The sequence below is a fragment of the Phocoena phocoena genome, chromosome 6 (genome assembly GCF_963924675.1).
Source record: "Phocoena phocoena chromosome 6, mPhoPho1.1, whole genome shotgun sequence".
NCBI classification, from domain to species: domain Eukaryota; kingdom Metazoa; phylum Chordata; class Mammalia; order Artiodactyla; family Phocoenidae; genus Phocoena; species Phocoena phocoena.
Window position 1 is genome coordinate 114,160,726 of NC_089224.1, and position 116,317 is coordinate 114,277,042.

At 63.0% G+C, this 116,317-nt stretch overlaps 6 protein-coding genes across 12 annotated transcripts; 2 read left to right on the forward strand and 4 right to left on the reverse strand.

Moving 5' to 3' along the window:
• Nucleotides 1-24,768: 24,768 nt before the first annotated feature.
• Nucleotides 24,769-53,569, forward strand: GPSM1 (G protein signaling modulator 1). 2 transcript variants are annotated; one of them, XM_065878868.1, is made up of 14 exons: nucleotides 24,769-24,833; nucleotides 33,088-33,309; nucleotides 33,979-34,114; nucleotides 34,822-34,964; nucleotides 35,258-35,381; nucleotides 35,619-35,734; nucleotides 36,073-36,228; nucleotides 37,138-37,246; nucleotides 38,393-38,516; nucleotides 44,649-44,719; nucleotides 45,567-45,746; nucleotides 51,645-51,801; nucleotides 52,178-52,386; nucleotides 53,363-53,569. In XM_065878868.1, exons 1-14 carry the CDS (start codon nucleotides 24,769-24,771, stop codon nucleotides 53,567-53,569), a joined length of 2,019 nt encoding a protein of 672 aa, XP_065734940.1. The 2 variants fall into 2 exon arrangements, with proteins under 2 accessions (XP_065734940.1, XP_065734939.1); XM_065878867.1 differs by lacking the exon at nucleotides 24,769-24,833 and adding an exon at nucleotides 30,660-30,820.
• A 3,863-nt stretch (nucleotides 53,570-57,432) lies between these two features.
• DNLZ (DNL-type zinc finger) lies at nucleotides 57,433-58,983 on the reverse strand. The gene is made up of 3 exons (XM_065879978.1): nucleotides 58,783-58,983; nucleotides 58,370-58,509; nucleotides 57,433-57,601 (listed from the first exon to the last, which is right to left on the reverse strand). The coding sequence occupies exons 1-3, from the start codon at nucleotides 58,981-58,983 to the stop codon at nucleotides 57,433-57,435; spliced, it is 510 nt and encodes a 169-aa protein (XP_065736050.1).
• Nucleotides 58,984-59,215: 232 nt separating this feature from the next.
• On the reverse strand, nucleotides 59,216-66,357 carry CARD9 (caspase recruitment domain family member 9). 2 transcript variants are annotated; one of them, XM_065879040.1, is made up of 13 exons: nucleotides 66,171-66,354; nucleotides 65,862-65,999; nucleotides 64,899-65,203; nucleotides 64,641-64,820; nucleotides 64,398-64,541; nucleotides 64,070-64,195; nucleotides 62,383-62,574; nucleotides 61,882-61,923; nucleotides 61,549-61,597; nucleotides 60,701-60,729; nucleotides 60,161-60,217; nucleotides 59,581-59,663; nucleotides 59,390-59,489 (listed from the first exon to the last, which is right to left on the reverse strand). In XM_065879040.1, the coding sequence occupies exons 1-13, from the start codon at nucleotides 66,352-66,354 to the stop codon at nucleotides 59,390-59,392; spliced, it is 1,629 nt and encodes a 542-aa protein (XP_065735112.1). The 2 variants fall into 2 exon arrangements, with proteins under 2 accessions (XP_065735113.1, XP_065735112.1); XM_065879041.1 differs by lacking the exon at nucleotides 60,701-60,729 and having other exon boundaries at nucleotides 59,216-59,489; nucleotides 60,161-60,237; nucleotides 66,171-66,357.
• A 4,535-nt stretch (nucleotides 66,358-70,892) lies between these two features.
• On the reverse strand, nucleotides 70,893-94,407 carry SNAPC4 (small nuclear RNA activating complex polypeptide 4). Its single transcript, XM_065879979.1, has 22 exons — nucleotides 94,278-94,407; nucleotides 93,339-93,385; nucleotides 91,852-92,019; nucleotides 91,599-91,724; nucleotides 91,018-91,096; nucleotides 90,491-90,572; nucleotides 89,424-89,528; nucleotides 89,264-89,336; nucleotides 88,900-89,064; nucleotides 85,750-85,897; nucleotides 85,506-85,612; nucleotides 85,298-85,392; nucleotides 83,175-83,269; nucleotides 78,829-78,908; nucleotides 78,060-78,515; nucleotides 76,902-77,072; nucleotides 76,586-76,829; nucleotides 76,098-76,168; nucleotides 75,454-75,558; nucleotides 74,700-74,727; nucleotides 72,160-73,775; nucleotides 70,893-70,988 (listed from the first exon to the last, which is right to left on the reverse strand). The coding sequence occupies exons 1-22, from the start codon at nucleotides 94,405-94,407 to the stop codon at nucleotides 70,893-70,895; spliced, it is 4,287 nt and encodes a 1,428-aa protein (XP_065736051.1).
• Nucleotides 94,408-97,842: 3,435 nt separating this feature from the next.
• Nucleotides 97,843-103,809, reverse strand: ENTR1 (endosome associated trafficking regulator 1). 3 transcript variants are annotated; one of them, XM_065879291.1, is made up of 10 exons: nucleotides 103,598-103,667; nucleotides 103,348-103,497; nucleotides 102,540-102,608; nucleotides 101,664-101,776; nucleotides 100,965-101,366; nucleotides 100,367-100,440; nucleotides 99,613-99,724; nucleotides 99,234-99,296; nucleotides 98,669-98,808; nucleotides 97,843-97,942 (listed from the first exon to the last, which is right to left on the reverse strand). In XM_065879291.1, the coding sequence occupies exons 1-10, from the start codon at nucleotides 103,665-103,667 to the stop codon at nucleotides 97,843-97,845; spliced, it is 1,293 nt and encodes a 430-aa protein (XP_065735363.1). The 3 variants fall into 3 exon arrangements, with proteins under 3 accessions (XP_065735363.1, XP_065735364.1, XP_065735365.1); XM_065879292.1 differs by lacking the exon at nucleotides 102,540-102,608; XM_065879293.1 differs by lacking the exons at nucleotides 102,540-102,608; nucleotides 103,348-103,497 and having other exon boundaries at nucleotides 103,598-103,809.
• Nucleotides 103,810-103,896: 87 nt separating this feature from the next.
• PMPCA (peptidase, mitochondrial processing subunit alpha) lies at nucleotides 103,897-113,657 on the forward strand. 3 transcript variants are annotated; one of them, XM_065878620.1, is made up of 13 exons: nucleotides 103,897-103,991; nucleotides 105,158-105,360; nucleotides 105,795-105,874; nucleotides 106,100-106,182; nucleotides 107,790-107,884; nucleotides 108,662-108,762; nucleotides 109,546-109,809; nucleotides 110,095-110,187; nucleotides 110,282-110,400; nucleotides 110,506-110,596; nucleotides 110,686-110,748; nucleotides 112,258-112,402; nucleotides 113,430-113,657. In XM_065878620.1, the coding sequence occupies exons 1-13, from the start codon at nucleotides 103,921-103,923 to the stop codon at nucleotides 113,597-113,599; spliced, it is 1,578 nt and encodes a 525-aa protein (XP_065734692.1). In that variant the 5' UTR covers nucleotides 103,897-103,920; the 3' UTR covers nucleotides 113,600-113,657. The 3 variants fall into 3 exon arrangements, with proteins under 3 accessions (XP_065734692.1, XP_065734693.1, XP_065734694.1); XM_065878621.1 differs by lacking the exons at nucleotides 103,897-103,991; nucleotides 105,158-105,360 and having other exon boundaries at nucleotides 105,819-105,874; nucleotides 107,792-107,884; nucleotides 113,430-113,599; XM_065878622.1 differs by lacking the exons at nucleotides 103,897-103,991; nucleotides 105,158-105,360; nucleotides 107,790-107,884 and having other exon boundaries at nucleotides 105,819-105,874; nucleotides 113,430-113,599.
• The last annotated feature ends 2,660 nt before the right edge of the window (nucleotides 113,658-116,317 follow it).

The following is a 116,317-nucleotide window of genomic DNA, read 5'->3' on the forward strand; positions in this document are numbered from 1 at the left end:
CAGCAGTGGATCCCTGCCCTGGCACTGGGGGCCGGGCCCCTGCGTGAAGGCAGGGCTCCAGGGCCTTCGGGCGGGGCCCTCCCAGTCTTCACAAGAGGTCCAGGCCCTGTGCAGACCCCAGGCCTGCCTGGACGAGGTGCTCTGGGGCCGCTGCAGGAAGGGGCCCCATCTTTCAGGGGGGCTCCCGGGCCTCCGGAGGGAGCGGTCCTGTCCTTGGGCCGCCCAGGTCTTCTGTGGACAGGAGGTCCGCCTGGCCGAGGTGCTCCAGGGCCGCTGAGGGAAGGAGTTCAGCCTCTCCATGGGGCTCCCGGGCCCCCGGAAGGAGGGATCTCGTCCTTGGGCCGCCCAGGTCCTCTGCAGACAGGACTCCCACCTGGCCGAGGTGCTCCAGCTCGGAGCCATGGGCAGGCTCCCAGCCCTCTCGGACGCAGGCACCCCCTCCGTCACGGCCCGAGGGCTCTTCCAGGAGTCCCGCAAGTCTGGGGGCTTCCAGGGGCTCTGCCACCTCCTCCCCGCCAGGCCCCGCGGCTCCAGCCCTCGCCTTGGGTGGTGGCCCTGGGCCAGCTCCAGGCTGGCCTGGATTTGCTGGTGGAGGTCTCGAAGGACGGCCATAGCAGCCTGGATGTTCACGGGCTGATGGTAGGAAGCCAGGTGGGGAGCACTGGTTGACACCTGCGAGTCGCTGTGGGCATAGGCTGATCTAGGCAGCCGGGGGCGGACAGGGGAACTCTCACCAGCTCCCAACTTCCTGCCGTGTCCTGCAAAGACAGGTAGTCGCAGGGGTGGCCAGAGCTGCAGGGCTTCAGGAGGAGCAGAGCCGGCCCCTCCCCTCTCCCTGAGGCCCTGTTGGTTCTGCACCCATCATCCACTCACAGAGCCCTCTGGGGGCAGGTGCCACGTCGGGTGACTCGAGGCTGAGCCTGGGCACCTGGCGCAGAGCCACCCCCTCTGAATGTGGTGAAAACTAAGGGGGGGGCGCGGGGGGAGGTGACACGTCTCCCGGGAGCTGCTGTGGTTCCCGTCCTGCAGTCCCTGAGTCAGGAAAGCCTGGTGGCCGCCCCCTGCCTTCTGGGAGCCGAAAGGGTGCCTCTCGGGAACAGAAATCCTCTTCCTGGGCTTTTAAACGGAGCGACTCCCCAAAGTCCCCATCTGGTGGGGGGTTTGGAGGGCGTCTGACGGGTCGCTGGGAGAGAGGTGCCGGGCCCGCACCCCGATGCCACTGCTTCCTGGGCGTCTCTCCCTCAGGCCCACACTCCAGATGCCACCCCGAGCGGAGCAGAGCCGAGGCGGAAGCACAGGTACCTAATTCCGCGGTGGGGCCCGGCCTCTCGAGGGTGCCTTGCTCTGAAGCCTAGGGAGGGAAGGAGGGGGCCCAGGCAGCACCCTCACCAGAGCTTGTCCTTTTCTCCAGGCGTGAACACCAACCAACTCAGAATCTTAAAGACAAAACGCACACACAGCCAGGTGCCCAGGGCCCTCCGATGCTGACCCAGACAGGGAGGCTGGCGACTCCACGCAGACCCAGGAGACCAATTCACACGCTCCCAGAGGGGATGGGGTGAAAACCCTCGTGTCCAGGCCACTCTGGGGATTGGGCCACACTCCCAGCCATTAGCCAGCATCCTGGCAGGGCTGAGTCCCAGGATGACCTTGAAACGTGACCTGATTTCTCTGACCCTTGGGGGTAATAAAACGCGCTCCCTTCAGATTTGTATGTAAAACATTCAACACAGGCCCAGGAACACCGCACACGCTCAGTAAAGGCTGGCCAGTAGTAACGCTAGTCACCAGCACAAGCAGGGCTCACACAGGGCGAGGGGGAAGGCAATTTTACGGCTGATCATTTGCTCTGAGCCAGAGGAAATTAATTTGTTTTTAAACTGGTGAGACTCAGCGGGGATAGGGGAGGGGACTCAAGGAAGACAATCAGGTTGGCAGGACAAGGGGTCCCGGAGAGCGTGGAAACAAACAGCCACCCCATCCCAAACACATCCCAAACACAAACCGGCTTTCTTTAATAAATGCTGTCACATAATAAACATCATTCCTCATGTTTCACTTCATAATCCCACGTTACGCTCACCGAATGCCAATAGCAGCCCCACCATCACAACAAACCCATCCACAAGGGCCCCGGCAGAGGCAGCGCCGGCCTTGAGCTCACAAACACACACGTAAGCTCAGACGCTTACACAGCCTGCATCTCCAGGGTAGGGGGAGCTAGCCCAGGGAAGGGTGTGTCCCGCGGGCTGTTCCAGGGGCGTGGCTTACGGGGGCGTGGTCGTGGCCTGGGCGGGGTACTTCCTGAGGCGTGGCCTCGGGGCGTGGCTCTGTACCACCCTTCCCCTTGCAGGAGCTCCACCTTCAGGCCTATGGCGGAAGTCCCTCCTGGTCTGGGCTGGGGAACGCGCTGTGTCTAGGGGGCGGGGTGTGATAGGTGGGTGGTCTCTGCTGTAAGGCACTCTCGTTTGCCCCTCCCTGAGACCGCGCCCTCCGCCCCAGGCCCCTGGTGACACCGGATGGTAAGAGTGAGGTCTCAGGAGTCCCAGACCTGGGTTTAAATCCCAGCTCCTCCTGTGTAGCCACGGGCCTTGGGCAAGTGACAACTCCCCCGTGCCTCAGTTTCGCCATCTGTAAGCGTCTCCCCACAAGGCCACCACGATGCAAAAGCAAAGCAGTCACGCTCACTACAGGAGTTGCTCAGAAAGGTCAGAATTCCGCTGATCAGGACTGAGTCTGGACTGCCCACCTGCCACATGTGACCTATGAGTGGGACCTGGGGCGTTGGGCTCCCCAGAGAGGGTCCTGCGTCCTGGTCCCTAAAGCTGCCGCACTGCACAAAAATGGCCTCACTCCTCGGTGCTTTGCGGCCGCCTGGAGGGTGGGAGGGAGGGAGGGAGGGAGGCAGGGAGACGCAGGAGGGAGGGGATATGGGAACATGTGTATATGTATAACTGATTCACTTTGTTATAAAGCAGAAACCAACACACCGTTGTAAAGCAATTATACCCCAATAAAGATGTTAAAAAAAAAAATGGCCTCACTCCCTTGGTCGGGGCCCTAGGCAGGGACCACACCAGGTAGGGAGGGGGCCACCTGCTGGCCAGGCCCCTCTCAGCACCCCCATCCCCAGGCCCCTCCATCACTGGCTTTCCCATTAGCCCGCCAGAGGGGTCCAGGTCAATAAATGGGTCCTGATGGGCACATTTTTTTCTTCCACGGAGCAGTTTAATGGCAATTAATTTTTTTACGAGAGGATTTTTAATCTGTGGAAATGGATGAAGTGCCCAAGTGCCCTGTCAAAGTTCCAGGGCCGACCTAATCTATGATAAAAAATGCAAAGTGAGGTGCTATGATCTGAAATTAAATATCGGGCTTCATTTTCCTGCGCCCCGGATGGATGAATATTTTATAACTATTGTGGTTTAATTTTTTGTTAACTACAGCAAATTTCTAATTCATCCAATTCCCAAGTCCTGTGGCTCTGACCTCTGAACCCAAACTCATCTCTCCTTAGCCCAGCTGTGACTTCGTAACTGACAGAAACTAATGGCCACCTCCATCAGGGTGACACGGCGGTTACGGTGACGAATGCGGCCCACGCCCTTTTGACCCAGTGTCAGGCAGAAGGCAGGTCATCTTTCAAGGGAGCCGTTAAAATAAAACAAACCAAAATGCCGAGGAATGGTGGAGGGTGGGGTGGGGTGGGGGGAACGCGATGCAGAAAACTGTTATATTTTGTGCTTTTTCAGTGGCCTTCCGGAACCTTCTCCATGTCTCCCAGCATCCCTCACTCTGGTTCCAGTGGAGGTTTTCCCGACACATCCCCACCTCACTCAGGGCCCACCTCCAGCCAGAGAAGGACAGGTGCTCCTCCTGCTGGAACCGTCGGCCTGCCCAAGGGCAGAGGAGGCGGTGTCTGGTGGCGTAGGCACACCACACATGGCCCACTCCCGTCCAGGACTGTGACCTCATACCCTGGGGAAACTGAGGCATAGAGATGCACAGAAACAGCTCAACCCCCCGGTGCTGTTGACTCCGAGACCAGGGGCCCCACAGAGCCGACCTCAGCCTCCCAGGGCTTTCTCCAACCAGGGGGCTCTGGCTGGCGTCTCCGAAGCCCATGGTACAGTGGTCCCAGAGCCCAGGCCCCGAGGGTGGGCCTGGAGAAGGTGCCCTGGCGTGGGCCCAGGTACGCACAGCTGGACTCTCTCAGGTAGGGAGCACAGGCTTGGAGCTGTCAGGGCCCAACCCCGGCTCGCCTGTGTGGTCCTGGGCAGGGCTGTTGAACCTGTCTGAGCCTCAGTTTCCTCATCTACAAAGTGGGAGTGAGCCCACCTGCCTTCGAGGAGAGCTGTGAGGGTCACGTGAGCTACTGTCGCTTGAGCACATGGCACACTCGGACAGAGTCCGACACTGAGCGAGGCCACTCCTCCCTGGCCCAGAACATGCTGAAGGAAGGCCCCGGAGGAAGGCCGCCCCCTCTGTTCCCCACACACCCACGTCCAGCGCATTCACCCCACGAGCTCCACGAACCTACCAGGCTGGGCAGCTGGGTCTTTGCTGGATGCCAACACCCCACCCAGCCCTCAGGAAAAGACACCTGAATTAGGAATTCCTCTGTGAGTGTGACCCAGCACCACCAAGACCCCTGAACAGACCTCTCTTGGGTCACAGACGGCCGACACGTCTCCAACGGAAGCAGACGTCACCCAGCCTTTCCCACCACTGGGCACCCCAGGGGAAACAGGTACCCCGGCCTCACTGCCTGGAGTCTAAATCTCAAACCAGGCGACAGACCACAGCCATGCTTCCCGCCACCGATGGCAGCAAAACGGCCAGAGCTCAGCCAGTGACACCGAGTCACGAGAAAGCACGCACATCTGTCTGCCACCAGCTCACATGCCCCCCACTGCACGCCCGCCTTTCCGAGGCGGAGCCAGCGCTGCACCAGCCGTCCTGGCTCCAGAAACAAGCCATGTGCCCACCTCCTGAGCCTGGATGGTAACCTCCCATCCCCACGCCCTGCCTGGCCCCAAATGGGCCAACCCTACCTGTGTCTTTGGCAGCTCTCCTAGGGGCAGGCAGCTTGGGGGTCTTCTCTCTTTTGCAAGAGCTACTTTTCATCCTTTTGGTTTTTTCCCGTGGAACTTCAGAGAGAGGAGACAGACGGAAAGAAAGGAGAGAAGGTTGAGTCGCAATGCAACACACGGGATCAGCCAGCTCGCTGACTGTCCCCTCACGGCCCTCTGCATGGGAACCCCACCCCCCTCGGGCAGTCCCCTGCGGGCTGGGCTCACCTCACCCACCCTCGCAGCCTCGACTGGACACACGTCCCGAGAACCCCCGAGCACAGCCGTAGCCTCCCATCTCCATCCCCTGCACCCAGCTCGGGCCGGCCCATGGCACTCATGTTTGTTGAATGAATAAATGACTGAACAGGCCCACAGACGAAGCCACGGCAGGGCAGCCGGCCAGACGGGACATCAGCTCCTCAGGGAGAGGAGGAGTGAGCGCTGGACCCAGAGGGGCCTTCGCACAGTGGGATCCGCCCAGCTGGACAGGCGGGGACAGGAGATCCAAGTCCCACAGAAGGCACAGAGGCCGACTGGAGTGGAGCAGCTGCCCGAGGGCCAGGGTGGGCACCCGGCCCTGCTCTGTTTGGCCTCATTCGTCTTTGTCCCCCGCTGGGTGGACACTGCATCTCGGAAGCCAACCAGCCAGTGACCATGTGAGAGCTGGGCCCGGCCCATCGCGTCCCCAGGGGCCTGGGGAGCACGGGGAAAGTCTCTCCCGAGGGACTCTCCAGGCCTCCGCGGTGCAGCTGGGTCCCCGCCTCAGCCTGTCCCTCCGTCCTCCGCACCCAACCCCACTGGCAGGAGGGGCCTCAAGACAAGGCCCACACGAAAGGACAAACCCTATAGGATTTCACTCATATGAAGTCCCTAGAGGAGTCAAACCCGCAAAAACAAAGAAACTTTGTACTTAAACACGGTTAAAATGGTAAACTTTATGTTATGTGTATTTTACCACAATAATAAAAAAAAAGAGCCAGGCCCTGCCCCATACCCTGCTTCCAGAGGGTTCCAAGGGGAAGCTGGTGACTGATGACACTGGGCACTGAGGCCCCTGAGTGACCAATGGCCAGGTCCTGAGTTTGGCTGATGGGCCCCTGCATGTGGGACAGGGAGAATGACCTGCTGGACGAGCTGAGGTCATCGGGGCCCTCTGTCCCCGAGGAGAGAGACGGGGGCGTTCCGCGTGAGTCACAGCTGAAATGGGGATGGGCGGGCGCCCCGCTCCTGGGGGAGCTGCCGGTGCCCAGTTAGGCCAGAGCTGGGCTCAGGGAGAAGGTTCTGCCCCTTGGCTGCACTCGGGCCGGCCCCTCGCACCCCACCTAGGGCTGTGCTTGGCTTGCACATCTGGCTGGGACAGACCGGAAACGAGTCTGTAGCTGCCACCCAGAGGGTCCCGACTCGAGTGTCGACCAGCCTTTGTTCCACCCTGGTCACCACGGCGCCACTGGAATAGGCAACGGTCTCCCTCATTCTCCCCCAACAGCCCCGTGGAAAACCCTGGCTGGAGACCCTGAAAGTCTCAGGCCTCCAGGACAGCCTGACCCCTGCTCCGGAGCCCTCTCCCCCGCTTCCTGGGGTCTCCAGAATCCTGCTGGACTGTAGAGACAGCTCCTCCACCCAGGGCCCACCCTGCACACACAGCGAGCCTGCCAACGCCCAAACCCTCCACGGCCCCCCTGCCTAAAAACCCTCCAAGCGCCCCGCTGCCGGGGATGCCGAGGTTCCTTAATGCTCCCCCGGGAGCAGCTCCGGCCCGCCTCTCCATCCTCATCCCTCCTGTCTGTCGAGTGAATGAGTCAGCCAAAGACTAGTGGTTCCCTGGGCCTCGGGACCCTTCCTACCCCATCTGGAAGTTTGCCAACCCACTGCCAACCCTTCAGCATCTCCCAGGCAGGGCAAGGCCATCTGTGGGACAGGCAGGCAGCGCCTCTTGCCTGCAAGATGGAACAACGAGCCCAGGAGCTGATGGGGCCTGAAGGACCTCAGGCCTGGCATGTGACCGTGCAGGGAAGACCTCACCTATTCTGTGCAGGAGAGCTCAGCAAGGAGATGCCCCTGCCCAGCCCCCCTGCCCTTTGACCCCAGCCTGCCCTTCAGGGCCTGCTTGGATTCCTTCCCTGATGGTTAGAAATCAGGCTCCAGAGAATGGCGGGCTCGCTTCAAATCCCTGCTTGGCCCCTTCATGGCTGGGGTCCCCTCTGACCCTCAGTGTCCTCCTCTATGAGTGGGAAGCTAATAGAGACAATCGCACAGAGTGAGAGAGAAGCTGTCTGGAGAGTGCTGGCTCCAGAACCGTGCCACCCACACCTGGGCCTGAGTGTCCAGTGGGGGTAGTGGTGGGGGGATGCCAGGATGGCTGGCCGCAGAGCCACTCACCTGAGGCCTGCCGCTGGGAGACCCTGGAGGCCTCGCGCCCCTGGCCAGGTGTTGCCTTGTCTTCGACTCCACTTTCAGCCCCACTCAGGATGCCTGAGCCTGAAGGAGACAAGAAGGAGAATTGTGAGGACAGAGAGGCCGTGAAGAAATGTCCAGGGAAAGGTCCCCGTTTGGCAGCCGCTCAAAAACCTTTAAACATGGCCTTGATGCCCAAGCCGGAGGGCACAGTCCCCCCGGGGACCAGTCCCTTCCACGCCTCCCGCATGCCCTCCAGCCCCCCGTACCCACCCTCCCATCCACCATCCCTCTGGCTTCCACCCACCCATCTCCATCTCCTGGATGAGTCGATGCTTCCTTCTGCTTAAACCCAGCTCAGATGCACCCCCATCCCCGGGAGGACTCTACCTCCTCTTGGCTTCCCAGGCTCCGAGACCCTCTCAGGGCCACGGGGCATGCTGTACCGGCCTCCCCGGTTGGCCACCAGCCCAGGCGGGGCCGCCCACGTACCCAGCACGGCCCGGCCTGCAGCAGCCCAACCTCAGCCCTCTCCCCCCGCCCCCTGCCTGTCCCTCGCCAGGGGAAGCTGCCGCTGACCTGGGTAGGCCAGGGCCGGAGCGGGGTGTGTCGGCTTTCGGGCCTTCCTCCGGGGGGCTGGCGCGGGGGCTTTGTAGAGATCTGAGGCGCTGGCGGGTGCCGAGGTGCCCAGGGAGGTGCAGCTCGCCTGCCACTGTGCCTGGGCCCGGATCTTCTCCCTCAGCTGCTCCAGCCGGGAAATGCTCTCCCTGGGCTGCTGCGGGGGCCCCAGCACCCGGAGGGTCCTCTCCTTCCAGGTCCCGTGGGGAGGCGTGCATGACTCGTGGCCCCCCGAGGAGCCGGAGAGGCGGCCCGACGACACCGAGCTGTCCCCATCCTTGGTCTCCTCGTCTGTCGACCACACCAGGAGGCTGCGGGCCTTCTGCCGGGGGCCGGGCTCCTCAGGGTAGTCAGACCAGGCCACGTGGGGAGATCCGCGCTGGGCGCCTGTCTGCTGGGAGGGCTCAGGCCAGCTCACAGCAGCCATGACTTCACCCTCAGCTGCAGGCAGAGGGAGCCTGTCTTCCCTTGGGAGAGAGAGGCAGACACAGCCCGTCAGGTGCGGAGACGTGGTGGTGCTGAGCAAAACATCTCACGTGCACGCCCACTGTCTCCAGCGCCCTCCTACTCCCCATTTTCCTGTCTCAGACTGAGAAAGGTGGGAGGTGCCAATAAAAAGTACCCCCCCGGTGGTGGCAGTGCTGCAACGTTCTCTCTCGGATCCCGACCACACCCCTCTGAGGTGGGCACTACATCAGCCTCGTGTACAGGCTCTGGGGAAGGCACGCGGCAGAGGCCATCCGGCCCAAGTCCTCACTCCTCACACCAACTTGGCTGTGCTCCAGGAAGAAGGCACCTCCCCAGCAGTGCCTCGGCCCCTGTGTGCTAGCACATGCACCAAGTCGGCACAAACACTACCTGGACTTGGCACTGGCCTTCCCAACGGCTGGTCTCCCTGGGGCCCCAAGGGAGAGAGGGCACTGCCTCTATCTATCTTTGGGGCAGGGCTGGATCATTTCCCCCGGGCAGGTGGGCGGCATCCCCATGACCAAGGATGACACGGCAGCACGGCGGAATCAAGGGTGGAGCCAGTGAACCTCCATCACCACCTGCCCTGGGGTCAGAGGGTGCTTTCCCAGGGCAGCCCCGTGGTCTGCAGCCCGGCACCCAACCTCACTCAAGGCAAGCTGGCTCCTGCCCAGCTCCGGATGCCGGTCTGTGCCGGTCCCCTGGCCCATGATGGAAACCCTAAGGACGGTTATGGAAACTGGGGGGGCACAGTGGGCTGCAAGGCCCTGGGCTGGCAAAAGCCTGGGGCCTTCCCAACGCGCTGCCTCTCAGCACGGGGTGAGAATTCCGCACGGCCCTGTGACAGCATAATAACCCCGTGTCACTCAGTGACAGCCAGGGCCTTCAGCGCCTGCTGGGGCTCCAGGCAGCACCCGACTCCAGTCCTCCTAGGGCGCCGGGGGTCAGGCTCGGCCTGGGCTGGAGTAGGGACGACGTGAAGGGCTGGGGGCTGGGCTGGGCAGGGGCAGGGGTGGGCTCAGCCCCAGGCTGGTGGCCGGCTCAAGGTTCAGTTCCGGGTGGGGTCAGCCTGGGAGTCGGGGTGCAGGAGAGAGGAGCCAGCCCGGGCCACGTCCCCAGCAGATGGACGAGGGGCTGAGCGCTCTGGCCCTGACGCTTCGGCTTGTGGGGACTGGTTGGGGGAAGCGGGCGCCGGCTTCCCGCTCTCCCTGGCACGAGCTCAGTGCACCCCTTCGACCACAGAAATAGAGGCTGGAGAGGCCTGAGCGCCAGGAGAGCACCCCAACCTGTCCAACTCCAGTGGGCTTCCTACCACCTGCTCGACCGCCCTGGCAGGGCAGTGCGGTGAGGGGGACGCGGCCTCTGCCATCTGCCGGCCGTGGGCTCAGCGTGGTGCCCCGCGGAGGAGAGCTGGAGGAGACCAGACGCCTCACCCCACCCTGCCTCTGGGTATTGTAAGACTCTGGTGAGTTCACTACCACAGGAGGGCCCTGCGGAGTGGCCCTCAGGGAGGGGCTGACATCGTTAGAGACACTCCTTCAGTTTAGGAATTGCCCGAAAGGCACTCCTTCCAGAGCGGGCCCCAGAGAAAGGCGGGTCTGCAGCAAAGGACCCCCTAATTCCAGGCGGGCATGGAGAATGGAGAGCCGTCCTTGAGGCTCCTTCTAAAGGACCTGTCCTGGGGAACCGGGGACACCTGGAGACGCTGCCGTCTGGGCAGCGCGCAGGGCGGGGCTCTGGTCACTGCGACACAGCCCCACGTTTAGCGGCCAGCAAGAGGGGGAGTCGCCCCGGACAGACCCTGCCGGGAACGCGAGGTGCCCCCTCCACCCCCGCGTAGCCTCCTCCGTAGTTGGGGCCGGGGTGAGGCAGGCACAGAGCCAGCAGGACCCCAGATCCAGCCTCCGGCTCCAGGGCCCTCAACCACACCCGGTGGCCCAGACAGACAACGTACCTCTGCGGCCAGGTCCCCCTGCCGGCAGCACCGCGACCACCATCCGGCTCTGCTCCGTCCTCCTGGCCTGGAGCCCCGGCCTGCCTGGGCTCGCGCGGTCCACTGGGCACCTTGCCCGGCGAGGCTGAAAGGGAGCAGGTCCCACCCGTGTGTTTCTTTAGGACGTTTGCAACCGGCTGGTGTCCCAGGGCGCTGACCTGGGGCCACACAGTTAGGCGGCCCCTGCCGGGAGAGCTGCAGGAAGCGGCGTGGGCTCCTTCGTTGTGCCGCCCGCCCGCCCGCACGCACGCACGCACGCACGCCACGCACGCCACGCACGCACCACGCACGCACGCACGCGGGCCTGCGGAAGGCTTCCGCTCCCCTCGGGGGTGGGGCGATCTCATCAGCGATGACCACGGCGTCCCCCACGCGGCCCCCAGAGCCTGGATAGGGGAGGGGACGCTCAAAGACAGCTCCGCCTCCTGCGTTCACAAAGAGCCCCCGACCCCGGGGCAGGATCCCTGTGCGGCCCCGGCAAGAGTGAAAGCCCACGCCCACCGCGCTGCGAAGAGACCGCGCCTGCGCCGCGGCCGCAGGGTCGTGCTCCCAGGCAGAGGCCTGGCCCCTCTACTGAAGGCCTTCCTCCCCGCCACACCCTCAGGCTCCCCCCGCAGTTGGGGTCCTGGGGGGTGTCCTCCCAGGGTCCGCTGGACTCTCCAGCCCTCGTTCCGAGCGAGCAGAAGCAGCAGCTTAGACGCAGGAAGTTTCTCCGGACGGGAGGAGCTGGTGGCCCTCTGTCCCCTTTAGCAGGGACTAAGCTGCCCCCGGGGGGTCAAGGAGACCTCCTCCTCCAGGAAGAAGCCGCGTCATAGACATGACTCGCTGTCAGTTTAAACCCTCTACTCGCGATAAAAGCAAAATCATGAAAACAAGTGCGTGGTGAACTTGAAAACAAACCCAAAGGCCTCCCTGCCCAGGGCCCCAGCTCCTGTCGCCCCTGCCCGGCTGCGGCGGCCACTGGGCTTGGCTCTGGGCTGCAGCTGGGTGGCCGCGAGCGGCAGTGTGCAGGCCCCATGCAGGCTCGCCCACCTGGCAGCGCCACAGCTGAGCCCAGAGCTGCAGGCCCCTGAGGCTGAGGCCCCTCCGGCGGGTGTGGCACGCGCAGCTACCTGGCCTGACCCCTTCCCTGGCTTGTGCCGGCCTGATGCCACTCTGAGAAAGTCCCCTCACCCCCCGTGAGTGGGGCCCCGTCCCTCTGCCCCCCACGGGGTGGGGACCGCTGGGGGGTGGGGGTGCCCTGTGTGCAGATGCCTTTGGCTTCGGGAGCCCCCAGCACGGTCGGGGCGGGGGGAGGCGTGGGGAGGCGTGGGGATCCCATCTCAGCTGTCCCGCCCACGGTCCTGTGGGAGGAGTCCAGCTCCCCTCCTCGGGTTCAGCCCCAGTCTAGTATCCTGGGCCCGGCAGGGTCAGAAGCAGGGGGTCGGGGGTCTTCAGGGCCTGGAGAGACAGCACCCGTGGGTCCCCGGGGCCACGCCAAGCTTGGCCAGGTCTGAGAGGGGTCACAAGGGACGGGCTTCTCAGCTGGGAGGGGCTGTATGAAGAGCAAACCGAGCGGCCTGTGCCCCCCTGCCTGGCACGTGGTGGACGCGGAGGTAGAGCCCCGACTCCAGACATGTCAGGTGCCTGCCGGCGACCTCGGGCAGGTCATTCAGTTTGCTCATCAGGAAAGTGGGCGCAACAGTAGCCCCCACTTGTCAGGGTTCTCGAGAGGGTCAGGAGACACCTGGTACTCAGTGCCCCCTGGGTTGGGCACAGACTGAGAAATGAGAGCCGGGCACCTCTGTTCCCACCCTGCCCAGCCCCCCATGACACACCTGCACCGTGAGGCCAGAGAGTGGTGACCCACCAGGGCAGCCGTTTCTGTCCCTCGCTGCCACCAGGGGCTCCCCCTGGCCTGGAGCCTGGCGTGCCATCCACCGCACCCACAGCCGGCTGCACCGTGAGAAGTGGCCGGGCTGGCTGGTGGGTCGGGTGGGGCAGCGGGTGGGGAGGGACTCCTGCCTCTGGACGCAGCCCTCGCTCTACTCTAAACAGCCACACTGTTTACTCTCCCCACTGTGTCCCTAGGACAGCCAGCCCTGAGCAGGCTTGAGCAGGCTGGGGACAGCTGGACCACCCTGCCCACAGCCTCTGGGGCCCCAGGGTCAGAAAGCACACAGGAGGCGGCAGCGACAACAGCTGGCACAGGCCTGGACGTTGGCATGGCACCTGACAGCCACCTGCCAGACGCAGCCCTGGGGAAGCAGCAGCCCGGCAGGGGACGCACCCACGCCAGCCCCGGCCACGCCAGAAGCCACAGGTCAGCCGGGGCCCAAGGGGCACAGGGGCTGAGAGGCCAGAGGAAGCCGTCCCAAGGCTGACCCAGGCTCCGGGCACATCGAGGAAGTGATGTGCAGATGGCAAGGGCACCTGGGCACTTGCGCCCTGCTGCTCAGAGGCACACGCTTCCCTTTTGATACCTGTCTTACACACACACACACACTACACACACGAATTACACACACATAGATACACCACACACACAGAAACACACAAACAACATAACACACACACACACAGGCCCAGTATGTCCCCCAGGTAACCTGGCCCTGTCACCTTGCCCACTGTCACACAACGCAGAGCAGAGACCTGCCCTTGGCCCTGGCCCCCAAATTAGGAGCACCTGGCAGCCCTGGGAAAGGAGCCTGGGGACAGCATGGCTTTGCCCCCAGGAGGTCCCAAGTCCTCAGAGGGAGCCCTCAGACAGGAAGACCCCTCCCGAGGGGGGCAGGGCGGAGGAGGGGTGACTGGTCTGTGCTCATCCAAGCCCACGGCAGGAAGTGCCTGGGGAGGCCAGGCAGGGCTCAGGCAGAGGCCCCAGAGGACTCACCTGCTGGAAGGCTCCAGGCCTCCCCGTCCGTGGGAGGGTGCGGGGCAGCAGCCATGGCTCAAAGGCCAGCGGCAAGCAGAGCGCAGGGACCCGGGCGCCCTGGCCTCCAGGTCCGGGGAGGTCAGGCGGGGAGAGGCCCGCCCCGACATTGCCAAAGAAACCCCGGGCGTCCCTCTGACAGTGCGGGCTCCTCCTCCAGGCTGCTGGGAGCCTGCAGGACCCGTGCCAGGCGCCAGGGGCCTCACCTGCACCATCGCCCCACCCGGGGGGAGGTACACACATGGGGCACCCACCCTACCGCACGAGGAGCTGCCCAGAGCCGCGCTCTCGCCCTCCTCCCCAGAACCCGCACCCCGCACCGGGGCTCTGGGGGGCTGGAAGCAGGGGGCCTGGAGGTGGACGAGTGCCATCCCTTCTGACACAGGATGTGAGGCGTGGGTCACTGGGACAGCTCACACCTCCAGAGCAGCCCTCCAGGCGTGGATACCGGGTGGGCGGTGTGCGTGTGTGTGTGGGGGGGGGGTGACGTGTGTGCAGGCACAGAGCGCCGGGCAGTCTAGTTACACGGAACTCACAAACCAGAAAGCCCCTCGCATCCTCTGGGTCGGCGTGGCAACCTCAGCCGAGCGATGGAAGGTGGCGCTTTCCCATGGCCCTTACACTGGTTTTCCAACTAAGGGTGCTGGTGAGTGTGGGGAAGGGCGTGCTGTCCCCCCCCGCCCCCTGTCCCCCCCCATCCAGCTCCAACCACAGGCCTGCGGGGGAGGGGGGCAGGGTGGGTGCTCATGGGTCCTGGGGGCTGCCCGATAAACATCCAGTCTTCCCAGCTGCCGACTTAGCTGGCTATGGGGCCACACCGGCAGGTGGCGCCCCGTCCCCGTCATGGAGGGGGAGCCAGTCCCCTACGGGGGTGCCAGGGGACTGTTGCACAGGCCTTTGTTGTTCCTGCCACCACCCCACCCCCATAGTTATGTCCCTCTCCCAAAAAACTCTAGAAAAACAGTCTTTTGCGAAGAAACTCCTCTTGGTGTTCAGGAAGTTTGGATTTAGGGACGGAGACTCAGAGCAGGCTGGCCTCTTAAATACTTAGAGGTATGTCTGCCCCCCGGAGGTGGTATGGGGGGCAGCAGGCCCTCAGTCCCTGGGGAATTGCTGGATGCTGTCCTGGGAGAGCCAGGCACCTGGAAAGGTCACCTTGGACTGGAGCTGGACCCTCCAAGAAACACCACACTGGAGGTGGCTGGGACCCTGGGCCAGAGGGTCCGTAGGGCGCCGACCCCTGCCGTCGGCTGGTGTGGTGCTGGAGCTCTGCACCTCTGCCTGGGCCTGCCTCGGCCGCCATGAGCCAGGAGGTATCTGGCACCCGAAGATGGAGGGGCTCAGGTGTGTGCACGGGCTGGCTTTGTCCATCGATGTCGGAGAGATGGGGAGAATCCCCCTGGCCTGAGGGCTGGACACGGTGGCTGGAGCCTAAGAAGAGCCGAGTTCTTCCTCCCTTAGTTTCTGGAACATCCTCCCCACCCCAAGTCGACCAACAAAGACCCCAACACTTCCAGGGGGCGGCAGCAGCGCATCCGCTGTCCAGACTCAGCCCCCAGGAGCTTGGCACCCCCCTGGGGGGTCCGGCTGTCTGGTCGCTGCCCTGAGCGGCCACACCAGCCTGTGCAGAACACCTCCCGCTGGAATTCTGAGATGCAGACTTCAGATCCAAAAAGCACCACGACTGAAAACATGTTAATTTTTTTCTTTGTTAAAAGGAAATGCGTCAATGCAAACACTGAGACAACTTTCCTGGCCACCGGGCCACCTCTTCAGTCCACAGGTTCCAGGTCTGAAAACTGGCTCGGCCAAAACCCACGCCAGGGACTGTGGCATTTCTATCGGGGCAGCCACCCTCCGCCTCTCAGTCATCTGTCCTTAATTTACTCTGACAAATATAAGAGGCCTTCCCCAGAGGCACCTGGGGTAGCTGCACCGGGAAAGGGAATGGCAGACATGGTACAGACATCAGGACACAGGGCCAGGGTTTATTGACACTGATGCCCAGAGAACCCCGTCAGAGAGGCCGTTAACAGAGTTCTGTCCACGGTCCAGCTTAGAGTGGGTCCGCTGGGTCACAGACCCCTTGGTGGTACCCTCTGCAGTCTGCGGATGTAGAATTCACAAACCCCACGTCGGATCCGTGGTCTGTGGGGTAAGAGCCATTGTTGTGATCATGGTGGGAAGGTTAAAGTTATGAAACGTCTCCCCTCCATGGCCCAGAGAGTAAAGCAAAAACAGCATCACCTCCAGGGTAGGGGGAGGGGGAGACGGGTGCCCTCCTGGAGGATCCGAAGGATGCAGGGGGGCTGGTCCCCAGCATACCTCCATTTCATTCTCCAGCCCAGTCCCTGCTGAAAGGGAGTAGGTCGTGGAGCCCGACCACAGCCTCCAGGGCAGGGTGACGTGGCCCCAGCGATACGAGGCCCTGCAGTGTGGTGCAGCCTCCATCCCGTCGGAGACAGACCGCCTGCTCTACGTGGGATGCACACGGCGCCTACTGCAGATCTGTCTGGGGCTGTGTCTGACTCCCTGCCCTGAGCCACAGGCATCACAGGGACCCAGCTCATCAGGGGCGCGATGCTGCTGTTCCGGCCGGACAAGACGCGGGGTGACACGTGCTCTCCAGAGGGCGGCCTCCAGCGGCAGCACATAGAACAGCCAGGACTCGGAAGGACTGCAAGGCCTGCCGCACCGTGAACATTCTAGAGGTCCAGGGGAGGGGGGCGTCCCCGGGCGTGCCCTCCAAGCAAAGGCCAGGTGGTTGCATCTTGCACCTCCCGCCGGTAGCAGGGAAGCACCATGCCTCTCAAGCCTCTCGGGTTCTGGAGGCGGCACAGCCCACGCCTAGGGATGTGCTCTGGCCATTTCCCCGGTGACGCAGAAGGCCGCCAGCGAGGAGGGCGACCCGGAGCGGGGGAGGGCCCCCAGCAGGCAGGCTGGCATTGCCCGCATCTGTGATGGGCAAGGCTTGTGGGGTTGGGGGCAGGCCCAGAGGGAGGGAGAGTCATGGCCCAGGCCCCGGGCTCTGCGTGGAGGCCACACTATCGGAGGGAAAGTTTCACCCTGTTGTGGCCTGAATGTGTCCTTCCCAGATCCATATGTTGAGCCCTAAGGCCCCGTGTGGCTGTATTTGGAATAAGGAAGTAATTACCGTTAAATGAGGTCATGGGGAAGGGGGGCTGATCCGATAGGACTGGTGTCCAGATAAGAGGAAACACAAGAGAGCTTACGCTCTGTCTCCTGGCCCCCATGTGCACACACAGAGGAAAGGCTACGTGAGGACACAGCAAGAAGGTGGCCATCTGCAAGCCCCAAATTCCTCACCAGGAACCAGATCTGCTGGTGCCTTGATCTTGGATGTCTAGCCTCCAGGCCTGTGAGAAATAAACATCTGTTGTGTAAGCTGTCCAGTCAGTGGTGTTTTGTTACCCGCCTTGAGCTGACTAAGACACATGCCTACTGGGCCCTGAGACAGACGCCCGGCCAGGCTCCAGACATGACATGGCAGGGACTGCCCACCACAAGCTGGGCCCAATCAGGCCACCGGGTCACAAAGGGGCTTTGTGATGCTTCACAGTGGCTCCTTGCCCTAATTCTGAGCTTTGACCAGCCTTGCAGGGACCCTGGGGCCTGGGGCCCTGTATCTGGGGAGGGAGGCCCCGGCGCCGCCCTCCCCTTCCTTCCTGCTGCTTCCCCGCTCAGCTGCCCGGGGCCAGACACAGCTCTGTTGGGAAACGTCCATGCTCCCGCCCTGGGATATTCATGGTCTGAAGGAGGGAAGGCAGTGCCAGCTACAGGGAGGGGCAGGTGGTCAGGTACTCTCCCAACTGGGGGCTCCCTAGGGCCTCACGCGCTTTGCTCCATTAAGGCTGCCGTCCCTGTACACCTCAGCCGTCGCCCCTGGATTAATTAGGACCACAGACACAGAGGCCCCACACCCAGGGCAACCTGAAAAGCATGCACGGCCTCAGGGTTCAGCGTCCCCAGGGTCCTTCCCTCTCCCCAAGGGACTGACCAGATGACTCGGAAATTAGGGAAAGGACCCACTGTCCTTGTCCCAGGGCAACTGTGAAGGATCAACCCATGAAAATGGCCCCTACCACCCTGCCCCTTTGTAAGCCTGGGCTGAGGCCACACAGGCCCGGGAGAGGAGGCTGCTGGCAGAGCAGAAGGGCCAGGAGAGGGCGCTGAGGAGGACGCGGGGTTTCCATGGCAACCGTCAGCTGCCTAGGCCGGGAACCGCGGGGCGGAGAGGCTCAGGGAAGAGACCCCCGTGGGTGTGTGGGCCAGGCTGGCAGGAGTGGGGTCCCACTCTCCTGCTCTCCTTTCACTTCATCGCTGCTGGACGGACAGACGGACATTGCTCAGGGACCCCACTGAGGCAGGCAGCTGCTCTGCGCACCCGCTTTGTGCTTCACGCCTCCCGGGAGGCGAGTCCAGACGTGGGCCGGCGGCGAAGGGCAAGGGGTGCGTAGCACCTCTGGAGGACCCCTGTGGTAGGGCTTCCAGGGCCCAGGGCGTGCTGAACAGCTGGCCGCCTCCCCACTGTGCCCAGAGTCCATGCCCCCGGGCCTTCCCAACACTGCTTCCCGGTGCAGGGCACCCCTGAGCTCGGCACCCTGCCTTCTGCCTTCCCTGCCCTCCCCTCCCCCCCGGGAAGTGGCCGCACGCCCCCTGAGTGCCCTCCGTCCCCTTGACACGGCTCTGCACTCCTGCAGCTCCAGCCCAGACTTGGGGGCGGCACGTTCCCCCTCCAGGCCTGCCTGGGGGTGACGGTGTCTGAGGGCAGGGCAGGGTTGGGGGCTGGGGCCTCGTCTCCTCCACACCTGGCGGGGGGCAGGGTCTTCAGGCAGGTGCGGGGGGCTCCTGCAGGGGTGAGTGGGTGTCCCGGGGACCAGGTGTCCTCCAGGCTCTGTGACCACACCCCCGGTGTGGCAGGTGGCACACAGGTGATGAGCATCCAGTGCCCAGGGGCCGAGGCTAGGGGCAATGAGAATGAGGGGAGGGGTGCTGGAGGGAGGAGGCCCCTGCTGCAGGGCCCAGGGCTCAGGGACCTTCCTCAAGTTCCAGCTGTTTTTCCAGGTTCCCAGCCAGCAGGCCTGCTCCTGTCCCTCAGCCTGGTGGCCCCAGAGGCACCTGTGCTCCCTCTGGCCTTGCTGTCAAATGGAGCACCTGCCCCAGAGGGGCAGGCAAACTCCCGGCCCATCGGTCCCACACATGAGTCTCGTGTCTGCTGTGCTCCAGGGCTATGCCAAGGGCTTCGCAGGCAAGACCTCATTCACCGGGCTCCCATTTGAGAGAGAACAGAGAGGCCCAGAGAAGGGCTGGGGCCCCAGTTCTTGAGTAGCCCTGCCGTGTCCCAAGCCCCACACTTGCCCTACACTCTAGATGAATGGGGGCGTCTAAATGCAGAGAGGATTTGTCATCAGTCCGTGAGTATCTGTGTGTCATGCCAGGAGCTTCAGCGATCCCAGCTGGGCCTTGCCCTCCTGGAACACACAGGTGCTCTGCCTAGCCTTCTGCCCACCAGTAAGGACCTGGTACATAACAGTGACACGTCTATAAGGTGACTGTCACACAGCCTCCACCCCTAGTTGTGTCTGTGACATCCAGGTAATGCTCACAACACAATGTTAATGGGCAGGACTTCCCTGGCGGTCCAGCGGTTAAGACTCCGTGCTTCCACTGCAGGGGCACGGCTTGATCCCCGGTCAGGGGAACTAAGGTCCTACATGCTGTGCAGCTGTGGCCAAAAAAAAATTTTTTTTATGTTAATTGGGAGCAGAAGGCTACAAAACCACCTGTGCTACATGATCCAAGTTATGTAGCAACCCTTGTCAGTGCATACTGAGAACTGGGTGTAGTGGGGTGAATGGCGGTCCCCAAAGAGACATCCACCTACAACGGTAAGTGCGACCTCATTTGGGAAAAAGGGTGATTGCAAATGAAATTAAATTAAGGCTCTTGAGACGAGATCATCCCCAGTTAGGGTGGGTCCTAAATCCGAAGCAAGTCCTTTCAGGAGGAGAGAAAACATAGACTGAGAGGAGAGACACAGGGAGAAGAGGGGAGAGCTCATGAAGATAGAGGCGGAGATGGGAGTGATTTGGCCACAAGCCACGGGACACCTGGAGCCCCAGAAGTTGGAAGAGGCAGGAAGGACTCCTGCTGGACCCTCCAGACAGAGCTGGACCCCACCAGCACCTAGATTCTTCCGGCTTCCAGAGCTGAGAGAGAACAAATTTCTGTCATTTTAAGCCACCCAGTTGTGGTCATTTGTTACAGCAGCCCTAGGAGACTAAGACAGAGGCCCACGCCCCATCAGGTAGTTTAACCAGCACTTACTGTGCCTCCTGTCACAGTCCCAATGGGTCCAGCCTTCCAGCGAGCCTGGGAGGTAAGTATCAGAGAGACAGAACTTGCCTGGGTTGAAATGTGAACCCAGACATCTGGCTCTTAACCACAGCATGGCCTGGCTTCTCTCCCCAGAGGGTCTGGGTCCACGATCCATCAACACACTCCCGGAATGGGGAGCTGCCAGTGGGCAGAGAACCCCCAAAAGGCAGAAACCCACCGCATTTTCTCTTTGCCTGGGGGGCTTCCTAGTATTTACTTGGACCAGCAGATTTGCCTTCCTAATTGTTTGGTTTAGGCTGTTGTTAAAAGGTTCCCTCCCGGGCTTCCCTGGTGGCGCAGTGGTTGGGAGTCCGCCTGCCGATGCGGGGGATGCGGGTTCATGCCCCGGTCCAGGAAGATCCCACATGCCGCAGAGCGGCTGGGCCCATGAGCCATGGCCGCTGAGCCTGTGCGTCTGGAGCCTGTACTCCGCAACGGGAGGGGCCCACAGCAGTGAGGGGCTTGGAGACATCCCAGGAACCTGGAGCCCAAATACACTCTCCTCTCTCTGTCTCTCTCCCTCTCTCTGTGTCTGTTTCTTCCCCTCTCTGTGTCTGTCTCTTCCCCTCTCTGTGTCTGTCTCTTCCCCTCTCTGTGTCTGTCTCTCCCTCTCTCTGTCTCTGTCTCTCCCTCTCTCTGTCTCTGTCTCTCTCCCTCTCTCCAGCACTCACAGGCCTGGGGGCACAGACAGGCAGGGCAGGGGTTTCCATCACACAGGCCAAGGACGAGCCCCGCCATGGACAAGTGGGCGCGGGTCAGCTTCATGGACACCTGCTTCCTCCCCACAGGCCCTGGGGGCATAAACTGGGTGACAAGCAGCTGCAGCCAGAGGCCCAGGAATGCCGCATGGCCAGGTGCCATCGATGACACGGTTGGCGTACAGCCTCACGCACACCTCCAGCCATTTCCTGGGTGTGTTTCATCTCCCAGCAAGGTGCTCAGGACCCCGTGGGTGGACAGACCGTTTCCTTCCGGGCTTCCTGCAACACCTGCTGTCCATCCTGCAGCCCCCACTCTCCAGGGAATTTGAGGCCCCAAGGGGCTGTGGGTGATGTCTTAGGGGCCTTGGGGCAATGGGGGTCACATACCCTAAAACTGTGCAGAAGAAGGAGCTCTTTCTCAGGGTAATGAGATTTTTTTTTTTTTTTCCCCCGGTACGCAGGCCTCTCACTGTTGTGGCCCCTCCCGTTGCGGAGCACAGGCTCCGGACGCGCAGGCTCAGCGGCCATGGCTCACGGGCCCAGCCGCTCCGCGGCATGTGGGATCTTCCCGGACCGGGGCACGAACGCGTGTCCCCCGCATCGGCATGGGGACTCTCAACCACTGCGTCACCAGGGAAGCCCGGGGGTAATGAGATTTTTAGAAATGGTGGTAAAAATGAGTGTTCTTTTTACTTAAGCACGTATGTGCACACATGTGTGTGCATGCACCTGTGTGTTTGGGTCTCTCCTCTCTCTGTCTACCTCTTTCCTCAGGTCCAGGTCAGGCGCCTCGGCCGGTGGTACCTGGTTGTGATCCCAGCCCCACTGGGCCCTGCAGGAGCAGGGGAGGGGGCCCCGGGAGGTGTGGGTAGGAGGAGGCGGGGTCTGGGAGGCCGTTGTCTGGGAGCTGTCACGGCCACCAGGACATCCCCATCTCCCCCCGGCCCTAGGCAGATGCCTGGGTGGGTCTCAGAGGTCGAACATCCTGTCGAAGCCCGGGTGCTGGTTCTTTGTCCCCGGATGGCTCCGGGTAGCCCGGTCACCTTCCCCCAGTCTGGTCCTCATCTGGGGTCCGTGTCAGCCTTGAGTGACCACCTCTCTGCAGGCGCCCAGGCCTCTCCACTTCCAAGGGCTCAGCCACAACCCTGCAACTGTCCACTGTCATCTCTCACTGGCCTCTCCAGGGGACAGAACCAGGAAGGCGCAAGTTAGGAAATCAGGGCTTGACCTCAGCTCCCCCGAGGCCCAGCCCTGCCACCAGGGGCATCACGGCCCTGGCTGCTCGTCAATGGGAAGGGCATGGGCAGGACGCCAGGGAGGGTGAGTGATGGCGGGCGGGCACGCGGCAGGTGCCCCCAGCTGGAGGTGGCACTGTTGACGGCCGCCAGGAGCAGGGCCCTGGGTGTGCTGACACTAAACCCTTGGCACTCTGAGTGCGGTGGGCCAGCTCATGAGAGGTGGTGCCTCTTGGGACCAGGTCCAGCATCACTGCCTGCACCCGCCCGTCGCAGCCCCTCCCTGCTCCCTGTCGACTGGGCCTAGAAGGAGGATCCAGGTGCGAAATTGCTTTTCTTCCCTCCGATGCTCCTTCAGCAATGAGGACTGTTAGGCTGTGTTCACAGCCTCCTGAGGAAGCACTCTGCCTGGGCTGGTGCACTGAGTGTCACAGGGGAATTTACACAACAGAATGCACAGAGCCCAGGTGTTTGAGGGCAGCAGGTCTCTGCACCTGTAGGCTGCGGGGGGGTGGGATGAGCAACCGGGAGGGTGAGCAGAGTGGATGGCGGGGCGAGATGGGTGCAGCGCCCGCAGAGGCAGGTGGTGATGGAGGGTCGGTGCCCCCAGGAGCTCCTGTCCCCCAAGACCTGTCACCTGGCAGCCCCCTGCCCTCCGTGGAGCCGAGCCACGCCTGGTCTCAAGACTGGGTGGCCACGTGGGCAATGCCTGCTGGGCCTGGTGCCTGCCCACATTCCACTCTCCTTTGTGGGTCCTCTCGATGGCAGACAACCGGGTCTCTGGATGGAAGAAGACACAGCTCTGTGCCGTGTGGCGAGGACTGCCTGCAGGGGTCCAGTGGGGCCAGGTGCCCTGGCACGGGCAGCATGGTCCCAGCAGCTGACATTCCCTGAGCTCTTACTGTGTGCCAGGCACAGTGACCATCACTGTCCAGACCCCACGATCCTTCCCAACCCCTGCAGGACGGAGCTGCTGAACCCTATTTACAGATGGCAGAACCCAGGCTCAGACAGGGAGAGCCACTTTGTACCAGGCACACAGCGGGGTGGGGGTGGGGATGGCCTAACTCAGAGCCGGAGCCCTTGGCCAGCTCACTGCCCAGCACCCGCAGGAGGATTCTAGCTCCCCCGGGAAGCTCTGATAGAAAGTTGAGACCTGAGCTCCCCAGTATCCCCGCTCGCAGGAAGGAAGAAAGAAGATGCCTTCCCTGCAGGACCACTCTGGGGCCAGGAATCGCTCCCTCACTCCACCATTCACGTCACATCACTATGAGGGTGGCCTTCCTGGCATGAGGCACCCGGCCGCAGACTCAGGGGACCCGCAGGGGGCTCACAGCAGCGGCCTCCTGGAAACACTGAGCTTAGGCCTGGAACAGGCGGGGCCCACAGCAGCCCCTGCCCTGACACTGTTGCCAGCTCAGGGGTTCCCCAAGGACGCAGGCCTGGGGCTGCCGTAAATGAGGGTGGTGCCCCTACCCACTGCACCACCCACCCTGCAGGGGCCAGCCGACGGCCGCGGCCGCGGCCAAGAGCAAGGCCTTGCCCAGCCCCTGTGGTCATGGGGGGAGGGTGAGTGGGCCAAGCCGCCGCCGCTGTGCTCTGGGCACAGATGGTTCCATCCCCGCTGCCTCTTCCGCAGGAAAAACAAACCAGCTCGGGGCCAACTGTCCTTTTCTACCTCGTGTTTATTTTCACGGCCTTTGCCTTTGCCTGAAGCCAGCGTCCTGGGGTCTGCGCTCTGCCGAGGGTCTGGCTGGCGTGGCCATGGCATTTTCCTGACCTTGGGGCAGCTCTCCGGATAGGCGCCAGGGTGCTCCCGGGGAAAGTAGCCCATTTCCTGCCCCCAGACTTGTCCCTGTCCCATTCGGTCACAGCAGCTTCTCCAGGATTTGGAGTCTTCTGTCTGCATGGTGGTGGGGGGGGAGGGGGGCTGAGGCTGAGAAGGGGAGCAGGACAGATCCAGTGAGACCCTAGGGCAGTCAGGGGTGGAGATGAGGCCACATCACCGGTCAGGGCCACCAGGGCTCCCGGGAATTCGCAGGGGAGGAGGTGGCCTGGCACTGGGATACTCGACTCGGGTGGGTGGGCACGGCCCCGCTGCTCTACCTGCATCCTTCCAAGTTTTCAGCCATCTCCATTTCACAGACAGCCGAGAAGGCCAAGGTTGGTAGGGGGGACCCTGCAACCCAAGGTCTCAGAAGTGAGAAACGGGGAGGGGGAGGGGGGCGTGCTCTCAGGATCCGTGGCTTCTGGGGCCAGGCCACACACATGCCTAGGTAAATGCTTCTCCATCCTCCCACACGGACGAATTCACGTGGGGGACAGACTCGCTATAGCAGCTAGAGGGGCATCCCCGGGGCCTGCACCCCACTGCCAGTTTGGAGAGGGGCTGAGGCACGTTGGGGCTGGACTGGAGGAGAGGCAGAGAACCACCAAGGGGGGAGAGGTCACTTGCCAAACAAAGGCGGGAGGCCAGGCCTCCAACGGGGGGAAGAAACGGGGGTGACGAGGCCAGCAGCGCTGCGCCTCCACGCAAACGGCCTCGCAAGCCCCAGAAGCCCCCAGAAGCGATGCCGCGCCAGGCCCCTCTCCTGCACTCACCCTGGGGGGCTGGGGTCGCACCCTCCTGCGCCCTTTGCCGCCGAACGCTCAAAGGCTCCGCCCCTTCCCCCGCCGCGGGCCGCTCCCCCGACCCCGGCTTTCTCCCCTCCCCCCACCGAGCGGACGGGGGGAGGGACCGGCGGCTCGGCCCGCGCCCCCTCCCCCTCGGGCGGCGGTGACATCACGGCCACGGCGGGAGGGGCGGCGCCGCGCACATCACTTCCTCGGCGCCTCCCGCCCGCGCGGACGGACGGACGACTGGCGGGCGGTGGACAGCGGAGAGCGGACCGCGGACCGGCGCGGGGCGGCGCGAGCGGCGCGAGCGGCGCGAGCGTGAGGTGCGCGGCCCCCGGCTCTCGGCGCCCTCGGCCCCATGGCGGGTCCGGCCCCGCCCGCCGCTGACGAGCTGCTCGGCCCTGCCCGGCGCCTCTACTCCAGGTGGGTAGGGCAGGGCAGGCGGTGGGGCCGCGCGGGGCCGCGCGGGGACCGGGCCGCTGGGGCCGCTGGAGGCGGGATTGGCCGGCCTGGAACAAAGGCGGCGGCGAGCGCGCAACGTGGCGGGGACGCCCCTCCCAGCGGGGCCGGCGGCGGTTGGGGGCGCGGGGTGGGAAGGAGGGGGCCGGGGGAGGGGGTCGGAGGCTGGGGGCGCTGGGCCTCCCACGGCCCACGCCCTCGAGAACCAGGGCACTAGCGGGTGGGCAGCGTGGGCCGCTGGGACGGACTGCCGCCTGCCGGATCGCCCCCTCGCAAACGGTGTCCAGGGTTTGGGAGACTGGCAGCTTCTACAGCCCTGCTCTCCTGGCAGCTGGGCCCTGTGGCACAGCAGGCGTGTGGTGGGAGCTCCAGGAGCTTCCCTCGCAAGCCTGGCACCACCTCCCCACTGCCATGGCCCGAGTACTGGGTGGGCAGGGAGACATGGTATGCTGAAGAGACCGGAACGTGTCACGGGTGGGGCCGTGCCCCTGCCCCCACCAGCCCACCAGGTGCCTGTGGTCCAGTAGATTGTGGCTGGCGTGGGGCTGCAGAGCCAGCCAGCTAGGTGGGTGGGTGGGCACCTGCCTGAAGAGGCACCTGCCGCGGGGAGGTTCGTGAGTGATGCCGGCGGTCTGAGCTCTGCGCCCCACGCCCATCAGGGATGACAGGGTGGCCCCGGCCAGGGCCGCGTGCCTGGCTGGTGACTCCAGGCTTGTCGAGGGTGTGCCATAAGGTGATGCCCTGGGCCTGGCCCCGACGGGCACGGGCACTGGCGTGCAGGTGTCCGGCAGAGCGGGGCAGGCGTGAGTGCTGGGCCGGGGATGCTTACTGACTGCAGCTCCCGGAGGCGGGCCGGCTCCCCACAGCGGGGACAGGCCGCCGACTTGGAGGGACGTCATCCTGGCTGCCCCCAGCCACCCTTAGGACCAGGGGGCTGCTGAGCCTTCGCGGGGCCTAGCCTGGCCTGCGAGGGTTCTCCAGCCTGGCCAGCAGCCCAGCAGCCGCAAACCTCTGCTGGGTGCCCCCCCTTCCCTGATGTGCAGAATGAGGCTCTGGGGCCCCTCCCACCTTGGTCTGGTCTGTGCTGCTGGCCAGAGACACAGCCCCCATTGTGTGGTCTCGGGATGGAGCGCTGAGCCCCCGGCCTGGCTCCTGGGCCCCACGCAGGGGGAGGGGCGTGTGAGTGGGTCTGTTGGCAGCTGACGCTGGAGGCCTGTCCTAGAGGACCCTTTCCATGGCCCCCCTTGGGATGGAGAGCTGTGCGGGGCTGCATTTGCCCCAGCATCGTTTCTCCGATGGAGAGGGGGTATTTCGGAAGAATGACACGTGTTGATCTGGCGGCCACCGGCTGTGTGTGTGTGTGTGTGTGTGTGTGTAGGGGAGCTATGGTGGAGGAGGTCCAGGGCCGCTTTAGCCCTGGGAGACCCTGCGCAGCCAAGCCTGGGGTCCACATCGTGCTAGTCTCCCCACAGGCTTGACCTGGCGGCCTGGGGCGTGGGCTGGCACCAGGGCCCAGCGGGGACACACCAGACAGGACCCTGGCCTGAGGGAGCCATCCCTGGGCAGGGGCAGAGCTCAGAGCGAAGGCTGGGAGGGGCCCGGAGCCCGGCCTGGATTCCTTGCAAGCTGAGCCCTGAGTGGAGGCCGAAGGGGCAAAGCCCTGCAGAGGTTTGGGGGGTGCGGCCACAGCCTGCCTTCAGGGCTGTGAAGACGCCCGTGAGGGTTTGGAGCCGCGCGTGTAGCCGCGGCTGGGTGTGCGCGGGCCCGTGCCCGGTCGGAGCTGGCGTTCAGAGGCTGCCGAGACGCCCTCAAAAGGTCATCTGTCCCCTCAGAGCCTGTGTATCCGGGAAGACCACCCGTGGCGTGGGAGTGGAGGGGTGCAGGCAGCCCGGTACGTGGATGCCCCGCGGACATCCCCTTGGTCTGAGCACCCCAGGGGTGGCTGTTCTGGGAGAACCCCTGTTGTGTGGGGGGCCAGGCCAGGTCCCCTCTGCTGTGTTCCCGCCTGGTGACTCCCCTTCCGCACACCCACACCGCTGCCTGGCGAGGTGAGTTCAGTTCTTACAAAGCGGGTTCTGGGTGGAACTGGGCTTAGAAAGCCCACGGAGAAGGACCTGAGCGTGAGGGTGCTCGTGACCCGCCACGTCCCCAGATGGGGCCCTGGGGGGGGCACCGGGTCAGGGAGGCAGGAGTGGGCGGGGTCTCGTGGGGTGGGAGACGGTTAACACTCAGAGCCCCGGTCCGCTGCGCCTGGGCGTGCTTCCCCAGGGCAGGGGTTTGGGAGGGGGTGCCGAGGGGCCCGGGGGGGGATGGGCAGGTGGCCGAGAAGCCCCCGAAAGTGGGGAAGCCACAGGCCGCCCTCTCCTGGCCCTCTGGCTCCCTTAAGGCCGGCAGCTGAGCGCTCCTGCTGGGGCTGCGAGGGCAGAGCTGGGCGGCGAGCACACCACTGCGGGGCGGCTCTTTAGAGGCGTGACCCATCGGCAGGCGCCCAGACGGGGGTCCCACGCCCCGTGGCAGTCGGCCCTACCCCCCTCGGCACTTGTAAAGCTAGGTGGTGGTCGTGCTTCTCCTCTGCAGTGATTCCTGCTTCTCCCAGGCTGCCTGTCCCATCATGCTCCTAGATCCCCCGCCCAGACTGAAGGGGAGTCAGTGTGGCTGCACTCTGGGGACGGCAGGACAGGGGGTGAGCAGGGGCCCTGGAGCGTCTGCCCAGAGGCCCAGTGTGGGCGGCAGCCCTGGACAGGGACGCTGACATTTAGCAGAGTGGGGCTGATGGGGACGCAGCCCCTGGTCAGTGAGCCTTGGTGGTGGGAGCCGGGGGCCAGGCTTGGAGACCAGCCTCGGTGGTCTGGTGGGCACCAGAGGACGGCGTGCCATCCGGGGAGACAGGCAGGTGGGGCATGAGTGCTGATGGACTGCCTGTGGCGGCAGAGAGCAGGGCAGTAGGGGCCAGGCGGGGCCGGGCTGATGGCTACTCCCGGGATGCTGTCTCAGGTGCCGCAGACAGGTGGGAGGGGTATGGGGCTGACGTGGTGACCAGAGCAGTAAGGCCAGCCACTGGGCGGTCAGTAATCACTTCATTAACTGGTAAGCCAGGGGGCAGGTGGCGGGAGCTTGGCAGACACTACCCTACCTCCTGGTCGCTGCGGTCTGGCTTCTGGGAAGGCTGACCCTGGTCAGCCACTTTCAAGGAGAGATGTGCTGGGCCGTCGTGGTGTTGGATAGCAGATCTCACGGGTGGACGAGGCCTGGCTGGGGCAGGCAGGCTGACCCCTGAGGCCCCTGAGGTGGTGGGCCGGGTCTTTCCCCAGGACGTGGAGGACTGTAGATTAACAATTAAGCATCGGACTTCCCTGGTGGCGCAGTGGTTGAGAATCCGCCTGCCAATGCAGGGGACACGGGTTCGAGCTCTGGTCTGGGAAGATCCCAGTGCCGCGGAGCAACTAAGCCCGTGCGCCACAACTACTGAGCCTGCGCTCTAGAGCCCGCGAGCCACAACTACTGAATCCCGTGCGCCTAGAGCCCGTGCTCCGCAACAGGAGAAGCCACCGCAATGAGAAGCACGCGCACCGCAAGTAGAGTAGTTTCTGCTCTCTGCAACTAGAGAAAGCCCGTGCGCGGCAACAAAGACCCAACGCAGCCAAAAAGGAAAAATTAATCAAATTTAAAAAAATTAAGCATCTATTTAGCCCAGGTGGCAAATCCCAGGTGGAAGGCTACCCCCTCTCCCAGAGTTTGAGTGGTGAGGCTGGTGAAGGGGGAGCTAAGACCACAGCCTCTGGCCCCTGAGAGCCCTGGCCAGTCCGGCCCAGAGCCCCAGGGAGCCCCATCTCGTGCCCTGACAGTAGGGCTCTTGTCAGGCCCTTGGGCGGACAGGCCTGTTGGAGGCCCCTGCAGTCCTGCAGCATGGGGGCGTGGGCAGTGGGCAGGAAGGCCAGCTCCAAAGACCGATGCTGAAGCGGGTGACCTAGGGTTGCTGCAACCCCAGTGCATCCCCAGTGGCCACGAGCACCCACAGATACCCACAGGCCTGCAGAGGCAGTGTGGAGAGACAGGCTCCAGAACCTTCTTCACCGAACAAGGAAGTGAGCCTGGCCAGTGTAGGCAGGTCTCACGGAGGAGGGGAGAGGATGGCCTGCGGTGCAGGTGTTGGGGGCGCCGCCCCGGGGGGTGGAGGAGGGGCATGGGGTTGATGTGACAGTGCAGAGTTTTGAGGGTTCAGCTTGTTGACGGGAGCTGCGCAAGGGGGAGATGGTCCAGGTCCTGCCCCGCCTGCCTCCGCTGAGCTCCCCCGGAGGTGGACAGAGGCCTCCGGGCAGGGAGGAGAACGCCCTGGCCTGGACACCCTGGGGACCAGGGCCTGGTGTGGGTGGGTGGGCAGCCTGGGACCTCATTCTCCCACCTCTGCATCCACCCGCCCAGCCCCTTCCAGGTCTCGGCCCTCCCAGACCCCGCAGAGTGGCAATGCCTGCTGGGCCTCCTGGGCCGATGCTGACCCCCGGGTCCTGTATCCTGGGCGGCCTTTGCCCTGGACCACCACAGCCTCCTACGCATCCTTGGGTTCCCGCCTCAGCTCGGACCCCAGCATGGTCTTGGGGAGCTGGGCCCACCCTGGGTCTGTAGTGCCCTCTGACCTCAGAGCTGCGTTTCCCTTCCTGTCCCAGGTTCCCAGCTGCTTGGTCTAGCTGAGCCCCCTCCCACCCAAGGCCCGTTGCTGAGACGGGCAAGTGGCCTGGCAGGAGGAGCCACCTACGAGTGGGGCAGAGAGAGCCTCTGTGAGCCCCGTGGGAACCTAGGGGCTCCTGGGAGGCAGCAGCAGCGTGGGGTGGGCTGCTGGGAGGGGAGGGGCCTAGGGCTTCTCCCCACTGCTCCGCCCTGACTGAGCCCCGTGGCCCCCTCCCCCTAGCTGGACGTTGGCACCAGCCCCCGCTACTCCAGAGATGGCCACTCGCGCCTCAGCAGCCGTGGTGGCTGGAGGAGCTGGAGCCGGGCTGGGAAGGTGGCCAGGGGGCTGGTGGTTTCAGGAAAGGAACTGGGTGGGGGCGTGTCTATTCCTCCCAAGACGGCTGGCCCCAGGCCCTCTAGGCCCGCACCTGGGTTAGACCTGGGGCCTGGGGCTCCTCGTCGGTCAGGTGCTGGTAAGCCCAGCAGTGCCCCAGAGGGCCGGGGGACTAACAGGGTGACTGGACTCTGTGCCCACCTGTCGACCCTGCTGCGTGCCGGGCGCTGGGTACTGGGGGACAGGCCGCCAGGAGGACGGGGCGGAGCCAAGTGCAGACCCTGCCGAGCCCCAGCTCCCCAGGTGGGGGCCACACCGCCGTGTCCCTCCTCCTTTCCTTCTCTCACAGACGTTGACCCGGCGCCAGCTAGGTGCGTGGTGCTCCTTTGTGCTGCGTGACGGGGTTCTGGCCCCGAACCGGCCACAGGGCCGGAGTGGGGCGAGAGTCTGGGTGAGCGGGACGGGGGTGCGGCCGCTGCACCCCTGCTGTGCGCCTGCCCCCAAGGGGAGCGCGTGGACAGGCTCCCCTGGGCGCCCGCCGGCCCGCCCTGCTGACGGCGCTGATCCCCGGCTCTGAGCCGCCCTTGATCCCCTGATCCACCGCAGGCCCTGGGAGGCCCCGGACCAGCTGCCAGGGGGCCGGGGGTCTCCTGGAGCCGAGGCCACCGGAGCCTCAGCCCACCGCTCTGGGGTGGGGGATGCGGGGGACCGTGAGGCCGGCGCACCCCCAGGACCAGCAGCCGAGGTGGGGCGAGGGCTGGCTGGCCAGGAGGGAGGCCCGGAGCCCCGCCATGCCGGCTGCCGCCAAGGAGGGCCCGCCCGCGGCCCTGAGCTTGGCTGAGAAGGCCGTGTGCAAAGTGGTGTACGGCGCCCCCCGCCCCCGCCCGCTGCTGCCCGTGGGCCTGGAGCTGTGGCTGTACGTGCAGGAGAAGCGCAACCTGCAGAGGAAGAGGTGCGGCGGCGGATGGGCGCTAAGCTGGAGGTCACCATGCCGTTGGAGGTTCTTGGGACAAGGAAGGGGGTGGGGCTTTTGACCTGGGACACCCTGCCTGGTGCCTCCCCAGGTGGCCTCCCCATGTGCAGGCCTGGTTAGCTTTCCCAGTCTGCAGTTCCGGGAGGCTGCGTCAGACACCCCAGTGTTGCGCCCCTGCCCCCTTGACCTCTAGGCCCAGGGCCCTTCCCAAGCCAGAAACCTCCTCTGCTCTGAGCCACTGATGCCACATCTCTGGGCATGGAGGTGGGCGGGGGGAGGCCACGCCTGTGATCAGATCTGCCCGAGCCAGTGGGGCTCCGAAAACACCTGCGTTTCAGACCGAGTCCCCGGGAGGAGAGGGCAGCTAGCCGTGTAGTGAGCAGCTGGGCAGGGACAAGCAGGCCTTAATTAAGGAGCCCCGTGCGTGGCCCTGGTGGAGTGGGGCTGCCCGTGGGCTCCTGTGACGTGGCATCCGGAGGACCCTTCCCAGAGCTCTTGGCGAGGTGGCTGCTGAGGAGTGGGCGGGAGGTGAAAGGGTCTGGCATCCTGGTCTCAAGGCCATGCCCCTGACCCCGGCTCTCTGAGAGGCCACAGGGCTCTGCTTGAATCCGGGGGTGGGGGAGACGGCGGGGTCCTCTGGTGCGGGCCCTGCATCCTCTGGGGGGGAGGAGCCCTCTTCCCCAGGAGGAGTGGCCCCGATGCTGGGGAGTCGTGACTGGACAAGGGGCATGGTGAAGGTGCCGACAGAAGGTGCTGAGCCTGTGGGGTGTGGGGCGCTGGGCTCAGCTTCTCCAGGGGCTCACCAGCCTCACCCCAGCTGGTTCTTGAGGTGTAGCTCTTATTGTAAATAGAAGTGCCTTGTTGTCTTGAGAACGCAGGAGCAGAGTGAATGGGGCGTTGTGGTTTCTATCAAAGGGGCAGTTTGAATAAAACGGTTGAGGGACTTCCCTGGTGGTGCAGTGGTTAGGAATCCACCTGCCGATGCAGGGGACACAGGTTCGAGCCCTGGTCTGGGAAGATCCCACATGCCGTGGAGCAACTAAGCCCGTGCACCACAACTACTGAACCTGCTCTCTAGAGCCCGCGAGCCACAACTACTGAAGCCCGCGAGCCACAACTACTGAAACCCGCGAGCCACAACTACTGAAACCCGCAAGCCACAACTACTGAGCCTGCACGCCTAGAGCCCATGCTCCACAGCAAGAGAAGCCACCGCAGTGAGAAGCCTGCGTGCCGCAACTTGAGAAAGCCCGCACGCAGCAACGAAGACCCAATGCAGCCGAAAATAAACAAATACATAAATTTATTTTTAAAAAAAGAAAAGAAACGGTTGAGAAGCACTAGTCGAAACAACTCTGTTTTTTAAGGAAACGCGCTGGTTCCCCCTCCAGTAACTCCTGATCACTGCGCACTCCTAACAACGAAGCAGGTCGAGTGCGTTGGGGTGCAGCTGGCTGTCTGGTGTGCACGTTTTATTATAAATTACTCTCTGTAGGTTTTCCATGAACTCTGATGACATCCGAAAGCAATGGGAGTAAGAGGAGGATAACGGGGCGGCCTGTGGCAGCCTAGAGCCGGCTCCTGCCTTTCCAGGGCGTGCTCTGCTCCTGCTGTGTGGTCTCAGTGGGGTGCGGGGTGGCAGGGGCCGCTTGCCTCGGTGGGGGCCCTCTCCCTGGCTTTTTCTGCACCTGCGCCCCCAGCCCCCCTCGGGCCCCAGCGCAGGACATCGACTCAGACGCAGCCACGCCCCACCAGAAAATGGGAGGTGAGGACAGGTGACGGCCGAGTCCCCAGCCCTTCCCTCTCCCCGCCGAGAGCTTGGAGGGTGGGGGCCCTGCTCCAGGATGCAGGACCCAGGAGGGGCTGGGATCGGCCCTGACCATCTGGCTGACCCTGTGAGCCTCCGTCATCCTCAGAGGGGGTCAGGGCCTGCCCCAGGCCACCGTAGCCACTGTGGCAGGCAGCAGCTGGGACTGGGGCGGGGGGAGGTGGTGTCTGCAGGCCGCCTCTGGGCGAGGGTCCGGCTGCCTTGCAGGTTCATGCTTTCGCGGCCGCTGGGTGCCCTGGTGGTGGGGAAGGGGGGCCGCACCGTGTGCCAACCGGGGCATTCATCCAAAGAGAGGTCGACGCCCACGCCCCCGGGCACCGCACTGGCCACAGCCGTCCGAGGTGCCCCGCTGTCCGAATGGTGACGTGCAGGGGTGTGAGGGGCAGGCTGAGACCCCTGACCCCTCCTCTCCGCCCAGGATGGAAGCCTCGTGCCTGGAGCTGGCCCTGGAGGGTGAGCGGCTGTGCAAGGCTGGTGACTTCAAGGCAGGCGTGGCCTTCTTTGAGGCCGCTGTGCAGGTGGGCACCGAGGACCTGAAGACGCTGAGTGCCATCTACAGCCAGCTGGGCAACGCCTACTTCTACCTGAAGGAGTACGCCCGGGCGCTGGAGTACCACAAACATGACCTGTTGCTAGCTCGGTGAGCCGGGCTGCCCCACCTGCCCTGTGCAGGGCCGTCCTGCCCCTGGGCCCCCACCCCCCCTGCTCTCACCACGAACCGACCAGCCTCCTCCTGCTGGCCCCACCTACTCAGCCCCCCCTGACCGGCCCCCGCCCCCCATTTCCCAGTGTCTCCGTTCTCCTCGGGCCTCCAGAACTTCCCCGCTGCTGCCCCTCCCTGGAACACCCTCCCCTTGCGTGTTCCCTGCCCCCTCTTTTGCTCCTTAAGGCCTGCAGGAGCCCCCACCCCACCCCATGAGCCCCCAGATATCCCAGGTGGGGGCGGAGCTTCCAACCACTCTGCCCACAGGCCCTTCCCCTCCAGCTGGTGAGCCCTGGTTTCAGCGTCCAGCCAGTGTGTGGTGGCGGCAGACACGCAGCAAATACACACTGCATGGTTAATTCCCTCTGCCAGGCCCCCAACTCTCCTGCCTCCAAGCCGGCCTTCGCAAGTCCTTCCCCCAGACTGGCCTAGCAGAGAAGTGGTCCTGAGCTGGGCCCACCCGCCGTGGGACCCCTGCCCAGCATCATCCCAGTGTCTGGGGGCTCCCGGTCCCCCCAGACTCTTGCTGCCGTCACCGGGGCTCCCTGCTGGGTTCAGGGTCCCGCCAGTCCTTGATCCAGCCCCTCGCTCTTTCCTGCCCTCCAGGACCATCGGTGACCGCATGGGGGAGGCCAAGGCCAGTGGGAACCTGGGCAACACACTCAAGGTGCTGGGCCGCTTTGACGAGGCCGTTGTCTGCTGCCAGCGGCACCTGGACATCGCCCAGGAGCAGGGGGACAAGGTGGGTGGCGGCCCCTGGCCTGTCGCCCTGTCTGGGTCTGGGATCAGAGCCGCAGGTGACATCACTCACAGCCCCATGTGCTCTTCCCGCGGGACGACGGTCCCCTGCAGAAATGAGGGCACTTTGGCTCACACCGACGCTGTGGGGCTGAGGCCCGGGCTCCCATCTTCCATGTCAGCTCCCCTCTCCCCGACCTCCCCCCTGAAGCCACCAACACCCCCAGTCACTCCTGGGGCCAGAGGGAGACGGGGGTGGGGGCCGGCTCCGGAAGGAACCTGGCTGGAGAGGCAGCACTGTTCGAGCAACGGTGGGTCCAGCCCTGCTCTGTGTCCTCCCCCCGTGGCCCTGTGGGATAAGCATCCCTGCCCCTGTATGGACGAGGAAACTGCGGCTGAGAGGTGACGGACTCGCCCCAGGCCACCTTCGGAGGTGTTTGAGCAGAGGCAGAGCCCTGACCCTTGGGTGTCAGAGAGGGGTGACCGGGAGGGGTGGGGACAGGTCCCTCCCTCCCCGTGACCCCTACCTTAGTGTCTAGACTTGGTGCTGCCACCCCCCAGGCCCTTGCCTTTGGGGCCCGAGGAACAGCGGGGAATGTGGACCAGGCGACGGGAACACCAGCTCTGTGCGCACAGGGCCTGAGCGGCCGGCTCCTCAGGGGCTGTGGCTTTGGAGACGCCCCCCCCCACCAACCTCAGTGTCACCCACAGGTTGGGGAGGCGAGGGCACTTTACAACATTGGCAACGTGTACCACGCCAAGGGCAAGCAGCTGTCCTGGAATGCAGCACAGGACCCTGGGCACCTGCCGCCTGCCGTCCGCGAGACGCTGCGCCGGGCCTCTGAGTTCTACGAGTGAGCAGGCGGGATTGTCCCCGCGCTCTGCACACGCGGGGACCTGGGTGGGCTGCCTCCTCACCCCCACCCGCCCTGTCCTCGGCCTGGCCGGCATAGGCTGCACCTGAAAACCAGAGTCGGGGGCGGGGGCGGAGGCTGACCCGAGCCTTGGAGCTCAGACCGAGCAGAGCCACCCTCATCTGGGGGCACGACCCTGGGAGGGGCTGTGCGGAGGCCACCCGCTCAGCATCTTCTAGCCTGGGTGGCTGGGTCGCTGGGAGGGACACAGCTCAGAGAGACTCGGCCCCCAGGAGGAACCTGTCCCTGGTGAAGGAGCTGGGCGACCGGGCAGCCCAGGGCAGGGCCTATGGCAACCTGGGCAACACCCACTACCTGCTGGGGAGCTTCACAGAGGCCACAACCTTCCACAAGGAGGTAAGTGGGTGGCAGCGACGGGGTGGCCCTGACATAGGGTCGGAGCGAGACGGCCGGGGCACCCCACCAGCCCCCTCGCTTCGTCTGGGCTTGGTGCCGGGGCTCCCAGGGCTGCCCCTCTGGGCACACGGACATCAGGCTGGCCGTGCTGGGCAGCGCGGGGGGGGCAGCACCTGCCGTCTGCGTCGGATCCCGGGCTGCTCCGTGACCACCCGGGCCTTGTGTCCGTGTCCTCAGCGCCTGGCCATTGCTAAGGAATTTGGAGACAAGGCGGCAGAGAGGAGGGCCTATAGCAACCTGGGGAACGCCCACATCTTCCTGGGGCGCTTCGACGTGGCCGCCGAGTACTACAAGTAGGCAGCACCCCTCCCACCCCCACCGCCCAGCCAGGGAGGGTGAGGGAGCCTGGACGCCAGGCCAAGGAGGCGCCCACCTCAAGCTCTGCCCTCCCAGCCTCCCCGGGGCCCGTGCGGGGGGTTCTGTGCCACCCTGGAAGGGCGACCGATGGAGCCCAGAGAGACCCCCCAGTGGGGTCCGGGGGCTGGAGGCCTCGGGGCCAAAGGGCTGCTTCCCCACCGCCCCCAACGTAGCCCTTGGAAAGGGGCGTTGGGGGAGCATGTGCTGTGCCCTAGCCCCTGTGGAGGGGAGTTCTGGAATCGTCCTTCCTGGGGTGACCACCCGCCCCCCACAGGAAGACGCTGCAGCTGTCCCGGCAGCTCAAGGACCAGGCAGTGGAGGCGCAGGCCTGCTACAGCCTGGGCAACACGTACACGCTGCTACAAGACTACGAACGCGCCGCCGAGTACCACCTACGGCACCTGCTCATCGCCCAGGAGCTGGCCGACAGGTGCGTGCGGCCCACGCCGGGGGGCCCCCCGCGCGCCCCTTCAGGCCCTTGGGCTGAGCAACGAGCCGACTGCGGTGGCCTGGACTCGCCGGCCCGGGTCTGAGGCCCCGCTCTGCCACCGACCACCAAGGGACCCTGCTCAAGGCGGCCCCGCCCGGGCTCAGCCCCCCCATCAGTCGGCCACACCGCCCACTGAGTGGGACCCGGTGAGACCAGTGGACGCTGGGCCAGCTGCTCGCAGTGACCCTTGGCGCAAGCTGGCTGGGGGGCTGTGCCCCAGTGCCCGCCCCGTTGCCTCCTTGAACGCTCCCGTGCCCCCCTCTCTCCACGTCCGTGTAAACGGCAGCCTCTACAGAGAGACAGACTGCCTGGCCGAAGACGGCTGAACACACAGCCGTGCACGCAGGTCTGGGGGTGGCAGTGGCAGCAAGAGGGTTCGGAGCCACAGGCCAGGGCCCCTCATGGGTGGTGGGGAGGAGGGGTCTTCTAGAAAGCTGCTCTGCTGGGCGGCTTAAAGTGGCCTGCAGCTTTTCTTCGGGGTGATGACGTTTTGGAACGAGGCAGAGGCGACGGTCGTAGATGGTAAATGAACGCAGAGCCACCGAATTGTGCGCTTTACAGGGGTTAAGTTTATGTTACATTATTTATAGCTCCATTTAAAAATTTATGATCAAGGGAATGAGGTCACTGCCGCTCAGGGAGCCACAGGGGTGAGAGCCTCACCGGCCACTAGGGGGCAAGCAAGGCCACGCCAGGGACCCTGGACCACCCACGGAGCACCCCCCCACACCCATCCCCAGTTCGTGATGGGCCTGACCACCCGGAGGCTGGGGGCTTGGGACGGCTGGACTAGTGGGCAGGCTGGCAGGCCTGGGGTGCAGACGTGGACTCAGTTTCCCTCCCCGGCAGAGTGGGTGAGGGCCGGGCGTGCTGGAGCCTGGGGAACGCCTACGTATCCATGGGGAGCCCAGCACAGGCCCTGACCTTCGCCAAGAAGCACCTGGAGATCTCCCAGGAGGTGAGCCGGGCCTGCCCTCCCCTCAGCCCCCAACCCTGGCCTTCGCCAGCGTTGGAGCCCCGCATCCCTGGAGCTGCCCAGCCCCCTCCAGGTGGGCCGGTGCCTCCGTGTGCTCTAGGCCCTTCCCTGGCTGTCGCCACCTGCTGCGAAGGGGCCCAGCCACCCCGTGACTCCTGAGACCCGGTGGCTTCTTGTCTGCTGTAGCCAGGGGGTCGGGACGGGGGAGTGGGGACCTGTTTTCCGCCCATAGAGGGTTAATGTCACCTTTGGGCAGCCACCACCGGCTGCTTTTGTCTCCAATGGAAGTGTGCCAGGCTGGGCCGTGGAATGCCCTCTGCCCGACACCCAGGGTGGAAATACCTACCAGGGGCAGCCCAGGGGCACAAAGGCACGGCCGCCCCGGGGGATCTTCCCCTGGGACCCCTCAACCAGACACTTTCCTGGGGAAGTGGGCCTGTCCACCCAGGACCCTCCTGCTGGGGTCAGGGCAGCCCGCGACTGGGCACTCCAGGGTCGGCACGGGTGAGCCCCGGCTCCCCGGCTCCCGGCCGGTCCCCTCCTCAGCCCCCACCCACCTCTGGGAAGCAGCCCCAGCGGCAGAGCCAGGTCACCTCCCACCCCAGCGCTCCCCAGACCTGCCACAGACAGCCCCAAGTCCACAGGCGGGCAAGGCCCTTAGGTGTCCCAGTGGAGGGGAGGAGAGCTCGCGTCAGGGGAGGTCCTGGCTTGGAAAAAGTCCCTCTGCCTGGGCCGCCGGCGGGACCGGCCCCTGCGTCCCTCTGAGCACAGGCAGGGGCCCTGGAACTCCACGTGGGGGTCCCCCCACCCGCCTTACCTGTGGCTTTGCTCCTGGGTAAACGTGTGGCCTCCCTGCAGGGAGGGTCCCTGCCGGGAGCCTGGTGGGCACGGGGCTGAGAAAGGTGCAGGCTGACTGCCCACGGGAGGGCCCCACGTGGCACGGTCGGGCTGGGGTGTGAGGGGGGCTGTCAGGGGCACGTGAGGCTACCCCCGCCCCCGGGACCCCCGCCAGACTCCACCTCTGGGGCGCAGTGGGCCTAGTGCCCTTGGAGACCCGGGGCCGTGACTGCCCCGTGGGAGTGCACAGGGGGCCTCGCAGCCCACTGACCTGGCCCTGCCCGGCTGCAGATCGGGGACCGCAGTGGGGAGCTCACGGCCCGCATGAACGTGGCGCAGCTGCAGCTGGCGCTGGGCCGGCTGTCCAGCCCGGCAGCCGCGGAGAAGCCAGACCTGGCCGGCTACGAGGCCCAAGGTGAGCTCCTGGGCTGGGCGTGGGGTGCCGCTCTCCCGTGGGCTCAGACCTCAGCCTGAGATGCAGGGGCCTGAGAGGGCGGGGTGGGGGGTGGCAGGAGGGCTGCCAGGGTAGAGGGGGTGCTGGCTCACGCTGGGGCCCAGTGGGCTCCGCCCTCAAACAGGAGAATATTTAAGAGCTGCCAGCCAAGGGAAGGGGTCCCTCATAACGTGTTGAGCCCCTGTCCCTGGGGGGTGTCAGCATCTGAGCCCCGTCGCCAGCTCACTCCAGAGCTCACAGTGGCGTGGGCAAGTGACAGGGTGCTGGGGGCAAGTCGGGATACTGAGATTGGAAGGTGCGGGACACAGCTCGGGCAAAGGGGCATTCAGGCCTGTCCTTCATGTCTCAGGGGCAGTGGGGCCCTGGGGTCGCCCTGAACCCCCCAGGTTTCTCAGGCACGAGGAGGAGGGGGCCCCTCCCTGCCCCTCCCTAGCCACCCGACTCCTCTGGGGTTGACGACCCCCCTCCAGGCTGGGGGCTGGGCCTGGGGGAGGGCTTCTTGTAGGGATGGAGTGGGAGGGGGCTGCTGGCAGGAGGGAGAAGCCAAGTCAGCCAGAGGCCGAGGGAGCCGTGAGCCGGGTGCTCATCAACTGAGGCCCGCAGATCAGCCACGGCCGCTGTAACGACCTCATTCACGGGCTGCTGGTCGCCCTGTGCAGGTCGGTGATGCTACCCACACAAGGACAGAAAGTTCGCGGCCAAGCAAGTAGATCAATAAATGTGGGCGCTGGGGCAGGGGCCGCCCTGAGCTGGCCTCCCGCGCTGCCGGTGGGTACGGGGCAGGCTCTGGGCAGGGGGTTAGCTGCCTCTCCCTCCCAGCCCACACAGTCCGCAACTCGTGGTTCTCGAGTTCTCGGAGAGTCCAGCCCCAGGTCCCTCATGGCTGTGTTCCCGGGTCGCCCACCTTCCCCAGCCTCCAAAGCCCCGAGGCCCGCCCAGGACGAGGCTGGGAAGCCACCCGACTGTGGTGTCAGGTCTCCGGGGTTCTGTGCTGTAACGCTCGTGGATTTGTGATAATGGCCTGTCCTGGAAGATGGGTGCACCTGTCACCCTCGCTCAGAGGCTGAGACGGAAGGGAGGAAGTGGGCTGCCGGGACCCTCAGCCACCCTTGTTTTGGGGGTGCTGTAGCCAGTGGGGATGGGATGGAGTGTGGCCCCCTTCGCCCCCCACCCCGTCCCGGCACGTGCAGGCCAGCGTCTGCCCTTCCGGCCAGGGTTTTCCGAGGGTGGGCAGCTCCGCCCAGAGCCCCTGGCACGCCTGGCCCTGCCAGGCCACCCTCTGGGAACCCCAGCGGCAGGTGGGGGCAGGGCTGAGCCCGGTGTCTGGAAAGGCTCCCGCGGAGGTACGGCCCAGGCCCGGGTTCTCCTGATGTTTTCCTCCTCCTTTGAGCTGAGGAAAGGGGGGCACAGGGTGGGTGCCGGAACAAGGCGGCTTCTGTCCTCCCCACGCCGCCTCTTCTGCTCTGCCCCGGGCCCAGACCCTTCCCAGCCAGGGCCCCAGGAAGCCTCCTCCCACCAGGCTGCCGGCGCCGGGCCGCCAGCAGCCTCTGGGAAGAGGCCATCCTCCTGGGAGGACAGTGGCCGGGACGGCCTCCCGAGGCCCGTGGAGGCAGGTCTGGGGGCCCCGGCCCTGGGATGCAGCTGCTGGAGGTGGGCCAGCGCCCTGAGTCTAGGCGGCCCTGGAGAAGAGCTCTGCTCGGAGGAGACCCCCGGTCGGGTGAGCGCGGACGGGCAGGGCCTGTGGTGCAGGCCACGGCAGGGCTTTCTGCATCATTCCTTCATCCGTTCGTTCACTCGTTCTTTCAGGGGCGTACTGAGCGCGGGTGTTGGGCCGGCCCAGTTTCCAGAAAGCCGGAAACTGTCCCTGGGGTGCGGGGGTGGGGGAGTTGCATATCCAGAGCCTGGCAGTGGGGGGCGGGGGGTGGGGGCGAAGGGGGCCAAGTGAGCCCCCGGAGGGCCCTTGACCAGTCCTGGTGGAGGAGCATCTCCAGGGGAGGAGGGAGGCCCTGGGCTGGGGCGGGGGCGGGAGGGAGCCGGTGGGCGTGGCCGTTGTGATGGGCGTGGCCTTGCATCACAGGTGTGGCCTGTGGTGGGCCGTGGGCCTGGGGGTGGCTGGCACTTCCTGCAGCTGGAGGACCCAGAGCCTGGCTGGGTTCAGTCCATGTGTTACCCTCGCGGCCCTCGCTGCCCCCACCCCAGCTAAGAGGTCCCAGGGTGAGTCTGGGTGGGCGGGGCACCTCCCTGCCACTGCTGCCTGGGTCAGGGTCAGTCCTCCCAGGGTACTTGCTGTGCCCACCCCAGGAGGGCACCGGGCGGGGGCCCATGCTGGATGGAGGTCCCGCTGCGCCCCCTCGACATGGCAGCACGGTCAGCGCATAAGATGGGGGAGTCGGCGCTGAGCCCCACGGGGCTGCCTGCTCGTCCCCTCTGGTAGACGCCTCTGCCTGCCTACAGGGTGTGGACTGCCCTGCCCGCCCCCCCACTTGTGTTGCTCCTCAGTCCCTTCACCCCCTGTGCCCTGCTCAGGGCGTCCTGGGTCCAGAGCAGCAGGAGTCCCGGGACACCGCGTCCAGCCGCCTTGAGAGGTTGGGATGTTCGTGGTGTGAAGTCTGAGTGGCTGCTTAGGCTGCGTGCTCTGGCCCTGGCTCCGCACATCCTGGTTGGCAGAGCAAGTGGCGACCTAGCTGTGCCTCCGTTTCCCCATCTGGGAAGCAGGCCCGCTGGTCATCTTGGGAAGAGCACCTGGCGGGGACAGGGGCACAGCTCATGTCCCCAGGAGGGCTGAAGATGCAGACATAGCACGGTCCATCTGTGCATTCAGCAAGTGGCCTGCAGCCCACCCACGTGCCAGGCACCTGTGATGGACAGGTCAGGGCCACGGGGCCACAGGGGCCCTCATCTGTCCTTAGGTCTGACTCTTCTCCAGCCACTCTCAGCTGGACCCTCTTGGGCTCTCCAGGTGAGCCTGACTTGCTGTAACTAACCTGCCCTGTGCAGGCACGCCTACAGCCCCGACTCCCCCTGTCCCGACCTGGCTCTGCCCCTCTGGGCTCACTGGCCTTGGCCAGGTGGTCACCCTCTCTTGAGCCCCTGTGTCCAAAGTCCTGGGAGGGTGGCTAGGACCTCTTATGCTGGCGACGGCCCGGAGGGGACAGTGAATGAAACTGCCCATGGGGCCTTACACGGTAGGCACTCGGTAAACGCTAGCTACTCATTCCACCATCCTTAAAGCACCTACCGCATGCTAAGCCCTGTACGAGCTCTAGGGCCACAGCACTGATAAATGATACATGCGCGGAAAGAGAATCCCATGTTACAGGTGCTTTGGGGGCTGGTCAGGAAAGTTGGGTGGGGCAGGATGTAGCCATAAATACAGCAGCGGGTGGCAGCTCGAGCCCCGTAACAAAACTCCACAGACTGGGTGGCTTAAACCATGGACATTTATTTCTCACAGTTCTGGGGGCTGGATGTTCAAGAGCAGGGTGCCAGCATGGCGGGGTTCTGTGAGGGCCTCTTGATTTACAGATGGGGTGGGTGGGGTGTGGGGGGAAGAGAGCGAAGGAGCTCTCTGGTCTCATGTGGGCACTGATCCCATTGTGAGGGCCCCACCCTCATGATCTCAGCCAACCTTAATCATGTCCCCAGGCCCCACCTGCTGTGCCATCACATTGGGGTTTGGGGCTTCGACACATGAAATCTGGGAGGATGCAGAATAATCTATAAGTGACATGTGAGTGAAGACTTGAAGGAGTGGAGGGAGGGAGCCCTGAGCCTGAGAAGGAACCGCAGTCCTAGCGGAGGGAACAGCCGTGCAAGGGCTCTGAGGCAGGAGGGATCCCGCCAGGGAGGAGCCGTGGGCCCCTGTGTAAGCCCCACCCTCACAGCAGAGGGGCCCTTGCAGGTCCAGCAGCAGAGGAAGATCTAACCCAGATCCTTGGGGCATCTCTCTGGCCCCTGCGGGGCAAAGGAGGCAGTGGGGCTCGGGGGCTCGGATTCTGGGTTGGCTCTGAAGGTGGAGCCGCCAGGAGTAGGGAGTGGACATGAGGTAGGAGGCCGGGGGCACCAGGCCGGGCAGCTGGAAACCAGTGGGTTGGGACAGAGTGTGTCGAGACACCTGGTGGGGACAGAGGATGACGAGGGTGCCGCACAGGCCAGGCGTGGTGCGCAGTCCTGGGGAAGTTTCCAGGCCTGACTCTCGGGCGGGCGGGGCAGGAAGCCAGCCAGTGGTGCCTGAATGCCCCCAGTCAGGGCGGGCTCAGCTCAGGGGCTGCTGGAAGCGCTGGGTTCGGAACACACTCTCCAGACAGAGGATGCATTTAGCCAGGCCCGGAGGGCCTTCCGCCCGCTGTCCACAGGGGCCGGGAGGGACCCGCCCCCGCCCCCGCCCCCGCCCCCACCCCCACCCTACAGCCGGGCGCGGGCTGCATCTCAGAGGGACCTTTCATGGTGGAGGGCCAGGCGGGGCGGGGCCCAGTGGACAGGGTCGGGCAGCGAGTGGGGCCCCTCGCTGGGGCGGCAGGAGACGGAGCAGGGCTGTTGCAGGCCGGGGGTGGGGTGGGGTAAGGGCCGCCAGGCATGGGGTCCCCAGTCCTTTGGTTCGGGGCCAGTTCCTTCGTTTCCTCCTCAGAGCTGCCTTCCTCGTGCCGCTGGGGGTGGGCGGGGGGAACCCGACCCGACCTCCTCTGCTCCTCTCCTTCACCTGTGGGTGGGCCGTGTGCCCCGAGGCTGCGCCCCTCTGGCTCGGGGCCTGGCAGAAGCCTGCCAGCCAGGGGCTGTTTTCTTCGGGGTGGAGGGGGCAGCGGCAGGCCCGCACGACCACCACAGCCAAGCAGTGGGGACAGGGGGCCGTCAGCTGGCCTAGTCCTGGGGGAACGCTTCCAGGAGCTGCCCGGCTGGCACCTGGTCGGGCCGCTGTGGCCACTCCTTCCCCAGCTCCCGGGACAGCGATCGCCGACGCCCCTCCGAGGATCACTGCGTCCCCACCTCGGACTGGCACGTTTCTCGGCCTTAGGAGGGCAGGGGGACGGCGTGTGGCTTGCTCAGGGCCTGGGGCCAGGACAGGGAGGAGAGCATGGCCGCCCTCGCCAGCCGCTGCAGGCCACCTGCCCAGTTAGTTCTTGTGAAGCTCTGCATGTTTGGTTTGGGCCGGTCGGAATGCCCGAGCGCCAGAGCCGGCTCCCTTCTGGGGACCGTGTCCCAGGCAGCGGGTGTGGGCCCAGAACCCAGGCCAGGCTTGGGGTCGGGGGCCGGGTGGAGGGCTCCCCGCCCACCCCTCGAGGCCGCTTGCTGTGGCGTGTGTGCCTGGCCGCAGCAAGGGGCTAGACAGGGCGGGCTCTGGGTCCGGCTCCCCACGCTGCCCCGCAGGCGTGCACAGAGCAGCTTAGCTTCACGAGCGGAGCCGTGGGCGGCGGGCACTGGCGGTGGGGATGGAGAGCGAACCATTGCATCCACGGCTGCAGCTTGCTGGGCGCCCGAGACGCGCCAGGGGCCATGAGATGCTTTCCAGTCCCCCTGCGCTGCGGGCAGTGTGTCCGCCAGCACCATCTGACGGGGGCGTCGGGGGGCGTGGAGGGGGCTGAACTCCGCAGGGTGAGTGACCGGTCCAAGGCCAGTGGTGCCGAGACGCGACCCCCAGGGTGTCCACTGGTGCCGGAGGCCTCGGTCACTTTGCCCACTGTGCTTCCTGGCCTCGCCAGGCCCAGCCCTCAGAGGAGAGTTCACTCAGCCCGCCCCCCACCCCGAGGACCTGGGCTGCCCTGGTGTGGGCGGGGTGAGGGTGTGCGGGCACAGGGTGTGGGGAGCAGCTGAGCCAAGGCTGAGGCCCGGGGCTGCGTAGACGCAGGAAGTGTATCTGAGGAGAGGGAACGGTGGAGGCAAAGGCGAGCGGGGAAGAGCCGGGCCCAGAGCTCGGGAGCTGAGCTAACGGGAGCCCCTGTTTGGTCGGCCCCACCTGGACGCCTGCCTGCTTGTCCTGTCGGGGGTGCGGCGCTCGTGCAGACGCCACATTGGCCCCCACGTGGGCTGGGAGGTGGGAAGTTCGCGATCCTCGAGGCCCGGGGCCGGTGCCGGCTGACTGGGCCTGCTGCCTTGCAGGGGCCAGGCCCAAGAGGACACAGAGGCTGAGCGCGGAAACCTGGGACCTGCTGAGGCTCCCCCTGGAGCGGGTGAGTGGGGCTCAGGGCGGGCGGCCGGGGGCACGTGGGGCAGGTGGCAGCCAAGCGACAGCCGCCTACAGTTAGAAGCAGAGCGTGGGCAGCGGGATAACGAGGCTGGTGCGGTGTTTGCTGAGCTGCCAGCACCTGCCAGGGTTCCTGTCTGCGTCATGTCCCTGCCAGGGGCGACAGATGTGCCCCGTGCGGCCCAGGACCCTGGATGGGCCATGTGCCCAGAGAGGGCCCCAGGAGACCCTGCAGCACCGGGGGCTGCTCCCTTGCCTCTCACCGTGGTCCTGCCACCCAGGCCCCCGGCTCCTTACATGTTGTAGACCCCCAGCGTCCTGGCTGGTCCCCATTCCCGTCTGCTCTCTCCTCACTTGGACTCTTCTCCAGGGGAAAGCAGAGCTGTTATGGGTGGAGCAGCGGGGGCTTGACAAACCCCAAACAGATTTGGGGGCCCTGGGACCACTCTGTACCTGCCAGGGTGGGTGCTGTGTGGCCCAGGAGCAGTGGCCTGACATCTCGGAGCCTCCAGTCCCTCCAGTGTACACTGGGTTCAGTTGTGGACAGCCACGGGGACCCACTGTGGGGACAAGGCTCAGGGCCGCCCACGGTCACCCATCGCTTAGTGTGGGCAGGTGGACGTTTGGGGTGGTCAGAGCCCCTCCGGTCCCCGCCCCGCCTCTCCCTGCCCCCAGGCTGCCGGCAGCGCCCTCTTCCTCGAGGCCCCGGAGCACCTCCGTGTGGGTCAGTGAAACGGGGCTGACTGCATCTGCTCAGCCCCTCTTGGGGTCCTGGGCTGGGGGGCGTTGGCGGCCTGGCCCCCTCCCACGCCTGGTCTTCCCCCCCTCCCCAGGAGCAGAATGGAGATAGCCACCACGCGGGGGACTGGCGGGGGCCGGGCAGGGACTTGCTCCCCGCTCCCGTGAGGAGCAGGAAGTACCAGGAAGGGCCGGACGCTGCTGAGAGGAGGCCGCGGGAGGGTGGCCACTCCCCACTGGACAGCGCGGACGTCCGGGTGCAGGTGCCTCGCACGGTAGGCGACTTCTCCCCAGGGGCCCACAGGGAGCCGCGAGGGGCTCCACTGCCCATCCTGCACAGCATTCTACACGGCCCACCTGGAAGCTGGGCCAGGCCTCTCCAGGGAGCTGAGGTCATGGCCCTGGGCTGTCCCCTGGGACCTGGTGGGCACAGGGACAGGGTTTACTCATCAGCTGGACGGGAGGCCTCGTGCTGGTGGTGGTGGGGCAACAGGCAGCCCAGGAAGGGTCTGCAGGACAGCTTGGGGGCTGCAGCTCAGGTCCTCAGGCCCAGCCAGCAGCCTTGTCCTGGAGACACAGTGTACAGACGTGGACAGACAGACGGGGTCTGGTGGACAGATGAGTGGGGATGGACGGCTGAGGGGTGGGTGGACTAGTGATCGAGTAGACGGACAGGTGGGGGATGGAGGGACGCACCTGGTCTCTTGCTGCCTGGCAGGTGTCGCATGGTGCCCAGGAGCCTGGCTGGCTTCTCCAGGCTCTCAGGAGCAGGTGAGGTACGGGGGGGCACAGAGGGGCATGTGCCCGGCCACGCCCAGGTTCAGAGGTCAGCCTGGAGCCAGCCCCCCATGCACAGAACACCTGCGTCCAAGCCTCCGAGAAGTAGTCGAAAAAGAGTTCCCTCCAGGGGTTTAATCAGCACCTTCCCCGCCTTTGAGGGGCGTGGGTGCCGTGCGGGGTATTCTTAGCCCCAAACGGCTGCTTTGCACCCGTCTTCCCGTGAGCCTGGGGCAGCCTCCGCTGACCCCATTTGACCCCAGCCCCACCGGATGGGCCAGAGGATGGCCAGAGTCTGTGTCCGGGGAGTGGGGTGAGCGGGGGAGGGCACAGGGGCCTGGGGAGGGGGACGGGATCCCTGCTCGGGGCAGGAGGCCCCGTCAGGCCCCTCCCTGACCCTGAGCCCAGGCAGTGCAAGGGCCCAGGCAGTGCAAGGGTGTTGCCACCAGCACAGCGGGGGCTGCGGGATCGGAGGAGGGTGGCTGGGTGTGGTCTGAGGGGCCGGGCATGGGGAGCAGGGCTGGGCCGGCCCCAAAGGTCAGGGGGAGTCTTGGAGTCGGCCCAGCCAGAGAGGGTCTGGGCAGGGAAGGAGCCCTGCCAGGGCACTGGGGAGCCACAGTGGGCTCTGGAGTAGGAAAGGCCTGCCCAAGGCCGAGCAGAGGCCTGGCCTGTGCTCATGGCCCCCACCGCCCGGCTTCACCCAAGACCATACTTACTAGGTGACGGCGGCGTCCATACCCACACCCCGTCGTCGTTCATGCTGTGAAACGGGGGCTGAGCCAGGGGGGCAGCGCCTGCACCCCAGCTGCCTAGCCCCGCCCCCCGCCCCGCCCCACAGCAGGGAGTGCAGAGAGACTTGTCCTTCTGATTCTCTCGCATCCCTAAGCCACACCAGCCTCCCCGCACGAGGGCTGTCTTGGAAGGCTTCCCAAAGAGGTGACCGAGGCAAAGCCGTACACCCCACCTCCCATCTGGGGGCCTCAGAGCTTTGGGCCCCAGAGGCGGGGCCCGGGGAGGTGAGCCAGGCCCCCCCGACACACTGCGGCTGCCACGGGCGGAGACCAGCGCTGCGAGAGCCCCTGCCTGTCCCGTCTGGGAGCTCTGGCCCAGCCGCGTCCCTGTAGCTGCAGTTCCGGGACCTCTTCTGCCAAATAGACGGCAGTCAAGGCTCAGGCTTGCCACGTGTGCCTCGTTTACAGCAGCCCTAAGTGGGAAACCAAGGCTCAGGGTAGAAGGAAATGGCTTGAGGGCGTCCAGCTAGGAACGGTAGGGCTGGGCTTCCTAGGCCAGGGTCAGCTCCTGGCACCCACAGGTCGGCCCCCAAAGAGAACACGTCAAGGTGTCGGGCCATGGTGGTGTCTTTGGAGAAAGTTCCTACGACAGGGTTCTGAGCCTGGCCCCAGCTGGAGGCCTGGACCCCGCTGGTGGGCTGAGCCCCCGTGCCCACCCAGGCACCCGACAGGAGGCATCCTCAGAGGGCCAGTCCCAGGCTGCTGGTGGTGGCCGTCTGTCCCCAGGGCTGTAATGGAAGGGGCCGGCAGCTCTGAACCCACTACAGAAGGGGCAGGACAGAGCGGGCCCTAAGAGGGGCCTCTGGTGTCCTCGTCCTGTCCTCACCTCTCTTGCCGGGACTACCCAGGTGCCTCGGGTGGTCGGCCCCTGCTGGCTCCAGGGCCGGGCTGACGCTGACTCCACGACCTCCCGGAGCAGGAAAGGGACACCCAGGCGGCAGCAGGAGGCCAGGGAGGGCACTGCAGCCGAGGGGCTTTGGTCTGGGGCCAGGCAGAAGCCGAGGGGGCTACTGTGTGCTGCTGCGGTTCTGCAGGGGTAAGGGTGTCAGGCCACGCGACCATCGAGGCCCAGAGTGGGAAAGGACACCGACCCGTCCGGCTCCTCTCCGGGCTGGGCAGGAGGCCGGGGCTGCTCTCGGAGAGAAAGTGCTCCCCAGACGGCTTTCACCCCCTCGCCCTGCTGCTGGGACTGCCCACAGGCTCTGTGCTCAGGGAAATCCATCTCCGAGTGTTTGTGGGGTGTGTGTGCCGTGCCGTGGGTGCGTGCGCGGCGCAGGTGGGCGGGGACGGGGAGGGGCCCTCGCCCTGGGTCCTATTTCAGCGTCAAGCCAACAGAGCCAGTGGGTCTCTGCGGTGAGGTAGCACCAGGCACTGCAGGCAGGGCAGTGGCACAGGGGCCTTGGCGTCCTGCCTGGGCTCCACGTGGCCCAGCACCCAAATGCACTCGGCTGCTGGCGGACAGGGCTGCGGGTCCGCGTGAGGGGGGGTCCCTAACACGGCTGGAGGCTCATGGCCTGTCGGAGCTGGACTTAGGCTGCAGAGCGCCCCCCCGGGGGGCCGGGGCGGGTGGATGGTCAGCCGGCGGGCAAGCAGTCAGATTCCCGGCAGCCTCCCCCGGGCCAGTTCAGTGGGGGTGAGTCCCACGTGTTGACCCGTACTCACCTGCCTTCGAACGTCCCCGTCCTGGGCAGCTCGGGAGCCAGGGCAGCTGCAGCCCTGGGGACCCGGCCAGGCCGGCTGGAGGGGACAGCCGGGCCTGGCGGATGGGAGAGTTTGCACGACCAGGGCTGGCTCCTTCTTCCCTGGGAGAAGATGGGCTGAAACCTCTGCGGTGGGGCCGGAGTGAGCCTCAAGGAGTTCTGACCTCCGGGCGGAGGGAGCCCGAGTCAGGCAGAGGAGGGAGGAGGGAGCAGGGGGTGGCCTCCAGGTCCCCTGAACGTGTCCTCCTGGGATTCAGGCCGGTGTCCTGAGCGAGGGGCGTGGGCCTCCCCCTGTGCCTGTGGTCCCAGGCCAGCAGTGCCCTGCATGAGGGGGTGCCCACCCTTCACAGGTGGCCCCGGGCTCGGGGAGGGTGAGAGCTGCCAGGCCCCGGGCCAGTCCCAGGTCTCAGGCTGGGATGGCTGTGGCGCAGTGCCTCGGGAGCCTGTCTGGATGACCGTGGCGGGGCCCTCAGCCCGTACCTGGCCACGGTGGTGATGGCACCGTGAGAGGCCTACAGCAAACCCCCCTCTCCTTCAGGTGCCTCTCTTGAGCCCGAGTTGCAGCCCAGGGGAGGCTGGAGGAGTGTTGGGGACACGTGCGTCCAGTGAAGTGGGACCCCCGGGTCACACCTTTCCTGGGAGGGGCCTGGCTCCGTTCACCTGGCCCATGGTTCACCTGGGAGATCCCAGCTGGGGCCAGATGCTGGGCTGGGGGCGGGAGCAACAGCTCCCCCTGCAGTGGGGTGGTGCTGTGCTCACCCCACACCTGGCGGGGCCGGGGGCCCCCAGCCTGTGAGCAGAGCCCACGAGCGCCTGGGGGAGGCACCTCTCCGTAGACCCCACCTTGACGCTGGTCCCCAGCCACTGCCGGGCCTGCAGGTCCCCAGGAGGCCCGGACTAGGTGCAGCCCCCTGGCCAAGGCCCCTATGGGCCCCTGAGCACCGGCTCGCCCTTCCCTCCAGGTTTCCTGGGCACCACAGGAGAGCAGAGCCCTCAGGGGTGGATTTTGAAGCCCCCGGCTCTGGCCTTGGCTCTGGGCCCGCCCTGGCCAGGCAGGGGGTGGGGAGGTGCGACCCAAGAGCCTGAGCCCGGTGGGGTCTCCTCTGAGCTGCCACCTGCCGGCATGGGTCGGTGGGGCCACCCGCTCGGCTGCCCCTCCCTGCCCATGTCGGCCAGCGGGTCCTCCCGGCCTTCGGACGCCTCACTGCCCCACGGCCTGAGCCCAGCTCGAAGCAGCCCTCCCTCTGTGCTCTGGGAGCCCAGGCTGGGCCAGCTTCCAGGGCCCCAGTCTCCTCTGTGAAACGGGCTGGTGTTGGGTTGTCGGGGGCTCTGGGGGTCACGCATTTCAGGCAGGGCTCTGAGCGACGAGGCGGCCGCCAGCCAGCCAGCCAGGAGATGCACGGGCCAGGGCTGGGCGGGGGGGGCAGCTTCTCGGGGGGGGGAGTGGGGTGCAGATTAGCACCCAGAGTGTCCTCTGGAAGCCCCTCCATCCAGCCGGCAGCCCGCAGGGCCCTGGACCAGGCTTGGTGAGGCTGGCGCTGGGCGTGGGCCTGCTCTGGTCCTGCCCTCTGGGCAGCCCCTGAGAGACCACGCCCTCCATGGAGGTGTGAACTGAGGCCACCCTGCCCGTTGGGACTCAGCCTGACCCAGGGACCTGGTCTCACCCTATCCCACCCACTGCCTCAGAACTGCGGCCCCTCCCCCCATTCTGACCCAGCAGTGGGACTTGCCCGGGTCAGCTGGCTTAGCCCAAGGTCAGCCCTACCCGTTGCCCAGGCTGCCCACTTAGTGTAACTTTTTCTTTTTTAATTTATTTTATTTTTCTGGCCGCGTTGGGTCTTCGTTGCTGCGCGCGGGCTTTCTCCGGTCGCGGCGAGCGGGGGCCACTCTTCACTGTGGTGCGCGGGCTTCTCATCGCGGTGGCTACTCTTGTTGCGGAGCACGGGCTCTAGGCGCGCGGGCTTCAGTACTTGTGGCTCGTGGGCTCAGTAGTTGTGGCACACGGGCTCAGCAGCTGTGGCTCGTGGGCTCTAGAGCACAGGCTCAATAGTTGTGGTGCACGGGCTTAGGTGCTCCGGGCATGTGGGATCTTCCCGGACCAGGGCTCAAACCCACGTCCCCTGCACTGGCAGGCGGATTCTCAACCACTGCGCCACCAGGGAAGCCCCCAGGCTGCACACTGATGCTCACTGAGGGCATCTTTCAGAGCCCCTGTGGTCCAACCACCAACCCAGGGCCCCCAGCCTGGCGTCCTGGCTCTCCCCAGCCACCCAGAGCAGACCCTGGCCCACCACACTCCCGCCTCAGCCAGCACGCGGAGGGAGGGGCTGGGGGGTGAGAGCACTGTCTCTAGCCTGGCCCGCGCACATCTGCCGTCCTCTGGGGACCTTATAAAACTGTCTAAACCCCACAAGGGGTGGGACTGGGAACACAGAAGCCCTCACCTTCCCCAGTTCGGGCTCCTTGCCTTTGGTGCTATGACCTGACATTGCTGGCACCTCTGGGTCCAGCATCACCGCAGCCAGGGCCCTGGCACCGGCCACTTGCAGTGTGCATGACGAGCTGCCAAGGGGCCTAGTCACTCACTCGTTTATTTGTTTAGCAGACACTGGTGAGCGCTGTGCTGGGTGCTGGGGCTCCAGAGGTGCACAGGCATGGGTGGCACTCACTGCAGGCAGCTGACACAAGTGCTCAGTAGGGGCCCCCGGGGGGCACCAGGGAGCGGGGGCGGGGGCAGTGGTGGTCCTGGGAGCAGGAGGGGCGGGTGGGGGAGGAGGGTCCTGACCTCGGCCCAAGCCGAGCAGCCACTCAGCTGTGTCCGGGGGTCTGTGAGGGGCTGGTGACCACAGCAGGGCCACCTGTGGCTGGCCTAGAGCCAGCACCGACTGCCCGTCCCGCCCCCCAGAGCATCCCCCGGGCCCCATCCTCCGACGAGGAGTGCTTCTTTGACCTGCTGAGCAAGTTCCAGAGCAGCCGCATGGATGACCAGCGCTGTCCCCTGGAGGAGGGTCAGCCCGCAGCCGCTGAAGCCACGGCTGCCCCCACCCTGGAGGAGAGGATTGGTGAGCCCGCAGGGCCCGGGGCCGGTCCCCTCCCTCCGCTGCAGTGTTCCGAGGGCGGGGCGGACCAGCTGCGAAGTGGCCCCGTCACCGTGAGCCCCGTGTCCCCACCTTGCCCAAAGCTGCATCCCAGAAAACGTGTAATCGTCCCACCCTCCGGAACACACCGTGTCAGGGCGCAGCGGTCTCGGAGCGGGTGTGGGAAGCCAGGCTCTCTGCTCTGTCACCCCCTGGAGGCCCTCAAGGCGGGCGTCGGGCCCACATCAGGAGCGGCTGAGAGCGGCTGGGGTTTGGGGTCGGCAGAGAGGCTGCTGGGGGCTCTGGGGGCACAGTGGGCTAGGTCCCTGCCTACCCGGGCCTGACCCCCTGTGCCCCGCAGGCCAGCCCTCGCTGACAGCCTCCCCCCAGACCGAGGAGTTCTTCGACCTCATCGCCAGCTCCCAGAGCCGCCGCCTGGACGACCAGCGGGCCAGCGTGGGCAGCCTGCCCGGGCTGCGCATCACCCATAACAACCTGGGCCACCTGCGTGGTGACGGGGACCCCCAGGAGCCGGGGGACGAGTTCTTCAACATGCTCATCAAGTGCCAGGTGGGCTCCGCCACCCTCCTCCCGCCTGCCCCCCCAGGCCCCTCGGCCCCGGTTAGCTCAGGGCCCCTCCCCGGGAGGCTCCACACAGGGCCTGGGCCCTCCGTCTCAGGGTGCATCGTGTGGGACTGGACCCCAGGCTGGCTCAGCCAGTGTCTCTGAGTGCCCGTGGGTGCTCAGACCCATGGGGCTCCTCCTGGGCCCCCTGAGTAGGTCACCCCAGGACATCCTCAGGCTGGCCCCTCCCTACAGTGCAGGAGCCTGGAGCCGGGCGCGTCACCGGGTATTCCTCCAGCCTTCCACATTCGGATGGAGAAAACCGAGAGCCAGGCAGCACCCCCAGATTGCAGAGGGCAGGAGGGGCCTGGCCGACACCATGGGGTGCAGCCACCCACCAGTCTGGGTGGGGCAGAACTGCAGGTGGAGTTTCAGGGTCAGGAAACCCTCAGTGAAATGGCTGGGGAGGGGGCAGCCTCATAGCCCCCGCCCCGTGCAGGAAGCTGGAAGGTTTCCAGATGTGACATTCCTTCCCACGGAGGAGAGGAAAGTGCAACTCTGGGAGAGTCCAAGGAGCCTGAAAAGCAGCCCCTACCGAGAACCCCCGCCCACACGCACGCACGCCCCACAGGCTATGCCGGCTCCCGGCCCCCTGACCCGAGGGGGCCCTGGGGGTCTCGGCACCACGAGCTCCGGGAGCTGCAGCCCCGTCCTGTCCCTGGGGCTCATGAACACACCACGGTCTGGCGGCCTTAGGAGCAGGCCTGGGAGGCTACCACAGCAGCTCGCCCGCCGGGTAGGCCGTTCTCGGGGTCAGGGCTCCCAGCTGTGCCCTGGAGCTGATTCCCAGGGAGGCCCTCCTGAGTTGGCACTGCTGCCGAGTTGTCCCTGGGGCCTCTGAGCGCCGGGCCCAGGCGCCGGGCTGGGCCCTCCAAGGCCTGGGGAAGCGAGGCCGCCGACCCACGTGTCCATGTCTGCCCAGTCCTCCAGGATCGACGACCAGCGCTGCCCGCCACCGGACGTGCTGCCCCGTGGCCCCACCATGCCCGACGAGGACTTCTTCAGCCTCATCCAGAGGGTCCAGGCCAAGCGGATGGACGAGCAGCGGGTGGACCTCACTGGGAGCCCGGAGCAGGAGGTGGGCGGACCCCCCGAGCCCCGGCAGCAGTGCCAGCCCGGCGCCAGCTAAGGCCTCGCACCCACAGCCGGGCCCGCCCCACCCCGCTCCTGGACCGGGGCGGCGGCCCGGGGGAGCTCACAAATGTCCAGGATGCCCACAGCACCCCCCGTGAAGCCAAATCCTCCCGAGGCCACAGCTGAGGGCAGGCTCTGAGCCACCCAGCCCATCTCACTGAGCCGGACACTGGGCACGCGGCCCCCGTGGCGTCCCCTCCCCGGGGCAACTGGCTCGGGCCAGGGCCCACTCCTGTCCTGCGACGGCCCCTTGCGGTAGGTACGAAGCTTCCTGCAGGCCTGCCCCACCCAGCCCCGCCCTCGCCCCGCCCCTGCCCCAGGCCGGGCCTTCAGCATGTCGGCCCCAAAGCCCGGTGCTGTCCAGACCTCCACGCTCCCGCCCTGCCCCCCGCCCGGCCAAATGTGAAAACCCCGCTGACCCCCAACCCCCAAAGGTGTCTCTGAAGCCTCTTCTCTGGGGCCACCAGCGGCACGGGCGTTTCTGTCCTCCTGAAGCCGGCCTCACCCCTGGGGAGGGTCCCCTCCCAGCCCCTCTCCCCTCCCTCCTACCCGGCCTGGAGGAGGAGGGCAGTCCCAGGAAGCCTGTAGCCTGCCAGGCAGTGGAGGCAGTGGCTCCTACGTGGGGTCCCCAGCCCCACCAGGCATGTGCTCCTGAGCCGGCGGGGCGGGGAGGGAAGGGGGCGAGCTCCACATTCCTCAGCTCCAAGCCCAGGAGCCCAGGAACTGAGCCGGCCCGGTTCTGGGAATACCAGCTGGTAGGGGTCTGCACCCTGACCATGCCAGGGTGGGCGGCAGGTGCGAGGGCTCCAGCTCTGTGGCCGTGGTGAGCACCCAGCCCTCAACCCCACCGTGGGGCGAGATGACATCACGCCTTCTCCCGTGGGGTGAGTCGGCCCTCGGGATTGGGCAGGAGACAGGCCTCTGGGGAGACCGTGGCCGGCGCCCTTGCCCAGAACCCCCCATCTCAGCCCACCTCCTGTAGGGCCCACCTCCAGCTCTCCTGGAGCGTCCCTGGGTCGAGCCGCAGCCCCACGGCCCCCAGGCGGCCCTCTTGCGTGGCGCCTCACCCAGCCCCAGGTCGCGCCCTCTGAGCTTGGGGAGGCCGCCGGGCCCCCGCCCCTCGGTACAGTACAGCCCGGGGCGCTCTGGGCGGAGGGGCCCCCGAGGGCGAGGGTAGGGCGGCAGGTGTGGGGTCAGAGGTCAGAGCACAGGCTCCTGCTTGGCCGCCCCACACACCCGAATGTACGTGCGTATTTATTGCTCACACGTGTGTTTGCCATGTTGTCAAGGGGTCCTTTCCAACCCAAGAGGTACATTTGTTCTTCTGTTTTTCCTGAAAAAAATAAAGTCTGCCAAGCGAAAGCTGTCGTGTCAGGATGAGGGCTGGCACAGGTGCTGGTGCTTTCAGAGGCCCAGTGACTCGTTCACCTGGGCGAGCAAGCCTGCACCGTGCCAAGGGCCTGGCGCCTCCTGCCCCCCAGGCTGGCCCTGCTCCCGCCCACCCCCGCACCCGGGCTCGGTCCCTGCTGCGTTTATCGGGGGGCGGGGCTAGGGCTCAGAGGGGTGAAGCGGCAATCCCAGGGACACGCAGCCGGTGAGGGTGCTGGTGTAGGAGCCCAAGTGTCCTCCAAAACCCACACCTCAGCCCTGAGCCCCACGTTCCCCTCCCAGAGGAGCTCTGGTGCCGAGACGAGGCTGCCGGAAGGCATGGAGTGCGGTGTGGGGCAGCCCCCAGCGGGGCACAGGGAACCCCAGGCCTCCCTACCGAGCCTGCCATCCTGCAGCCTCTCCTGGGTGAGGTAAAGAAAAGGGAGGGTGGTTGAGAACAAGGCCCATACGGGGAAGGGTAGAGCCCCCAACCCCCCACCCTGGAAAGTTCTCAGTGCTCCGGGAAATATTGCGGGGCACCGTGCCTCTCAGTGGCTCACAGCCAGGCCAGGACACTAAAGGCTCTGAGAAGTCCTGCAGGAAGAAGTTTGTTTGATGTCCTCGAACCTGGCGTTGCCCATCAAGCTGTCTTCAGAAGACTACACTTGGGGACGTGCTGTCACAGGATCACAGGAGGTTGGCCCAGATTCCCTAATCTGACCATTTGGAGAGGGTCCTGGCCAGGAACGAGGGAGGGAAGATAGTTGGGGGGTGGTGGAAAGAGCCAGGGGTACCTTGAGAAGGGACTGGAGATGGACGGCGGCTGGGCGGGGGCCACACGGGGAGGCACCAGGGTTGGTCAGGAGGCAGGGGAGGAAAAGTGGGCCGGAGCCTTTCCTGTGGTTTCTGTGGGAAGAAACAGTGAGGCAGGGCCAGCAGGCCTGCTCGGCCGGTGAGGTCTTCAGTGGCTCTGGGCAGAGGGGCTGCCCGAGTGGTCCGGAACCTGCCCTGGGTGCACTCGCCCAGCCGTGTCCAGGAACTGACCAGCTCTCCAGGGTCAGAGGGCCCAGATGTCAAAACGTCAGAAAGCAGACCATAAAAAGATGTGGCGAGCAGCCATGTCCAGACCGCCCACGGAAGGAGGGCTTGGCCTGCGTGGCCCTCCTGGGTCCCCGCTCTGCGTTCTCAGAGTCCGGCCAGCTCCCTGGGCCTCCCCACATCCAGTTCCAACCCTGTGGCGGCAGCGAGGCCCCGCTGCTCTGGCGTTTCAAGGCCAGCGGGTCCCTCGGGGCCTCCGTGGAGGAGCACGCCCGGGGCTGGTTCGTCCGCCATGACTGACTCCGCAAATGTCACAGGAGGCTCTGGGCAGGATAATAGGGGGTTGTTCACCACGGGAAGAACGGGGGGTATTCGAGCCGGAGCACGAGCTGCCGGCGCCTGGAGAACAGTGCCGAGGCCCGTGCTGACGGGGGCGGCCGTCAGGAGCTCGGATCCTGCGAGATTGTGGCTGGTGATTAATGTTGAAGGTCACACAGCCCAGAACACTTCTGGAAATAAACATGCTTTCATAAACACAGGAACATCCTGAGAAGGCGGTCAAACGAGGTTGGGAGAGAAACTGCACAGCCCCGGGGAGGGAGCGGCCCACCACCAGGCCCACAGCAGCCCAGCTCCCACTCCGCTGGCCACCATGGCCGCCTGGCCCGCCTGCAGCCACCGTGAGCAGCTCAGCCTGCTGACTTGGCTTGGCCAGTGGCCAAGGGTCAGGGCTGAGGTTGGCACCGGCTCACCAGTGCCATCCAGGGGGCGTCGAGGAGACGGCAGGCGCCACAGAAGGATCTACGGGGCCTCCTTGTGTCTGGCCAGAGGGACAGGACCCCCGGTGGGGCTTGGGGGTGCTGACCCCACTCCCAGGAAGAACAGTGGCTAACGGGCCATCGAGATCAGGGCCCTGGGACTTCCCCTGACCGTCAGTGGTCAAGACTCCCCGCTTCCAGCGCAGGGGTCACGGGTTTGATCCCTGGTTGGGGAACTAAGATCCCACATGCCACGTAGCGTGGCAAAAAACAAAACAAAACATCGGGGCCCTGACACTTGGGGGCGGGGCGGGGCTGAGCCACCCCGTGCCCGTCCTGAGTCCCATCTTTCCACCTATACTCCTGACGAGGTGGCGCCGTGAGCATCTCCACCCGCAGACAGGAAGACGAAGGCTCAGAGGGGCAAAGTGACTGCCCGAGGCCACACAGCCACAGCCAGGAGGGGCTCAGACTCCACATCCAGCCCCTTCCCACTCAGACATGGCCAGCAGCCACAGGAGGCCCTGGCCTGCAGCCTGGAGGGGCTTCTTGTGAGTCATTCTGACTCCAGAACCAGGGATGACACGAGAGCCCCAGGTCCCCGCATCTGCAAGTGATGTTGGTTTATTGATAGAAACAGGCAAGTCCAGAGTGGCTCAGGGCCGGAGCATCCTTCTTGGAGGCACAAGGCAGGTCAGCTGGCCTCTTTGTTGCCAGGGTGGGTGGGATCCTGGTCCTCAGCCCCTTCCATAGCAGTGGTGGATTTGGGGGGCCCCGCAGCCTCTAAAACGAGCTCCAGGGCCCCCTCGCCAGCCACTCGGCGTACCTTCTCCCCTCTGGCCGCCAGGATTTCTTCAATATTCCTGAGAAAGACGGAGGTGCCTTGACACTCCAGGCCCCGAAGCTGTCCTGCGTCTTGGTCCCTCGAGGGCACCCTAGGCCAGGCTCGAGTACACGAGTCCCTGTGCTGGTGTGGTATCAGGGCCATGCAGCCAGGAGGCTCCTGACCACTGCCCCCCCACTGCTCTCCACAAGGTGGTGAGGCTGACCCTGCAGCCCCAGGGCCCTGACCACTCCACCTCACACCCGCCCCCCCCAAGTCTGGTGCAGTCAACCAACCAGTGTCAGCAGAGAACAAGAAAGCTGCATGCTAGGATCCCTGCCCCACAGCAGGCACTCAGGAAGGAGTGCCTAGTAGGGTGAAGGAACCACAGAGTGAAAGGCAAGCTGTTGCCTTTGAGTCAACCTAGTCTGACACCCTCATTTTAGGGTAGGCCCGTGGCTCTGACATGTAACCAGGTCCTACCTGCCCCCAGAGGCTGTCAGTGAGGGCAGAAGTCAGGCAGTGAACCAGGCTGAAGGAGCTGATCTAGGCTGGAAGATTTAGCAAGTCAAAACATGTTCCAAACTTGAGCATACTTTTACTAAAACGTTACTTGTGTTTTATCTGAATTTCAAATTTAACTACATCTCTTGCATTGATAAGGAAGCTGGGCTGGAGATGTGGGCTCTGTAATCCTCATTAGAAGGACGGTGCCCCAGGGAGGTTGGGTGGGGCTCCAGACTCAGGATGGACCAGGCCAGCACTGGAATATAGACCTCTGTCCCCAACCCTTCCCAGGTAGCCTCACCTCTTCCCGTACAGGTCCGAGAACCAGCCCAGGTTGTCGGCGATGATGTGGTGGTTCTGGCAGCCAGGGCAGGTCACAATGACCACACCCCGGTGATAGGCGAGCTTGGAGATGTGCTTGGAGGACCTGGTCCCACAGACCTGGTGAAGAGGAGGAGGTGAAGCCCTGCTCCCGCCCCGCCCTTCCCAGAAGGACCCGCCCCCTCCCCCCCTCGATACCCCCACCACTCCTGGAAGGCCCCGCCCCCGGATTAGCCACACCCCCGCATGCCCCCCGAGCGATAGCCCCACCCCTCTCCTGGAAGGCCCCGCCCCCTGAGGACAACCTCACACTTCCTCGCCGTCCCGCAGCGCCGTCCTGCGCCAGGCGCAGGTGTGGGCCCGGCCCCGGCCCCGCCCCCGCCACGTGCCCACCTTGCAGGTGTAGACGAGCTGGTAGTGCGCCGGCCCGGGTCCCGGCTCGGAGCTCAAGCGCCGCCAGCCCCAACCCCAGGCCCGCCTTCTCCCCGCGGCCTCCAGGCGGGCCCCGCGCCCCCACAGCCACCTCAGGCCGGGCCCCCGGGGCCGCGCGCAGCTCAACAGTATCGGCAAGAGGCCCAGCGCCGCCCGCACCATGCCGCCCGCCGGCCGCCCCGCGCAGCCGAGACCGCCCCGCCCCGCCCCGCCCCGCCCCGCGGAGGCCACACCGCCGCCGTCTCGGAAGCGGGCGCGCGACGGAAGCGGCCCTGTTCGGCTTCCGTCCCGGCGGCGGGCAGCGCTCGGCTACCCCCTGGCGGCAGGCGTTGCGCGCTGGCCGGCGCGGGGTCGGAGGGTGCGCGCGGCAGCAAGACCGTCGGAGGCGGTGGTGTCCGGACCGCGGTCTTTTATTGACGGGGATGCGTTTTTAACACTGCAGCACGCGTGTGCATCACACAGAGATAGAACAAGCCCGTGCTCGCCAAGGAAGAGGCGGCCTAGCGAGGCAGCTCCCAGGTGGCGCCGTGTCCTCCTCCCACGACGCGCGGCTGGACGGAGGGGCCGGCTAGGAGCCCTCGGTGTCGGTGTTGTCGCTGCCCGTGGTATTCTCCCAGTCCACCTCCCCCTGCCTCGCGCCGTGCTGCATCTTCCTGAGGGCCCGCTTCCTGCGGGAGACCCAGGCGGCGCAGGTGGGCGCAGGTGTGCGCGGGGCCACCGCTCCCTAGCCCCCCTCGCCCTCCGCCCACGCGGGCCCACCTCCGGTAGTTCTCGAAGCTCTCTTTGAGACGCCGCCGCCCCTTCTCCTTCTCGGGGGGCTCCCCGCCGCTCAGGCCTGCGTCCTGCGGGAGGAGCGAGGCTCAAGCTCCGGCCAGCGCCCGCGTGGGCCCCACCCCCGCCCCTGGGGCTGCGCACTGGGGGCTGGGCGGGCGGGACGCGCTTTCTCTCAGATGACAGGACTGGCCTGGGACGCACGCACAGCCAGCAGGGATGGGCTCCAGGCCAGTGTTCCTTCTACTACAGTGTCCGGTGCGGCCCCCTTGCCGTCGGGCTCCGTGCAGTGGACAGTGAGGCCGAGTTCCCACTCAGGTTAACGCTGCGCCCCATCCAGAAGATGGGCCCGCTCCCTGCCCCCTCTCCCGCTGCTTCGTCCAAGAAGGGAGGGGGCTCAGCTTCACATTCCAAAACACCACAACCCAGGAGCCCATGGGCAGAGACCTTGTGATCACCCCCCAGGCGTCCAGGTAGAGGAACCACTCTCCCCGTTCGTTCGTTATCATTCACACTGAGACCCACACCAGGGGCCTCTCAGGGCTCCAGGGACCCCAGGCAGCCTTACCTTGGGGGTCAGTGAAAGCCGCTCCTTCTGCAGAGCCACAAAGGGCTGCTCAGGGCTCTCCCGGATGGCCGGGCCGCCTGCAAGGGAGAGTTGTACCTTTTGGTCCTGCCTACCTGCCAGGATCACGCTCACCAGCACTTCTACCCCCTAGCCCGGGCCAGTCCTGTGCCACCTTCTGGGTCCTTACTTGGACCCCGCAAGCATTCCCATTGTACAGACATGGGGACTGGGGCTCAGAGACCTCACTTCCCACTCCTGGCTTCCAGAGCAGATGCTGCGCCCCGTCCCTGGGCAGGGGCCAGGGCTGGGGCACTGCAGCGTTGGGAGCAGAACACTGCAGGCTGCTGGGCTCCCTCCACGTCTGCCAGGGCCTGGATGGGCCCAGGGCTCAGGACCCACAGGAAAAGTGCTCGGATGGGCTGGCTCCCCTAAACTGTCCACGATGGGCGACTGTGGCTTCCAGGTCTTGGGGACATTGCGGTGGGAAAGGCCCAGGCCCAGGTCTTCCCCTCCTCCTTGGCCTCTGACCCTGAAGCCTGCGCCACCTCCCGCAAGGGGCCACACCAGCCCTGGGCTGGGGCTCCCAGGACGGCTGGGCCAACAGCCTTCCCCTCCCGTTGGCTGCCTGCGGGTCCTGCCCGCCTGTCCCCACGTGGGGGCTCACTGGCCTCAAGTTCATGTCTTTGGGCAGCAGCGGAGGGACCAACCACTTCTCCATTTGCTGCCTCTTCCTCTTTCAGCCCCCCTCAAGAAGCTGGGGTCAGGCCTGACGCCGAGGAAGTCCATCTGGCTTCACACGCTACCTCTGAGGTGGCACCCCCACCACCACCCATCCTCCCAAACTCCCGTCTGACACCCACCTTCAGAGCCAGCCCCTTGTCATCCCCGCTGGGCCATCTCCCTGCCACTCCCTGTCCTGTGCCCAGGCAGGCAGAAGGATCCCGCCCCTGCCACCTTAAGGCCCCAGTCACCCTGAGCTGTCCCTCCTTCCCTGCTCTGTTCCACTTCCTGGTAGTGGCTACCTCCCCAGCTCCCTGCTCTGGAGGGCGGGGTGCCTCCACTCTGCAATCCCTGGGCCTGAGTGGGCTGCAATGGCCAGGCGTGTTCTCAAGGTGGGAGATGGGACGTGGACCTGCAAGCCTGGGCCCCGGGTGCCAGTGGGGCTCTTGTTTGCTGGCTGGGGAACCTTGGGGGTTGCTTATCCCTCTGGGCCTCAGTGTCCCCATCTGTGAAGTGGGGTTGTGGAGGTCTATGGGCCAGGGCTGGGGCACGTGTCCCCAGGTGCCGGCGTCATGCCGTGTGCGTGCTGAAGGTCGGGACGGGTGCCCGCTTGCGGCCAGAAGGAGGCCTTAGCCAGATCCTCCGGGACAGGCCGCTCGCCTCCTCACCTTTGTCTGAGAGCTGGGCGTCCTCCTCTAGGTCCTGGGGGAGCGAGAGCTTCCCAAGAGAGAAGGGCAACTGGTTAGACCACCAGTCTGCCAGGACTGGACCTGACCCTCAGCGCTGCCCACCCACTGCTGCGCTCCCCACCGCCGTCACCCCCTGTACCGGCTTCTCAGGGAGGGACCTACGCTGCCCAGCCGGGCGTTGGGAGGATGGCCGGTGGTGGGCTGAGCTCCCAGAGCTTCTGAGGGACCCAGTGGGACTGTGGTCCGGCAGAAGCTGTGGCCGGGAGTCCGGGGTGAGGCTGGCCCTGGGCCCGCCCCCAGAGTCACACTCACCTCCTGGGAGTTCCTCGGTGAGCCGTCCTCTAGGTCGGAGCTCTGTGGTCACAGAAGAGGGGTCGGTCAGCAGGCTGTGGGGAGACCGAGCCACTCGAGGGCACGGGGTGGGGTCCCAGGCCAGCCCACCCTCCAGGGAGGCCCCTCTCCAGGCCATGGCTGGGCCTGGCCCCTGGCCAGAACGCCCCTCTCCCCCCTCCCCACACCCTGCCAGGCCCTGAGCTATGCCAGCTCTGCAGCCCACCTCCACGAGGGCTCGGTGGGCAGGCAACCTTACAGAGGAGGGAGGGCCTCAGGAACGTCTGGGGACCTGCCAGAGCCAGCGGCAGAGCTGTGGCCGAGCCAGGCCAGGCCCAGGCCCCTTGGTGGCTCCTCCTCCGGGGTCTGCAGTCTCTAGGGACACACCTGCCCCCATGTGGCTGCACCCCCAGAGCCCCACCGTGGCAGAGCCGTGGCTCTCTCTTACTGAGGGACACCGTAAAGGCCCCGGGGGAGGCCCACCAGGACGGACGTGTCCAGCTGCTGCCACCGGAGGCGGCCCTCCGCCGCCAGCAGCTGGCCCTCGCGCTGGAACAGCTGCAGCTGCAGCTCATCCGCCGTCTCGCTCAGCTCGCGGACCTGCTTCCGCAGCGCGTCCTTGTCCTGCAGGCTGCGGGCGTGCTGTGCATGCAGCGCCTCCCGCGTCATGATGGCCTGTGGGGCAGCGCAGGGCAGGGCAGGGCAGGCGCGGCCCGTCTCCCTGCCCCCCCGCAACCCCCGGTCTTTCATTTCCCCTCCCGGCTCTCTCACTTCTCAGCACAGCCCGCCTTATTTCTAGCAGTGCTCCTGGGATAGTTTCCAGCAACACGGCCAGGGACGGGGCGGGGGCCAGCGCTGGCCTCTTCCCCTTTCTTATCCGAGGATGTCACTCGTGTTTTGGGGGTTGGAAATGCAATACAGGCTCAGAATGGAAAGTGTGGACAGCTCAGAAAGTATAAAGAAGATAATACCGCTGAGAATAGCCCCTGCTGACCCTGCAGGGTCTTCAAGTCCTGCTCGCTGGGCACATTCAGCCGTGTTCACGTGCCCACACGTGCGTTTCGTACTTCCTGGGTACAGCTTGATATCAAGAACACGATTGTTGACAGCCACGTAACATTCTTTAAGACGAACACCCCACGCTTTATCGAGCCAGTCCCCCATGGCGGGGGCACTGAGGTCAGCCCAGGAGGCCAGCCCACGACCTACAGTGACACAGGCCCAGGAGGCTGCGGCTGCGAGACACACTTGTAGGAAGCCAGCCTCGCGTCCAGCAATGATCCAGGAGCTGACACACACCCCTGCCTCAACTGACCCCGACAGCCAGGGCTGGATTAGTAACAGGACATCCTGAATTTCTGTGCCAGCTTCCAACTCGGGACCCACCAGAGAAAACCCTGCCACTCACCTCGGCGGCCAGGTGCCAGCGTCCCTGGGCGGGTGGCCTGCCCTGGGTGCCACCGGAGGCTGCGCGCCCCTGCTGGCCATGCACAAGGCAGAGGGGGGCTCTGCTCGGGCAGCTCCGGGAAGGAGCTGTCCTGTCGGGTGAGCTGCGCCCATTTCACACCTGCGGCCCCAGACCGCACTGCTGCCCACGGCCTTGAGGGAAGCACGCATCTGCCGGGCTTTCTCTGCGTTTCTGTTATTCCCACGAGAGGGCTTTCTAGAAGTGAGTTTGCCGGGGAAAAGGAATCTACCTCTTCAGGCTCCTGATACAGACTGCCGATCACCCTCCAGAAAGTGACTGAAGCGACAGCTGTGGCTGTCAGAAACGACTCCGAGCCGTGACAGGAAAGTGATGGGAAACGAAGAAGCAGGTGCAGCCCTGCGTGGGGCGCTGCCTCCCCACCCAGAAGGGTGCAGCCGGCCAAGGCGCCCGTGGCTTTTTAAGCGAAAGAAGTCTTTGCAGAACGAGTCAGAAAGCTTCCACTTTTATAAAACAAAAACGAAACTACAAGTACGCTGGAAAAAGTCTGGCAGGTACAGCAGAAGGTGGAGCGTGGACTTCCTGGCAGCAGGTGGGGCAGAGGTGGAGGAAGGGGATTAACTCATTAGCGTTCACGTTTCTAAACGAGCAGGAACTGCTTTTGTCCGTGCTCCCTGAAAACCCACCGTGACAACTGCATCCCTGAAAGGCCACTGCGTCCGGGGAGGGCTGCGCGGCCCCTACCTGGTCCCGCTCGATGGCGACCTCCTCCATCTGCTGCAGGATGGCCTCGATGCGGTCCTTGTACATCTTGGAGTCCTTCCGCAGGGCCAGGCACTGCAGCTCAAACATCTCCTTCTCCTCCATGCACTGCGGGAGGCGGCAGTCAGCCGAACCGCCTGTGGCCCCGCCGGCCCAGAGCTCCAGACCGAAGCTGTGCCCCGACGTGCCCGGGGAGCGCGGGCGCCAGGTGGGGCGGAAGGCCGGCCCTCGCCTCCAGGCGGGGGGAAGGAGGGACGTGGAGCCCCGCTCAGTCGGCCCAGGGCGCACCCCCCGCCTGCCCGCCGCGTACCCGGGCGCGCGTGGCCTCGGCCTGGCGCAGGTCCTTGCGCAGGGAGAAGATGGTGGCGGTCTGTTCCTGGAGATCCCTCTGCGCCTGCTGCCAGTCCTCCTCCAGCACCTGGACGTAGGGGCTGCTCTGGTCTGGCTTCCCCTCCTGTGGGTGCGAAGGGAGAGGGCGGCAGCACAGCGGGGCTGGGAGGCCCAGGCCGGCCCCCCGGCGCCTGCCCCGCCGGCTCGGCCCCCGGGGCCCCACCTGGACGGAGGCCTGCAGCTCCTGCACCCGCGCCTGCAGCAGTGCCTTCTCCTGCTGCAGCTCCCACAGCAGCTCGTGGCTGGGCCGCTGCTCCATGGCGTGCTTGAGCTTCAGCGTGTGCCTGCGCTCCACCGAGCACTCGTCCTCTGCCTTCATGAGGCTGTGCTTGAGCCCGTCGATCTGCGGGACCGGCTGTCAGCGCCAGCCCAGGACCCCGGCGCCCGCCACCCACCCCAGGAGCCCCACCGCGCAGGAAACCTCCAGCTGCAGGTCACGGTTACGCGTGAGTGCAGCGCCCCGCTCCTCGCTCTGGCGGGCCAGGCGCAGGGCCAGGTCGTAGTTCTCGTCCTTGCAGCGCTGGAGCTCACGGCCGCCCGCCTCGCAGGCCTCCTTGAGCCTCTGCACGCGCTCCCGGTGCTGGCGCAGCAGGCTGTCCTTCACCCGCAGCTCCTTCACGAGGTCATCCTTGGAGCCCAGCCGTGCCGTCAGGTCCTGCACCTTCTTCTGGAGCTTCATCACCTCGCTCATCAGGAGCTGCGTCAGGCCCGACTCCCCGGATGCGTCTGCGAACCGGGAGGGCGCCACGTGACGCGTGGCACCCCTGGCCCCTCCCGGGCCTCCACTTGAGGACCAGCGGCTCCAGGGGAGCCCGGCCAAGGGGTCAGTTCCCAGTTGCGGCTGCCCCCCGTCCCGGAGGTCAACTCACCTCCCAGCCCTGTCACCACCCCCCACTCCAGGGCAGGGCAGGGCAGCCCAGGATCTGGGTATCCATCCCTCTTTGTCTAATTTTGTTACCATCCTGATTGAGAGGCAGGGGACGCGACTCGGGGCCGCTTCACGGGCTGCTGGGGCGAGCAGGCCTGGCCTCTCGGGCATGGCTTTAGCGGGGTCACATGATCTTCTGGGCAGGAGGGGCTCTGAGCCAGGAATCAGCCTGTGCACCCCACCTCCCACCTGCTCCCCACTCCGGAGTTCGGGTCCCCCTTTCCTCCAGCCTCTGCTCCTTCCACGAGCGTTAGGAGGAGAGTGGGATGGGAGTGACACCCAGACCGGGCCCAAAGCTGGCACCCTTCCCACACACGGCTCGCTCCCTTCCTTTCATACGCGATTTATCCATGAGGGGACCAGGTGGGGAGGGGGCCGCCGGCTGTAACCCACACCATCCCCCGCCCCTCCATCCATCCGGGCCCTGTGCCTCCAGGCCCGTGTCCCGTTCCTCACCGATGATCATGGAGAAGACGCGGGTGGGCTCTTTGCCCGTGACCTTCCTGTACAGCTGCGGGTAGTAGAGCTCCAGGCTCTCTAGGAACGCCACGTAGCCCTTGTGGCCAGTCCGCTGCAGGATGTCCAGGAGCACACCTGCGACCCAGAGGACACGTGTGGGCACGCAAGGCTGCAGAACCCCAAGAGGCTGCAGTGGCGGGGGTCTGGACGGCTCTCCCAGGGCCTCAGCTGTGCGTGAAGCACCACAGCTGCGGGCAGACGGGGCAGGGGGCCTCCGGGGGACGGGGGTGGGGGATGGGCACTGACCCACTTTCCGCTTGCGGATGACCAGGCTGGGGTCGCTGAGCACCTGCTCTTCGTCATCGGGGTTCAGGACCTTGCACTGGCGCAGGTAGGGCGTGATGCGGGCGGGGTCGATGATGGAGATGAGCTTCACACGGAAGCCCTCCAGGGCGCTCCAGCACTCGTCCTCATTCTCGTAGTCTGACATGGCGTAGTCGGGGGAGGCGGCTGGGAGGGATGCCGTGGCTGAGCAGCAGGCATTGCCAGGAGCCAGGCCTGCGCCTCACCCGCCAGGGCTCTGGGCAGAGCCAGACCAGGAACCCAGCCCAGGGGCGTCCAGGAGAGGGGCCGCCAAGAGAGGGAGAAGCCCCCGCTCCCTTCCATCGGCTCGCCGGGCATCGCCCTTCACGGCCCTGCTCCCGCCCCTCTGGCCGCCCTGGGCTTTATCTCTCCCTGGGTCACCCCAATAAGCATGGGGAACGGCGTGGAGATGCTCCAGGGTCAGGTGGCATCTAGGAGAACACGCTCCCCTGCACTACGGCCCTCCTTTGGCCCTGTCCCCCCAGAGCACCCCAAAGTGCTGCGGGGCAGGCGGGAGGCTGCCCCCTTACCCAGGGAGCTGTTTGCGTCACCTACCAGCACAACCTCCCTGGCACACGGGGGAGAGATCCCAGCCCCAGCCCCCGAGGCGCCAGGCTGCGCTGGCGGGACTGCCTCCTTCCTCGCCGGGCAGTGCCTGCTCACATCCCCTCCCGTCCCCTCCTCTCCTTCCGCAGCTGGTGATGCAACAGTCACCTAGCAGCTGCCGGGCCGGCCTGCTCCGGGTCAGGCTCGGTGACAGGGTGCCCTCCAGGAAGGGTGACTGTGGACGGCCCATGGTGGAGGGAGAGCCAGGGCCCCGGGCGCACTGGGAGGGGTGGTTGTGTCACCCCGGGCTGGCCTGGAACGCAGCTCCGTGCCTCCTCCAGCCTCTGGGACACCAGCCGTCCAGGCTCCTCCTGTCTGCCTCCCAGGCGAGGCCTGCTCTTGGCCGCAGTCTTGGGGACTGTCAGGCCAGCTCTCCGACAGGGGACCATCTACGCTGGAACCGCCCGCCGCTATTCCCTTCTACACTACCAGTGGGGGAACCACTCTCTCCAGGGCCAGGCTGAGCCGGGAGCAGCCATGTGGTGGCCTCCTCCCAGCGGTGGGGACAGAGACCCTGACCCCGCTGTCGCAGGCTGAGCCTTTGACCCGTGTGGGAAACACCGGCTTCCAGCCCAAAGGGACTGGGCCACCCTCCTAGAGACGCGGCTGGCAGCAGGTTCGCGCTGCCCTGTCAGCCCGCCCACCCAGCAACAGACAAAGCACTGAATGAAAACACCAGCAACTTGGGGTCTTTGGAGTGTCTGGCCCGGTCCCCGCCTTCCTAGCCTGATGTCCACGCGTCCCACACCTGACAATGCCCTGCTGCTAATTCCAGTGAAATGACCAGCAGGTACCGGGTGGCTGTGAAGGGGACAGGGCAGCAGAACGAGGCCACCTGATGCCCTCCTGGGGTATTTGCTCCAGACCCCGCTCCCCGCCCCAAGCCTGAGCTGGGCCACAGCGGCTTCCCAGCCATCTGAAGCAAGGGCACCAGGCCGGCCTACCTCGGGGTCCTCCTGGGGCACCTAGCCGGACACTGGTCAGCCTGGGCCGCCCGATTCAGTGTGTGGCAGGACTGCCGGGCTGCCGGGACAGAGGGCGGGCGGGGCCGGGGGAAAGCCGTGCACTTCCTGATGGGGCCGCTTAACCACACGGAGGCCTGGCTGTCCTCCCGCAGGGGACCATCTCCGCGCTGCCTTCTGACTCGCCCAAGCAGGGCGGCCCCAGGAGGCGGGGACAGGGAAGTGGAAGCTGCCGGCTCCCGAGGAAAGCGGCTCCTGCTTGGAGCCCCCCGTGCCCGCCCCTCCGGGCGCCTCCCCGCCGGCCAGCCCAGTGCCAGGGCCCCGGGGCCTGCCCTGGAGGCCCAGCCCCGACCCTGCAGAGTGGGAGCACGAGCCGTGGCTCTGCCAGTGTGGACGAGGCCAAGCCACCGTCCCGTCCATTCTGGTTCCATAAGGACTGCAGCGTGGTGTCCAAAGAGAGCATGGGGCTGGTGGGGGCGGCGGGGCTGCAGGCCCTAAAGCCTAACCCCCAGCCCACGGTGCAGCTGGCTCAGCCTCTCCCTTCCTGGGAGCAGCCCCTCCCCACCAGGACACACGGGACAGCGACAGCAGGGCCACAGGGGAAGCCCCAGGCCAGCGCCCCACCAGAGTGGCCTCACTGGTTGAACTGAGAGAGCTGCCACCTGCCAGGTTGAGCAACAGCTCCGGGAAGGGGCTGCGGCTGGGTGGGCAGGGGCCTGACCAGCGCTGCTGGCTCCCTTCCTGTAGGGTCCTGAGCCCCTCAGCCCCAGGGTTTTTCTCTGCCTCCTGGGCCCATGGTGGTCAGTAGGCTAAACCCCGGGAATCCTGGCACCACCAGGCGCTGCCGAGTGGCCGGGCCTCCCCGCAGGCCTCCAGGAGGCCCGAGGTCACCCTCCAGGCACGACCCTCCAGGCGTGGGCAGGCCCCCAGCCCCCTGGGGGAGCCGTGTTCTGGGGATCCTGCCCCCGCCTGGAGGGTCTGGGGGGGGAAGTCCTGGTACAGGAGTGGCAGGAGCTGCGGTTCTGCGCACCCAGCAGGCAGAGGGCCGGTGCCGGGCCCTCCGTGACCCAGCGTTTCCCGTTTCATGACATGAGGCTAAGGAAGGAGTCTTCCTCATGGTGTCTTTATGAATTAAATAATAACAACGCTATGTTCTCTGACCATGTCAGAATCAAGCTAGAAATCGGTAACAGGAGGACATCTGGAAAATCACTAGGTGTCTGGGAATTAAATAACCATCATCTTAAATAACCCACAGGCCAGAGGAGATCACAAGGAAACCTGGAACTGGTGAGTCCAGTACCAGAGGCACAAAGTGAAACACACACACACCCACGTGGCGAGTCAGCCTGTGGCTGTGTGACATGACGTGTGGTGTCTGGGTGCGGGCAAAGGGGAGACAGGTGATCCCAAGTGACTGCTGTCTGGGGGAGCAGGACACACTTGTCCCATTTCTCTGTGTTGGAAAATTTCCCTAATAAGGTGAAAGCAAAGGGGAGCAGCGTGAAAGAACAAAGCTCCAGGAAAGCCAGTGTCTCGGAGGTGTAACCGAACCCCCACACCCCAGCTCCTTTAGGCCGGAGGGACGGAGAGGCCGCGGGGATTCGGTCTCCTGCCAAAGAAATGCCCGCACAGGATCAAAAGGGCACTGGCCCAGGGCTGCTGTGGGGGCTGTGGATACTCAGGCTGCCACTGGTTCTGGGGACCCGCCTGTGTCGGCCTGTGTGGTCTGGATGGCAGAAGTGGGCCTGCCCCATGCCTGTGGCGGCACCCGGGTGGGCGCTGGGCTGCCCTTCCGCTTGGAGCAGCTCCCCAGCCTGAAGGCCAGAGCCACAAGTGTTTCTCGTGAGATGGGTAACCCTCTGTTTCTCCCCCTCCACAGGCCCCTAGAGGCCAAGCGTGCAGGGGCTCCGTGGACCCCAGGGCCCAGCTGGCGCACTCCCCACACATCCAGGGGTGGCCCAGTCCCTCTGCACACCGCCCAGTACCTCAGGACGAGACCACCAAAAGCACGTGGCTTGCTTTTAATTAAGAAACAGGACATTTCTTCATTCCTCCCGATATCATGGTTTGCACTCGGGGACCAGCCGAGCCCATCACGACGCGGCCACTGTTGGCAGAGCCCTTCTGCCGCGGGCTGGGTGCCAGCCTCCCGGGGTGGGCAGGCTCGCTGGGTCCAGCACGAGCCCCACCTCCTGTCGGCAGCAGCAGTGGCTGTCCGGCCCTGGGAAGTCCTGGAACACAAGATCACCCTGATGGCAGGGGTCCTGACCCCAGCCGGACCCCGCGGATGGGAACGCAGAGGGACAGCACTCTGCCTCGTGGGGCAGGGGGTGCTGGAGTGAGGCCTCGCTGCCCCGCTGCGGTCCACGGAGCGGGCCGTGCGGAGGACTGGCCCTGGAGCCTGAGTGGGTTCTAAGTAGGCCCACCCCAGGCATCCCCTCTGCGGTCCCCCACCCCCCCAGAGCTCCTGCTCCGGCTCTAGCCATCCAGCCCAGGACCCAGAACCTCCCACAGTGCAGCCCGCGCTGTGCTGCAGAACCCAGCTCCTGCCTCTGCGACATCCCCCGCCCCCCGACCCGGGTCTCGGCGTGTGAAAACCGACCATGCTGGGCCTATTTGGTGCCTGCTGTCTGGGCACTGGGGACCCTATGCTTGCCCTACGGGCCCATGTTCCGGGGAAGACAACAGACACATACACGGATGGACCACGTCAGGTGTCAGGGAGGGGCAAGTGCCACGAGGACAGATGAGCACTGGGACAGCGATGCCACCTTAGGACGGTTGGGGAGGGCATCTCTGAGGAGCTGACCACCGAGCAGAGACCCAGATAGAGAGGTGACAAGCCTTGCAGACAGACGGGGAGAAGAGTCCCAAGCAGAGAGGACAGAAGTGCCAAGGCCCCAAGGCACACGTGGGCCGGCAGGAGGGAAGCAGCAGAGGCTGGGGTGTGGAACCCAGTGGGAGAGGGGAGAGTGAGGGAGGGGAGGGCCTCCGAGACCCGGCCCGCAGTGGCCTGGATATACCACACCCCACCCCGCGTGATACCAACAGGCTGAGCTGAGCTCCTGAGGCCCCGGGTCCCTCACCCTGCCGCTCACTCCAGCCTCCTCCGCTTCCGGGCATGCCGGGCGTGCCGTGTCTGGAGCACGTCAAGCTCATCGAGACCGTCCGGGCAGGAGGGGGCAGAGGCCTGTCCGGGGTGTGGCGATCCCTGAAACTAAGTCCAGGCGGAGAACAAGAGTGACTCTCCAGCCAGGATGGGCAGGGGATGGGCTGGCGGCAAGGGACAGGTAGCTCCTTGGACTTGTCCCCGCTGAGATGGGACAGGAGCTGCTGCCTTCCTGGGGTCACACGCGGGCTCTGGCTTTCCGCTGACCCCTCTCTCACTCGGGGGCTCCAATCCCCTCTGAGCAGCCCCCCTAGAGCCAGCCACCTATGCCACGGTTCCCCCAAACTGGGCTGGCCGGGCAGGGATGGAGGACCACGGAAGGCTGTGCACACTGCGGGGGACAGCGAGCCTTTTGCCCTCAACACCTATTTAGGGCCCAGCAGTGTTTTGCCTTTGCTTCAGTCCAGAAGCCCCCCCGGACTCCTAAGGCCGTGCTCCTGGGAAGGAGGGGGGCCGGACCGGGCCGCGGGCAGGTGGGACTGGCACAGCTCAGCGACAACCCCGCCTCCCCGGCCCTGGCAGCGCATAAGGGCGGCCCCAGGCTCCACCAGGCCAGCAGCAAGGCCACCCTGCGTGAAGGCAAGGGACTGCTTCTGGGGATTCTCTGGGGGGTCACCACCTGCTCGCCGGACACCACCTGCCAGGGACCTCGGGGCCCTCCCTGTCCTGAGGCGACCCGGCTCTCCCGCTCAGCCCAGGCAACAGGGACTAGGGCCTCAATGAGTGCACGGGTCAGGGGACACCTTCACACGTGTGTGTGGCGGGTTTCTTGTCAGGTAACAGTTACGGTGGTTTTGCTTCCACAACTCAGAGACCTCTGGACGTGGACGTGCTGGAGTCGGCAACTGGACAGACCCCCACAAAGTGCAGGCGCACAGAGAGCCCCCCAGGGGTGTGCGTGTGTCAGCGTATGCACGCGCGGGGGGCATGGAGACTCCTGTGGACGAGGCCTGGGTGGCGGGACCCCCATGCCGGCAGTGAGGTTCCTGCCGCCGGAGTCCGCGTGCGTGGGGTGCACGGAGCGGCCTCTTCCTCCGCAGAAACCAGCCACTGGCCCCGCTGCCGTGACCTCCCCTTGCTCCCACCCCCAGTGCTCAGGGCGAGGGCCGACACCCACAGGGGGTGAGGCGCCCCGGGGGATGCGGACGGGCATGGGGAAGGGGGCGAGGGCTCCACACCTGCAACCACCTACCTGAGCAGGCATGGCGGCCGCCTGCGGACCGCTGGCTGGGTCCCCCGGCTGCCCGGCCACAAGCTCTGGCTGACCCGGGTTGCTGTCATCACTGTCGCTCTCGGGGCTGGACCTCATGGCTACTGACAGGGTGGTGGGCACGCCGCGGGGGGACAGGGTGGCCAGGAGCGCGGGGAGGGCGAAGGTCGCCAGGAAGCGCACCCGCAGCAGCAGGTAGGCCGGGCTGTCCCGGAGCTGCTCGCGCACGCGCCCCAGCGAGGCCTGCAGGGCTCCGGCTGCCCCACTGGGCACCAGGGAGGCGGCTCTGTGCTCCAAGGCCTTCTTGCGGAGCAGGAGGCCAGACAGTGTCCGCAGGCTGCACAGCGTGGGAGGCTGGTAGGACAGCCTGTTGCCCAGGGGGGGCACACGCACCCCCCGCTGCCCCCTCAGCCACTCCCGCACAGCTGCCTCGCCCTCCTGGGAGAGGAGGCACAAGTCCAGGGCCCTCTTCTCAGGCCTGCGCCAGGGCGGGGGTGGCCCCTCCAGGCCCGAAGGCCTCCTGGGCTCCCCTGGCCCTGAGGTGGTCCCTGGGGGCTCCGCTTCAGAGTCGCCAGCCAGGGGCGTAGCCTGGGAGGACGTCCTGGGTACAGACGTCTCTCCAGGGGAGCGTCCTCCAGGGCCATGGGCCATGTCCACCTCCGCAGGGCTCTGGGATGTGGGATGCGCCGGAAGGGTCAAGAGCTCTGTCCTGGAGGCAGGGTCTGATTCTGTGTCCGTGTTGGTCGGGGGCTGCCAAGGGCGGCCCTGCCCAGGGAGCCTGGGGCCCTGGCCTGCCTGAGTCGCAGTTGGGGAGGGCAGCAGAGTCACCGATAGCCCTTGAGGCTCAGGAGTCCCTGCTGGCCTCGGAAGGCCCACCATCGCCTGCACAGGCACAGAGAGCAGCCCCTGGGCTGTGAGCACCCAGGTGACAGGCAGAGGGGTGCTGGCTGCCGTGTGTGTGCCCAAAGCTGGTGTCAGGCTGAGGGGCTGGACAGGCAGCTGAACAGGGCTGGGCGCTGCAGTGAGAAAGGGTGGTGCCTCGGGCACGCCCTGCTTCCGGGACGTGGCAGGGGCCTGAGACTGTCCGAGACTGCTTGGCCGGCAGCTCACAGGGACCTGGCCGGGGCCCAGACCTGGGACCCTGGAGGCAGCAGGGGCAGCCGGGGCCTTCGAGGCTCCTGTGGAGGCCGGAGCGAGGGCAAAGGCTTGCAATGTCAGGGGTCTCTCCTTCGCGGCTGAGCCCCAAGAGCCTAACGCACTTGAAGCGGCCGCCACAGGGCCCCCAGGCCCAGAGAGCACGGCACCGGAGACTGGGGGGCCTTGGGGGGCCAGCGGCTGGAAGACCATAGGAGAGGAGACCAGCACCTGGGGCAGGAGGACCGCACGGCCCTGGGCAGCCTTCCTGGCTCGGGCCTCCCGCAGCCGCTTCTCCCGAAGCAGCTCAGACACGGTTTTGGGCTTGGGTCGGGGTCCGGACGGAGCCGGCGGGGGTGCCTGCGGCGTGGACTCCACGTGGCAGGCCTGCGGCCCTCCGCTCCCCGTGTGGCAGGTGCTCTTCTTCGCAGCTCCTTGGGCCGGCACACTCTGGAGGAGGCAGCCTGCAGGGAGGACAGGACACTGACTGATGAGCTCCCGAGATAGGACGCATCCCAGGGGAAGGGCCCTCACAGTGGGCAGCTGCTGGGCCTGGCATCTGGGCCGAGAGGGGCACGTCAGCCTGGCCGCTCATCCCCAGACCTCCCCTTGCACGGCACCCCGAGCCGCCATGCTCCTGCCCCAACCAGGGCGGGCCCGGGAAGAAGGCCAGCCCACGACGGCCCTGCGCATCAACCCTACATCTCAAACACCTTCCAAACAAAGACTACTGGCTACACTGCCCTCCTCCCTGCACGTCACCTCTCAGGACCCCAGACCCTCGCCCGATTCTGCCGGTGTGGGCAGACTGATGGCCACAAGCAGGAGAGGCCCGTACCAGATGCTGCCCCACCAGCCCCACCAGCCAGGCCTCCTCCCTGAGGTGGTATTCAAACGGACCCACCACAGGACGTCCATGGTGGCGCAGAGGTTAAGGATCCGCCTGCCAGTGCAGGGGACACGGGTTCCAGCCCTGGTCCAGGAAGATCCCACGTGCCGCGGAGCAGCTAAGCCCGTGCGCCACAACTACTGAGCCTGTGCTCTAGAGCCCACGAGCCACAACTACTGAGCCCACGTGCCACAACTCCTGAAGCCCACGCGCCTAGAGCCCATGCTCCGCAACAAGAGAAGCCACCGCGATGAGAAGCCCGTGCACTGCAAGGAAGAGCAGCCCCTGCTCACTGCAAATAGAGAAAGACCGTGCACAGCAACAAAGACCCAACACAGCCAAAAATAAATAATAAATTAATTGAAAAAAAAAAAAAACCATCAAAGAAACAAAACCGGACCCACCACGAGGCACTGAAATCCAAAACCTGTAACAGGTCTGGCCCTTTCCCCAGTAAACACAAACCACCCAGATAAAGGGAGAGGCAGATGGGCAGTACCTGGCGTGTTCTGGGCACTCGAGGGTACCTGGAGAAGAAACCAGAGTCAGCGCTTCAGGAAAGTTCCCAAGGGCCCAGACCCACTTCTCCACCCCCACCAAGACCACCACCAGCCTGTCGCCCCGCCCCCAACGTGACTCCACCCAAAGGTACCCTTGGGAGAGCTCATCTCGGCAAGGTCAGGGCTGTGTGGGCTTTGCAGGGAGAGGCAGGGGACCTGGCTGTCTAGGCAGGAGGGCACGGGGCTCCGTGGCCTGGATGGGCCACCACAGGACCGCATCCGGTCCTCCGACCAGCAGCGCTATGCCGTCATTTCCTCCCGAGGCGGCTGGGCCCAGGGGCACGGCCCCCAGCTGCAAGACTCAAGGATCTGGCCACTGGCAGCAGGCTGCCGCCCCATCGGGGCCGGTGCCCAGGGCAGCGGGCGCCCAGTGGCCCCCGCGCTCCACCCGGGGGAGGTACGGCCTGGCCGGAGGAGCACACGCTGTGCAACCAGGCGGCCTGAGCGCCAGCGCAGGCCCTGCAGCCCCTGAACTCGCCTCAAAGCCCCTCCGGGCCCGGGGCACCCCCGGAAGACGGGCAGACGCCTCCCAGGAGCGTCTCGGGCTGTCCCCGGCCTGCGGGGACCCGGAAATGCCTCTCTCGCCAGCTGGACAGGCGCCAGCTGTCCCGGGCAAGCTGTGCCGCTGGGACGGGAGGGAAGGGTGGCGGGAACCAGGGAAGCCCGTGCCTGGCCCTCACCCTCACTCCTCACCTGCAGGAGTGGCGAGTCCCGGGCACCAGCCTGGAGCAGGGTGGGTGGCCGGGCCTTCCTCTCCCGAACGACCTCCATGCAGCCAGCTGTGTCGATCTGGAACAACTGAGGGACGTGGACACGCACCACCACGTGACAGGAGGCCTTCCTGCCCATCCTGAGGCCCCCCGCCCCCTGCAGGGCCAAGGCCACGAGGGTGTCTGTGGAGGGACTCAGGCCAGCGCTGACCGCAGCTGCTCTCGTGGAGCAGACCCAACGCCCCAGAGGCCTGGGCTGGGCCCGCACAGCCCCTTGAGGCTGTGGCCACGTGGCTCAGGCCCTAGCCAGGACTCGGGTTCTCCAGGCCGCCTCAGTGCCGCCACCTTCCTGCCCTGACCCAGCCCCTCGGGACGGCCAGGCCCCTCTTCCCCTCAGCGCCCAGCCCCTCCCACACAGGGTTTAGCTGACGGCGGCAGGGACACCGCCCCATGGCTGCCCCTTCCACGCTGAGTCGAACGCTGAGAAGTGTAGGCCGCGGAAGAGCCATTTTTAAGGATCCACAACTTTAAAAAGCTGGACTTTAAGTGAATCCACCACAAACTTCAAAACTCCACCAAAAACGCAACGCACAAGAGAAAAATAGGTGTGCGTCGGTGGCTTCTTACCTGAATGAAGAGGGTGAACACCGGGGTGCTGGCCAGGTGGGCGCCCTGCAGCTGCCTCCTGATGCCGTCAGCTGAAGGGGACAAGGGCACATGTGCAGAGGGGCCCAGAGAACCCACACCCAGCTGCCGCCGCGTTCAACCAGAAAGAAGAGCGAGGACCTTGCTGGCAGGCTGGCACACACTCCTGAGCCCCAAGAGTCCCGCCCCCCGCCCCAGACAAGTGACCCACACGCGGGCACCGACGCACTCAGAATCCCGAGAAGATGCTCCCGCTTAGGCCTGAGTGTCTGGTCACTTCCTGAACGGGAGAGGCAAAACCAAACCCCCCAGGTCGACACTGGGCGGACGGTACCCTCCCCCGTCCCCTCCCCGGCAGGGCAGCTGCGACGTCCATGTGCCTGCAGGTCCCCTCCAGCCCCCCTCCCCGACCGACTCTACCCCTGGGCCCCACGGGAGGCTCCCGAAGGGAAGGGGCCCCCGGGCAGTACCTCGACTGTGCGCCACGGCGGGCCTCCGGGGAGTGCGTGGCAGGATGACCTTGCCCACCCATGGGCTCACGGCCGTCAGAAGCTGGTGCTCAAGGAGCCTCCTCTGCAGGGCGTGTCCCTGGCGCCGCTGCCCGGTCCTGTGCCACAGCGGCTGCACGCAGGGCCTGGCACTGCCACTGCCACCACCGCCACCAGGGGTGGGCCCCGGGGCGGCACTGCACAGGCGCGGCTGCCTCAGCTCCTTCTGTGGGGAGAGAAAGGCCCCTGGGGCTCCTGGCCAGGCTCCGCTGCAGGGCAGCCACGCGCCTACCCTCACCATCCTCCACTCCTGCTGGGTGCCGGAGCAGGGTGCGGATGGGAGACGAGACGGGTGGTGGGCATCGGGGTGGTCTTGGCGGCCTGGGGCGCCGCATCTGGCACCAAGTGGCCACGTCGGTCTGAGTGCCTGCAGCGCCATCTCCAGGGGCCCCGAGTGGACGTCCCCACCCTGACAGACCACAGGAGGCTGCTGCTTCTGGGCGCACGCACGGCTCCCTGCCCAGACCCCAAAGTGTCCCGCACCCGTGCCCTGGGCCGCTGGGAAACACTCTTTGGAGTGTGGTGACCTCAGAGGAGGGCAGGGGGGTCCCTTAGGCCTGGCTCCAAGAAGCTGCCCAGCTCGGCCACACCTAGGACTAAGAGAGTCCCCGTTCCTCCGGGCAGCTCCCTGAGCTGATGACACAACGTGCCTGAGACAAACCCTGGGGCTTAAGGCCCTGCAGTCACAGACTCAAGGAGAGACGATCCCACGTGGCACGGGGGCCGTGGCGTCCACTGTCCCTGGTGTCAGAGAGTGGGCTTCCAACCGCGCCCAGCACAAAACAGCCGCCCCAACGTGGACGCCACCCAAACGTGGCCAGAGCTGTGTCTGGGCCCAGGGCCTCAACACATCCACGGACACGCCCACATGTGACCGGCTGAGTCAGACCGGAGCAGACGGACAGTGGGACCCTCCACAGGGGCCTCCTTGGAAGCAGGGTGACCGAAGGCACAACTCCTCCTCGCTGAGCCCACCTCCCGCCCCACGGCTCGGGGCAGCACCCACCCTGTCCCTGCAGCTCTCCCACGGAGCTTTGAAAGCAAGCAAGCTGGGGGATTTCCGGGCGGTCCAGTGGTTAGGACTCAGCGCTTTCACTGCCGGGGCCCGGGTTCAATCCTTGGTTGGGGAACTAAGATCCCACAGCTGTGCGGTGTGGCCAAAAAAAAAAGCAAGCAACAAGGTGGGGGAAATGGAGGGCCGACCTCAGGAAGCAAGCTTCTGCCTGGGCAGCTCTCCGGAACGAGTGGACGGGTCAGGAGTGCACACTGCAACGTGCAGGGAGGAGGCGTCTGCTCCCACACCCAGGGCACAGCTGCGTGAGCCCAGGCCATCCCCATCCCTGAGCGCAGCCTTGCTGGCCCCAAGCAGGAGAGCTCCCACCCGCCCATGGCCTACCTGGCGCGCAGGCCCCGTGGAGCTCGAGGGGCGAGCATCCGTCGAGCACGGGCATCTGATGCCTCTCAGGCTGGTGCTCTGGGTCCCGGAGGCGGCCCGCGCCTGGCCTGCCGGCTCTGCTGGGGCTGAGGCCGTGGTGCAAGCTTCCCAGCAGCCACCCTGAGCCGGGTCGGAGCCCTCAGGAGGGCGGGGGCAGGCACCACAGGGTCCTGGCCAGCTCCCGGGCCCCCCTCCCCACAGCTCCCTGGCGCTCTGCCGGGCAGGAACCCACAGGTCCACGTCAGGCACCACATGCTGTGTTGGCAGCAGCGCCTGGCCACCCGTCAGGGCCCCCAGCGCTGCCTCTGGCTCCGAGTCCCCGCTGTCCCCACTGCTGGCGGTGCTGCTGTCCCCGCTGCTGGAGCTCCACCGCACCTTGCGAGGGGGCCGCCGCCCCCGCCTGCGCCGCTGCCGCTTCTGTAGGGGGGGAGGGCTACTTAGAGGTCCCAGCCCCCCGGGGCTCAGCGATGGGGGACAGTGGGCAGGCGGGCCAGGCCTCTGGGGAGAGGCCTCGAGTAGGTGCGCCTCCAGGGGGCCAAGGGGGCCGGGCGTGCTGGGTGCAGGCGCCCTCCCGCTGCTCTGAGGACGGAGGCCGAGCTCCCTCTGCCCTTGGCCGCCTGGAAGGAGAGACGCCAACGGCCGGAAAGCAGAGGCCCCCATCCTCGCCCGCCAGCCGCCCTCCCCTCATCCTGCCTGCGGTGGCGCCAGCCCGCGGGGGCCGGGGCCTCACCCTGACCAGCATTTTCCACTTGCTCAGGCACTGGGAGCCCGTCCGATGGGGTAGCTCAGAGGCGATTCTCGCCCAGCGACCTACAAGAGCGAAACAACACAGAAGTTACTCTTACGAACAGGTTTGGACAACACGAGCTTAGCAGCTTGGAGAAGAGGGCTCCTCTCCGCCGTACGCTGGCGGCCCCTCTAGCGGACCCGCACTGTGTTCCGTCAGAACCCTCGTGCTGCTCCCACACCCGAGTGGCTCCGTGAGAAGATGGGTATCTGACTCTCAACGGATAGCCAGCCCGAGGGGAGTTCTGGCAAACGCACAACCGTGAGAAAAAAGTCACCCATGTTTACGTGAAACGGCCCTTGAATATCTGCTATTCCAGGCTTCTAAACCAGACGTTTCAAATTTTTTGGTGTTTTCTGCCAGACAGTGCTGGTGGGGCATTGCTTCTACGGGGCAGTCTGACTGCGTGGGACAGAACCCTCGAACCTGGCAACGCTACATCTAAGGATTTCCTCTAAGGAGATATTAACAAATATAAGCAAACATTGAGCCACTGAACCCTCAGCTCGTTCCACCCCCGTAACAGAAAATGAGAAGTAACTTAAATGTCCAATAACAGAAAAGTGTTAGAATAACCTGTCTACTGTTATCCAAGGAAATATATCACGATTACTGAAAATAACGCTAGGACGCAGAACGTGTACAGACGTAGAGAAACATTAGTAACAGATAACACAACGACACATCATAAAGCAAAAAACAGCTGCTCAATTAAAAGTGGAATGACTCAACTTAAATAAGCTGGCTCTTCCTAGGAAAGCCACCTGCACAGGGAAGTACCCGGCAAGTGCATGCCAGCAGATGGCGGCCACCTCTGGAGACAGGAAATGAGTTACGTTCCTTTCCTTCTTTTCATACATCTCTGCTTCTAAATTTCCTATAATGAACATGAATTAGTTTGTAAAATGAAAAAACCACCACCACCTGCTGAGATGATGAAAAATGGGGCAGAACGGGAATTCCCTGCTGGTCCAGTGGTTAGGGCTCTGCGCTCTCACACCGAGGTGCGGTCTTTGGTCGGGAAACTAATATCCCACAAGCTGCATGGCGTGGCCAAAATATTTTAAAAAAAGGGGCAGAAGAGCTGATGACCAGGCAGGCAGCCAGGGATGAGAGCAAACCACAGGCCTCCAGTGGTATCTGCAAAACTCCACCATTAACTCAAAGCTGTGAGAAGCCCTCGGACAGCAAATGCATCAAGAACGCACCAGAGATGCCAAGACAACAGAGCAGGGAGACCCTGAGCTGACCTCCCGCGGACACACCAGAAGGACAACTACTCACAGGGTTAGCGCACGTGAGAACGGCCTGGAGGCTAACAAGATATTTTCCACAATCGAAGGCACAAAGAAGAAACCAAATCGAGACGGGGAGGAGGGGTAGAGATGCAGGGCAGTCAGGATGCACACCTCCGGGTCAGCAGCCCACAAACGGGAGGAACATCACCATCACAGAAGTCTTTCTCCAGGAGCGTAGGGTCTGAGCCCCACACTGGGCTCCCAATCCTGGGGGGTCCTGCACCAGGAAGATGAGCCCCTAGAATATTTGGGTTTGAAAGCCAGCAGGGTATACGCTTGGGAGAGCCAGAGGGCTATGGGACACAGAGACTCAGCTCTTTTTTTTTTTTTTTGTGGTACACGGGCCTCTCACTGTTGTGGCCTCTCCCGTTGCGGAGCACAGGCTCCGGACGCGCAGGCTCGGCGGCCATGGCTCACGGGTCCAGCCGCTCTGCGATATGTGGGATCTTCCCGGACCGGGGCACGAACCTGTGTCCCCTGCATCGGCCAGCGGACTCTCAACCACTGCGCCACCAGGGAAGCCCAAGAGACTCCGCTTTTAAAGGGTGCACTCAGAATCTTACGTGAGACAGCGGTTTGCAAGGAGCCTGGGTCAGATGTGCTTGCCGATGGTGGAGAGCCTCCCAGAGAGGCAGGAGGTAAATGGAGCTCCCCCTGGGGATGGAGACGCTGGTGGCAGCCATTTTGGGGAGCCAGGTCCACTGCAGTAACACCAGTGCTGGTGGGCGCCATTCTGGAATCCTCCCTCTAGCCTATTAGCTCTGGGGACATGGCCCCACCCGCCAGAAGCCCTGCCCTGCTCCAAGCACCGCTCCCCCAACCCGGATGTGCAGCCAACCACGCAGGAAGCCTACCCTGCCCTGCGGCAGGCCCACAGCCATTGTACCAGGGCCGGCCCTGCTGACCAGCACCACAGTAGTTGACCCTGACACAACAGAAGGGCCCACAAAGCCCATGTAGGGGCATCCCTAGAACACAGAGCTCTGGTGACCAGAGAAGACTGCACTGCTGGGCCCATAGAATGTCTCCTACATACGGCCACTTCTCCAAGATCGGCAAACCTAACTGACCTAACACACAGAAACAGATAGAGAGAATTAAGCAAAATGAAATTGACAGTAACCTAATAGTAGTAGAGGACTTTTAACATCCCACTCACATCAATGGACAGAAAAAAAATCAGTAAGGAAGCACTGGCCTTAAATGACACGTGAGACCAGGTGGAATTAATAGATATATACAGAACATGTCACCCCCAAACAGGATACACATTCTTCTCAAGTGCACATGGAACATTCTCCAGCATAGACCACATACTAGGCCACAGACAAGTCTCGATAAATTTAAGAGTAAAGTCATATCGAGCATCTTTGCTGACCACAATAGCATGAGACTAGAAATCAACTACAAGAGGGACTTCCCTGGTGGTCCAGTGGCTAAGACTCCATGCTCCCAATGCAGGGGGCTGGAGTTCCATCCCTGGTCAGGGAACTAGATCCCACATACACGTCGCGACTAAGAGCTCGCGTGCTGCAACTAAACATTCCGCGTGCCGCAACTAAAAAAGATCCTGCATGTCACAACTAAAAAGATCCTGCATGCTGCAACTTAGACCCAGCACAGCCAAAGTAAATAAATAAATACTACAAAAAAAAAAAAAAGAAATCAACTACAAGAAAAAAACTTCAAAAACACAAACATGTGGAAGCTAAACAATCTGCCACTAAACAACCAATGGGTCACTGAAGAAATCAAAGAGGAAATAAATACCTGGAAACAAATGAAGATGGAAACACAAAGATCCATAAACTATGGGATGCAGCAAAAGCAGTCCTACGAGGGAAGTTTATACCAATACAAGCCTATGTCAGGAAACAAGAAAAACCTCAAGTAAAAAATCTAACTTTACACCTAGAGGAACCAGAAAATGAAGAACAAAGCTCAAAGTTAGTAGAAGGAAGAAAATAATAAAGATTAGAGTGGAAATCAATGAAACAGAGATTAAAAAAATAACAGAAAACAGTCAATGAAAGTTAAGTGCTGGTTCTTTGAAAAGATAAACGAAATTGGGAAACCTTTAGCCAGACTCATCAAGAAAAAGAGGGGGCCCAAATCCATAAAGTCAGAAATGGAAAGGAGAAGTTACCACCGACACCACAGAAATATAAAGGATCATGTAAGATTATTACAAAAAATTATACACCAAAAAACTAGACAATCCAGAAGAAATGGATAAACGCCTAGAAAAGCACACTCACCTAAGAATGAGTCAGGAAAAAATAGACAGTATGAATAGACTGATTACCAGTAATAAAATTGAATCAGTAAAGAAACAAAAAACAAAAAATAAAACAAAACTCTCAACAAACAAAAGTCCAGGACCAGATGGCTTCACAGGTGAATTCTCCCAAACATTTAAAGAAGAGCTAACACCCACATGTTCACAGCAGCACTATTTACAACAACCAACATACGGAAGCAACCTAAGTGTCTATCGATAGATGAATGGACAGACAAGTATAATGAAAACGTAGTGTCTATACATACAATGCAACACTGCTCGGCCACGAAAGGAAAAAACAGAAATCTTGCTATTGGCAACAACACGGATGGACCTAGAGGGTGTTAGGTCAAGTGGAATGAGTCAGAGGAAGTGTGACTGCACTTGTGCACGGGGTCTAACACACAAAACAGACAGACGCCAGGCCCACAGATGCAGAGAACAAATGGGTGGTTGCCAGAGGGGAGGGGTGAGGGGTGAGGACAAACAGGTGAAGGGGATTAGGAAGTAGAAATCTCCAGCTACCAAATAAATAAGCCAGGGGGCGCTCTACACAGCAGAAGAAACACGGTCAATAACGTTATAACAACTTTGTACGGGGACAGGCGATTACTAGACTCACTACGATCACTCCCTGACACACGCAAATGTTAAAATCACTATGGAGTACGTGTGAAACTAAAAAACCAAAACAAAAAATGAGAACTTACCGACGCCATATTTTTCTATTAATTCAATTAACTTTTCCTCTTCTTTGGAATTCCATCGTCCCTTTTTCAAGCCAAAATGTAACCTTCTGAGATACCTGAAAGCAACATAAAAACAAAGGGACGTTTTAGAAGCCAAGATGGCCTCCTGCTGCCGCCCTGGCATCTGCAGTGGTTTCTAAGCTATGACACCCAGGGCACAGGCAAACTGGACTTCAGCGAGATAAGAAACTTGTGTGCTTCAAAGGTCACCATCAAGAAAGTGAAAAGACAACCCACAGACTGGGACAGGGTATTTGCAAATCACGGATCTGCTAAGAGACTTGTATCTGGAATACATAAAGAACCCTTATAACTCAATTTTAAAAATGGGCAAAGGACAGAAATAGGTGTCTCTTCAGAGAAGACACACAAATGGCCAAACACAGGAGAGCCAGTCAACACCACCAGTCTTCAGGAAACGCAAACCAAAATCACAGGGAGATGCCACTTCACTCCCACTAGGATGGCTCGAACCACAGGTGGTGTTAGTGAGGATGTAGAAGACTGGGAGCCTCCTACACTGCCGGTGGGAATGGAAAAGGGTACAGCCGCTCTGGAGAATAGTCATTCCTCGAAAGTTAAGCAGAATCACCATGGGACCTAACAATTCCACTCTTGGCTGTAGCTGAGAGAAACGAGTATGTACATCCACACAAACGCTTGTACACAAACGTTCACGTTTCCACGGTGCACCCATGCTGTAACACCTATCAGAATGCCCCTCATTTCTAAGGCTGAATAGCATTCTAGTGTCCACGCATTAGAAGCGCATTTCATTCATCCGCTCATCTGCTGACGGACACTCGGGTTGTTTCCACCTTTTGGTTGCTGTGAAGAGTGCTGCCACGAACACGGGCGTACAGATTTCTGTTTGAGCCCCTGATTTCAATTCTTTTGGGCACTGGGTGGAATTGCTAGATAATGCGGTACTTCTCGGTCTATCTTTCTGAGGAATCTCCATACTGTTTTCCCAAGTGGCTGCACCATTTTACACGTTTTATGATCCCACCACCAGTGCACAAGGGTTCTAATTTTTCCACATCCTCTCCAACACTTGTTATTTCCTATTATCTATAAACATTAACCGTCCTTAGGTGTGTGAGGTGGTATCCGGCTGTGGTTTTGGCTTGTATTTCTATAATGACTAGTCGTGTTGGCATTTTTTCATGTGCTTAATGGCCATTTGCAAGTCTTCTTTCGAGAAACGTCTATTCAAGTCCTTTGCCCACTTTTTAAAAAATAAATTTATTTATTTATTTATTGGCTGCATTGGGTCATCGTTGCTGCACATGGGCTTTCTCTAGTTGCGGCGAGCGGGGGCTACTCTTTGTTGTGGTGTGTGGGCTTCTCACTGCGGTGGCTTCTCTTTGTTGCGGAGCACGGACTCTAGGCGCGTGGGCTTCAGCAGTTGTGGCTCGCGGGCTCTAGAGCGCTAGCTCAGTAGTTGTGGCGCACGGGCTTAGTTGCTCCGTGGCATGTGGGATCTTCCTGGACCAGGGCTCGAACCCGTGTCCCCTGCACTGGCAGGCGGATTCTTAACCACTGCGCCACCAGGGAAGCCCCTCTGCCCACTCTTGAACTGCTGGTTTTTGGTAGGGAACAGCGTTTCTTTGTGGGGCGACCAAAACGTTCTAGAATTGACTGTGATGATGGCTGCACAGCTCTATAAACACAACGAAACCCGCAGAACTGTACACTTTGAATGAACGGATTATATGTGAATTACAGAATAAAGCTGTTAAAAAGAAAAAAAAAAAAAGCGAGCCAAGAAAAGGACGAAGCTGAAGCTGCCCGCCAGGAACCCTGCCACCAGAGATCTGGGAGAGGAATTCAGTCACGGGGCTCAGGGAACCTGCCAACCAGGGGATCTCAAAGGATGTCCAGCTGAGCCTGAACACAAGCCTGGTCCCAAAAAGAAGCCGCCCTGCTTCCTGAGCAGGTGAGCCCTGGTGCGCCTAGGCCCCAAGGCCACGGCCTCCTCCGCCACCAGCAGATGACCCCGGGCCAGTGTCCCAGCCCGGCCCGCGGCCCCCACGGAAGCAACCCCAGCAAGGCCTTCCCTTGCCCAGCGCTGTCCGACTCACCGATCTCGGCACTGGGCATCGCTCCTACCTGGCACCTCTTCCCGGATTTTAAACCAACCCTGCTCCCCGTACTTGGCAACCGCCCGAAGCAACTTCTGCAGAGAGAGGAGCACACCAACGGTCCCTCTGCTGCCACAGTCACGACCTCCCCAGGCCCAGTTCAGTTTTAACCTCCAGGCTCCAGCTCCCCTGGGTCCTGCAAGCGTACCGCGTCCTCCTCTGGGGCCCAGAGACCCTTCTTCAGGCTGGGGTCCAGGCTCTTGGTCCAGCGGTAGATGAGCTGCATGGAGTCCCTCCCCTCCATGTAGTAGACGACTGGGGACAGAGGGGCTCGGTGGGTGCCACGCTTCCCGGCCGCCCGGGACGACATGACCCCCACTCCGCCCCGCCAGCTCGCGCAGCTGTGACTAGGGCACGGCCGGGGCCTCCGCCCTCCCGGGCGTGGGACTCACTCCTCCGGTAGGGGATGTGGCTGCCGACGCGCATCTCCTGCACAAGCTGGCTGAGCACGCGGTCCTCCTCCTCCGTCCACTCCTTGCGCTTCAGGGCCGGGCTGTGCTGCTGGTATGTCTGCAGGCACTGGAAGGCGCTGCGGCCGGTCTGCCGGGGCCAAAGCACAGAGCGGGGCGGGGGGGGGGGGGGGGGCGGTTACTGGCACTCGCCACGCACGGGGGATGCCCAACTGCGAGCCAAGGCTGCACTCCTGCAGGCCCCTGGGGGACAGCGGAGAGGAGAGTGCGCCCGACAGAAGGCTCGGGCCCACTAAAGAGGGTCCCCAACACTGGCTTACAAAAGCAAGTACGTCCACAAGCCGTCAGAGCTCCCCGTTTATGTGACACCAAAACCACACTGTGAACTCAAATTCCCAACAGAGGCCTCAGATCAGCCAAGTCTACGCGCGAAGGTTTCCTGCAAGGTGTGTGCCGGCACCGGGGCGCGGGCCCTGGAGCCCCGAGGCGGTCTCTGCGAAGCCTCCATCAGGGGCGGCCGAGCGTCGCCCGTGCAGGGGGCTGGGGGTTGGGGTTCTGGACAGTCCCTGGTGTGGCATCTGCGTCCGGGACACCCTCGCAAGAAGAGCTCCAAGGCGACGGGCCCCCAGCTTCCACCAGAGTTCCAGCCGAGCACACAGCCCCCAGTCCCCGCCGCGAACACTTTTGCCCAAATCTGCCCCCTCGCTCATCTCCTACGGGGAAGGGGTTTTCCAAGAGCCAATTAAGGCGGTGTGAACTGTCTTCTTTCCCAGAGCAAGCTCTCTGGTTACAGAGCACAGGCTGGGCAGCCTCCTGCAGTCCGTTCAGTTGAGGTGTGCAGGTGGTGAGGCCTTTGGAGACGCGACACGAAAAGCACGACCCACTGTAGAAAGAACTTGTAAGCTGGACGTCATTAAAGTTATAAACTTCTGCTCGACTAAAGACGATGTCAAGGGAATTAGAAGACAAGCCACAGACCGGGAGAAAATGTTTGCAAAAGACACATCTGACAAGGACTGATATCCGAAACACACAAGGCACTCTTAAAACTCAACAATCAGAAAACGAACTACCTGAATGATAAACGGACCAACAGACACGTCACCAGAGACGATACACGGGTAGCGAGCAAGCATGTGAGGAGAAGCACCACGTCGTGGGTCACCAGGGAAATGAGAATTAAGGTGAGGCCCCACTACGTCCCTAGCAGAACGGGCAAGGTGTGGACCCCTGACAACACCAGATGCTGGTGGGGGTGTGGAGCCGCAGGAACCCTTGTCCGTGGCTGGTGGGGACGCAGGTGGTGCAGCCATGTTGGCAGACAGCGTGGCGGTTGCTTACAAAGCTAAACGTCATGATCCGGCAATCGTGCTCCTTGGTATTTACCCAAAGGAGGTGAAAACTTCTGTCCACCCAAAAACCTGCACATGGACGCTTACAGCAGTTTTATTCATAACTGACAAGTCCTGGAAGCACCCAAGATGCCCTTCAGCAGGCGAATGAAAAACTCTGGTCCATCCAGACAATACAATATTATTCAGCGTGAACAAGAAATGAGCCACCAAGCCGTGAAAAGACACAGAGGAATCTTAAATGCATGTCCATAAGTAAGAGAAGCCGATCTGAAAAGGCCACATGTTGCGTGATTACAAACATATGACATTCTGGAAAAGGCAAAACCATTGAAACGGTAAACTGAACGGTGGTTGCCAGGGGGTGGGGGAGGAAGGGTGCATAGGTGGAGCACGGAGGACTCGTAGGGCAGTGAAACCCTCCTGTACTAGACAATAATGGTGGGTACGTGTCATTGTACTTCCGTTGAAACCCACAGAATGTGCAAACCCCAACGTAAACCGTGGGGGATCACGACACGTCAACGTAGATCTGTCCTTGGTAAAAAAACGTGCCACCGGGTGAGTGACGTTCATAACAGGGGAGGCTGTGCACGTGCGGAGGCAAAGGTGCACGAAAGACCTCTGTACCGTCCTCCCCATGTTGCTGTGAACCTTAAGCAGCTCTAAAAAACGGTCTGGGGATTCCCTGGCGGTCCAGCGGTTAGGGCTCCACGCTTTCACTGCAGGGGGCACGGGTTCAATCCCTGGTCGGGGAACTAAGATCCCGCAAGCCGCACGGTGCGGCCAAGATACACAAAAAAAGTCTTGAAAAAGAAAAACACTAAGGAACTAAAGACATAAAGGGAATTCTCTGGCAGTCCAGTGGTTAGGACTCAGCACATAGAATGATTCTTCTAAAGCCTCATTTACCAAGCAAATAAAAGCTAGTGTACCAAGTCGCATAGCAGCTAAACGTACACAGCAAAGCTGTGAGCAACACGAGGACAAATCGACTTTTTAACAGTTATGTGAGGCTCCATCCGAGCTCCGTCAATACAATCCTTTCAGAGAGCAAAATTCAATAACATAATAAGCTCCATTTAACAGGCTTATTCGGAAACCCAGACTCTCAGGGCGGAGGGCACGCTTTTGCTTCTGAGTGGCTTTGGTCTGCTGCAATCACGTGCTTGGCCACAAAAGTGAGACATTTCAAAAATGGAGATGTTTACCCACTGCATTCTCAGGTCATAAAATTCAAACCAAAGAATAACAAAAGGGATTCCAACACACCTCAGTAACTAAAAATGAAAAAACACATTCCTACATAAGCTAAGACCCAAAGAGGGCATGAAAACTGAAATCACAGCCACTCCAAATCCGATACAAAGGAGACACTCCATACCAAGCTGTTCTCAGAAAAGCAGGCCTTAAATGCCTCCATCGCTAAAGACAGAGGTGAGAGAACTCGGTTCTCGCCTTAGGAAATGAGAAAGGTAACAGAACCCAAAAGAAACCAGGAAAAGGTTCTTCTCAAACCACCAAAACAACTAGAGAGAGATAGGCGGGAACTCGGGGAGGGAAGGCATTTGGACGGAGCTCAAAGGCTGGTCTGGGACGTGGGTGGAAGGCACGTGAGCTCTCAGAGAAGCAGCGGGGTCTGAGGAGCCTCCGAACTCCGCCTGGGGACGCGTGGAGGGGGCACCCTCCCCCAGGGCCACAGCCTCGAAAGCGTCAGGAGGGAAACCTCCGACAGCTCCAGGGGACAGCCCCGCCCCCGCCCGGGCCCTCCGGCCCTCACCCCCAGCTCGTCGGCGATCCTCTGCCAGTGCAGGTGGCCGTGCGCGGCCGCGATGGCCTGCAGCTGGCCCAGCTCGCGCGCGCTCCACTCCTGCTTGTTGATGGCCGGGTGCTCGAGGTTCTGCCAGAAGCTGCGAATCTCCTGTGCGCCGCGGCTGCCCTCGAACTGCAGGCAGAGGGGCCTGTGTGCGGGGCTCGGGGGGCCGAGACGCGCCAGCAGGGAGAGCCCCGGAAACCACCCCGCGCCGTGGACGCGCACCTGACCGGAGAGGGTCACGGCGGGTCTGGCGGCCACGCGGGTCTCGGCCTCGCTGCCCGGTGCCGACCCCCACCCCAGCTCCCGGGACGGAGCCGCCCCAACTCACGCTGACGTTGGAGATCTTCTCCCAGTCGTGGTCGTCCAGCCTGTTCCCCAGCAGGGACTCCTCGGGCAGCTGACTGGAGGAAGGGGCCAGGGCACGGGGTCACGCCGGGCTGCCCTCGGCTCGCCCCGCGTGACACCCTCCCCGGCAGGACCCCACTCACTTGATGTCCCGCACCTCCTTCTCTGCCTCCCTGGCCTGCTTCTCCAGGATCTGCCTCTCCGCCTCGCTCGTGCTGCTGCTCTGTTTCTGCTGCAAATACTCGAGCCTGAGGAGCAGGAAGAGGCACCGAGGTTACCGACGGCGCTGCTGTGCCCCGCGGGGGCACATGGGGGTCTCCGGGGCTAGCTCGGCCTTTCCACAGATCCGGGACACACCCCGAAGAGCCGGTCACCCCGACCCCGTACCCCACCACGCAGCACGGCGACGGGAAGCACAGACTCGGCGCGGGGTCCAAAGGCGAACCCCGCTGAAGCAGACGAGCCGCGCACTCTCTGTAAGCTGCCCTGGCCCTCACGCCCGCAAAGAAAGCAGCGGCCCTCCCGCTGGGTGTCACGACGGTCATGCTGGCGGCCGATGTGGCAATGCTGATGTGGGTGACACAACACTACCGGCGCCCCACGTCCCAGAGCTTGTGTCCACGCTCCCAGCCCTGCGCCCCGCACACAGTGAGGCCCTCCAGACATCCTGACCCTCACGCCCAGCACTGAGGCCGGAGCTGCAGTTACCACTACGGGAAATAACCGTTTCCACAACAGGCCGAGCAGAAAACCCAGCTCTCTGACAGCCCAAGGAGCGACCCAACTGTCACCACAACAGATCCTGACCCACACATCAAGCCGCAAGGCAGTGGGCAGCCCCTGGGACCCCTGGCCTGACCCTAGGTGCTGTGACGTGGTCACGAGACACCATGCTATCAGCACACGTGGGTGCACGTCTTGCAAATGGTCCTCACTTCCAGGGATGGAAACTGAGGCCCAGGCCAGAGAGAGCACCCAGGTCACATGACTTACATGGCCACCAGGACTGCCCCAGCCTCACGTGCCACCCTAGACGCCCGGCTGCCCTACAGGGGAGAAAGTTCAGGAGCAGTGCCACTCCCACTGCAGCGGAGCAACCCCAGCAGAGCAAGGGGCACGGCTGACGGGGCCTCTGGCCATTGTGAGCCGCCAGCCTGGACCGGCCCCGCCCGGGGGCAGGCGGCTTCCCATTCCCCGCGTTCAGACTTACTTGAGTAACTTGGGCTGGAGCAGACGCTGCAGGCGGTCGCTCACCACTGACTTTCTGAGCAGGACCTTTTCCCAGGTCTTCCCTGAGAAGAAAGGAGAAGGATGTGCTTGTGCCGTCCCCAGGACGTGTGTGCCTCGGTCAGACCCCCTCAGCGACCCTTGTGCCCTGTGCAGGCCCGCGGAGAGTAAGCGAAGGTGCCGGCGGGCGCCCCAGGACTCTCCCCAGCGTGCACCCCCCAACCCAACCCCCGGGCAGGGCCCCCAGGGCTGTGAGCGCAGGAACGTGGCGGGAGTGACCAGAGACCGAGCCCAGGGTGGGCGGCTGGGCCTGCCCCTCATGACAGTGTCACCGCAAGGACCCCACCCGGCACGGGAAGAGCAGGGCTTCGAGTGACCAGGCCCAGGGGTCAAGGCCCCGAGGAGCCTGGCGGCCCACGCCTGTGCGGAGGCCTGGGAACAGGCAGGGTGGGGTGAAGGCCCCTCGAGCCCAAGCCGGGCAGGTGCTGAGGTTTGGGCCTGGGCTCTCACACTTGGTCACCAGGAGCTCCTCGAAACCCTTGATGCCCTGGGCGGCCCTCTCCCGCGTGTCTTCGTTGGCAGGAGGCCCCTGTCGGAGAGTGTCCTGTTATGATGTGGATGGAACCCAACTGTGCTCCCCGCCGGGACTCGGGACCCCATCCCCCAGCTTCTCGTGTGAGGCCAGGCCCCGGACGCCCGGCCCTAGAGCGCTGCCTTGAGAACGGCTCTGGACACCAGCCGGTGGCACACGGTGAGCTCAGTGACTCCACGAGTGCCGACGAGGGGGGCGGGACTGCCACCAACCGCGGGGACACCTCTGCTGCTAGGACTCCACGCTCCTGCCCGCGCGCCACATCGCCAGGAAACGCCCCGGGGGCTTCTCTGTGCAGCGAGGTCAGCTGCCACCTTCCAGGGGAGGAGACCTGGACTTCCACCCCTGAACCCGGCAGTTTTAATTTAGGGAACACTCTCCTGAAGAATCCGAGGGAAGCCACGACGCCCACAGAGGCCACAGAGGCTGTGGGGACGGGAGCCCCTTCCCACAGAGCCTGCCCACCCTCCCGGACGAGAGCAGAGCCCGCACCACTCACCACTCCGGTGACCTTGTCCTTGAAGTAGGGCTTCATGAAGTGCCCCATATACAGACTCGAGGGCAGGGTCCTGCTGTCCTTCACCCTGGAGCCCTTGCACCCCACCAGTTCCCACATAACTTCCTCCTGTGGCAGACACAAGGGGCCACCTGTGGGCCAGGCAGCAGTGCCTCCCCTTGGAGAGGAGGGGACCCAGAGCCCTGGTCCTGGGAGGCCTGGCTGCAGGGCTTCTTGGGGCCAGACCCTGTCCTACCTGCTGCTCCCGGTTCCGGGCCAGCAGCAGGCTGACCTCTGCCAGCTTCTCCCGGATGACCTCCTGGTAGACCATGTTCAGCTGCAGGCAGGTCTCTGGGTCTTCAGGGAGTGCCTTCTCCCTGGGGTCATCCTCATCATTGCTGGCTTCCCCCCACCTTTCTCCTTCCTGGTGACAAGCGGAAAACTGCAGGTAAGGGAACACTCCCGCACCCTCCGGGCCCCAGTGGAGCTACGTTCTGGCCGCTGGGCTGGCGTGAGACCACCCTGGCAGAGGACCACACAGCGCACAGACACATTTCCTAGTTTTAAGACAGTTCAATTTATGTGTAATTTCTGGGCTTCCCTGGCAGCACAGTGGATAAGAACCTGCCTGCCAACTCAAGGGACGAGGGTTCGATCCCTGGTCCGGGAAGATCCCACATGCCACAGAGCAATGAAGCCCGTATGCCACAACTACTGAGCCTGTGCTCTAGAGCTTGCGAGCCACAACTACCGAGCCCGTGTGCCACAACTACTGAAGCCCGCACACCTAGAGCCCGCACTCTGCAACAAGAGCAGCCACCGCAACGAGAAGCCCGCACACCGCAACGAAGAGTAGCCCCCGCTCGCCACAACTAGAGAAAGCCCGTGCACAGCGACAAAGACCCAACGCGGCCAAAAATAAATTAAAAAAATTAAAATTAAAGAAAAAAAAGTACTATCTAAGAATAAGTTTCAGGTGGCGAAATGTAATGAAATAAGCAGTTTTCACTTCCTACGATAAAAACTTCTGTAAAACTTGGACTTTGTAAGAGGCTCGCTGGCAGCCGCGGTGAGCGGGAACAGGGGCCGCCGCGGTGAGCGGGAACAGGGGCCGCCGCGGCGTTGCAAGACTAAAAACAGAGCCAGCCCCGATGTCTATCTCGAGGCGACGAGTCTCAAAACCACAGAACTACCGTAAATCCTCATCAGGACCACCCAGCTACTAAAAACAGGAAGCAATTCTGTTTCTATTGACTTGATGAAAATAACAAAAAGCCAACTATAAAAATTTTTCAAACTAACGTAAAATTACAACATAAGCAAAAAACAGTTAAAAACCGGCACCACCTTTGTGCTTTACTTGCCAGGCGCTGTTCCAGGCCTGGTACGTGTGCACTGACTGGTGCTGTGAGTGCCCCCATGGCACAGACTGGGAAACTGAGGCAGAGAGGTGAATACGGGGCAGGACCCAGGCAGCCCGCTCAGCCTCCTGCGTGTCAGGTCACATCCCCTGACGTCAGTGGAGCCAACAGGAGCTCAGAGGAAGCAAGAGGTGTGAACGCCCGGCTGTTAAGAGCGGTCTATCCAGGGGCAACCTTACTTCCGATGATACTTCGGGGTGTTTCCTCTTTCCTAACACACACGTTACCTTAAAGATGCAGAAAAACCAAGACGAGTTCAGGACACCCCCCTCCCCGGACCCCCTGGCAGGGTGGTGTGCCTGCCTCAGCGGCCAGAAGTTACCAAGGGCAGTGGGCCAGCGGCGTCCGAGTCCTCGTCGGGCAGCGAATCTGCAGGAGCGCAAGCACACGTGTCAGTTAACCATGACGGAGACGGTGGCCGGTGATGGGCCGCCACAGGCGCCGAGGAGACCGACGGCCAGCGCGGCACGCGGCGCATCTCCCAGGCAGACAAGAGAGGGGCGGAGGCCGGGGAGGTCCGGAGGGTGGGACCTGTGCTGCGTGGACCTGCCCCTCCCCGCCCGTGCCCAGTGGCCGAGCACTGCCCATCGACTGTGTGAAGCGGGCACTAGGCCTAGGGCAGGGTCAGCCAGAGAGGCACGCAGGGACCATGACGGCGGGGACAACCAGGGCAGGCTTCACAGGAGACAGCTCTGCCCTGGGGGAAGTGAAGCCACTTAGAGGAGGGGACAGGACAGGCACAGAGGCCCCGATGCCAAGTGAGGGAAGGCCCTGGTGTAGCTGGGAACCGTGAGAGGCTCGGTCTCAGAGCTGCAGCTGGGTCTGAGCGGGCTGAGCAGGCCGGGGCCCTGGACGGCTCAGCCACCGCAGGCAGGCCTCCAGCCAGAGCTGCGGGGAGGGACACTCAGGGCCCAGGAAAGCACGCGGAGTGGACAGAACAAGAGCCCCGGCAGCAGGGCCCTCGGACAGAGGGCAGCTGCCTGAGCCCAGGGAAGAGATCCATGGGGTCTCAGCGGTGGTGACTGTTCAAGCACGGGGGCGAGCTCAGCCCTGGAACCTTCCGACTGCTGAGGAGGGCAACACGGCCCCTCTTCCCAGGACAGCCGGCTGCACCACGGGGCAGGGTGCTCGCACACAGCCAGCGGGGCCAGGGGCTGACGAGGCGGGGTGGTAACGCACTGTCCAGCAGCACGGCCCACTGCGGCCGACCGGAGCCCGAGGGCAGACACGGCTGCTCAGACCGAGGAGCGCAGACACTGACCTGCATCAGGACCCGAGTCGAGACTTGACTCCGAGACGTCCACGTTGACACTCGAAGAGCCGGGATCCAGAATCCTCTCCAACTCCCTGATCTCCTTCGATATTCTGACTCTTTCAGCATCTATATCCATGACGTCTGCCCGCCTGCAAAATACGTTACGTTATAAGCCAAGGGGGTGCAGGAATCCCACCGGCCCTCAGACGCGCAGCCCTGCAGGGGATTGACCAAAGCAGGCACCGGGCGAGAGGCCGGGAGCGGGGAGCCCTGGGACCGACCTGACACCCACCTGTGCCCCGTGAACTCCTGCTTTTGCTCTGTCAGCCGCCCCGAGGCTGCGACCAGCACAGGGGGGGAGAGTGATGGACACCAAAACAGTCCAACTGCCACGAAGCCACGAGTGAGCTGGCCACCCAGTGCGTTAAAAGGAGGGCGTGGTGGCGAAGTCACTAGAAGACAAGAGTGAGGCCCATGGACCCTAGGTGCAGCCGCTTGCCCGCGGCACAGACCTGGACACACAGGGTACTGGGCAAGCGAGCACCGAAATACACGCTGACCAGGTGGCAGGGCTCAAAGCCCTGGGAGGAAGCCCCCTGGGCCTGCTGTAGGGCCTGCTGTAGGGCCTGCTGTAGCCCCAGCATCTAGCACAGCACCTGGCCTTCGGGGCTGTCTGACACTGAACAAACCCTTGCTGAAGAAACAGGGACCTCTTTTCTTAGGAACAAGGATGTGGAAAGTCTAAAAAGGGGTCGAAGGTGGGAGAATAAGTGGGCGGCAGGGGAAACGCCAGGGGAACAGAAGCACGGACCCAGGAGCCCAAACCACTCAGGAGCTGCCTCCTCCCGCCCGTGCAAGGCCTCTCCCCGCTGCAGGCGACGGGGGCCTCCACTGCGACAAACAGGGCCGCCGCCAATCAGAGCGTCCCCAGCTCGCGCCGCAGCACAAAGCTGAAATGCAAAGTGTTTATAACCCAGCTCGGCTTGAAGCCAGCCGGTCTGCAGAACCGACAGCAGCTCCGGCTGGGCGCGGGGCCGCTACCTCCTCGGGCAGCGGGAAGGAGGCCTCCAGGACGGCGGCGCGGTCCCGGCCCAGCGGCCCCCGCGCGTCGGGGCGCCCCGCACGCTCTGATCCCGACGGCGCCCGCTAGGCCCCGGTGATGATAAGCCCCGCGGCGGACCCCGCCGACCCCCGCCGCTCCTCACCAGCCACCCCCCGCCCCTCGCCCCCCGGCCCTCCCCCGTCGCCCCTCACCTGCTCGCAGAGCTGGCGCCCGGCCTCCGCAAACCTCGCTCCTGGCAGCAGCGCTTAGACTGAGCCGCACACCGGAAGTCCCGCCTCCAAGGCCTTGGCGGAGGCGCGGGGCACGCCGGGACGGGGCTCTCGGGCGGGCCAGTGCTGCCTCCGTGCGGCCGCCCGCGGGACTACCCGCGCCCGCCGGCGCCTCGCTGCGGCCCCAGGGGGCCCGGTCACCGGGTCCGGAGAGTCTTCTCCCTCGCTGTGGGACCTCCCGCAGCCACCGAGCCTGTCTGTGCTGTTTCTCCGTTAGCTGTGTCCAGGGTTTTGGCTGAGGAACCGAGGAGAAAACCCGCCGAGCGCTCGCGACTGTCCCGGCCGGGCCGTGCGGGGCCAGTGCGCCGAGCCCGTCGGAGACGACCGGCCTCACCCCGGCGACGCGCCCCCGCGGGGAGGGCCCCTGACCTCCGGAGTGAGTGCGTCTTCCCGGGGGCGGTGGCCGAGTGCTGGAAGGCGAGTGAGGATGCCGGGAGAGGTAGGAGCAGGCGCCCCTCCCGTGAGCCAGGTGGGGTGGCGGCGGTGGGGAGGGGGGCGCGGGTTGGTGCTCAAAGCGGGACCTGCAGCGAGGGGCCCACAGAGTTGCCGGCCCCTCCCGTGCTCACTCAGCGCCCCCGTAATAGTCCGGGACCCGAGCCCACGGGGTCCAGATGCACAGGCAGAGATGCGTGTTCAACGAAGTCATCGTGAATTGTTCTCTGAAGTTTTTTTTTTTTTTTACTGTGGAACACTTCAAAGGCACAGAGAACAGTGTACCAGAAGCCTGCGTGTCCACCCCCCTCCTTGCTGCGCCCAGACCCCCTGTGCCCACCCCAGCCCTCCAGCCCGGTGATCTGGTCCCTGTAAAATAAATGCTGTGCCCTCTACCCAGGGCTGTGGCCCAGGCACCCCCTCAGCAGCCCCAGCGCTGTTGAGAGCGCACCCTGAGGAGAGGCTCGCTCTAACACTCTCCTACTAGACCACCCTGTCTGAAGTCTGCTCTGAAAACTGATGCCGGAACCCACTTTTCACCAACGGGCAGGAGCACGAGGTAGTGGGTGGGGCTGAGATGAAGGGCGGGGTCAGTGGGGAGTCCTGGGAGGCTCTTACCTGTAGCTGAGATCACAGGGCCTAGCAGTTTAAACGTCTTGTAAGTCCAACCAGGGGACCTCAAATGCTCCCATGCTAGACTCCAACCTGTCCCACTCAAGACATGCAGCTGTGCCGCGCGTGTCCGCGGCGCGCTGTCCCTGCAGCCGAGCCTAGCAGCCGGTGTGGGTCCACCCTAACCCCCTGGGCTTTTTCATTTATCAGCACAAACCACCCATTAGGCCACGGTCAGCAGCGTGATTCTCAAGCATAAAGAACGGGCTGAATTAGGGAAAAAGAGGACACTGTGTATGAATTTTAGAATTTATTAAGTAAGAAAACTGTCAATTTGAACAGGATGCAAAAAGGACGTTTAAGTTAAAAAAATCACATCCATAGGAAAACAGCCAAAAAGGCATCTAGTGCATGTTACGCCTCCCCTCCAGCAGGAAGGGATTGGAAAGGCACCGGGGAGACACCGCCCTGACCTGGGAAGGCTCTGCCTAGGCTCCAAGTCCCTGAATCCTACATGTCATCCTACAAGATGCCGCTTGGAATGCGTAGCAAAACCCTCCAGCCAAAACCAGTTTTCCAGTGCACTTAGGTGGTGCCCCACTGTGGAATGCCTGTGCTGACCTTGATCCCTGCGGGAAGATAGTGGGGCATCCACGCTCAGGTCACCAACCACAGGAGCCCCCCCCCACCCCGAAGCTGAAGGAGTGGGCTGTGAGCCAGAGGGGGTGCAGAGCACCGCCAGTAAGGCACAGGTCCCTGTCTGAGGCGAGCGCTTACGTTGTGACTCATTTAGTGTTTTTCTCTACTTACGAAAGCAAAGACGATCAACTGAACTTATCTTACAGTTCATATTCTAAAATGACAATGGAAAACGCTCATCACAGAATTATTGCTGTTTTCGTTTAGTAACTCTAAAAAAAAGCACCGGCTTTTATAGAAATGTCTTCCAGCAGATGATCAGCGCCCGTAGCTCACCGAGGAGGGTACACGGAGCACAGGTGCGGCTCTCGCATCCAGGGGCTGCTCCTCCCTGTGTGCGGCTCATGTTCCAGGCCGTGAAATTAGTATCTCGTGATAGATATCTTTACTGTGTGTGAAGACTGCACATTCAGAGACATGGTGGCATGTTGGAATCCATGGGGTAACGGTTTCAGGATGTAAACAGAGCTGTGAGCTGGAAGCACCTCTGTGGGTCTCAAGACTCCTCCCCCTGATCTTTAATTTCAGAAATTCTGTCTATAGATTTAAGGATTTCAGCAACAAGATTCAACGTTTCAGCTCCAGAAACCAGCTGCCTGAAATAAAAGCACAGATGTTACAGACGGTTTCTACAGCTGCTCCAGGGCAATAACAGAAGCTTTGGGACCTCCCTGGCGGTCCAGTGGTCTGGGCTCCCCGCCTCCACTGCAGGGGGCACAAGTTGGTTCCCCGGTTGGGGAACTAAGATCCCGCAAGCCACACAACGCAGCCCCCCGCCCCCACCCCCCCAAAAAAAACCAGAAGCGCCAAAGCAGAGAAGTTCCAGAGTGAAAAGTGCAGAGTTTTTAAATCTTAGATTCAGTCTCAAGAGACTCTTTGTACTGGACTTAAACGAGACGGGCTTCTCTACCCACGGCTGTGTCTGGACACCCGACGCGCTTCCCTACCAGCGGCTCTGACTGGACACCGCTGCTGCTGAGCTCAGCCCCGCGGGAGAGAGATCACGACGGCAACCGGCCCCCCAGGAGCCTCACTGTGCCCTGCACGTCTTGGGCCTTCTTCAAGTGTATGTGTTTTTATAAGAGGGAAAGTAGTATTCTTTTTCACTCAAAACCTTGGTGTCTTGTAGGTGATTCAGGTCTGGCTGACGTTAACCCTCAAGCCTCCCAGGTGAGAACGGTTATCCCCCCGGGGACCGTGGAGGGCCTGCTCGCCAAGGTTGTGTCGTATGACTGCGGGGTGAACAGGATCACCGAGCCCCACCCCCCAAGGCTGCAGCTTGAAACAACAGCTAAGCACCCCCCTCCAAGCCCCGCACTCACTTGATGGAGGCACGCGCGTTGTTCATGACAGCGCGGAGGTTCTGCAGGGCCATGTCCGTGTTCTGCTTCACCACTGCCAGGCTGGCACCCTGGCCTGACCGCAGGGCTTCGTTCTCGCGCTTGAAGTCAGAGACCTGCGCCTGGGCCCGGTGGGGGGTGGGGAGGGGAGGCGGGCGTGGCAGCGTTAGGAGTTTTTCCTGGCTAAACAGGAGAGCAGCTAAAAGGCCATCTGACTGAAACCAGACAAGGCACCCTAGGTAGAGGCGACAAGGGGATGATGCCCTTTCCTAACTGGGGGGTAGCAGGCCTCCTAAAGGACACGGGCCTAATGCCGTCCCTGGTACCTCGCCTGTCGTCTGGTGTGCACGTGCCACCCCCCGCTCTATAGTGATGCCCTCGACACTCCTGTTGGGCACAACCAGGAGGCCAGCTCACGCTGTCCTGATCTGGATGCTTCATCTGCGGGGGAGCGGGAGGGCGAGGGGAGGAAACCCCATTAGAGACTCTTTGGTGCCCTTTTTGGAATTCACGAATACGTGAACCATTTAAGCCCCTCTCTAGTTACCTGGAGCAAGCTGATTTCCTGTTTCAGTTTTAGGACGTGATTTTCGGCCTTTACTGCCCGTTTCTGTTATTCCCCCCACAAAAAAAGAAAAAAAATAAAAAGCATCACTGATACGGTAAAATGGACACAGGACGCATCCCCTCTCTCCCCGTCCCTCTCCCTTACCTGGCAGCCCCGGCCAGGCGGGCCCACCCCATGGCTGGGCAGCCCACTGTGAGGGGCCCTGCTCACTGCCGGCCTGCCTGGGCCCACCCAGACCCATGTGCCCCCGGGGCAGGACTCAGTGCCCTGTAGGGAGTGACACAGCAGACACCTGACAGTGTCCAGCCAGGCCGGCCCTGCCCACCCCCCACCGCGAGCCAGGCGCCTGTCTGCTCACGGTCATGCGCTCCAGATTCTGTTCCACCTGCTGCACCACCGACTCCAGGTCATGGTAGTCACTCTCCTCCTTGATCATTTTCGCTTCTAACTTCCGCTCAAGCGTCCTCACCCTTGTTAAGGAAAAAGCCCAGGTGATTAGTAACTCCCTTGACTAATGCTAAGAATGTCAGGCTATAAGCAGTTTTAATTGGATTTGATCAAATAAAAACCACAAGGTTTCAGAATGCACCTTGGGAGGAACAGCTGTGAGGCGACCACCTCAGAGCTGGATGCCAGTCGGCTGGCGGTCAGGGGCGCCCTGGGGCCGTCTGACAGCTCTGCTGCTCCATTGTCAAGTGGGGTTGATTTTGCTCTGTTTCAAACACACTTTTACACAGAACACAAGAAACGTATCTGACGCTGAGGATTTAATGCAATAAAACCCACCCTCACACAACTACTGAAGCCTGCGCGCCTAGAGCCCGTGCTCTGCAACAAGAGAAGCCACCGCAACGAGAAGCCCGCGCACTGCAACGAAGAGTAGCCCCCGCTCGCCGCAACTAGAGAAAGCCCACGTGCAGCAACGAAGACCCAACGCGGCCAAAAATAAATAAGTTAAATAAGTAAACTAATTTTAAAACAAAAAACAAAAAACACAAACAATAAAAACCCAGGCACAGTCCAACTCTAATACTTCATTATCGTTTTCGCATTGGTTTCTTTGAGGGTCAAAAGATAATTTGAATTGCAAGCCTAACTCAAAACTTACGTACATTTCTGTTTGAGTTTCAGAGAAGCTCTGAACCTCAGTCAGCTTTCTTCTTAGCTTAGAATTTTCATCTTTCAGCTGCAGAAAAAGAAAATCCTCATTAGAAGCTCGGTGTCTCACTGCAAAGGGATGTGTACTTCTGCTACTTGGCTCTGCAACTTCTTGATAAACAAAAACATTGCAAGAGCCACTCTACAGTCCACATACAGAGAAAAACCAAGAACAAGGTTTTCTGCTTTTAAAAGGCCTACTACAGTCACAGACTCCAGTCTTACTGAGATCTTATAGCTCTTAGGTGACTATAATTTTTCAAATGCCCTCAGGACACTGGGCAAGCTGTCCCCGAGCCACCAGCTGGGGTGGACCCTTTTCTGAGGGGCAGCGCGTTGAGGATCTCCCTCTGCTCCAGTTCACGCCCCCTCACAGCCCTCCGCAGGACTTTGGCGGTTACGCTCACGCCGGTCAGACAGACCACAGGCTGTCTTGTCCTTGGAGCCCACCCCCCAGGCCATCAGGGACACCGGGGGCTCCAGGTTTCCTCCAAGAATGCTGCTTAGACATGAGCCGTGACCAGGGTGCCGACGCACAGCCCCCTCACTTACTGCTTCGTAACTTATCTGCAGCGTCCGAAGGTGCCTGTCCCCCAGAGACTCTCCGTGGACTGTGAAGTCGGTGCTGGGGCTCCCGGCTGGGGAGACGCGGGAGTCGGAGTCGCTCAGCGTGCACTGAGGCAGAGACTCGGGCCCCACCAGCTCCGACGGGTTGGAGAAAAAGGAGACATAGGTGCTGCAGGGCGATGTGCTGGCGGCAACCCTGGAGGGGTGGGTCTGCTCCACCGCAGACGGCAGGTAGGCCCCGTCCCACCCTTCGTCCTCGTCCTCGTCCAGGAGGTCGCCAGCCCCCGTCGGGTCTTCGAAAAACGGCTGCTGATGCCCCAGGCCATACCCCGTGGCCTGGGAGGTGGGGGAGCTGCGGCCGAGTCCCAGCGAGTGCCTCGTGGCTTCCTGAAGAAGACAGGGAGGCAACGCTCAGGCTCCGGAGCCGTCGCAGGCCTTTCTTCCTAGACGTCTGAGGTTGGAACAAGAAGAAAGGCCCATCTTGGCTGCCGGGAATGTGGAGGGCAGGAAGGACCCAAACGGCTCTGAGCGCCACACGGCTTCTCCACCGGGAGCAGCAGCTGCCCCGCTCTGCCCCACAGCCCTCGGCCAGCCTCCTGGGAAGCAACACTGCACGTCAGAAGAGAGACGGCCTCCGGAAGGGTTTTCTGTCTAAGGTCGCTGCCAACAACGCCTTAGCTTTACCTTTGAATAAATTCTGCTGTCAGTATTCTCTTTCGACAGGCCAAGGTTCTTGCTTTTCAGAAACTCTTTAAAGGAGAATGGATTTGCCTCTTCAAGATCTCCAAGTTCCTCACCTGAGATGATAAGAGACGTCACAAACGTGAAACGTCTTCTGAAGGTCCTTAAAGGGAACGTCCCTATTCGTTGCTCTTTCCTGAACACGACCCCATCTAAGATGGGGAACACTGCCCTCGTCCTTCCACCAGACCTCAGCGACACTGGGAAACGAGAAAGCTGGCTGATAAAACAGACCAACTCGGGCATTCTAAATTCTCCTTCTCGTCCCAGCCCCTCGGTCCCCGCACCTGGCTGCCCACGGAGTGCACCTGGGACATCTAAGGCTGCCACGCGCCTCCACTCCCATGCAAAGGGCTTGGGCTGCAGCCTACGCCGGAGGCTGGCAGAGCGGACGTGCAGCCACGTCAGGAACCACTGCTCCGCCTCCAGCCTTTTCCCCACTCACTCTGCAGCTCTCCCTTCTCTTTCCCACTCTCCCGGTACCCAACCAGCCACCCTGCGGCCCTTTTGGCCCACCAGTGATCCAAGCCCAGGTGTCAACCCTGTATGAAGTTGGCTCCTGTAACCCTGGCCCCACTGTTTCCTCAGACCCCTCAGGTGTGACTTCCCACCCCCTGCCATCCCTCATGCCCAGGTTCTCCTGCCCCTGTGCCCACTTTCCCTCCACCCGCGGGTCAAGATCGACTGTGGGGCTCCACCCCCACCTGCTCTTTCGGGTTATATGCTGTCAGACTGCCAGCCCTGCCGCTGGCTGGGCACGTGCCTGCCCCGTAGAGACACGGACGGAGAGAAAATGAAAGGGTTACTGAACTACTGTACCTCCAAAGTGTGTGTTCTGGGCTCCTGATGGACCGTGCGTAGTGCCTTTCCCCTGTTCATAGCCCAAATCTGCAGAGACATCATCACCCAACCGTGATCACGGGAGGCCTTTATGACCACAACTTTTTTTGACATGCGGTCTCTATTGCAGTGGTTCTTACGGCCTGGGCAACTTTCAAAGCACAAGCCCCCGGGCTCCTGCCCCTGGAGATGGTCTGACATCCATGGGCCCTGGCACCTGTGATTCTAAAAAAGCTCCCGATAGGTCTGATGCCCCGTGGGGCAGGCGCACGTCCTCCGTCTTATGGTGCCTCCTGAATGCCCTCGTGGGTTGGCATTGGCTCTCAGACCGTGACAGAACCACCTAAACGCTCCCTGAACACCCTGGACCCCAGGCAGGCAGTGTAGCCGCTTGGGGAGAATTAGGATGAACTAAAGATGGCCTCTGCCCAGCGGCAGCGACCAGAGAATGGCTACACCTGGTTTCCCAGCCTGGCCTACTGGATGAAGGTTCCCTCATCCTCCCACCTGAGAAAGCAAGGTGGTTTCCTCTGTTGCCACTGGGCCTACCTCTATGCCGGCACTTGCCACGGTGTACTGGAACTGTCTGGCTGGTGGGGGCAGGGGGTTCTCCAAGAGGAGACTGTGAGCTCCAGGGGACGGGACTCCTATCCACTTACGTTTCCTACTCCCAGCGCCCGGCGCACGGTGGGGCTAGTGGTCACCGTTGGGCCGGGGGTGAGTTGCGCTACCGCGCGGGACTTACAGGTAGTGCCGGCACCGGGAGTCCCTGAGGCTCGTCTCTCACCTGTGTCTCCCACGGAAGCTAGCACCGGACTGGGCACATAGCACATAAACGTCGGCCGAATGCCGAAGAAGTGGGACTCCAGGTCCCTGGCTTGGGGGCGCTCACAGTCTAGCTGGGGGAGACAAGACCGGCGCTCATAGAACGCGGGAGCTGTAATAACAACAAGAGCGACTTCACCGCGCGCCCGCCTCACCTGGGCCTCAGCGCGGACGCCGGGCCGCGGACCCCCGCCCGCCCCCCGCCCGCTCACCGTCCGGAATGACGAGGCTCCGGGCCCGGGACAGCGGGGTGACGCCGGGGCGACGCGCGTAGCCCGCCATCGCCGCGGGCCCCGCGGCGCCAGCCCTCCCTAGCCCGGCAGCGGCGGCTCCATGGCTCCAACTCCGCCCCGGCCGCGGCCCAAGTCGACCGCCCCAGTCGCCCGCCTCTCGGCCGCTGCTCCGAGCCTCCGGCCGCTGCTTCTGCTCCGCGCACCGGAAACGCAAGCCCGAACCCCTCGGGCCGGCGCCGGGGGGGCGGGGGGCCGGAGGCGGAACAGGAAGTGACGACAGAGTCGGTGGGCGGTGACTCAAGATGGCGGCTATGGTGCTGGCGGCGACGCGGCTGTTGCGAGGCTCGGGCTCCTGGGGCCGCTCGCGGCTGAGGTGAGCCGAGGGCCGGCCGGGGATCGGCCGGGGGCTGGGGCGGCCCGCGCCCTTCTGGACGCTCCGCCTTTGGCTCCCCCACGCCGAGGGGCGGCGCCCGGCAAGCGGGCTGGGAGTGCGGGACCCCCGCCCGGTCCCCGAGGCGACGGGGGCACTTACCCCCATGGCGCCCCGGGCTCCGGTCCCGAGCCCCATCCGCCTCTCTCCCGCCCTCTCCTCCCGGGCGGTCGGGGGGGTGCTCGTCCGAGGTCACGTGTCATCTCCGCCCCGGCCCCTTCCGGCCGCGTGCCCCCTTGTGAGGCCGAGCCGGAGAGCCTGGGTTCTGTGGTCGGCAGAGCCATGTCCTTGACTGCTGTGCTCTGTCCCCTCTCCTCTGGATGTCTGGCCTTTTCCCGCACTGGCGCTTTCATTCAGGCGACAGATGGGTGTTGATCCCTCGCTGTGAGATCCTGGGTGCGCTGGGGACAGAAACCAGGCACTGGGTCCAGGCAGTCTCATGCCCAAAGTGTCAGCTTTAAAGGGAGTAAGCCGTCTTCGGCGGTAAGAAACAGGAGAGACTAACTTCGGGTGGAACGAGGAGGAGCAGCTTACGAGGAGGTGACATCTGAGACAAGGGACGGGGACTGAGAGAAGGGTCAGCCCTGTGAACAGTGCAGGGGAAGGCGGATCAGGTCGGGAACCGTGAGAACAGCAGCGAGGGGGTGATGAGCCCAGTGTGTCCAGGGAACGGGCCAACTGGCCAGTGGGACCCGGACCTGGGGCGGGGGGGTGGCTAGCAGATGAGTTTGGAGGGGGAGTTAGAGGCCTTCGGGACCCCGTGAAGAGATGTGGCTTCTGCTTAGGCTCCAGGGGGCTGTTGAAGGGCAGGGCTTGGCCAAGTGCTCGGTGTGTAGAAACAGACTTAACCCACTTAACCCTCTTTTCATGGAGGCGGCATTTGAGGCCTAAAGGCCTGAACCAACTTGCCGCATGTCCCTGGGAACGCCTCAGTGGTGTTCTTGGTCACTCCTCTGCGTTGTCTCTGGGGACGTGTAGAAGTCAGTCCTCTAGATAAGGAGATGCTGATTTTTTAAATGCACGCAGAACACAAATAACTGCACCTAGGTGGTCACCACAGGTCCCACCATCTCAGTTGTATTACACCTGGGCCGATTTCTGTGTTTCAGGTTTGGAGCCCCTGCATACAGGCAGTTCAGTAGTGGCGGTGCCTATCCCAGCGTCCCCCTCTCTTCCCCCTTGCCCGGAGTACCCAAGCCTGTTTTTGCCACAGTTGATGGACAAGAAAAGTTTGAAACCAGAGTCACCACACTGGAGAATGGGCTTCGTGTGGCGTCCCAAAATAAGTTTGGACAGTTTTGTACAGTAGGAAGTAAGTGCTGTTGGTAGCGTCGCGGGCGGCTCCGTTTGTTGTAACACGCACACACTTCAGTGGACTGTTAGTTGTACGTAGGGCATCGTTCATGAATTGTGTCCTGAGTGAAAAAGCATGGCGTAGAATCTGAAAATTTAGTAAGCAGAGTATGAACGGTGGCTCTCCTGGTGGTGGGTTTTGTTTCCTTCTTTTTGCCTTTCTGTCATCCTAAAAGTTTTCTCATACAGATATAAAGTACATAATTCTATAAATACTGACGTACGTATGTAGCTGTGAAAACCTTCGGAATCGAGATAACGTACGTACTTGTCGTCCTCATGTGTTTAAATCTGGTTGTTTCGGTCATATTCACAACTTTAAAAGGTTTGTCTTGATTAAATCTTCTCTTTTGAATATCTGACTTAACCTGTCAACTTTATTTTTATTGCCAGTTCTTATTAACTCGGGATCAAGATATGAAGCAAAATATCTCAGTGGAATCGCTCACTTTTTGGAAAAATTGGCATTTTCGGTCAGTGTCCAACTTGTGATTTTTGAGGCTATACTTGGGAAGAATCTGTCAAGGTTTGCTTTTCTAGAGTGGGTATTTTAATAAATGCTTAAATTGCCGAGTCGATACTAATTAAGGTTTCTAAGTCAAGTGTTCTGAAAGCAAAAGTAAATTTTTTTCTTAAAAACCGTATCTTGGAGGTTGTTCTGCGTGGCTTATGTAGGATCTCTTATTCATTTTTTCTAGTCTACTGATCGATTTGACAGCAAGGATGAAATTCTGCTTACCTTGGAGAAGCACGGGGGTATTTGTGACTGCCAGACATCAAGGTACGCCAGCTTTCACGTACAGACTCACCTTTTATCATGTGGACTGTCCTCATCCTTGGTGAGAGTCCCCCTGAGCCCCTCCCGTTGGCGAGGCCATGGAGGTGAATGGTGAGAAGTGAGCCCTGGTCCAGGCAGAGACTCGGGTGGAGGGTTGGGTGGGTGGCAACACTTACACAGAGGCATGCGCTCCGAGGGCCAAGCCTCCTCTGCCATTCGAGCCAGGCTGCTGGCTGGGCACTGGGGATGCAGAGCAAGCCTGTCCCCAGGATGCTCACAGATGGGGCAAAGGGCTGCACCACGGGTGGTAGACGCAGGAGCCAGGGGCCGAGGGTGGTGGGACCGTGGGGGAGGTCAGGAAGGGAACGGTAGGTAACAGCGTCAGGGCTGCTGCTTGAAGGCGCCTGCCAGGTGGAATAACGGACGGCCGTGGCTCAGACCGAGGGGACAGCAGGTGCAGAGGCTCAGCCTGGAAGAGGCAGTGGTCGGTTTGGGGTGAGGAAGATTCAGTAGGCAGCTGGGGCACAGATGGGGTGGGGGTGCTGTGGGCAAAGGCAGGTGGTGTCTCTCTGCCCACTGTGGGGCGTGTTTTGGAGAGCTCTGCTCAGGGCATTGTGAGATGAGCAGACAGAGATCACACCTTTTTTTTTTTTTTTTTTTGTCCACGCCGGGTGGCATGCGGGATCTTAGTTCCCCGACCAGGGATTGAACCTGGGCCCCTGCAGTGGAAGCACAGAGTCCTAACCACTGGACCGCCAGGGAAGTCCTAGATCATACTTCTTTTAAGTGGTTGGTTATTTCGACGTGAATGCTAAAAAAATTAGAGAGAAAACATAGGTTAAACGCCAAGAATTAGAGTTGACATGGAGGCAGCATGTTCACATGTTCAAAAAAAGGTCTGTTCAGAAACTTGTGGCTCCCGGCTGCCCGGGAATGAAAGCCAGACTGGTTGGCTGTGTTCTTGTGAAAAATCTCATCCTCCGTCTCCGCAGGGAGCCCCTTTCTCTGGTCAGGCGGGCCTGTGTTCTGCCCTAGTGCAGCCAGCTAATTCTCAGCTCAGACTTTCGTTCCTGCCGCTCTCCCACGTGGTCCTACAGCACTTCCCCGCTGAGAATGGCCCCTTCCCTGCAGAGGCCCTGATGGCCACGTCTCCCCTCCAGGACTCGCTCCTCTCCACGTGGCAGCTGGGCCCGCTCTGCGTGGTCTCTGGCCTGAGCGTGCCGCCCTCGTGGCCCTGTGCTGTGAGCTACTGTTACAATCAGTCTCTGTCCCCCAGCCGTCTAAGGCCAGGCACGCGCCGTGTGGACAGTTCGCCTAGCGGACACCCAGCGCAGGATGACACGAGGAGCCTCAGGGGGGCTTGTGCTGGTGAAAACCGCTCAGCTGCCTCTCCAGTTGGGCTGGACAGTGTCTTCCACTCCAGCAATTAGCCTGTGCACAGCTGTGGTTCCTGCCTGCTAAGAGTTTACACTGTAAGATGGGAAAGGGGAAAAAGCCCCAGGTGCGTGCTGACCCTTGACGCAGAAAGATGTAGCCGCCTCCCCTGCCACCCCAGCATACACCTGTCGTGACCTTAGTGCCCCCAACGTTGGTCTTGTTGGTTTTTCCAGAGACACCACCATGTATGCTGTGTCTGCTGATTCTAAAGGCCTGGACACGGTAGTTGGCTTGCTGGCAGACGTGGTCCTGCACCCCAGGCTAACAGGTGCGCGTTCGGCCTGCTTGAGGGGTCCTGGGGTGGGGGGCAGTGCTGGGAGGTGTGTTGACTCACCGCCCCGGGGAGGGGCACTGTGTTATGGAGCCTTGGGCCCACCCACCAGTGACAGTCAGCAGGGGGTCACTGGAAACAACGCTCGCGATTAGAAATGTCCTTGATACTGAATACTTCGACACTTCCTCTGTGCCCTTTGACGTTTGTAGCGAAATGGTTTTTTCATTTCAGAAAAGCATCTCAGACGGTGTTTAAACACCCTGACTGACGTGCTCCCAGAAGTTTCTGTGTCTCTGTCCCCATTCCCTTCCTCAGCCTTGCAAATGGCAAGACTTCAAGCTCCCTCCTAGGAGTTGACGCAGGCCAGTCTAGCTGCGCTGTGTTTCACGGCAGCCTGGCCTTGAGGTTCCCAGGCTGCGGTTCCGCATTACCATCTTTCTGGCGCTGGTTCCAGTTACCTGATAAAACACACCCCCGCCATTGGTCTGTGCCTCTGTGTCTGGACCTCAGTGCCTTGTACGGGGAGGAAGCCACGGCTCGGAGCGGGGCCAGGTGGCTGCTTCCGGGCAGAGGGGAGGAGGCCCAGTTCAGACAGTTCGTCCCGGCCTGCAGGGCACTCTCCCCGTCGCTCATACAAGTGCCCCCCAGCTCTGCCGCAGAGGAAGGCAGAGGAGGCTCTGCCCGTGCCTGCCGATGAACGACACTGGGCCCCGCTCGGCGACCCAGGCTCGGGGCGGCCTCCGGCTGAGCCTCGTCTCTGGTTCTCTGCAGATGAAGAAATCGAGCTGACGCGTATGGCTGTCCGGTTTGAGCTGGAGGACCTCGGCATGCGGCCCGACCCGGAGCCCCTTCTCACCGAGATGATTCACGAGGTGCGATGGACACGCGGGCCACCTCCACGGCCTCGCCCCCCTGAACCCGGGCTCGGCGGGGGTCGTTCACCTGCCTGATGCCACCTTGCAGAACATTTTTAATTTCTGAATTTGTTAGCTATGCAAGTTTTAAACTTTCTAATCCTTACGGTAACGAGGCCTGTAGAGTGAGTGAGCCTTTTATTTGACGTTTCTTACGAATTTTCGTTCTGGAGAGGCAGGTTTTACTCTTTTTGTAAACACACAAAGCTGTTCCTGCCAAACGGGAGCTGAAACGAGCAGCTGGCGGGCTTTTCCCATCAGGCCGCGGGGCGCTGCCGTCCCGGCCTGCCTGGGGAGGCCTGGGCTTTTCCCACCTGACCGCGGGGCGCTGCCGTCCCGGCCTGCCTGGGGAGGCCTGGGCTTTTCCCACCTGGCCGCGGGGCGCTGCCGTCCCGGCCTGCCTGGGGAGGCCTGGGCTTTTCCCACCTGACCGCGGGGCGCTGCCGTCCCGGCCTGCCTGGGGAGGCCTGGGCTTTTCCCACCTGGCTGCGGGGCGCTGCCGTCCCGGCCTGCCTGGGGAGGCCTGGGCTTTTCCCACCTGGCCGCGGGGCGCTGCCGTCCCGGCCTGCCTGGGGAGGCCTGGGCTTTTCCCATCAGGCCGTGGGGTGCTGCCGTCCCGGTCTGCCTGGGGAGGCCTGGGCTTTTCCCATCTGGCCGGGGGTCGCTGCAGCCCCGGCTTGCCTGGGGAGGCCTGGCTGTGTTCTCCTTGTCACCCGTGCGTCTCTTGTTTCCTTTATCAAGGCCGCCTACAGGGAAAACACAGTTGGCCTCCACCGTTTCTGCCCTACGGAGAACATAGCAAAGATCGATCGATCGGTGCTTCATTCCTACCTGAGAAACTACTACACCCCGGACCGCATGGTGCTGGCCGGGGTGGGGGTGGGGCACGAGCAGCTGGTGGAGTGCGCCCGGAAGTACCTGCTGGGCGCGCGCCCTGCCTGGGGCAGTGGGGCGGCCGTGCACGTGGACGGATCGGTGGCGCAGTACACCGGGGGCATCGCCAGGGTAAGCCGTGACCTCGGGTTGCGTTCGCTTTCCCTGACTCTTCTTTTCAGTGTGATCGACCTTGTGTGTATCCTGAAGGCGTTGGGTTCACCTTAACCCGGCTTCACCTTGACCGTGTTCCCGTTAGAGCCGAGTTCCACCTGGGCTGGAGGCTCGGCTGGCTCGCGCCTCTCGAGGGGTTTCCTGACATTGGTGTACGGTTTCCGTAGACCCGTTTATATGCCACCTGACCTGAGAAGCGTGTGAGGCCTGGTGGTCTTTCATTGAGTGCATTCTTGGTTGCAGCTGGAAAGGGACATGTCCAGTGTCAGCCTGGGCCCCACCCCGTTCCCTGAGCTCACGCACATCATGATTGGCCTGGAGAGCTGTTCCTTCCTGGTGAGTCCTGGGCGGCTCAGGCGGGGCGTCCTGGGGCGGGCCTCGCCGCCGTGCGGGCCCGGCCGGGCTGAGCTGTGCCGTCCGTCTGCCGCAGGAGGGGGACTTCCTCCCTTTCGCGGTGCTGAACATGATGATGGGCGGCGGCGGCTCCTTCTCGGCCGGCGGGCCTGGCAAGGGCATGTTCACCAGGCTCTACCTCAACGTGCTCAACAGGTGGGTTGGGTGCCCTCGCCCGCTGCGTCGGGGCCGCCGGTCCAGCCGAGCGTGCTCTGGGGCCTTGACACCTTCCTGGCGTCCCTCTCCCCACGTCCCTCACAGGCACCACTGGATGTACAACGCGACCTCCTACCACCACAGCTACGAGGACACGGGCCTTCTGTGCATTCACGCCAGCGCCGACCCCAGACAGGTGAGGGCCGGGCCTCCTTCACTGCGGGAACCGGGGGACGAAGGCTGCCGGGCTGAGATCATGCTCTCCCGCTCCACGTTCTCTCACAGGTTCGAGAAATGGTGGAGATCATCACGAGAGAGTTTGTTTTAATGGCTGGAACTGTGGATGTGGTAAGTAGGGCTCGGAGCCATTTCCAACATCCTTGCGGTGTTCAATGGGTAGAGAACATGGTGTAGGGGTGGCCGGCAGAGGGCCCGTGCTCTGTGCCCACACCACCAGCATCCCAGCCAGGACAGCACAGCCCCGGGGTGACCCAGACCTGCCCCCGTGGGAGCCCGTCCTCCCTGGTCTTGATGCTGAGAACCCCCCCCAGCGCCAGGTCTGTTTTCTGTGACCAAGCCTGTGCCTCCCGTGCCTGCCCTGTGTCCTTCTGTGAAAGGGTACGTTGGAGCAGCATTGAGCAGAACTAGCGGGCCGCGGGCATTTTTCTAGCTCTTTCCTGGCTCTGGTTTATGTTTTGACCTGAGATTTTGTTCCCTCAATTTTTTCATTTACTTTTTATTATACCACGCGTGTTTAGAAGTCTTGCTTTTCTTCCTGGATCAGAACTGGCACCAATAAGCAGATTCTATATACACGCTACACGTGGAGGCGTGCCCAGACAGGTGTGCACACGCACGCGCACAGGCACATACACGCACACAGCAGCAGAGGAGCGCGGCGTGTGAGCCTGCTCGGGGTCAGCGGGTGCGCTTCACCTCAGGGCTTCGCTTCTGCACGTTCCATGTGTTCTGCAGTAACCACATACTCCCTTTTTAATCAGAAAAAGCAGCATTATTTTAAAAATAAAAACGTGTTTAAAAATTTGCACGTGGTGGTTCTATTAGCATCCTGCTAGAAAAAGTGTTTTTCTCTAACGTGAAGGCAACTTGAGATAAAAACTATTTGCCTGAACTCGCAAAAGTGACCGAGACGTGTGTTAAATCATGAGTTATTTTACTTAAAAGACACAGACTCTAGGCGGCTGAGGTGTTTTCCAGCGCCTGTTCTCCAGGCCTGAGAGCTCCCCGGTGGGCGGCCTGCACCTCTCACCAGCGCCCCCGTCTCTACCCTTGCGCTCCAGGCTGGGCTTCAGGAACGGAACTCACTGGAGCTGCAGTCTTAAACTTGGCCCCAGATACAGAGCTGGTAGTGTGAGCTGGCTCTTGCGGATTTCCCAGGGAGCGCGGTGGACACAGCTGCCAAGACCCTGCTCCGGGATTTGCGGGGAGCCGCAGAGCCGGTGTTGAGTTTGTCTTCCTTGTGGTTTCAGCGTGTGGCCAGCTTTGGGGTCTTGCAGTTTGGGTGTTTGGTGTTCTTCCCTGCTCATGCTGTATGGCAAAGCGTAAACCCAAGAACTCCAGGGAAGCACATACTTCTCCCTTATTTCGAATGTGGTAAAGGCCCTATGAATGTAGTTCCAGCCGTGACCCAGAAAGCACAGAGGCGGAAACATGGCGGGATCTGCTGTGACTTGGGCCGTGAGCCCAGGCACGGGGGGCCGTGTTCCCTTATTTAGCCCCGGGTAAGCGGAAGACCCTTCGCCAGGACGCGTCCGTCAGCCCCTCTGCTGGCCAGGCCGTTTGCGGTTGGCTGGGAGACGGGCGCGAGCCCAGGGACTGAGCCGCGTGACCCCGCAGGTGGAGCTGGAGCGGGCCAAGACGCAGCTCACGTCCATGCTCATGATGAACCTGGAGGCCAGGCCCGTCATCTTCGAGGACGTGGGGAGGCAGGTGCTGGCCACCCGCTCCAGGAAGCTGCCCCACGAGCTGTGTGCGCTCATCCGTGAGTCCCGGGCCCAGGGCGGGGTGGCCCCCGCAGGACCGCACCCCAAGCCTCGTCCTCTCCCAGGTCTGCTTCCCGGCCCTGCCAGCGCCGGCTGAGCGCCGTACCCGTGTGACTCCAGCTTTTGGCCCCCTGATGAAAGGGCCTCTCACGACCCCTACAGGTTTCAACGCATGTTCAATGGGAAAGTGGGTGGAAAGCGCGTGGCCCGGTGCTGTGCTGTGCGTGGAGAGACACCAGCTCCAGCAGCACTGCCCCTGGGGCTTGTGGCAGGTGTCCGCGGCCTCCTGTGAGTGGCCCTCAGGAGGCCCTGAGCCTCCAGTTCAGATGCCAAGCTGTACTTGCTCGTGACTCTTTGGGGGACAGGTTAATCTTAGCTTTATCAGATTCCCAAAGGGTCCGCAACCCCAGAAGGGCTCTGCCTACTGCCCTGCGGGGCCGAGTCGCCCAGGGTGAAGCTGACACGGTCCCCGGGCGTCGGCTGGGTTTGGAGCGCTGCCGAGGGCAGTGCTTGCCCCGCCCACGTGCAGCCCCTCGGCCCCTAGAGTATGACAGTACCTGATCTCCCTGAGGCCTCGCCTTCTGTAGAAAATAAGTTCCCAGGGCTGTGGTTCCCTCCTCCAAGGCTGGGCCACGTGTGCAGCCCCTCGGCCCCCCTCGTTCTGACCTCACCCTTCGTCCACGCAGTGCTGAGGCTTTGGTTTTCCCCTCCCTGCAGACTCGCCATGTCGGTAACTCACAGCTGAGGGTTTTTTGTCTTTTTAAATTAATTACGCTAACTCCTGTTGGGATGGGCATGTACTAATGCAGTTGAAATTGACGCTCATTTACTAAGAAGCTCACCATGCAGTCCACATGTGGCTGCGCTTGGACCCTCTGGGGTCCTCAGCATCCCTCCTCCGCAGGTGGGGAGGCGGTGGCAGGTTGGGGACCCCTCTGTCTGTTCAGGACCGCAGCCACGGCCTGGAGAGGAGTGGGGTCCACGCGGGGTCGGGTGTTCACCTGACGCCTCTCTTCCCCGTGCCAGGCGATGTGAAGCCAGAGGACATCAAGAGAGTTGCTTCTGCAATGCTCCGCAGGAAGCCCGCAGTGGCCGCCCTGGGGGACCTGAGCGATCTGCCGGCGTACGAGCACATCCAGGCGGCGCTGGCGAATAAGGACGGGCGCCTGCCCAGGACGTACCGGCTCTTCCGGTAGAGGCGCCGCAGCGGCACCGTCCACACGCGTTTCTTTGGGGTGACTTTAGGGCAGACGTTCACGGACGGTGCAGACCGTGGGACTTTTCCTAAACGTGAATTCCTTCAGAACTGGACGTGCCAATCAGTGAAATAAAGATTGCCCTCCACCACTGCGGCTGGAGACGGGAAGCGCAGGGAGGCTGGGGCAGCCAGCTGGGGTCGAGCCGGGCTAGTCTTCCTGCTTCCCCAGGGGTTTCGGCAGGTGGGGGGACTGCGCGGTTCCCCAAGGCCGGTGGTCGTTGGGCGGGCGAGGCCTGACCTCTCCTCCGAGGCCCCCGGGCCCATCAGCCCGCCTGCATCCGGGAGGCCAGGGCCACCCATGCCAGCACCTTGAGGGTCCCAGGGTGATGCGCCATCCAGCTTGACCGGTGAGGGGTGGCCTCTGGCCCTCAACAGTAAGGCTCTGATTTCAGAGGTGGGGAGCTTGGGGCAGGGGAGGCGGGCTTGAAAGGCGGGAGGACTGAGGCCGCACGCGGGGCCCTGCAGGGCCTGGGCACCTGCACTGGCTGCCGTGGGTCCTTCTGACGCTGCCGTGGTTCAGAGGGCGGCTTCCTGGCCACCAGCGGGTTGCACAGAACCGGGCCACGAAGCTTTGTGGAGAAGAGTCGTCTCCCGGCCATATTTTTAGAAACGCTAAATGCAGCCCCTGCTGTCCAGCTGGGAGAGGGAGGGGTGATCCGAGGCCATCAAATAAACGTTTCGGCGTCACTTCTGTCACGTCCGTTCATGTTGCTGGGGCCTCTTGTCCCTTTATTTCCATCCCTTTACCGCACACCTACCCTGGCCCAGGTGGGAGGTGTCTGGGCCCCTGCTGTCCTTCGCCTGCTCCGCTCCAGTCCGCTGGGTGGGAGCCCCAGGCTCATGGCAAGCGGGCCAAAGGCGTGGACTCCAGTTGTTAGGAACGTCCTGTGGTGACCGGGCTGGCTGGGGGGGAGCGCGGGAGCGCGAGGCGTCCTGGGAGCTGCTCCCAGCCGGGCCCAGGTACCTCTTGCGGGAGCTGGCGCTCACCCGGGCTTTCTATCTCCTGGACACCCACCCCTCCCTCTCTCCTCCCCTTTTACCCCCCACTGCCCAGTTCACTTGGGGGCCTTCCCTCCACCCTTTCAACCCCGGCCCACCCTACGCGCTGTCCCTGCTGTTCCCAGAGCCCTGCGTGCACCTTCGTTGGTGCCCACGCCGAGTCTGGCCCTTGGGGACTGGCTGGCCTGTGGCAGGACTCAGCACGTTGGAGAGAAAGAGAGACAGATTTTAAAAACCACCCTCACACTCGGTCGTATTTCGCAATTCTTTATGAGGCTTATTTTCCAGACCCTGGTCGATTTCATTTGTGTTAACTTGAATTTCAACCTGAACGTCCAGGTGAAAGCCCATTCGTCTAAAGTCTGTAATGGCTCACGCTAAGTAAACTGCTTCACTTTGGACCCACGAGATGTACGCAATGACCCCCCCCAAGGACACGAAGCCCAACGTCAAGCCAAACTAATACGTCAGTGTCGCGTCAACTCTCTCTTCTCCATGATTTGGGTCAGAGAAAATGCCTAGAAAGAATCCATAAAACCCTACTCATTTCAAGCCCCATTACCACAAAAACCTTTGTAACAAAAGAGATTTTCTGTTAATTGATTCAAAGCTCAATGGCACATTCTTTGAGCAAAATTTTATACATACAACCTGAAGAGTTTCTTGAAATCAGATGGGATTAGCTGTGCCTTCTCATTAATGGAATTTCTCCCATTTGTATCAGAAGATTGCGTGTGTATTGCTTTAGAATTTACACTCCATATTTTGGAAGCGGAGGCGAATAAAAGTTTGATGACGGTATTTGTGGGAGTTGGCTTTACATCACTGATCACGATTCACTCGGGTCTGAAGTATTCACTATTCCCTAAAAGCCCTTTCTCAGTGGACACTTACCTGGGGGCAGTGGGTGGGGGCATAGGAGCACAGCACAGGGGCCAGGAGAGACCGAGCTTCTTGCTTTGGAATGTGACAGCCTCTTACAAGAGCACTGCAACAGACTGCTTCTTTCTAGGACTCAATCTTTGGCCAGGAAGAGCTCATATTAAGATTCAATAGATGCATTTATTTAAAAATATAAATATGGAAAAATAAATAAAGACTAGATTGAATGCCCCTAGATTTTCCCACATTCAAAGCCTAAGTTTTTTTTTTTACGAGATGGATTAAGACACAAAGCAGTATCGGACTCTAAACCCTTTAAGAAAACAAGACATCCAGGCTGGTGTGGGCCGGCCTAGGCTGGTAAGGTGTGACATTCCAAGCTTCCAGCGGCTTCTCAGACCCAGGAAACGCACCACTTAACGTTAATGCCGCTCGTAGCTAACGTTACCTAAGCAAATGGACCCAAATGGACCGGGAGAGGAGAAGGAGGTGGTCTCGTGGGCCTGAACCGCCGGCCGGCCGTCCTCATCCCAGCCTCAGCTCAGTCCTAGCGCGTGCCGTGGGAACAGAGGCCCAGGGTCACCGGACCCCTGGCGGCGTGCCTGGCGCTCAGACAAGGAAGGGCAGCTCTTGGTTTGGGTTTGAGGGGCTGCTGGGAGGCTGCAGATCCGGACGTGCAGACATAAAGGGAGGTCAGGGTGCCTGGCCCGCACGCGGGCTCTGCCGCTGGCTTCAGGGCACGCGAGCTGCTCACGGCCAGCCTGGGGTCTCCCAC

Bases quoted from the DNA above. Each gene is read 5' to 3' on its own strand.
- CARD9 (XM_065879040.1), bottom strand. From the start codon at position 66,354: ATGTCAGACTACGAGAATGAGGACGAGTGCTGGAGCGCCCTGGAGGGC. The intron at 66,000-66,170 runs GTCAGTGCCCAT...TCTGGGTCGCAG, and splicing joins CATCCGCAAGCGGAAAGTGG to GTGTGCTCCTGGACATCCTG. The intron at 64,821-64,898 runs GTTTCCTGCGCG...CCGGTCCCGCAG, and splicing joins ACCGTGACCTGCAGCTGGAG to ATCGACGGGCTCAAGCACAG.
- ENTR1 (XM_065879291.1), bottom strand. From the start codon at position 103,667: ATGGCGGGCTACGCGCGTCGCCCCGGCGTCACCCCGCTGTCCCGGGCC. The intron at 98,809-99,233 runs GTAACTAGAGAG...CACCGGGCCCAG, and splicing joins AGGAAATCAGCTTGCTCCAG to GCGCAGGTCTCTGACTTCAA. The intron at 97,943-98,668 runs GTGAGTGCGGGG...CTTTTATTTCAG, and splicing joins AACGCGCGTGCCTCCATCAA to GCAGCTGGTTTCTGGAGCTG.
- GPSM1 (XM_065878867.1), top strand. From the start codon at position 30,660: ATGCCGGCTGCCGCCAAGGAGGGCCCGCCCGCGGCCCTGAGCTTGGCT. The intron at 35,735-36,072 runs GTAGGCAGCACC...CGCCCCCCACAG, and splicing joins GTGGCCGCCGAGTACTACAA to GAAGACGCTGCAGCTGTCCC. The intron at 52,387-53,362 runs GTGGGCTCCGCC...ATGTCTGCCCAG, and splicing joins ACATGCTCATCAAGTGCCAG to TCCTCCAGGATCGACGACCA.
- PMPCA (XM_065878620.1), top strand. From the start codon at position 103,921: ATGGCGGCTATGGTGCTGGCGGCGACGCGGCTGTTGCGAGGCTCGGGC. The intron at 103,992-105,157 runs GTGAGCCGAGGG...TCTGTGTTTCAG, and splicing joins TGGGGCCGCTCGCGGCTGAG to GTTTGGAGCCCCTGCATACA. The intron at 109,810-110,094 runs GTAAGCCGTGAC...TCTTGGTTGCAG, and splicing joins ACACCGGGGGCATCGCCAGG to CTGGAAAGGGACATGTCCAG.
- DNLZ (XM_065879978.1), bottom strand. From the start codon at position 58,983: ATGGTGCGGGCGGCGCTGGGCCTCTTGCCGATACTGTTGAGCTGCGCG. The intron at 58,510-58,782 runs GTGGGCACGTGG...CCTCTTCACCAG, and splicing joins AGCTCGTCTACACCTGCAAG to GTCTGTGGGACCAGGTCCTC. The intron at 57,602-58,369 runs GTGAGGCTACCT...CGTCTTTCTCAG, and splicing joins TCGGACCTGTACGGGAAGAG to GAATATTGAAGAAATCCTGG.
- SNAPC4 (XM_065879979.1), bottom strand. From the start codon at position 94,407: ATGGATATAGATGCTGAAAGAGTCAGAATATCGAAGGAGATCAGGGAG. The intron at 89,065-89,263 runs GTGAGTTGGGGC...CTCTGCCTGCAG, and splicing joins AGAAGATCTCCAACGTCAGC to TTCGAGGGCAGCCGCGGCGC. The intron at 76,830-76,901 runs GTGAGGGTAGGC...CTCTCCCCACAG, and splicing joins CCCAGCAGGAGTGGAGGATG to AAGGAGCTGAGGCAGCCGCG.